This window comes from Puma concolor, chromosome B1 (genome assembly GCF_028749965.1).
Source record: "Puma concolor isolate L17-30 chromosome B1, mPumCon1.1.hap2, whole genome shotgun sequence".
Classification (NCBI taxonomy): domain Eukaryota; kingdom Metazoa; phylum Chordata; class Mammalia; order Carnivora; family Felidae; genus Puma; species Puma concolor.
Genome location: NC_141670.1, coordinates 195,416,549 through 195,538,444, shown reverse-complemented (window position 1 = coordinate 195,538,444; position 121,896 = coordinate 195,416,549). Strand labels below are relative to the sequence as shown.

Sequence of the window (121,896 nt, the reverse complement as noted above, 5' to 3'; positions counted from 1 at the left end):
CAAGCCCTACGAGATATTTATGCATTTTTCTTCTATCTCACTTTATCTGGTTAATAACCTTGACATTGCAGCAATTTCCCAGTGTTTACATTCTTACATAGACACATCTAAGACGAAATGAGAATATGCTTATTAAAAATAACGGCAGTTTCAAAAACGATTGCAGGCAAGCCACCCTTCAAGAGCTTAGACATTCTATAATTCCTGATCCAATCTTTTTTAAGAGGTGCCTCATGCACTCCAGGACCCCCCTCCCCCCACCACCCTTACCTTCCCACTGCCAAAAAGAGAGTTGCAAGCTGACAGTGAAATATGTTGTGTGGATGCCTACCCCCCCTTTCTTTCATTAAATATCGAACAACTTCAAATGTAACCTTACTACACGACATCAAAACATGAGTCTTACTGACTTGTGCATATGTGTTAATGATCTTTTCTTACTGAAATTTAGGACAGCAAGGCCCACTGCTGAATATCAGGTGTTCCCTATACGCAGACTTTTCAGATCACAAAAACTCCCTTCGAATGCCAATTTCTTTAACCCCTTCCGCCTCAACTGTAGACGTTTCTACCGGATCAGATTCGACATAAGCGAAACCGTCCCAGATGTCTCCGGCACTCATGAATGCCACACACATCATGCTGAAGCAGAACACAGGGATATTTTGAGCAATCACTTGCACAGAACCATTTGCCTCAAACTGGCCCCAGATGATCGTATTTTTGCCGCTCTCTTGATATATTCACTCCTTTGCCTCCACTTCTCCGTGCTGTTAGACTATCCTCATCATCTACTCTTCCTGTACACGATTTCCTGAGAGATAAGGGACAACGCATATCTGTTCGGTAGAGTATATGAGCAAACAGGACTTCGCAATTGATGAGCAAATTTAAAGCTGAGTTCGAGATGGCCAAGGGTGCTGGGAGAGCCACCTCTGAATGAGGGGGACGTAGTCATCTTTATCTTTTCCCTACAAACAACAGAGTACATATGAGAATCCAGGGTGTTTTCAGAAGTGTGTGTGTTTGAGGTCTTAGACCTCACTCCATTTGTGTAAAGATCTCTAAATAGACCCTTCCAGATTGCTTAGTGTGTTAATTTGGGCTGTGACATTGACCTTCTGGACTCAGTGGCTTAGGAACAAAGGCATTTATTTCTCTCTCATGTACGGTCTGAGTGTTCCTAGTGGACAGGTGGCTCTGCTCCACAGAGGCATTCAGGGGCCCGGAATCCGTCCCTCCCGTGGCTCTGCCGTCCTGTGGGCACCGTGTTGACCTGCTTGGTTGGGGCAAAGTCACACCTTCTCTGGGTTCCAGTCGGTGGGAAGGGAAGAGAAGGTGGAGGGGAGTCCATAATGGCACATATCCCTTGACTTACATCCCTTGGTGAGAACGCCACTAGGCCCCAAGTAACAGCAAGAAGGACTTGGGATTGTAGTCCCCAACTGCCGCCAGCTACGTGCCCAGCTGTAACTCTGTGTCCATGGAGCAGAACAGATTCTGATGGACAATTGGCAGTCTTCAGTACTAAAAAAAAAAAAAAGTATTTTCTTACTTGTTTTATAGAAGTACTGTGAAACCGCTACATAATTCTCTTACTTTACACGAATACAATAGGAAAACAAGTCAGACTGCCATGAAGTGTTAAAGAACTAGATTTGTTTTAGACCTGAGATAAACCTGAAAGATCCTCTCCCTGGTCACTAGGCCGTGTGTCTCCAGCAGACGTTATCCCACTGACGTGTTTGCTCTCACCCTTTCCTAGAAGAGCAAGAGCTTTGCTCAGGGCTGATCCCAGCATCTAGAACAGTCCCTGACACATAGAAGGTGTGGATAAATCTCTGTTGAAAGAATAGATAAATGAACCTGAAACATATCAAAATGTTGTCATTTTAAATTATTTTGTGAATCTATAGCCTCCTCTGCTGAGTTACCAGGGGTAGCAGAAACATTTTGGAGGATCTAATGAGAAGACATTTCTTCCAAGTACATGGATAATGGGTATGAGGTCTAAATGCTAGCCAAAGGACAGAGGTGCAAGGCACAAAGAAAATTTGGACAAGCTCCTGAATGACCCTTGGTTGTTCCACTTCTGTTCTAAAGGAAAAGCTCATTAGAGAGACCTACGTTGTATCTTAATTAAAAAAAAAAAACTGAAGTACTGTCTTGAACTTGACTCCCAGATGTGAAAAACACATTGTGTGACATTCAAAACACCTGCAAAATGCAAGTATCTTCATCGGCTGAGAGATATTAAACAATCTATGATCAAGTACCAGCCTTTTTTTTTTTTCAGGATAAAAATCAAACATTTTGCCACCATTAAGACCAAAAGAAGAATTCAAATTAGACAGTCCTGTCACTTGTCAATTAGAAGTAAATTCTTATTACAGAGTGGGAAATTTATGCCAGCAAATATAGCAACAAACCTTATTAAAATAAATTCAGTGACCTTTTTAAAAAAGATTACAAAATTGAATTTATTGAGTTTCACACAAGATGCACTTATAAAATTAGTATTGAATGCCATTTTAGCAGAAGAAATGAACATCATTCCCAACTCCCAATATATCCTGCAAAGGAAATGAAATCTTCCGAAAATGACAGCACAATAATAACAGGCTAATTCAAGCTGAGTGGAAGGATATACCCAAATCATATTCTTGCACGGATCAGGGCTACATTTGGCAAAGTTCCCCCCCAAACTATTCCATTCACATGGACACTGTTCCTTTTGGTGGTGAAGAGGGGATAGAAAAAAAGTATAATTCTAAAATGGGGCTTCATTGAAACATATACAAAAGTCTTTTCATTTTTAACTTAAAGTACTTCCTGGTTTCACCGAAGTATTTCAGTAGGACTTTCTTTTCTACCCTATGTGAACATTAACCTTCAGATTTCCTTAGCTGATGCAAAACATTAAAATCCACTTCCATATTTCTCATGAAGAAGCCAAATATTAAAGCTCGCTTTATATTTCACCCAGGAAATAGAGAAATCCCCTAAAATTACTTTCTGCAGGTCACATGCCTGAAATATCAGCACAACAGCTGAACTTCAAAATGAAAACATCAAAGGAAATGATAGTGAACAGTAGAACATCTGGACATTTTGAAATGAGACGCTGTAAAATTTTCATAAAAATGCAGAAAGGTTCCTCGAGATAAAACTGGTGGGGAATAACTTGTCCTATGCTGTAGGCCACAAACTAGTAGTTAAACAGAAATGGAGTCTTGATCTCAAACAAAACCAAGAAGCACCTTTGGCTGCTGTTCCCAGCGTCCAGACACAAAGGTCTCCCCACACAGACAGTGGCCCACAGGCCCCGAGCCCATGGGCACCCCCAGCTCGGGCACACCCACGGACACTCCAGTCAGAAAGACTGACGCGTTTTTTAAGCCCAAGCAAGATGCTGCCCAAACCGCTTAGAATATTTACTTTAAAACTGTCACTTTAAAAACTCAGTTCAAGTGGACACCTTAAAAACCTTCGGGTTTTATACAATGACAATCCTACAGCCCACTCGACATCCGATCCTTTTAACTGTAACAATTTGTGAAGCAATTAGTTTTAAAGCGAAACCGGTTAACTACACATGAAAGTTAACACTGCTCTGCTTTTTCAGTATAAAAAGTGCCTTTTCGTAAGGGTATTTCTATTCTCTCCATTGCAATTGAACAACGCACAGCTCACATTTTGCTTTAAAGAGTAAACTGAAAAATCATGAAACGTTTTCTCTGTGATGCATAACTTTCATTAATGAATATTTTGTAAATAAACAAACTGGCTTAGGGTTTCTTCCTATAAAATGCTACTATTCACCATGAATTATTTTAGGTAGCCTTTTATTCTGATTAATTCAGATACATCTTCAAGGATTATTCTGGTGGTAAGAACATTTATCTTGACTTAAGTTTTAATCTTTTTTTTTTTTTTTTAATGCTTTGGCAGATGAAGTCAAGTCTGAAACCTGTTTGTGAAAACAGTATGAGCTGGAAAGGTAATGTCATGGCAGAAGCTTCACAGTTTTCCAGGTGTATCCTTGTATGGAAGAGGCCTCGAGGGAGAATTCGAGGTTCTGGAAGCGCGGACGGATACGGCAAAGTGATTGGGAGGTGGTCCCCGTGAGGCCCGGAAGTGACTGCCCTCTGCCAAGCCGGGGGCTCCTCCTCACCCGTCAGGTTCCAGAGTCCAGGCTGGAGGTCGCTGCTGTTCTGTGACCTGACCTTCAGCCAGACCACGTCACCGGAAGAAAGATATTAAGATTCGCTTTCCATTAATAATTTAAGTTTTTAAATAAATATTTAAGTGCCAGTTTTCGCATCTGTCCAGCCCAGTAGCAGAGCGTCTCCCGCCCCAGGACTTGGCCGCAGAGCTCAGTCAATTCGGTTTCCACAGATTGTGAACCTGTCTACCTCCAGCAAATCTTTCTTTGAGGATCTGTGCTTTAATTCAGAGCTTTCCTGCGTTATGTCCTTCTCATCACCATCTGGAGTCGTCAGAAACTGATCAGAACTGCTTGTGACAAGTAAGGGTATGACGTTTTCTTTCGGATGAACAGGCTGGCTGGTGACCGAAGCAGACAAGTTTTCTTCTGTGGAAAAAGAGATGCCGTTGGTTAGAAAAGGATTTCCCCTCAATTTATAATAAATACAAGCATACCAACAGAGTGGCAATGAGAAAAGGTGTCCCCATTCATCTTCTAGGTAGAGCGAGTGATAACCGAATAGCATGTGGCATGTCAGCGGCCATGGTTTATCATGAAACTCCGTGGCTATGCCATTTCTGTTTGCTCAATAAAATTCTACAGAAGGGCTATTATGTGGATCCTGAGAAACTCAACAGAAGACCAGCGGGGAGGAGAAGAGGGGAAAAAAAAAGTTACAGAGAGGGAAGGAGGCAAACCATAAGAGACTCTTAAATACTGAGAACAAACTGAAGGTTGATGGAGGGGTGGGGGGAGGGAAAGTGGGTGATGGGCACTGAGGAGGGCACCTGTTGGGAGGAGCACTGGGTGTTGTATGGAAATCAATTTGACAATAAGTTCCATATTAAAAAAAATTCCACAGAGGGACATTATGTGGATAGCATCACACAAATAATACCACCACCTGACTTTGGTGTCAGAACTCCTCTCTAACAAACTCCCTCCCTGCATAACCAGGTCCTAATATGATCGTTGCTTCAACAGTTAACACTGGCTCCTACACTCAAGACGTCAAGGAGAAGCAGACTCTAACACATCCCACCTCTCCTGGGTACCGGCACCAGCCCTTTTTTTGTCCCCCCTGCCCAGGACAAAAATCACACATTTTGCCACCATTAAGACCCAAAGAAGAATTCAAATTAGACAGTCCTGTCACTTGTCAATTAGAAGTAAATTCTTACTACAGAGTGGGCAATTTGTGAAATGAGGCGCTGTAAAATTTAGCTTGACTCAGCAGTTCACCTGCGGGAAGTCCAAAACAGGGAGAAACAGACCGACCGACAAGACCCAAACGTGTACTCTGGGTCACGGGAGTCCTGGAACCCGGCTCGCGGGACGGCTCGGTCAGGGCCTGCAGCCACCGATCTCTGCATCACACATTCAGTCCTTAGGAGAGCAGCTTCATCAAGGTAAGAATGACAGCACGTGAGCTGAACATACTTAAGAGGAATAATCTGATGGGTGTGGACACACGCATACATCTGTACGAACCACCGCCACGATCGACCGTGAACACGGAGTCTATTTTCTTGCCCTCCCTGCTGCCCCCACCCCCACTGCTGTCCTTTGCTTCTTTAAGAGCATGACGAACACGACGCTTGTTTTGAGAGCTGCCCCTCTTTTCATCCTTGAATTGAACCTGAGCCACCTGACTTACAACACCTTCCTCAACAGTGTCTGTCTGGCCTGTGGTCTCCTGATCTCCAAAAACACCCTACATGGACACTCACACTCTCGTCCCAAATGCACTTCTTAGTACGTGGCTCTGGAGCCAATGGCCTCGAACTGAGGTGTGCACTTAAAGGTTTCACCTCCTGCGTCCCCCATCAGACTGGACTCCCGACTGCATGACCGACACTCATCTGTCAATGTGCGGAAGGTGCCTAGCAGGACAGAATGCGTGTTGGCCACTATGACTGACCCGGTCGAAACACACGCAATCCCGTGTTACTAAGAGTATTTACATGCTCTCTGTTATGACAAACATTATTTTCCGGTTGTTGGACAAGATTTCACTTTCCTCCTGGCTCCCTAGAAAGCACGCATGAGCACGGCACTCCGTTCAGCCTGGACTTGGCCCTTTCCCACAGCAAACATCGTACCCGGAATACTGAGCTGCTAGTTCCTGGCTGCTTTTCAGGCTTCTAGACTCGGCTCAGGCCGGCAGGTTTCTGAAGTGCCCTCTCCACCCATCTTCGCCTGGGGCCACTTCTCATCCTTCGAAACTCAGCCCAGGCTTCACCACCTCCAGGAAGGGACCCCGTCCTGTCCCTTCCACACCTGTCTCCAACCCGCTCACGTGTCTGGATTATCCACTTTTACCATCTCCTCTGTCTGTGAGGCCCTGCGGCACGATTTATTTACCTGTGTATCTCCAGGATCCCATATCACCCGCACACAGTGGCTCAGTATATTTAAAGATAAGTCAATGAACGCAAAGTCCTATGAACAGGTACCACGAGAACCGGGAACTGCCATCTAATGACAAATCTGACGGCAGGGCCCCGCTTCTTCCTCCAAACATTCCAGGCCAGCAGCCCTGGAATCCTCCACTTCTCTCCCACACTGTAAAACTCATCAGCAAATCCTGTGCTCTTCCAGACCTTTCCAGAATCTGGCCAGCTTTCCTGGCTCACACCACTCACCCCGGCTCTGAGCCAAGCAGTCTCCCTGCTGACCTCCGCCTCTGGGCTCACTCTTCCCGAGTCTACTTTCCACAAAGCTCACAGCTGGATCACGTCCCTCCTCTGCTCCAAACCCTGGAATGGCCCCTTCCCCACAGTAAAAGCCATGCTCTTCACAACAGGCAGCAGGGTGGCCTCTCTGATGCCTTCTCCAGTCCCTCACCCATGGCAGGGGTCCACTCCAGCCACCTGGCTTTTGCTGTCCCTCCACACGCCCGGCAGGTTCCTGCCCCGGGCCCTCACACGCACCGGCTGCTGGCACTGAGCCCGGGAAGGCTCTGTCTCCTTGGCTGGGGGAGCTCCTGACTCCCGCTCACACTCCCCTTGGTGGACCCGCTGGAGTTTTCTCTGTAGCACTACCGCCCCTTGGCTCTCTCTGTCTCCCAGTCAGAACCAGTTCTGTTTTCCCCACCAATGTATCCCCTGAGCCTGTCATGTACCAGGTGCTCAAAAATCATCTACTGAATGATGAACACAAGGAAAAACTCAGAGCACGGCATGGGGGTGTATCCGCGATGAGATCTAAAATAGAAACATTGAAGACAACTCAGCAAAGTGAAATCAAATCTTGAAAGCAATGTCAAACATCAACTGAATAGGGATTTCTTCACTAGGGAGAATTCAGACCATTAACTCTGTAGAAAACGATTCACACAGTGATGAAAGGAACAGAACGTACCTTGAGAGGGTTTACATTTGTTCTGTGACTTATGGGGTGGTTTGCCTGATGTGCTGGCCGGAGGAGGATTGAACAACTTTTCTTCCATTTTGGCCTCCTTCACATACTGACATGACTTCCCCAACAGCACGATGCTATTAAGGACTTTCAGGGAGATCAACCTGGAACCAGAAAGAAAGAAACAACCACAGCTGGAATTCATCTCCATGACCACAAACGCCATATCCCGCCACAGCTGCCGAGGAGGTGTGGGGCCTGGGTAGGAGCGTGGCCTGGGGGTCGGAGGCTCGCATCTGGGGTGGACGAGGTTCCCGTGAAAGCCCGAATTCCTGAGGCTGTTTTCCCATAAGGGAAAACTCTTGGTAAATTCCTTAGTCCTCAGTACAAGAGAAAAATTGTACCACTTACAAGTTTTACCTGGTCCCGAGTTATTTAGCATTTACTCTCTTATGCAAAACCAGTACATGTAGTAAATACAGATGAACCAAAAAGAACTTAAAATCCCATACCCCAGTGCTACTCACTGGGACATTTGGTAGATTATGTCCTGGTAGTGTTTGCTATGACTTTATACTAATTTGTACCTTCCCACTGTTCAGAAATTGGGCCTATTTTACAAGGCACAAGCGGATGGAGTTGGAGGCTGAGCTGATTCTGGGCATCAAGCGCTTGAGTTCAAACCTGATGCGCTGCTTAGAACCCGTGTGGACCTGAGTGAGTTTCTTACCCAGTAGTAAGAGATGATACTAGTTAAGTGCTCAGAACAGTACTTGGCACACCGAAATGTCAACCAATGTTATTTCATTAGATGCTGGTGTTGTTTTACGTAACAATAATATCATTATTATTATTATGAATATTTTCCCTACCAGTTAATGTTCCTCAGTGACATTATTTTAATGGCCTTAAAATATCACTGTTTAGGTTATAACAAAGCCCCCAAAAGCCCTTAACTTTTGGATATTTGGATTATTTCCAGTATTTTGTTTCTATTTAAAAGTTTCTAATTAGGAAAACATAGGTGAAATCTGTATTTCCTTAAGATAAATTCCTAGATAGCTATAATTATTGAAGTGGAATTTCTGGGCCAAAAAATGTGCATGGCATTTTCAGGTACTTGATACAAATCTGACAAAAAAAATCTGAAAAACTGCCCTTCGCGCTGATATGTGCTCACGTGACGTTCTTCAAACGACAAAGAAGCACAGACGTCACTGCCAGCGAGTGAAGAGGCGGCTGCCGTCTCTTATGGCTGAGGGGAGGTCGTGGCAATGACAGGAAGGGGCAAGTCAGTGGGGGTGACGCCAAGAAGGGGCCTGGCAGGAGGTCAGAGCAAGGGGCAGACAGGTTTCCTTCACCGTCCCCAGCCTCTCCAGTCCAGGAGCTCAGAATGCCACCACGAGGGAGGGCCTCACACAGATCCTTGGCCCCGAGGACTTACACGTGCAGAACACTCCCCAGCTCAGCCCCAGGCCCAACTTTGCCGGGAACTCCTTACTCCTACCTTCCATCGCTTCCCTGACACTGCCTGGGGGAAGTCTAACCGGATTCCAAACTTACTAAAGCCAAGCCAGAATTCTTGATTCCGATCCAACCCTCCAAAAAAACAAAAGAAAACAAAACAAAATCACACCCCCGTGTATCTCTTACAGGCTCCCTTGTCACAGTAATTCTACTACCCTGACTGCTGGGCCCCAAACTCTGGAATCACATCGGATTCCTTTTATTCCCTTACACCTCATGTCCCATCACCGCTCGGCAAGTCCTGTCTGGCTCCACCGTCAAAACAAACACACGCCAGCAGACAAATCATTACCACTCCGCCGCGACCACCTCAGTGGCAGCAGCCACGGTCACCTTGGGCCTGAGGTCTGCTTCTCCTGCCACGCATGCTCCAGCCCATTACCCACGTGGCAGCCGGGTATGGCACGCTCTTCTGCTTGGCAGCCTTCGGGGTCCCTCCCTCAGCTGGAAGCTGCCGGGTCCCCCCGCTCAGTGCCCTGTCGGGACCGCCACACTCCCGGCCGCTGCTCCTGTTAGACTTGTCCCGCGTCCCCTCTGTGAGTCTGCCATCCTCCCGGGCACCTGCACGGCTCTCTCCCTCTCTCCGGCTCTCTTTCCCTCTGTCTGGTCTCCACTGAAAAACACCAGCTCACCAGGGAGGCCCCCGCCTGCTCACAGGCAACCGTGTCCCTCATTCCGCATCTCCTCACGCTGCTCTTTCGTACTTCCTGATGCCGACCACCAACTGTCGTCTTACGGTGGTTTGCTTTCCTGGTTGCTATTTTTCCACTAGAGTTTCAGTGCCATGAAGGCAGGGCACTGGTCCCACCCCAGGACCAGTACCTGGCGCCTAGAGGGCTCTGACTGAGGCGTGCTGCCCAGATGAGGAGGGCAGAGGCTGCGAGCCTTCCCTCTGCAGCTTGGCCATAGCAAGCCTGGAGGGAAAGAGGCTGAAACTGGGGGGGTGGGGGTGGGGACAGAGCACTGTGTGCTAGGAGGGTCAACTGAATTCTGACTGGTCTGTACTCAAGGGAGAGTCCTGGGCTTGGTGGAGTTAAGGAATAAAGAAGGCTTCACGGACAAGGTGGTTTGGGAAAGATTTTGGAGGAGGAGAGGGTCATCCGGGCACTACCCTGATCCAAGGCGAATCAGGACACATCAGTCGAGGGGAAAGATCAGTGAGCAGGTATGCCTCTCTGGGCTATCGGGGGGAACAGTGACAAGATGGGGGAGAAACATGGGGGAAGGTCGTGACTTTTCAGTCATTTGGATTGAAGCGCGTCCACTTTGGTGAATTACGCACACACAACAGTCACTAAACGAAGGTTTTTAGGTGTAGTGCACACATGCTTCACTTCCTGGGTTGTGTCACAAGAAAAATACAAGAATATTCTGTTAAACAAACATGGGAGCAATGACAGCAACACCACTCGAGGACGAGGCACAATGCCAAGAACTCTGGAGGGCTGTGTGAGCATCTGGACCAGAGGAGGAGCTCAGGGTTTTAATGTCAAAAAACTGAGAGAGGTGTGTGGTCCCCTGAGCTTCAGACTCTGGGAGTCAGTCCCTGCAGTATGAAGAAGGGGCAGGACCTGAGGGGAAATCCAGACCCCGGACCCCTTGCCTCAACGCAGTTTCTTACGTGCCTCGTGTCAGAGCAAAGCCACGGATCAAGGTGCTGACGATACGGCTTGGGACAATGCGGGGACAGAGGCCTGACAACCACGCGGAGGCATCCGCCTCCTAGAACCTGAGCAAAGCCACGGTGCGGGGAGCCCCAGGGATTAACGGAGTTAAAGGTGTTTTTAAACACAGGAGAATGTCTGACTGTGATGGCAGATTTTATCGTAAGAGGAAATACGGGTACAACTGAAATCCTAAGCAGAAAGAGCTTTAACGGACTCCTTTCGCTAAAGATTAAAATAAAATCTAAAGTGCTGTTCATACTAGTACCAAATAGCAGCGCATTTAACTGAGTCTCACTCAGCAAGTCACGGACACACCTGGAGGCAGGTGCTGCTAAGGGGACCCCGGGACAGTGAGAATGGCTACAGTGTGAGGTGGTTGATATTACTGTCCATTACATCCTGTATTTGTACTTTACTGTATAACCAAAAAACATGTTCCAGAACAGTTAATCTTACCCAAAATAGAAGAGTATGACGCAGGCATACGACAGGATTCCTTGCACTTTAATGGAGCTTGTGACGACTCTGATGAGCTAGTGAGAAACAAACCGAAACAACACACACACACACACAAAACACACAATCACAGAGTTATTAGTTAATATTTAAAGACCTGTTCACACTGATTTTAACACTTTAGGTGCACCCCTGTGGCCCCTGTCTGAACCCAAGTATGTCGTCAAGCTTTGACAATTCCTATACAATCTGGCTGCCTGTGACAACTCCTGCGGCTGATTTGGGTCTGTTCAGGCAAATCTAAGATGCCACGTTCAGCTGCCGGTGAGTGTCAAGTCGGGCACTACATCCAGGTTCATGAGTGACACATTTAGTTGTACCTCACAGAGATGCAAATCAGCTGATCTTTAAATGAAAAGTCACTCTGGGAAATACAAATGGGTTCATCCTACTGCATGTATCTCCCCGACCAGAGCTAGAACCACTTGGTGGGCATTTTCCTTGTTCTTGCTTTGTCTTTCATGGACTCTTTTTAGGAACCCAAAGGGACCTACAGGGAGGAGAGAGAGAAGGGAGCCTTAGGAGTTTTGTACTGTTACCAAAAAAAACCTGAATAGTATTACAAAATTAATTATAAAGGATGGACATTTTCTATCTCTTTTGGATAGTTATGGTTAAACACATGTTTTCTTCCTTATCTCAGAGAAATATAGGCTGAACAGCACTGTCCTTGGAAATGTGTAGAATAAATCTGGTGGGATCTGTCACCAAAAAATATTTACACATTCCAGGTTAGGCTTCATAATGTACCCGCATATCAGGGTCTAGGGGGACTGCTGCGTGGAAATGGAAAAGTCAGGGAAAATAACTGATATCCACAATGTGAAGTTATCATCAAATCAAGTCTACTAGAGCGTCTTAAACAAGTATCCTAAGACACAGTTTAAACACTATTTACAAATGCTTTCAGTAAAAGAACAGCTGGGTGCAGACAGAAGGGACTGTAGTATGCCCAGTGAAGGTCCCTTAGGAGAAAACGGATATGGAAGTCTCCATCTCTCACACAGGCTGTGACGGGCAGACGACCCCTGGACACACACTTGGGATGGAAGTTAAGATGGCTCTAGGATTTGACTCATGAATATGAAAGGCAAGCCATCTGCCCCCTTCAAGGCTTAAGTAATTTCATTTTTATTTAATATATTCTTAGGTAATTTTAAGATACATAGGTCTAAAGTTTAATTTCCATAAGACCTTAACATAATATTACTTTGTCTGTTTGGGGTCTTTTGTGGTTCCATACAAATTTTAGGATTACTTGTTCTACCTTCAAGAAGAATGCTGGTGCAATTGTGATTGGGATTGCATTGAATGTGTAGATAGCTTTCGGCAGTATTGACATTTGAACAATATTTATTCTTCCAGTCCATGAGCATGGAATGTTTTTCTATTTCTTCACATCTTTTTCAATTTCCTTCATAAGCTTTCTATAGTTTTCAGCATACAGATCTTTTACATGTTCGGTTAGGTTTATTCCTAGGTATTTTATGCTTCTTGGTGCAACTGTGAATGGGATCAGTTTCTTTGCCTTTCTGTTGCTTCATTATTAGTGTATAAGAATGCAACTGATTTCTGTACATTGATTTTGTATCCTGCGACTTTGCTGAATTCACATAACAGTTCTAGCAGACTTTTGGTGTGGAGTATCGGGTTTTCCATGTATGTCATCTGCAAAAAGTGAAAGCTTGACTTCATCTTTGCCAATTTTGATGCCTTTGATTTCCTTTTGTTGTCTGATTTCTGATGCTAGAACTTCCAACACTATGTTAAACAACAGTGGTGAGAGTGGATATCCCTGTCATGTTCCTGATCTTAGGGGAAAAGCTCTCAGTTTTTCCCCATTGTGATATTATCACAATCCCAGACTTTATAGCCTCTACTACAAAGCTGTAATCATCAAGACAGCATGGTATTGGCACAAAAACAGACACATAGACCAATGGAATAGAATAGAGACTCCAGAACTGGACCCACAAAAGTATGGCCAACTAATCTTTGACAAAGCAGGAAAGAATATCCAATGGAAAAAAGACAGTCTCTTTAACAAATGGTGCTGGGAGAACTGGACAGCGACATGCAGAAGGATGAAACTAGACCACTTTCTTTCACCATTCACAAAAAAAACCCTCACAATGGAAAAAGGACCTGAATGTGAAACAGGAAACCATCAAAACCCTAGAGGAGAAAGCAGGAAAAAACCTCTCTGACCTCAGCCGCAGCAATTTCTTACTTGACACATCCCAAAGGCAAGGGAATTAAAAGCAAAAGTGAACTATTGGGACCTCATGAAGATAAAAAGCTTCTGCACAGCAAAGGAAACAATCAACAACACTAAAAGGCAACCGACAGAATGGGAAAAGATATTTGCAAATGACATATCAAAGGGCTAGTATCCAAAATCTATAAAGAACTCACCAAACTCCACACCCGAAAAACAAATAATCCAGTGAAGAAATGGGCAGAAAACATGAATAGACACTTCTCTAAAGAAGACATCCAGATGGCCAACAGGCACAAAAAAAAATGCTCAACGTCGCTCATCAGGGAAATACAAATCAAAACCACAGTGAGATATCACCTCATGCCAGTCAGAGTGGCTAAAATGAACAAATCAGGAGACTATAGATGCTGGTGGGGATGCGGAGAAACGGGAACCCTCTTGCACTGTTGGTGGGAATGCAGACTGGTGCAGCCACCCTGGAAAACACTGTGGAGGTTCCTCAAAAAATTAAAGATAGATCTACCCGATGACCCAGCAGTAGCACTGCTAGGAATTTACCCAAGGGATACCGGAGTGCTGATGCAGAGGGGTACTCGTACCCCAATGTTTATAGCAGCACTTTCAACAATAGCCAAATTAGGGAAAGAGCCTCAATGTCCATCAGCTGATGAATGGATAAAGAAATTGTGGTTCATATACACAATGGAATACTACGTGGCGATGAGAAAGAATGAACTATGGCCTTTTGTAGCAACGTGGATGGAACTGGAGAGTGTTATGCTAAGTGAAATAAGCCATACAGAGAAAGACAGATACCATATGTTTTCACTCTTATGTGGATCCTGAGAAACTTAACAGAAACCCATGGGGGAGGGGAAGGGAAAAAAAAAAGGGAGGGAGGCAAACCATAAGAGACTCTTAAAAACTGAGAACAAGCTGAGGGTTGATGGGGTGTGGGAGGGAGGGGAGGGTGGGTGATGGGCATGGAGGAGGGCACCTGTTGGGATGAGCACTGGGTGTTGTGTGGAAACCAATTTGACAAAAAATTTCATATTAAAAAAATAATATGCATGAAACCACACAATGCCTAAATGAGACTTCAAAAGCAGTTACTATAAATAAAGAAATTTACTTGCAAAAAAAAAAAAAGACCTTAATAAATAATTTCTTTTACTTCTCCTGGACACAAATGCATTTTAGGACATAAGGTAGCATTTAGAGAGAAATTTTGTCACTCGTGGGCCTCAGTTAAAGAATGTGTGGGATTGCTGAGGCCCTGGAATATTCTTCAAGGCTCCTAGCTATCTGCCAAAGCTACTGGCTCACTCTGGAGCTCTGTGAGAAAAGCGCTGGAGGAGAAAACCCTCTGGATTCCTGCATAACAGCATAACCCTGTCTGAAAATAACCCCCTAAGCATTTCATTGATCAATTATTAGTTAAACTTAAATCTTTTGCTATAACAACCATAAAAACTCATTTAAGGAATAAAATAAAGGCTGGAGAAAAATTTAAAAATACTAAATTAAGAAAATCTATATTAATTATGAATAGAGTTTTCTGGCAAATAAGTTATTAGATAGTCAATTATTATTTGCAAAGAAGGGCCACATTTAAATCCAATCACTTAACCAATCCTTAAAAGAAAAAAAAAATCAGTCAGGCAACCTAGGTTTATCCTTATACTACATGTATCATGATTCCAGTTGTAGGAAACAAATGTAGAAAAATTTAGTATTTTATCAATCTCTTATAAAGAATTTTACTCTTTTTTTTTTTTTAATTTTTTTTTTCAACGTTTATTTATTTTTGGGACAGAGAGAGACAGAGCATGAACGGGGGAGGGGCAGAGAGAGAGGGAGACACAGAATCGGAAACAGGCTCCAGGCTCTGAGCCATCAGCCCAGAGCCTGACGCGGGGCTCGAACTCACGGAGCGCGAGATCGTGACCTGGCTGAAGTCGGACGCTTAACCGACTGCGCCACCCAGGCGCCCCAAGAATTTTACTCTTTAAAATATCCTGTTTTTCCAAAATTCTAGGAGTTTCTCTTCCCAAACAAAATAAAGCTATATTATTATATAATAAACAAGTTACTAACAGAATTGAAAACATTTGGGATGTGGCTGTCTGGAGAGTTACGATGAAATATACATAACATTAAATTTATCAATCTCCCTTCCTCTAAAAAAAGGTCAGGCAAACTGGTCTAAAATACAGTTGGTATCACTTACATCTCTTTTTACATCTCTTAGTTGACTTCCATGACACTTTGCATCTACAGGAGAATTCTAGATGTCCTTTGGCAAAAAGATGGTTGCATTTGTTTTGATGTGAGACTAGGTAGCCAACAAGGAATATAATCAAATACAGGTGCAGCCAGCAAATCTTCTTAATTAATATTATTACAGCCTGATGTGGCTAGTAACTTTCTACAAGGCTGTTCTGAGCAATTCATTAAATTATTCAAGGTTGGTGACATTATCTTGGATTGATCTAATACATTTCAGTGCTATTACTTAAAAAAAAGAAAAAAAATATATATATGATATTTTCTGGGTATAACAGTAAAAATTTTCATTGTAAAAACTTTGGAAAAATTTTAAAAAGTAATGACTATAATGGATAAAGACTACTTCTTCATTTGAGCATACCATAATTTATTTAACCTATTTCATTTCTTTCCAAAATTTTACTACTATAAGTGCCACTGCAATGCATAATCTTGCCTATAAACCATCATGTGCCTTTTATAACTACTTTCTTAGGATAGATTCCTAGAACTGGAATTGCTGCATCAAAGCATTATACTGTTAAACTGCCTTTTAGAAACGTTGGATCGACTTCTTATACTTCCGCTAATACATGCTACAGTGGCCATGCCAATGCCTACCACTAGGCATCTCCATTCAAAAAGAAAAATCTTTGCCAAATGAGTAAGTAAAAATGAGTACTCCCATTGCTAGCAAAGCCATTACATAAAATGGTCTGTTAAAATTATCTACTGGACAGTTCAAAATCCAAAAACATAATGCCACAACTTAAAATTTCCTTCCCATTTTATATCATGTCCTTCTGAAATAAACTTAATGATAATCCACTTATTAGTATTCTGTAATGATGGCTCTCTCATCACAAAAAAAGGGAAAAAAGTATGAACTTACTAAAACAGCTAGTGGGAGAGGAATGAACCCCATCCTCCGTGCCACAGAGTCACTGTAATCAGTATACGCCTGGACAGAGAAAACAGAGAAGGATTACGGCATTTAAAAGGTTCGCTTCCACTCATCAACAGCAAATGTTCTCAACAGGCAAGACTATGCACAAAAACAGAAGCCGGCACCTATTACTGAGTAACTGAGTAAAATACTGTGAACATTATCTAAATGTTCATAAGAAGTTTTAAATCCAAAGTTGTATAACTATTACAATACTACAGAAATCATACCCTGCTTAATATTAAGGACTATTATTATTTTACTAAACACAGTGTAGAGAACAGAGATTAAGAGGAAGTTGAAATTTATGGACCTTTCCCTTAACCAATATTCCATGCTAAATTAAACCACTGTTAATTTCAGACTATGTCTCTGTTATAATGCTCACATTTTTCTGTCGGCTGCTAACAAGGTCAAAAGCAAGGCTGGCTCTATATTCACTGTAGACCTAAAGACAAATAAAAGTGATATATTAAGTAATATAGTGCAAATATACAACGTGCACAGATTCAGACTTTGTAGATGAAAATGTTTAATAATTAACCAGGAAAAAGGTGCTGATCACCAAGCAGACATCTGGGTAGTGTTTCTCTATCTTCCTAGAGTAAGGGTAAAATAGTCCTAATTCCCCCATCTGTTATGTTTACGAGCCTTTCAAACATTTCCCTTCAAAGAGCAATAGTCAATGATTATGACACTGAGAGTTTAGAATTTGGGGAAGAGGGGCTATTTTAAGTAGTGTAATATATATATATATATATATATATATATATATATATATAAATTTGACATTTTAAATGAAAAGTTTAAAAAATTATTGACTATATATATATGTACATAGACTGTCTATATATAACGATAATGATGCCTTCTTCAAAAAATGGATGCTCTGCAAGATATAAAACTGAGAGAACATAGAAGTTATGAAGGGACTGTAAACTGTCATTTCACTAAAAACTGCACTGAATCAAGTTTATTAATTTTGACTTCAGATGCTGAGAAGATGATTCCATTCTGTACTGAGGAAGCCAAGAGAGTAAACAGTGAAATGACTCGATCACTGCTTTACAAAAGAATACAAAATCTTATTTAAATATATATCAAATCATCACACAGTAGCAGTTGCAACCACATTAGATTTCTGAAATAGTACCTTCTGAGACAGTACTATAACAAGACAAAGTATAAACCAAATAAAATGTAGGAAACTGATGAAATTAATGTTTATTTTGGGCCTGAGGCAGGAATGGGGAAGATGCTAGGAACTCCCATGGTTTTGTACCCTGAGCCTACAGCACATGTCTATTTCTGGAAACTCCACAGAACAGCTGGCTGAAACACAAAACAAATCTCTCGAATGCTTTCACCAAAAAGTATAAGGCTCTTGTTTTCTAGAACTTTTCAGAAATCTATAATCACAGAAAAAAAATCCATTTTTAAATATAAAATACTTTAAAAAAACCTAGCCAGAGGGAACAGTTTTGATAGTCTAATGCTTAAATAGAAACAATGGGATTTGTATAAGTTTAAGTAAACAAATTATGATGCTATTAACAGTTTATAATGATTCTGAGTCAGTGACACTCTACTCTGACCTGAACTATTGGCCGAACTATAGTCCCACCAAAAGTATGGAACAGGACTGTTCAACATTGAAATAGTATACTTTCTGTACTATAATTTTCAGAAATTGAAAATTATAATTCTAAATTTAAAGTAGTAGTACTCTTATCTTTATAAACGCAGTAAACCTGGACTCGTCATCTTACAACTTCATAATATTAAGCAGCAGCAGTCAACATTAAACACTGAATTGCTTATTAAAATACATACATCTGCAGTAATGTCATTGAACTTGGTGATAAAGGCATGTTTTACAATATCCACAGCAGTTTCTGATGCAATCACCATACAGACATCTGGAAACAACACCCAGAGGTGATCTAGAAAGTGCAGGGAAAAAGAGACAGTTGAATCTCTTCATAGGAACGGGGTATCATGTACCATAATAGTATCACACAGGCAGCTACAGAAATCTGCAATCTCCACATGGCTCAACTATAATGCTGCCAATAAATGATAACCGAGGCAAAACTAGCATTCAATTAATTATCAAAAAACCTCTATTTTAACAAGTTAAAGGATAATACACTCAATAGATAACCTATTTTGTATTTTCTCTGTGCCAAGCCCTTGAGGGGCAGGTCACAGAGGTGAGTGGAGCCCCTGAATTCCTTCACACAGCTAACACGCTGCTAGGACGACTAATTGAGCAGGCTTGTTATAAAACCCTTTAATTCTATAGCTGCCTGGTATGCTAGTAAATAGCTAGTTGGGACATGTGCTGGAGTCAATGGAACGATCTGCCTCTCTTTGCTCCCTAAGATTCAAAGATTTTGATCATTTATTTCAGTATCCCACAGATGCAATCTGTCAAGTTTGCGCACCTTTACCATTATTTGTTAAAATGTCAATTCAGTACCAAGTACCTGATAAAAAAATGCAAACAAGTAACCTCCTAAGACCCTGAAGAAGGATGTGAGAGTGTGACAGAGCAAGAAAAAGGTTAGAAATGTCAACAAGGTCCTAGGCAGTTTGGGATCTGGGCACTGGAGGGCAGGGTGGAGAGAATACAGCTCAGGCCATCCGAGCTGACGGTTTTAGTGGGTCTGGCATTGCGTTGAGGTTTTGGGAATCAGGAAACTTTTTTCCATGTCAAATTCTGCCACTAACTAGCTACATGACTTTTGGCAAGTTTCTTCATGACCTAAGTTTCAGTTTCCTAATCTACAAAATAAAAAGCATCTGTATTTCACCACTATGAGAATAAAGACGGACAGCGCAAAGTGCCTGGCACACAAAACAGCTAGCATTACTCTCATGTTATTCATGATCTTGCAGGCTTATAGGAAGCTTCCGTAAATGGCATTTTTTAAGAAAAGAAATTAAAAAAAAAAGAAACTAAAGAGAGAGTGAAGGAATGATGACTCACCAACATTAAGTGATCCTTTCATCACACCGCCATAGCAGTAATAAAGAAGACCCAAGCAATTTGCTGAAAGTCCCAGGACAAATGAGAATATGACTTCAAACCTCCAGCTGTCAGCAGGCTTAGGACTACTGTCCTTTGGCACAACAGCTTGCTTCAAGACTGCTGATCCCATGTGGGCTCTGCTGAGACCAGCCACACATGCCCTCTACCCAGCCTCATGCAGACACCATATTAGCTGCCGTAGTTGTAAACCAAGAACGCAGCTACACAGGGAAAATCCCAGTGTGTGGAGCACGGCTTTGCTGCCACAACTCAGGCAGACTTTGGATCTATTCAGACAGGAACGCAAGCCACCGTAAAATATATTTCATCTTATGCTTTCCACAAGAAAATTACTTCTGGAAATGTATTTCCAAGATCATATATCTCACTTAACATCTGTTTCTGGTTTCTCATAGGTACCCGAAGACTGGACTAGCAATGAATCAAAATAAATTAACAAGAAGTTATTAAAAGCCTGGAAAGTGTATCGCATTGAAGGTAATGAATGAAATGCAAAAAATAAGCTTGTTCCTTAAGAACAAGGTTGTCTAAAAATGTCAGAAATAAAAAAAACAAACAAAAAACTCTTAATTACTTGAGACACCTGAGCACATGATCCTTTCCCCACCAAGCTCACTTCAGCATCACCAGACTGTGTTTAACTACCTATTGTCACTATTAGCCTGAGAGTCCTACACATATCTCAGTACTGTCTGTGCGGGCCACAGTGCCCAGCCTTATGTAAATGTCTGCTTTATGAATGGATGATGAAAATCCATAGAATGTTATTTTATTTTAGAGAGACAGACGGTGCATGTTAGTGGGGGGAAAGGAGCAGAGGGAGAGAGTGAGGGAGAATTTTTTAAATTTATTTTTTTAAATTTACATCCAGGATAGTTGGCATATAGTGCAACAATGATTTCAGGAATAGATTCCTTAATGCCTGTTACCCATTTAGCCCATTGCCCCCTCCCACAACGCCTCTAGTAATGCTCTATTTGTTCTCCATATTTAAGAGTCTCTTATGTTTTGTCCCCCTCCCTGTTTTTTATATTATTTTTGCTTCCCTTCCCTTCTGTTCATCTGTTTTGTATCCTAAAGTCCTCGTATGAGTGAAGTCATATATTTGTCTTTCTCTAACTTCACTTAGCATAATACCCTCCAGTTCCATACACGTAGTTGCAAATGGCAAGATTTCATTCTTTTTGATTGCTAATACTTCATTGTATATGTATACCACATCTTCTTTATCCATTCATCCATCGATGGACATTTGAGCTCTTTCCATACTTTGGCTATTGTTGATAGTGTTGCCATAAACATGGGGGTGCATGTGTCCCTTCGAAACAGCACACCTGTATCCCTTGGATGAATTACCTAGTAGTGCAATTGCTGGGTTGTAGGGTAGTTCTATTTTTCATTTTTTTAGGGACCTCCACACAGTTTTCCAGAATGGCTGCAACAGTTTGCATTCCCACCAACAATGCAAAAGAGATCCTCTTTCTCCACATCCTCGCAAACATCTGTTGTTGCCTGAGTTGTAAATATTAGCCACTCTGACAGGTGTGAGGTGGTATCTCACTGTGGTTTTGATTTGTTTTTCCCTGATGATGAGTGATGTGGAGCATTTTTTCATGTGTCGGTTGGCCATCTGGATGTCTTCTTTGGAGAAGCGTCTATTCATGTCTTTTACCCATTTCTTCACTGGATTATTTGTTTTTTGGATGTTGAGTTTGATAAGTTCTTTAAAGAGTTTGGATACTAGCCCTTTATCTGATATGTCGTTTGCAAATATCTTCTCCCACTTCGTCGGTTGCCTTTTATTTTTCCTGATTATTTCCTTCGCTGTGCAGAAGCTTTTTATTTTGAGGAGATCCCAATAGTTCATTTTTGCTTTTGTTTCCCTTGCCTCTGGAGATGTGTTGAGGAAGAAATTGCTGCGGCCAAGATCAAAGAGGTTTTTGCCTGCTTTCTCCTCGAGGATCTTGATGGCTTCCTGTCTTACATTGAGGTCTTTCATCCATTTTGAGTTTATTTTTGGGTACGGTGTAAGAAAGTGGTCCAGGTTCATTCTTCTGCATGTCGCTGTCCAGTTTTCCCAGAACCACTTGCTGAAGACACTGTCTTTATTCCATTGGATATTCTTTCCTGCTTTGTCAAAGATTAGTTGGTCATATGTTTGTGGGTCCATTTCTGGTTCTCTAGTCTGTTCCATTGATCTGAGTGTCTGTTTTTGTGCCAGTACCATACTGTCTTGATGATTACAACTTTGTAGTACAGCTTGAAGTCCGGGTTGTGATGCCTCCTGCTCTGGTTTTCTTTTCCAAGCTTGCTTTGGTTATTTGGGGTCTTTTCTGGTTCCATACAAATTTTAGGACTGTTTGTTCTAGTTCTGTGAAGAATGCTGGTGTTATTTTGATAGGGATTGCATTGAATATGTAGATTGCTTTGGGTGGTATTGACATTTTAACAATATTTGTTCTTTCTATCCAGGAGCATGGAATATTTTTCCTGTGTGTGTGTGTGCGTGTGTGACTTATTTCTTTCATAAGCTTTCTATAATTTCAGAATAGATTTTTCACCTCTTTGGTTAGATTTATTCCTAGGTATTTTATAGTTTTTGGTGCAATTGTAAATAGGATCGATTCCTTGATTTCTCTTTCTGTTGCTTCATTATTGGTATATAGGAATGAAACTGACTTCTGTGCATTGATTTTATATCCTGCAACTTTGCTGAATTCATGGATCAGTTCTAGCAGGTTTTTGGTGGAATCTTTTGGGTGTTCCATATAGAGTATCATGTCATCTGCGAAGAGTGAAAGTTTGACCTCCTCCTGGCCGATTTGAATGCCTTTTATTTCTTTGTGTTGTCTGATTGCAGAGGCTAAGACTTCCAATACTATGTCGAATAACAGTGGCAAGAGTGGACATCCCTGTCTTGTTCCTGACCTTAGCGGGAAAGCTCACAGTTTTTCCCCATTGAGGATGATTTTAGCATTAGGTCGTTCACATATGGCTTTTATGATCTCGAGGTATGATTCTTCTATCTCTACTTTCTTGAGGGTATCTATCAAGAAAGGGTGCTGTATTTCGTCAAATGCTTTCTCTGCATCTATTGAGAGTATCATGTGGTTCTTGTCCTTTCTTTTATTGATGTGATGAATCATGTTAATTGTTTTGTGGATATTGAACCAGCCCTGCATCCCAGGTATAAATCCCACTTGCTCGTGGTGAATAATTTTTTTAATGTATTGTTGGATCCGGCTGGCTAATATCTTGTTGAGGATTTTTGCATCCATGTTCATCCCGGAAATTGGTCTGTAGTTCTCCTTTTTAGTGTGGTCTCTGTCTGGTTTTGAAATCAAGGTAATGCTGGCTTCATAGTAAGAGTTTGGATGTTTTCCTTCCATTTCTATTTTTTGGAACAGTTTCAAGAGAATAGGTGCTAACTCTTGCTAAAATGTTTGGTAGAATTCCCCTGGAAAACCATGTGGCCCTGGACTCTTGTCTTTTGGGAGATTTTTGATTACTAATTTGATTTCTTTACTGGTTGTGGGTCTGTTCAAATTTTCTATTTCTTCCTGTTTCAGTTTTGGTAGTGTATATGTTTCTACGAATTTGTCCATTTCTTCCAGATTGCCCATTTTGTTGGCATATAATTGTTCATAATATTCTATTATTGTTTGTATTTCTGCTGTGTTGGTTGTGATCCCTCCTCTTTCATTCTTGATTTTATTTATTTGGGTCCTTTGCTTTTTCTTTTTGATCAAACTGGCTAGGGGTTTATCAATTTTGTTAACTCTTTCCAAGAACCAGATTCTGGTTTCCTTGATCTGTTCTACTGTTTGTTTGGTTTCGATAGCACTGATTTCTGCTCTAATCTTTATTATTTCCTGTCTTCTGCTGGCTTCAGGTTTTAATTGCTGTTTCTTTTCCAGTTCTTTAAGGTGTAAGGTAAGGTTTTGTATCTGAGATCTTTCTTCCTTCTTTAGGAAGGCCTGGATTGCATATACTTCCCTCTTATGACCACCTTTGCTGTGTCTCCGAGGTTTTGGGCTGTGGTGTTATCATTTTCATTGGCTTCCATGTACTTTTCAATTTCCTCTTTAACTTCTTGGTTAGCCCATTCATTCTTCAGTAGGATGTTTTTTAGTCTACAAATATTTGTTACCTTTCCAAATTTTTTCTTGTGGTTGATTTCAAGTTTCATAGCATTGTGGTCTAAAAATATGGACGGTATGATCTTGATCTTTTTGTACTTGTTGAAGGCTGATTTGTGCCCCAGAATGTGACCTATTCTGGAGAATGTTCCAAGTGCACTGGAGAAGAATGTGAATTCTGCTGCTTTAGGATGAAATGTTCTCAATATATCTTGTTAAGTCCATCTGGTCCAGTGTATCATTCAAAGCCATTGATTCCTTGTTGATTTTCTTTTCAGATATCTGTCCATTACTGTGAGTGGGGTGTTGAAGTCCCCTACTATTATGGTATTACTATCGATGAGTTTATGTTTGTGATTACTTGATTTATATATTTGGGTGCTCTCACATTTGAAGCATAAATGCTCACAATTGTTATGTCTTCTTGGTGGATAGACCTCTTAGTTATGATATAATGCCCTTCATCTCTTGATACAGTCTTTATTTTAAAGTCTGGATTGTCTCATATAACTATGGCTGCTCTGGCTTTCTTTTGTTGACCATTAGCATGATGGTTCTCCATCCCCTTATTTTCAATCTGAAGGTGTATTTAGGTCTAAAGTGGGTCTCTTGTAAACAGCATATTGATGGATCTTGTTTTCTTATCCATTCTGTTACCCTATGTCTTTTGATTGGAGCATTTAGTCTACTGATGTTTAGAGTGAGTACTGAAAGATATGAATTTACTGCCATAATGTTGCCTGTAGAACGGAGTTTCTGGTAGAGTTCATTGGTCCTTTCTAGTCTTTGTTGCCTTTGGTCTTTTTTCTTTCTTTCTCTCTTTTTTTCGTCTCCTCTCCTCTCAGAGAGTCCCCCTTAAAATTTCTGGTAGGGCGGTTCAGTGGTCACAAACTCCTTTAATTTTTGTTTGTCTGGGAAACTTTTTATCTCTCCTTCTATTTTGAAAGACAGCCTTGCTGGATAAAGAATTCTTGGCCGATTTTTCTGATTCAGCACATTGAATATATCCTGCCACTCCTTTCTGGCCTGCCAAGTTTCTGTGGATAGGTCTGCTGCAAACCTGATCTGTCTTCCCTTGTATGATAAGGACTTTTTTTCCCTTGCTGCTTTCATGATTCTCTCCCTGCCTGAGTATTTTGTGAATTTGGTTAGGGTATGCCTTATTGATGGTCAGTTTTTGTTGAATCTAATGGGAGTCCTCTGTGCTTCCTGAGTTTTGATGTCTGTGTCTTTCCCCAGGTTAGTAAAGTTTTCCACTACGATTTGCTCACATAACCGTTCTGCCCCTATTGCTCTCTCTTCCTCTTCTGGGACCCCTATGATTCTGATGTTGTTCCTTTTTAATGAGTCACTGATTTCTCTAATTCTTAAATTGTGCTCTTTTGCCTTAGTCTACCTCTTTTTTTCTGCTTCATTTTTCTCCATAAATTTGTCCTCTATATTGCTGAGTCTCTGCTCTGCTTCATCCATCCTTGCCGCCACGGCATCCATTCAAGATTGCAGCTCATCACAACATTTTTTATTTCATCCTGACTAGGTTTTACTTCTTTTATCTCCACAGAAAGGGATTCTTATCTATTTTCAACCCCAGCTAGTATTCTTATTATCGTGATTCTAAATTCTGGTTCAGACATCTTGCTTATATCTGTGTTGATTAAGTCCCTGGTGGTCGTTTCTTCCTGCTATTTCTTTCAGGGTGAATTCCTTCATTTTGTCATTTTGGAGAAAGAAAAGTAATTAAGGTAAAAAAAATTAAAATAAAAAAATTAAAAACAACACACACAAAAAATCAAATAAATGATGCTAGATCCTAGGTGTGTTTTGGTCTGGTTGTTGAAAAGAGCTTGATAGATTAAAGAAAAAAGGTAACAAAAAAAAAAAAAAGAAAGAAGGAAAACGTTTGAAAATTTGAAAAATGCATACAGTGAAACAGAATAAAATGAAATGATGGAAGTAAAATAGAATTTGAAAAATTTATAAATAATAAAAAATATAGAAAAATTAAAGAAAAACATTTTAAAAACTTGAAAATAAATTTTTTCTCTCTCTGTATTCAAGAAGCAACAAAAAAGAAAAAAAGTAAATTGAGTATTAGCGAACAGACTGCAATACGACTGAAATTACAACATTTTCCCCTAGAAGTCAAACTCTGAAGCACTTTATAGTCCATAAACTAAGCAGGTGGAGAGACTAATGGTGTTCCTGAAGAGCAAGGGTGGCTCAGTTGGGTGGGGCTTAGTGTAACGGCGCTGTAGATGGCGCTGCTTAGCCTACTGAGGTGGATGTCATGGCACTTGTAGGTGTGTATGCACATGTGCAGATGGGGTGAAAATGGCATCACCCAGCTACCCAGTCTCTAGTATCGAAAGTCTGTTCTCCCCGATCAGCAATCGCGCACCACTCCTTTGTCTCTGGCTTCTATCCACTCCCCGCTGAGAGTGAGAATTTTAGGCAGGCTCCACACCCAGTGCAGAGCCTGACATGAGGCTCCATCCACAACCCTGGGATTATGACCTGAGCCGAAATCAAGAGTCGGATGCTCAACCGACCGAGATACGCAGGTACCCCCAAAATTCATAGAATTTTCACAACTTCCTGTTAACCCTGATTTAAGGTGTATAAGTAACCAAATTTACTGCCTTACATTATATTTCTTCAATTTATCCTTATTCAAAATGCCGATTAATAGGCAGTGAACGAGTAAGAGACAAATGTTAATAAAGAACAAAAGTTTTTCTGGTGAACCCTGTAAATGGAAAAGAGCTATGTTTAGATAACGCCAGCACGTTAAATAAATAAACAAAGAGGCTGCAGTGCCCAGCAGGGTCCGCCCAGCAGGGTCCGCTCACCACCGAGTCCACCGCTCTAGAGACACCGTGAGATTCACAGGGAATGCCGGCTGAAGACTGCTTCCCGTGACGCGGCATCCTGGCACACCTCAGAGAACATACTCAATCCCTCCTACTGAAACAGGTATTTTCAATACCCGAGGAGTTGAACGGCTGATGTTTTTGAAGCTCTCTGCAATATTCATCTTATTTCACATAAAAGAATGATTTTTGGTTCAAGAGTAAAATTCGAAGGCACTATATTCGTTGAGTTACATACCTGGATTCCAAGAAAACTGCTCCATGTTTCGTAGACACACAATTAGCAAAAGCACATAATTCGTGAATCGTTCCTTAATATCTGGAAAAAATTAACATAAATACTGCACTGCATATAAATAATAGTAATATAGTGCATGTATAATTTTCTTTTAGTTGGAATGTGATCAAAGTATTATTATGTACAAATGTCTGCAAAATAAATACACTATTTTATATATAGGATGATGCTACATTGGTAAGGCATTTACATCTTTCACTGACTTAATTCTAGTATGGAAATTCCAGTTTTGTATATGGTTGAACAGATCAGTGTTTTTTTTCTTTTTAATACCTGAGGAAGGTTTCACAGAATGGCTCAACTACCATTTGTTTATCTGCTTTCTTGCTGATGGACATTTGGGTTGTTTCCAGTCTCTGGCTGCTATGAATAAAGCCGTCATATTTCTGGTACAAGTCTTTTGTGAAAATGTGTTCTCACTGCTGAGTTGCACGACAGGCAAATACTTCAATGTATCAGAAACTGCCAGAAGTTTTTGCAGAGCAATCGTAACGTCTTCCACTCACACTACCAAATCCTGAGAATGCCCATCACTCCATGTCCTGCCGACATTCGGCACTGTCACACCACAGGAGCAGCCACTCTGGGGTGTGTGCAGTGGCATCTCCTTAGGGCTTTTTCAACTCCATTTTTTACCAAAGTGAAAATGTCAATGTGGTGAGAGATAAATCACATATTCATATTTTGATGAGACAGTCTTGACTTGTGAACTCTCTTTCAGGGTCTCAGGAATACCCCGCCAGGGTTCCCTGGGCTATACTTTGAGATCCAAGCCACTATGCTCCTTTGATTTTCATAACTATGAAAGATAATTCCAGGATAGATGTTGTGCCTTCAGGCTTCTCAAGGTAGTAAGGAGGCAGTAAGGCATAACTGAAAAAGCTGAGAACAGAGAGACAATCTGAGGGTTACGTCGTAACTCTGCTCTTAGCGTCTGTGTGGGTGACCTTGGGGAAGTCAAATTACTTTCTGTGTTAGTTTCCACATCTATAAAAGGGAATATCATCTGTTACAAAGAAATTTCTGGATGAAGAGGGAACTCTGAAAGTATTGTAAGGCGCTATGCCATTCTTTACCCTTTACCATGTTAAATATCTTGAGATTACAATAACCTGGAGAATAGAAAACTCGGTGCAGATGTTGAGGGAGTAAGAGAAAGCAGAGCTTAAGTATAGGAAACCGTAACCTGGAGGCAATGTGACACCCCAGTTTCAGAATGAACTGCGAAACAATACTGCATACAGCTGCCTGTAGAAGCCAAGAGTACGTACCGCTATTAGACATTTGAAAAAGATTGTTCTTTTCAAACTTCTTGAAAACACTTCCTTTAATTTCAACAAACTGCAATAGTAAACAAAAACATGACTTTTATCATGATAATAGATGAAAAAATGGACATGCTACATATAAAACTTCCTGGAGAGTAGATAACATGAAAAAAAATAACTTTGTCCCACCCAGAATATTACCACTAAAGTGCCGTATGACCTCAAAAATGTAAAATGAAACCTCATACTTACATTATTAGACATCATGATGGTGAGCAGTGACTTGTTGTGTGAGTTAAAAGCCACGTTGAGAGTGGTTGCTTGAACCATGATGAGAATTGCATGCAAAACTAGTGGGGAGTGACATCAAGGAAAAAGCCCGTTTTCACGTGATATCAATAGATACAACTATACAGTTTTGAAAGCGAACAATGTGGAGGGGGGCATGGTTGTGCTTTCTAAATCCAGTCTTGCGTTCATGCTTTGTTTTCTTATTAGCTATAGGTGATACGAACTTGACAGGTAAGACGTACGGGACCCATGTGAAACGAAAGCAGAAATGAGCCTCTGCGCATCCATTCACTTGGACCGTTGAGTCCTGGAAGATGGTTGTCTGGTTCTTTCTGGATTTCTGGTATTTGGCACAAGGCCTGGCAAACAGGCCTTGAAAACAGTTTGTTAAATATATGGAATAAATTATGATAAATACTGAGAAAAGAGACTTAGCTAATTTGCCTTCTAAACAGAAAAGCACACAAAGTAAAAGTCTGGAAGCAACTCACCTCTGTAGTTCTGCAGGGGATGGGGACTGTAAGATAATAAGAAATGTCTAATAATGAAGATTCTTTACATGTCATTTTTGAAAACATCCACAAGTTGCAGGCATGATATCTGTATTACACTTGGACTAGTTCGTTTACATGAAAAGAGTAGCTATTTTACTTCCTGTACTTGGAACAAACTTTTATGCTTACAGAAGTCTTCCCACTTGGTCCCTTCATTTTCCAAGTGTTAATCCAATCCTTTCAAGTCTCACTCTTTCAGAGACAGTACAACTCCCGTGAAGGAGCCCTGACCCCACGTGGAACTGAAGTGCAGCTGCTCACGAGTGTGTACAAATGTACGTATGGGTAAACACGCACGTGCACACAAAGTTTATCTAGTAAAGCCTTTGCTCTCAAAAGAAAAGCTTTAAGATGGGGTGTGGGGAACAGAGGAGATAAAACCTCCAAAATTCCTCTCAACCAATTTCAAATTCTACCTCTAGATGAGCCGTATACATTTTAAGCCGTAGGATTTAACAAAGAATTCACAGGCTTAAAGATAACTTCCACACAATTCCAGTGTGGGTATGAAAGTTATACAGATCACATAAAGTATGTATAAATATAAACCCTTCATTCTCAAGTTCTTCCATATAATCAGTTACACTGAGACGAGAGCTGTTTTTTCCCAGTTAAAGGGAGCAAGCATACACAAGTCTCTTTAATTTATAATCACTACTACAGCCAATTTATCAAAAGAAAGCAGACATTTCACACTAATCTTCAGGATACACACTCCTCCCCCTTTAAATCTGAGAAGCAGCTAACCAAATAAAATGATGTACAATATGCACTGACTTGAAATTTCCAGTAAGTTTAAAGGATACAGACATAGAGAACGGCCATGAAAAAGTGAGGAATCACTCCAATATGGGCTCTTTTTCTTTCTTTAGGCTCTGTTGCTGTCCAGTAGAGAGCATCTAATATATCTTGTCCAAATGATGAAAACAGACGATCTGCTACCTGAGGAGAAAAATTATTGGCAAGGTGTTTCCTTTTCTTTCTTTTTTTTTTTTTTTTCCCTGCAACGTGTTTCTTAATATTCCACCGAAGTATGTTACTGTAACTCAGATGCAACTCAATCCCAACTGAGTTGGGATTTTTAAATACCGCTGGAAGGCAAGCTATAAAAGAACAGAGATCTTTGTTTACTTATGCAGGGGTGTTTCTTTATTCTCTCACATACAGTGAGTGCTCAGATTCTTGTACATTTAGACTCATTATCTATATTTATAACAAGGAGTGTCTTACATGGGGGCAAAGATAAAAGGGAGAGGCACATGAAAATCATGGGTCCTCCAGTTTTAATTCTCTAAATTCGGATTCAGGGTCTGAACTTAAATCCTTGAGGACAAATATATAATTTGAAAAATATAATATTTGTAAACAATGGTAGCTGTAATTTGTTTTGGATTAATTACATAGTATATAATATGCAGATTTACTTCCTAAAAACATTTTCAGGGACTGATCTCTATGAATATAGTATGATAAATAATCGGAAGCACACTGAAATTAAAAACAAAAGAAACAAACAAAAAAAGGAGGGCATAGGTCATTCAGGCTTCAGCTGTCATGTGCAGCCACACCCAGATCATCAGCCTTGGGCTCCCACAGTCTCTAACCCATCACTCTGTTCTTTTTCACCATGGTATTTATCATTTCCTAGTATCTTCTTGTTTATGGTCTTTTTTCCACCTGCAGAATATAAGCTCCATGAGAACAGGCTTTGCTCACCTCTGGATTTTTAGAGTCTAAAGGCAGTGCCTGGCATGCAGAAATTGTTGATTAAATATTTGCTAAAGGAAGACATAAGAGCTACCCACCGTTCGGGGAGTCTCAACGCATGTGTGGCACCGTGCTAAGCCCTACGTACTGCCTCACTGAACGTTCCTAATTCCGCTAGCACCCGCGGTTCACTGGTGAGACAGTAAGAGTTACAGACACTTGGCAACCTGCAGCCAAGTTCAGGACAGCAAGGCAGTAAGTGAAGAAGCAGGGTTCGGTCAGAGACGGTTTATCTCTAGATGAGAGTCTGGACTCCTGTCCACTGTGCTGAAGCCACGTCGTCAACCGTAGTCTGCAAAGTGAGTATGTGTTTCAGCCGTTCTGATCAGCAATTTACGGACCCTTTTCCTTAAGGCCTATTCACGAATAATAGTACTGAGGCCTCCCCGTAGAGGGCTTCGTATACTAGGGGGCGCATTACGTTTGGGGGTAGGTAGAAGCCCTCGGCACCTACAATCCCCTATGAGGGAAGGCGGGGAAGGGAACTAGTAGGCTACTGGCAGGAAGAGCCACTCACGCGGCAGAAGGAAGGAGATGAGCCCGGGCTTTTCTGTATGTGAGAGGGAGGGGAGAGTGGGGCGGCTACTCTGCCTCAAAAACCCACTCCCACCATCTGCATCCTGCTTGGTGGGGCCGAAACGAGAGCACAGGCAACGAGCCTAGAATCAGGAAGCTGGGTGTGGTTTTAAGTCATGTTGGTCAATGAATTGAGGAGTAACCAGGACCGGCCAGAGTTCCATGGCTTCCGTGACGATACGGAGAACCCTCCTCCACCACAGCAATGCAGTCTCAGAGCAGACAGGCCGGCAGTCCCCGCACCACTCCATCTGCCCAACTCAGTAGGGAAAGTCCTTTCTTGGCTCACTTAAAAGGTAAGGAGACTTTACTTGTGTCCCTGAGAAGTAGTATAGGAAAATGCATTTGAATCTCAAAAGTTTTACTGTATCACCTAGGGTAGCTTACTTACTATTTTAAGAATTTATTAAAGCAAAGCCTTTTTTTTTTTTTTTTTTTTGCTTTGTGTAGCTAATTATTTTTGTATGAAAGCAGATTTTCATAGGTTGACTGCTTTAAAGTGAAATATATTGTATTAAAAATATTAAGTACTTGGAGAAATTGGGAAACTTCTGTTTGCTTGCTCTATGAAAAACTTCCAAAGCACGTTAAAATATAAATCTATTATAGCAAACACATACAATCCTATCATTTTTCCATAATTTTTAAAGGTCCAGTGAAAAGTATACGTGGGTTTCCAATGAATTTGCAAACAAATTTCCCTAACAACTGACAACTTATATTCTCATGGGGGTTCTGACTAAACTCCAGGCAGCAGGCACCCTTCTCTCCCATCTGAGGACAATACACGCCCTGGGGACCCAGGACCAGCAGTGGGCACCATCTCGCCAGGATGAGATTCTCCAGCCTCAGACCACAACCACTTAATCAGAACCTGTATTTTTAACAAGGTCTCTAAGTGACTCTATAAACATCAAGGCCAACAACAGTCCTAATACTAGAGTCGGCGGACAAGTATTCCATATCAGAAGGCCCCAAGTCTGTGCATCAGCCAAGCCTGTCACGGTCTGGGAAGCTAGACCGACCGTGTGAGTGCCCTAACTCACCTCGAGCATATTGTAGATGATGTACAGCTTGATGACTGACTGCCCCCTTATCAGGTGATACATCATGGAGTAGTCAACGTAGTGCATCATGAAATAGCAGATTACCAAAATGACACCCTTCAGGATGTCACACACCTGAGCAGGCTGAAGCAAACGTCTGTCCCTGAAATGCATAAGAAGTAATAAAAACATGAGTTTTATTTTATGTGTTCTCGAAATAATCTTTACTGAACATGCACTGGCATACAAAAATAAAAATGAGAATTACGTTGATATTTTAAGAACTAACAAATTCTACTGACTATTCAGCAGTGTGAAGTTTTCTGTCGAGTACAAAATATAAAGATGTGAAACCAGAATTACTAGAAGTGGGCCCTCTTAACAAGCAAACGCAGAGGGCGGGCATCTGCTGATAAAGTACTTTGAAGCAACGGATTTCCATGATTTCGACACAAGACTTTCACCTCAAAGCCCTGTGGCCCGCTGGCTCAGCCCCTGTGGTACAACGGTAGCCCTCGGCACTTTTTATTTATAGCATAGGCGGCTTCTCCATGTCTCTTCGCAAGGAGTTCATACTTCCATGATGGCGTCATGGTCCATTGTGTGGATGTGCCGTAATTTACCGGACACCACTGGCAAATGTCCAGTTTTCTGCAACCACAAACCGTGACGCCATGTACATGTCATGTCTCACATATTAACGTATATCTGCAGGATAAACTCCTAAAATTGGACTTGAAGGGCATGTTCCCTGGACAGAAGCAGCAGAACTGCCCTCTGATGGCTGTACCGATTTTCATATCCACTAGTGGCTTATGAGGAAGCCTGTAGCCCAAGTGCATCAATCTAGGGATAGATCAACTTCTGGATCTCTGCCAATCCCACTGCTGAAAAATGGCATCTAGCGTAGTGGCCACTGATTTTTCCCAATGGAAAAGTGCATTTCTTTATATATTTAAGTTATTTACATTTCTGTGAATTCTCCCCTCGTATCTTTTTCTTACTCGCTTGACCCGAGTTGCAAATTGTTTTACTAATTAATATGGGCAGAATCATTGTTTACTTCCCATGGGATTCAAGGCAATCCACCCCCAAGTATGCCAATGTGGCATATTATTTTGAATTAAAGTGACTGAAGAAACAGCTGATACAAGGACACTCTGACCTCTTCTGTCCCCTTGAAAGCAGGAGATAAATTCCCCCATGAATGGCACCCTCCCTGCACCCGGAGTGACGTAGAAGGCATCCTGATCACCAGAGATAAGAAATCCATTGCTGAGAAGGCTGTATAAGCAACCCTTGTCACTTCTTCATTAACTTGCTACCCCAAGCCCGAACACCTGGATCTTGTTAATTCTTCACAAATTTACTCTTTCTTTGTCTTAAAGGCATAAAAGCTTCCTGCTTGGTCACTTCTTTGAGTCTCAAATATTTTTATAAGCTCCTGTACATATGAAATCAAATTTTTCTCCTGTTAGTCTGTTTTATGGCAGGTTAATTATTGGATCAGCCAAAGAATCTAGAAAGGAAAAAAGAAAAAGTTTCCTCCCCTACACTTCTGAGATCACAGCATAAAGAGCTAAACCTAAATTGTGCATGGAATCATCTCACTAAATCACAAGGGAAAACACACACACACGCACACACACACACAGAAAAGAGGAAATTTAAGATTTCTTTCAGTGGCTATGAAATTCCCGTGACAGGATCGGAAGCGGCTCTGTGTCCGCAGGCGAATTCCTCACGACAGGAAATGCTCCCCCTCCTGTTCGCACAGCTGTTCTGCCCAGTGTCATCAACAAAAGCCCTGAGTACTTTCTTCAGGAGTTACAGAATCTCTTCATTTCCGCCCCAGTGACAACATTCTAGCACCAGCCTAAGGGGTCGGCTCCTTTTCCAGCTGGCCCTCGACCTTCTAAGGTCTCCGTATATTCGGTGTTGCCTGCTGACCTATTCTGAGGCTCTTTCCCAACCACTGTCCCCACTCGGATCAGGGGCTCTTTTCTTTCACAGAGTCTTGCAGAGATCAGCAAGGAATCTGCAAGCCTTCCCAACTGTTACCTGAAACGCTGTTTTACACAAACAGCGAAACATCACTTTACAAATGAGGTTTGCGGTATCAGCTCCACGAGCAGTTGATACAGGACCTCATTCTTATTTCCTGTAATGCACACCACACGTAGTTTTCAGCCAGATATGAATTCGATCTGTTCATAGAACATGGGATACTGCAAAAGTCCTGAAAAGAGGCAAATTCTATGAGAACTAGGTCTACAAAGGTTTCCAAGTAGATGGGAAGACACCGAACTGAAGCAGGGAGTCTAACTGGGGAGACAGGTCAGAATGTGTCTGTGTCAGACCGTAGGTCTTGAGACCAGCGCTACAAACTGACATGCCAGGGGAAATTATTCTTAGCAGCTGAAGTTTTGGGCAAAATTGCTTCAAGGACAAAGCTGATGAAGATCTATCATTATTTCCCTCTCTCCCTGACTCTTTTCTCCAGTGCCGTTCCTCTTCTCCCACGTGGAGTCTGGCTGTTTCTCATCGCGGCCCATCTCCCAAGCACCCAGCCCAGAACACAGATCTCTGTCAAGGCCTATTCGATTATCAAGGCAATTCCCTGCCCCTACTTCCACAAGATTAAAAACAGAAGAGGCATTACATTTGTTGAGAGGTGGAACTAAACATATTTTTAATTCAAGCAATGAGAAGAGGAGAGTTTGAACAGGTGGCCTATGTGTGACTGCCTCCCCTGCGACAGCCAGGGGACAAACCGGCAATGGTATGGAGTTCACTTCCCAACGCTTCCCCAGAAGCGCAGGTGCGGCTCTGCATATGCTGAATATCACAAATCGCCAAGAGCCGTGGGTCTCTGTATTTAGAAACTATAGGTCACGTTTTATGAATTAAAGAAAATGATAGATACCAAAAGTAGGGCAGTATTAATTAATTTGCATTAATTACCAAGGTAATTTTGATTACTAATTAAACTAAGAAAACTATACTTAGAGCTTTCGGTAATAGATTGACATCTACTTAGTTAAGTGATCTCAGCCAAAGTAATTTTATTTAAGAGACAAAGGGCTTTTACACACACACACACACACACACACACACACACACACACACCCAATTATGTGTCTTCATACACATTTACAACAAAGGACCAATGTGTTGGTATATCTATGAAGGAATACTATCACTAATTACAAGTCATTGTCGGGAATCAGAGCTACCAAACATGGGAAAAATATATCCCAAAATAACACAATATGACACATTTTGAACAAAGATGATAATAACTCACAATTAAGCATAAACAACTTTAATTTAGCTTTATCTTGCCTAGGATTAAACCAGGTTGTAAAAACGACAGAAAAGTTGTAGAAACACCTTATATGACAGTTCAGTTACTATGCGGCAGGCACTGTTCTAGGCACTTGTAATATACTCATTTCCGTGTTCACAATAATCCTATGGGCAAGGTACTATCACCACCTCAGTCTTACAAATGAGGCAAAGTACAGTCAAGAATGTGCCCACAGCTGGACAGTTACTAGTCAAGCAATGGAGGAGCAGGGATTTGAACCTTGGCGGTCTGGCTCCAGAAGGCGTGTTCTCTACTACCATGGTAGTCTCTATTACCATTCTAGACTTTTCTTTAAAAGAACTTATAAATCAACAAAATGGTACCCTTTCTCTTTCAGCATAATGATTTAATTCTATATTACTTATCACTGTCCTGACATCTCATTTGGAAAAATTTTGTGCTAAACGGCAAATATATCCATCATTTTTGTTATTTCTAAAAAGAGAAAAAAAACAGGACCCTATTTCACCGGACCCACTGCTTTCTGTGTGCTCTCTGCTCTGGTGAAAATATCCACTGCTAGTATCATAAGTGGTTGCTCCAGAGAGAACTTTGATTTTCAAAATGAAGGAGTATCATTTAAATAAAGAATAAAAGTAACAGACCTCCTAAGAAACAGACTCTTATTTTCAGATAAATATCCCTGTTAGTAAAAAAGGAAAATTGCAAAAATTAAAATTATTTCTAAGGTGGCATCTTAAAAGGTATCTTTATCTATCACGGCATCTCTGAGTAAGCAAAGACCTAACCTCAAAATAAGTTCACAGTATTAAAAGAACTTGAACCAGTCCCAATATAGGTTTCCTTCTCCATCAAGATATTTTTAGACGACTATCTGATAAGCATTTCCAACTCCAAAAGCAGCCTATCCATAGCCTTGCCAATCAACTTGGAATGGGCTTTCAAACAATACTTTCAGGTTCATGTTCTCCGTTATAAATGTCTGTGAAGTGGTAGTTACTGGCAATTCATTTGGCAAATGCTAAAAATCCTACACGAACACATAAATAAGCGGAGGAAGCTGTTCGACAAAGTGAAAAACCCACTAAAGTATAGGCTTGGTTGTGAGTTACTGCAAGACGAGTAACATTAAACAAGATACTCAACAGAACTTAAAATATTTTTAAAATTTTCATGTCAAGCCACTCATACAGAAACCACATTTTCTCATTTCTAAATTTCACCTTTTACTCATTCGGACGCTTCCACTGGACATGCGCAATTGTCTATGGAAGCACTGCCGTTGTTTCAAAGGGCTCAGAAATTCATGGGAACCGAACAAGGTGGTGGACAAAGATGCTCTAGGTAGGCTTCTTCCTTCTGCTCCATGGCAGAAGGGAACGTGCTGAGACTAAAGTAAACACTGGTAGCATACAGAAAGATCAAGAAAAAAGAAAAGGTAACACAAATGAGCAAGAAAAATGGGATAATCCCTGCCTGGTTGACTTTCAAATTGGTGTAGAAAGGTGTCGAGCTATCAGCACGAGATATTTCATTATAAAATACATAGAGTGAATCTTTCTTTCTTTCTCTCTGAACGCTTTAACTGTTTGTAGTATAACTAAAAGAATGCAAAATTTTTAAAAAAATGTAAAATATTATATGGTTCCCATTTTTAAAAAAGAAGTCCCTTTATAATTTAGAAGTAAATTCAAACACAGTATTGCGATTAAGATATTTTCCTTGGGGCACCTGGGTGGCTCAGTTGGTTAAGCCTCCGACTTTGGTTCAGGTCATGATCTCGCAGTTCGTGGGTTCAAGCCTCACTTCGGGCTCTGTGCTGACAGCTCAGAGCCTGGAGCCTGCTTCGGATTCTGTGTTTCCCTCTCTCTCTCTCTGCCCCTCCCCTGCTCGCGTTCTGTGTCTCTCTCTCAAAAATAAATAAACATTAAAAATTTTTCTTTTATTTAAAAAAGATATTTTCCTTAATTAGGAAACAGTATTTTAAATCTTAAGTTCTCTTGACATACAGTAGGAAAATAATGACTAAATGCTGAAATTGAATGATTATAAGTCTTCCCTTGGGTTTCAAAATACTTTCAAACTCCCCTAGGAGAAAACCCAACTCGTTTAATAAAGCTATGTTCACTATTTGGAATAATGCAAAATAAAAACTGTTTAGATGGAAGTGGCTAAGCAGCTCAGCTGACTGCTGTGGCATCGAGGAGAAAGTATTGCTGTCAAGTCTGAACAAGTGTAATTAAAGATCATTTTACTGGTGATTTTTCTATGTTGGGTGAGATCATGGTCAAAGCCTGCAAAAATGTGGACAGAGCTTTAGGACCAATAAAGGACAGGGAACCATGTTGTCTTCAGGTGGCCATCTTCAAATGTTTACGTCTGCCTATGCCGTTTTTGTCGTTTCTGTTATAATTAATATTCGTTTGCACTGATGTCAATTTGGCCAAGAGTAGAGAAGGAAAAATCAGGGTTTACTCACCACAAGGAGTCCCTGTGACACCACATTCCATTCTATAAAGGAAGTGAAAGTGCTCCTCCCTTGGGTCTGATTTACGAGAGAGAAAGAGAGAGAGAAGGTTGTCATGTCGCTACACTACTCAGAGTGCCATGGTGAGGAGACGGGACAACAACCCGATTTAAGAGGACTCTCTAATTAAACAAGTACACTGCTCTCGACATATCAGCCACGCAGATCAACCCTGATAAGAGGAAATCACAAACATACTTGTTTCCCCAGACAGAGCTACCAAGAGCTCTCCCTCCATGTGCTATAGGGGGTAGATTAACCATTCAGGGCAAAATTGAGGCTCAGGCCTAAGAAGAGAAAAGTCCTCTGTGTGTGTGTGTGTGTGTGTGTGTGTGTGTGTGTGTGTGTGCGCGCGCGCGCATGTGTGTCTGTGAAGTGAATTTGGGGTGAATTATCTTGAAGGAGGTAAGGCTTATAGAGGAAACCCAGCAGCTTAAGAAACCCTCAAGCATTTGATATTCTTAATTCTTCTGAGAGACGAATGCCTTCCTAGGGGATAAACTCTCCCGAGGAAAAAGACACTATTGCCTCTTAAAAACAAAAAAGTCCATGAAACCTCAAGTAAGAGTTCTGTCTAAAACCGAAGTGAGGCCGGGAAATTTGCTTGCACATATTTTATTAGCTCTGATAATACAAGAAAAACACACTGGCATTTATCACCTAAGCCTACTCTATACTTACTGCCGTCTAAAATGGTTTAGCAAAGTTTTCAAAAATACCAATCAGTTCTTGGCACCAGAGAGCATGGTTTTTCTCTATCATCTCCCTCAACTTTAGCTCAAATGTTATGGAGAATTCTAAAACACAAAATGAAGTCACAAGTTTGAGAAGGAAAGAGGATTCTCAAAAATGTCAGGTAAATTAAAAACACTTCCACAATTGGTTATTCTATATTTACTCTAGAAGTAAATTTGGAAAAATGAGGTCTGATACCTCTTTTGCATAATAAAGAGCAGTCCACTTTTCTAAAAAATGAAATACTTCCATTCTTCCAAGAAACAGATAGTTCACATAATCAATCAAAAGGGAAGAAACCTAGGAATCTGCTTTTAAATAATCTGGATGTCTGGGGCACCTGGGTGGCTCAGTCGGTTAACCTTTTGCCTTTGGCTCAGGTCACGATCTCATGCACAATTCAGGAGTTTGAGCCCCACGTCGGGCTCTGTGCTGACAGCTCAGAGCCTGGAGCCTGCTTGGGATTCTGTGTTTCCCTCTCTCTCTGCCCCTCCCCAGCTCGTGCTCTTTCTCTCTCGCTCAAAAATAAATAAACATTAAAAAAATTTTTTTTAAATAATCTAGATGTCTTTCTTTTATTTTAGTCTCCAACAAAACATTTGGGCGCAAAAAATTTTCAAGATTGTTAATTCATTAGCAAAAAGTTGTCAAATAAGTATTCCTGAGATCACTATACTTTTTATGGAAGCAGTGTCTCCTTTGTAGGCAACACAAACACACCCACCAAGTCAAGATAATTACCCTGCCAACTTCTCAAAATGAACAATGTTTTAACAGGGTCAAAAGCTGGCAAAATGCCAGCCAGTGGGGACATCGCAATGAAGGCTGGGTTTTCTTGAGGGCGTGGAGAATGGCCCTGGCCCTCAGCCGGAGTGAAGGGCAGAGTCCTCGTATACTGAGATGTCAGTAGAGGCAAAAAGCAAACCCAAACCAAAAACCATGGGAGGTTTACAGAATATTTAGGAATCGGTTCAAAGAGTAAATTTCTAAAGCAGAAAATCCGGGAGGCTGTCAGCTTTCAAAAGCATCTCACAAGCGCTGCCGGAGATAAGCTCTGCAAGCGGAGGAGGCAAACACACTGATCTCCAATATGGAAAGAAGGCAACAACGTTACACAACTACTGACGTGATCTGGAAACAGTACTGGAGACCACAAAGTCACTGTGTTCGTGTCAGCATCCTGATTACCCTGACAAATATCCTTCTCCCCGCTTTGTGGGGGAAGAATTCAACAGAACTAAGAGACTAGGAAGACAGCAACTTTCTTAGAGAAAAGAGACTGGCATACAGGAATATAAGAATAAGGGAACAGAAAAAAACCCCACAATCGAATTCTTTATTGGTCTTTTGAATTTCCTTTTATCCCTTTGAAAAATAAAGTCAGACTGAAGGAAAGAGCACTTTTTGCTTGCTGAAAAAGTTGGAACATAACACAGCCACTGGTGAAGACAAATCAACCTTTAATGGAAGTAGAGAATGTTGGAAGAAAACGTATGAGAAGGCAGAATTTGGCTATTTCTAAATAGTAATTCTGTAAAAACAAATGTATTTTTCTATTCTTCAAAAATTAAAGAGGTCCTAGGCATAATATTAACAATAGCTTTGTTAATGTACTTTTCTTATCCTAGTTCAAGTTTTAAACACTTCAACTTTGGTGCTTTTAAAAATAATGCCCCAAAAGACACTGTTTTCTAAATTGTTCCAAGAGATTATAAATTGGAATGCACGCTAATGGAAGTACAAACTACTCAATTTGGATAAGGCATACTTAAGGTACTAAAACAGTAAGGTAGTATTTTCATATTCTGTGTAATCTGGCCTACATTCACACAGAACACTGAAAGTTGCTGAAGTTCTATTACACAATTTTAACTGCATTTCATGTTAGTTACATATATATGTATACATGTATATAATATTTATTAGAGAGAGCATAAAATGTAATTTTTTAGTTGGTCCACATTGCAGAAATAGCAAGGGTTTGCACTGGGAAACTTAACGGAGTCATGCATGTAGGGTAACGCGCTGCCCTCTAGTGTCATTTTAGCTCTAAAACCTTGAAAATAGAACACTTTTTATTTGATTTTGAAATGTTACTCAAATTAATTTACACTGAAAGTATTTTAAAGTAATACACAAAAGCAATCATCTCTACTTTATGTGCTAAGAAAAATCTTCAAATATCTAGTAAAGGTCGGCTCCAGGGACCATCAGCCACTCACAACAAAGCCAACGGGAGGAGAGGAACGAAAATGTGCCAGCTCTCTGCAACACCTCTTTTAGTTTTCAGAACATACACTGAAAGACTACTCTCGTGCTATTTTGGTGTCCTGCTTCCCCCAAGTGACAAGAAACACTAGAAATGACACAGTTCTAGATGCCTGCACAATAATAACAAGATGGGTCTTCAAACAGAACCTAAAAAAGGCCTTCGGGAAAACACTGACAAATCTCCACTGCCACTCATTCCGTGAACCTCCACTGTGTGCTAACATACCCGAGGAAGGACCCACTCTAGAAGGAAGAGAGTCTTTAAGTTGTATTTCCCTCTACTGTTTTATCTCATCACATGCCAACGGCCATACGGAACACACTATGTCTTTGAAAGCCATTCACTTAAAGATGGCTGGAACATGAACTTCCCTCACATTGCTGATCAGAGAAAAACTAAAAAGCTAATTCAGCTCACGGTGTAGACGTGAACATCTCTACATGGCATTAGTTATTTTATGTCAGGTAGCTTCACCTGGCTCTATCTGAATTTCTGTGTGTCCATCCTGGCTATGCGGTCCACATGAAGACTTATATTCAGTAATGTTTCATTAGATACTTTTTTCTGGTCTTCTGAAAACTAAAATAACCATAATTTTACTGAGCCCCCGATAGTGATAAAAGGAAAAAAGCTATATGAGATTAGGCTTTGCTGATGTTAAAATACCATGCTATAAATGTCTTCAAAAAGGTCTGCTAATAAGAATGAAGCATTAAAAATTCTCCCAAAGGTGTAAAGAATGAACCTGAATTCTGAAAGCTGATGATCAAATTTCTAAAAAGAATCTTCCATTTGTAACACAATTCTCTCGTTCTGGTAGGTAGGGTTACAGAATGTCAAGCATCACATATAAGTGATGCAATCTTAATTTTTATCATTGTTTTACTCCATGTAATGTGGCAAAGGATTTTTACTCTTTCCACAACATGGTCATCATAACCAATAAATTCTTCCCACTTATACTGGAATGATTTCTTCCTTATTGGAACTGATTAAGGTTCATTTCTAAACGGACTACATGTGTTATTCAGTGCTTACTAAGTATGAAGTATATGCCCATTTACTACTTTAAAAGAGAATCTTCCATGACTTTAGACATTAAAAAAAAAAAATCAACACACAATTCTGTATATCGACCATTAATTTTGTACCTCAGCTTCCATGGTTAAGTTACTGATAATTTTATTAATCATATTTTTATATATCATGGAATCACTACCTAATTTATAGTTAAATGAAATTTATTATTATTGTCCACTTCAGTGTCTTAAAACTTTTTCAGAATGAAATGTGTTTAGAAAAGGAATCCATGTGAGAAACGTCACTTGGGCAACTCTGCTAAGAACCATAAAATGATGTTATAGAGAACGACTCCATAGAGTGGAGACATGTTGGTGTATCTGTACAAAAAGAGAAATCTGTAAAACCCAAACTTCTAACCTCAATAAAGCATTAAGATCCATGTAAGCTTAACATTTTCATCTGACTGTTCCTAGTTTTGGTAAAGAAGAAAGGAAAGAAACTAGTATTTGTTCTGATCTACTATGAACCAGGCATCATGCTGGGTATTCTCTGTATGCCTCCCAATCTTTGTGGTAAAAGATGCTGGGCTCTCAACATCCCCTTTCTACCGTGATGTGGAAACAGGGTTAGAGAACAGAGAAGTTAGTTCCCCACATCTCACCAGTTAATCAACGTTGGGTTGGGCTGCGCTTTCCCACTAGGACAATGCTCTCCGAGAGTTCCCCCCTCTCACAAATTGGAGGGAGAATCAACAGGAGTCAGCAACTAAGGCTCCACAGCCACTAAGACAGTGATTCTTAAATGAGAGGATGAGGAAGCCCTGAAGTAAGAGCTCCTGAGGAGATCCTGGTAACTGCCAGCCCAGAACCCAGTTCTCACCCTACAAATGATGCCCAGGAAGTCAAGGGACTTCAAGAACCCAAAGGTACTGGGCAAGGTAGCAAGAGTGGCCACAAGGTCCTTGGCTCTCAGCCCCCAGGCCTTCCCACTCTCCTATGTAGCCATCTGCGTTATTATTACTGCACGAGCTGAAGCAAATTTCTAGTTCAAAACCACTTGGAAAAAAAGCGTGCACGAAAAAAGTACAAATATTATATAAACACATTATATAATATTCATTAATAAGACAAACAGAATTAGTTAATGCATTAAGGGCCAAAGTATAAATGAAAACTGTATGAATTATCCCTATTCTGCAAAATCTATCCAAGTGATTATTTACTTTAACAACTACAAGTAGTAAAATACCACTTTTATAAGTAGCAAAAATAATTTAAACATTTAAAATAGCTCACGATCTTAAACTTACCTTAAGCCATAGCAAGGCAGAGTGAAGAGCCTGAATAGTGCCAGGAAAACTCTTAAAGGAAGCAGGGTGAACACATACAGAAATGCATCCAGGCACAGAAAGATTCCAAAAACCATGAGCTGGATTTTAAAAGGAGAGAAGAAAACAAAAAAAAAAAAAACAAAAAAAAAAAAAAAACAAAAAACAAAACATAAATATTCTCTAAACAACTGTAGACGAAAATTTCAAATGAGGAATTTCTAAACTCGGTCGGAGATTCGGTACTCATAACTCAGCTATGCGAATAACAAGTAAATCATTGTACATGTGCCACATTTAATGATGAATCCCTTTTCAAAGTGCAGGTTTGTAGTTCTCCCCACAGAGCCTTTGGTGTACCACCTGGAGAAGTCAATTACTCAAAAGACAATCTGCTCCGACCATGACTATGAAACACCTGATGTGCACCTCTTCAGACTTTAAAGATACTGTTGAAAATCTTTCAGATAAAGTCTTTAACTTTACTCTTTCTGATTTTGCTGTCTCCTGTTTATCAGAGTGCTTCGTGGATGGGGAAAGACTAGGACATATACTGGGCTCAAACACTGTCTTTTTTTTTTTTTTTTTTATGTTTATTTTTGAGGGAGATTGAGTGCAAGTGGGAGCGGGGCAGAGAGAGGGTGGGGACACAGGATCCGAGGTGGGCTCCATGCTGACAGCTCAAACTCACGGACTGTGAGATTATGACCTGAGCCGAAGTAGGACACTTCACCAACTGAGCCACCCAGGTGCCCCTAAAATACTGTCTTTATGTCACAAATGTGTAAAGGGATTACTAATTCTAACACAATTTCACATGCACTCAAATTTGTTGTACTTAGAAGGCATTATATTTTTAAGTTTTTTTAATTTATTTTGAGAGAGAGGGACTAACAGCACAAGAGGGGGAGGGGCACAGAGGTGGGGAGACAAAATCCCAAGCAGGCACCTCGATGCCAGCATAGAGCCCCATGTGGGGCTCGATCCCATGAACTGTAAGATCATGCCCTGAGCCTAGATCAAGAGTCAGATGCTTAACTGACTGAGCCACCCAGGTGTCCCAGAAGGCACTATTCTTTTTTTTTTTTTTTTTTAACATTTATTTATTTTGAGAGACAGAGATAGAGCACGAGGTGGGGGGAAGGGCAGAGAGAGAGAGGGAGACACAGAATCCCAAGCAGGCTCCAGGCTCCGAGCTGTCAGCACGGAGCCCGACACGGGGCTCGAATTCACGAACCACAAGATCACGACCTGAGCCGAAGTCGGACACAACTGACTGAACCACCCAGGCGCCCTAGAAGGCATTATTCTTAATTGGAGGAGTAGCTGCTAACGTTTGCATCTCTTCCTCTTTCTTGTTCCCTTGCCACATCCTTCCTATTTTTTAGTAATGTTATGCATTTGTCCTGTTAAATGCATGACATATTTTGTAGGAAGGTGGAGTTTTTTGATGGCTTGGAGAAGTAGCCACACCTAGGAGACCAAACTCTGCTCTTGTAGGAGCGGTGACTTTCTGGGTCTGACACACAAGCACGGTGAGATCCCAATGTCCTCACACGTTAACACTCCATGAAACCTGAGGTAATGAACTATCCTATGTAAATACATTAAGTAGTTTAAAATTCACAATGTTATGGGCAGAACTGTGTCCTCCCCAAATTCCTATGTTGAAGCCCTAACGCCCAGGACCTCAGAAGGTGACCATGTTTGGAGGCAGGTTCTTTATATTTAAAGAGGTAATTCAGTTAACATAAAGTCATTACAGTGAGTCCTGATCCGGTATGACTGGTGTCCTTATTAGATGCGGAAATCTGGACACAGACACAGACAGAGGAAAGATGATACAAATACACAGGGAGAAGACATCATTTTGTAAGCCAAGGACAGAGGCCTCAGAAGAAATGCACCCTGCGGACACACAACCTGATCTCGACTTCTAGCCTTTAGAACTGTGGGGAAATAAAATTCCTGTTGTTTAAGCCCCCCCCCTGCCCCCCAGGTCTGTGGTGCTCTCGTAAAGAAGCCCTAGCAAACCTTTAAAAGAAGAAAGGACACATTAATGTTTTGCAAAATGTCTCAAAAGAATATATACATATACGGACGAGGTTTCTTAATCAGAATACAGACACCCTAACAGCTGTTCTGTTTTTTTAAAACAATGTAGGCTCACTACGAACACCGAGGGGAGGACAGAGTCATGTGCTGCGAACCACGTTCCAGGGTTCCCTCCGTGGCAGCTGGTCCGTCAGGTGTCCTGTCTGCCAGCACTGACCTGCATCTGCTTCCTGGTTTCACGTGCAAAGGAGTGTTGTAGGAGACTGAGCACGGTCCACGTAAAGCTCGTGGCCCTTATTTACTGCTCTCTCGTCACCAAGAAGCCTTTCTCTGTTTCCTGGTGGACCGTTGGTTGCCCTCCAAAGGCAGAAACTACTAGAAGCCTGCACATCCCAGAAGGTAATTTCGGTGTGCATGCAACTCAGGAGACGGCACGCTGGGCAGGAGACTAAGTGGTCGTCTTTCTCGTGACCTTACACTGGGGAGGAGCACGTTACTCATTCATCCAACACCCACTAAGCTGTGAATATGGGCCACGTAACGAGCTCAGCCCGCCAGGCGTGACACCAGGATACGATTTCTGCCCTCACTACACTTATTCAATTTTAGCACACAGACACCCACAGAGACTGCTGCTACAACAGAACCAAGTTTACTAGGAACAGGGGAGCCCTGGAGAGAGAATGGCGGAACCAACTTGGGGAGATGCAGGAAACACTCCAGGGGAGACCCTTAAAGACGTGTGAGAAGATGAGGGCTACTGCCACATGGAGAGGATACATTGGGCAGAAGTCAGGGCGGGGAGGGGAGGGGGAAGAAGTTTCCAGAGGGAGGAAGCAGAGCAAGGGCACAGAGGAGGAAAGAAATTATGAAGACTGTAACTTTCTCTTAAAGAATAAAAGTGCAGTCACCTAGGGGCGCCTGGGTGGCTCAGGTCTTGATCTCACGGTCTGTGAGCTCGGGCCCCGCCTCGGGCTCTGTGCTGACAGCTCAGGGCCTGGAGCCTGCTTCAGATTCTATGTCTCCCTCTCTCTCTGCCCCTCCCCCACATGCACTCTGTCTCTCTCTCTCAGCCTCTCAAAAATAAAGAAAACTAATTTAAAAAATTAAAAAATAAAAAAAGTGCAGCCACCTCTCTCTGGCTTAGAGGAATTAGTATTCACAATTGTTCACGGTGAGCAAGAGTATCAGAGGTCTACTGGCCTTTCTCTTTGGATTTTATTTTGTTTTGTTTGTTTATATATTTTAATGTTTATTTATTTTTGAGAGAGAGAGCACAAGCAGAAGAGGGGCAGACAGAGAGGGAACACAGAATCTGAAGCAGGGTCCAGGCTCTGAGCTGCCAGCACAGAGCCTGACGTGGGGCCTGAACCCAGGAACTGCGAGATCGTGACCTGAGCTGAAGTTGGACCTTTAGCCGGCTGAGCCACCCAGGTGCCCCTCTCTTTGCATTTTAAACCAGCCCAGCAAACCAAGCGGGCAAGCAATAATGTCACACAGCATGCTAACCGTGGACTGTCTGGAGCTGTCGACATAAACAGACTGCAACAGAAAAATGGAAGGAGGGCAAGTGGCTGCGGTCTAAGGAAATTTCAGCTGGGTGGGGAGAAAGTACTCATGTAGTGAGAACACACAATGCACAAGAAAAGCAACACAAATGCCTTTCAGGGTTTGGAAATGTGGGAGAGTGGACTCAACTACCGTCCCTGCTGTTTGGAGGTTGCACTTTCTCAGAGAGCAAAGATTCTTTTAAATTCCTTACGAGAAAACTTCCTAATAAACAGGATGTGATCCTAAAACCATTCATCCTCGAAGGAGGTAAAGCCAGCATGCGAGGTGCTGCGTGAGCCTGGAGCCCCGCGGGACACTCACCGCATGGGTATTTCTCAGCTAATTCACGCGGCCACTCCGGAGTTTGGGGGGGCTGGACAGCAACGTCACCCGTGCTCACACCAGCCAGCCACAGTGGTAAGAGCCTGCTACTTCATCCTCCTGACAGCTCTTTGAGGTAGTTATTACCATCCCTACTGGCCACTTGAGGAAACCCCACTTCTGGAAGCTGAATGCTTGCCCAAGGCTGCGGGTCAGAGTAAAAGAACTGGCGTTCAAGCCCGAGTCGTCCTGACCCAAGGCCCTACACGCTCTGGTCGAAGCAGTTTGAGCAGAGCCAAAAGAACTTACGCCCTGTTTTCACTAGACCTATGGATTAACACGGTTTTCTTGGTGCTAACTTTTCTTCTGCTAACTTACCTAGTGTCATTAAAAAATGCAAATAAGACATTTAATGACTCGAACTTATAAAAGGCAAATAAATTTCACATATTGAGATTTATAGCTAACTTTGAAAACACGTTACTAAGAATTAAAAGCAGTGGGTGTGGTATATATTAGGAAGGGAATGATGTGTACTTTCACACCTTCAGTTACTTTGCATGGCATCTTGGTAAAATAGGCCCTTCCGATTTCCTCTCTCTTTGGACCCAGAGTGATCAAGCAGTCTGAAGCAACGCCTAACGAAAATCCCTCCGAAATATCCAAGGTATGACTGTAGTGGAATCGGTGTCATGTACCACGCTCTGTTTCCCTTTTGAGAAACACAAAAGCCTCCTGCCCTCCTTTAAATGCCACTTGCAGACTCAAAACAAAACAAAACAAAACAAAACAAAACAAAACAACAACAAAAAACCCCACTACGTTCTAACTGAAATTAAACAGCACAAGGCTTTCTGACTGTGCCTCTTTTTACAGCCCGGGTGCAAATCTGTCCCACCAGCTAGCAGTCATGCCTTGTGCACTGGACCCTCGCTGGGCTCACCCATTTCTCCGTCGTCCTCGCCCTCTGCAGCACCGCCACCCCAGGCTCAGCACGCTTTACCGTCTTGTGGATTTGGATCTCATTTCATGCCCATCTCACCTTTACAGGGCAGCCCTTAGAATGAATACATCACCTCTTCACACTGACCACTACATAAATAACAAAGAGCAGAAAATGAAAATACGGCAAAGAACCAAAGCATGATGACAATATTCCGAGAAGAGATCAGACACTGGAATTGTTTTGTTTTTTGGTTTTTTTTTTTGGCTTTTGCTTTTCCATTCTGTGCATTTGCCCAGGGAAAGAAGACAAAACGCTATACATGGTCTTGTGTGAAACATTCTCAGGGCTAACATTCTTTGAGTTATTCCTCCTTTCCTCTTAATCAAACAAATATTGAACAGCTCTCATGTGGCAGAGACTGTGATAGCTGAATCAAATATATGACCACTATTTTAAGGTCGGTCTTAAAAAAAAAGTCAAGTCTTGTAAAGGAGCAAATTGCCCAAAGAAGAGCAACCAAACTCTGACCAGGATCCACCAGTAGAAACACTGTTATGATTCACTGCACACATATTCATATAATGCAAAAGCCCAAAAGAAAAGTTTTGCCAAAGTAAGATTCACTTTTATTCCATAAGATACAGGCTGATATCCTCTACTTCCCTTTTATAACGCAGTACTGGTCTCCCTGAATTCCCAACCCGCTGAAGGATGGTAATGCACTCTCTGAAACAAAAGTACCTACAGGGATAGGCTGGTTGGAACTCAGTTCCCTTCATGGACAGACACAGGGGCAGTGAAGACAGTTCAAAGTGGCTACAGGTAGTTTGGCAGAGAGTTTCGGGGAAAGCTGGGAAGCTCTTTGTACAAAAATGAATGAAAAGCACTGAGACAAATTGCAGATATTCACTTTGAAAAGATCTTTTTTTTTTAAAAGCTTACTTAAATTTGAGAGAGGCAGACAGACAGAGCAAGCAGGGGAAGGACAGAGAGAGAGAAGGAGAGAATCCCAAGCAGGCTCCGTGCTGTCGGCGCGGAGCCCAACGTGGGGCTAGAACTCACAAACCGTGAGATCATGACCTGAGCTGAAACCAAGAGTCAGACACTGAACTGACTGAGCCACCCAGATGCCCCAATTTGAAAATACCTCTTAAAATTCATTCTCAAAGTAGAGACTTATTAAAATTTACATGGAAATAGATTTTGAAATAATCTGCTGGATTAATGAGGTAGCTCTTACAAATCTGTAGAATAAAAAACCTGTAAGTAGACATAATCAATGGACAGAAATGTTAGCTGGCCTTTCTGTCTCGCAGGAGCTCCTGTCTGGAAGGACTTCGGAAGCCTTCTCCCGGTACTGTGCGGTGCATCTGGGTTCTATGCACAGGGCCTCAGTCCATGCCCCGCTCTGCTCTGAGAGGCGAGAACCACCACCCTCACCCCCTGCTCTGTGCTGAGACTCGGGAGCTGGCCTGGTCTGTGAGCAGGAGAGGCAGGGCCAGACTTCAGTCCACCTGCAGAACACGGAACTTTGAAAACGGAAACACTGTTTCTATTAATGACCCCTGTTACTCATCCTCCAGACTCAACCTTGCTACTGGATTTGGCCTTATACAAATTTTCCTAAAAAAAAAAAAAAAAAAAAAAAAGATTTAACAGAGTTTTTAAGATCTCAACTTGAGTGTTAAGAAAACTACAAAATGGCAGAGATTCTGTAACACTATGTATTGGTCAACAAACCGCCACATGCTAGTGAAAACGTATACAACCAGCTCTTCCCACGTTCGTTTTCAACCTACTACTATTGCCCTTCATTGTTTGAAAAATACTCACCTCAAAAGAAGTAAACAGAAGTGCCAATCTCCACGGAGAATGGAGCACGGTTTCTTAACCTTTTTAGAATCTGTCCCCTTTTGACAAAAATCTCCTGCCTTCCTTTTTAAATTGCAAAGTAAATAAACTTCTATGGCTAACACTAAAATAGCACATTCTGGAATACGCCTCTCTGAATGACACAAACCACCTTGTGGCAATTCGGAACAGCATCTCCTCCACCACAACCACCGCACGGCACCCGCACCCGCAGGTGGAGGGTGGCTGGCCTGGACTCTTAGCTGGAAAGGAGGAAGATGGGAAGCGGTGTTTCCCTTTTCTTCCCTGGTCTCACAATTTATAGAGCTCCGGGTCTCCTCCTGCAAGAGCGGAGACCGTATCTGGCTTAATTCTACACTGGGGATAGAAGGTCATCAGGAAGGACACGTTCCTCAGGGAGTTCACAATCGAGTGAGCCGGACGCAGGCCAGGTAGGAAGTGCTGGCGAATGATGTGCTCTGGGAACACTGCAAAGAGATTAGGTCTGTGCAGGGTGGGCACGTGTGGGAGTGGCGCTGGGGAACGTACACCCAGGGGAGGGAGGAACAGAGTCAGCAAGGATCTCCCACAGGGGAGACATGACGGGCACTAGATTTTGGCAGGCACGGCAGGAAGGAACAGAATTTTGGAGAAAGAGAAGGGCACGCCCGGGTGCAGTGTGAGTAGGAGCCTGCATGGCCAGGATGTAATCACTCTACAAGAGGGACAGAACCCATCTCCAGTAATCACTAAGGAGCACATACCTTTATCCTACATTCCAGAAGTTCTCAACGAACCCACATGCAGGAATCCATTATGAGAAGAATGGATTATCATTCTTAGGAGAATGAGTTGTCAACTGAAAAAGTTTACAAATGACTGACTTTGAAAGCAATTACTGCTTCAAGGTCATCCCTATAATAACTTTTATTCACCTGAATTAAAAAATTCACACCCCCCCCCCCCCCCCCCCCCCGGGAAGTCTGCACTCCAGGGGAAGGCCGACAATGGGATTACCACCGTGAACCTGGGACCTTCATGTCAAGCAGCATTACATATGCATATGTAACCATGGAAAACAAAGTAATTTTGATGAAAGCCTTCATAATAATCAGAATCTACACCTGACATATATTTTAACACGAGGAATACATTTCTTAAGAGGTAAATGAACTGAAGGTTTTCATTTGTAAAAAGACTACACGTGGAAAGGTCTTGGATTTTCTTGCCTCTCTTTAAGTCACGTTGAATATTGTTACATTCTAAGCCCTCGACCCACATTAACTTGTTTACTCCTCACAACAGCCCTTGAGGCAGGGACCATGACTTGGCATCTGCAAAAACAAACAAGGCTGCAACGCACAAGGGAGAGTCATGCTAAGGAACAGGTCTTAGCAGCTGCTGCCGGCTGGTCCTAACACCGTACCACTTCCTGGCTCCAATCTACTTTCTTAGGGAGGGATCAGCAGCGTTGCAGCAGGCTGAGAGAAGCCGAGGGGACAGGTAAGGAGAATGACAGTCTCAATGAGAGATCACAAGGCCTGATCCGACCCAATGGAAAGAGACAGGAAGGGAGAGATTTAAAATTGTTTCTAAAGCCAATGTGAAGAAATAAGTTACTGTTTCGAAAAGATCAACAGAGCCCCACACTGCCAACTTCACAAGTTGTCTTTTAACTACATCAGTGAACTGGGCAGAAGCGTGAAGTCTTTGGCTGGTTATCTAGAACTCTTGGATGCGTCCCCTATGCCCAATAGGTAGCAGGGCCTGAGAGGCCCTGGATGCCTGGTGCTCCCCCACTGCCTCCGAGCCCCACTTCTGGAGGGGCTGCTGGCTGTCCTCAAAGAGAGTCAAAAAAGGTAAGACCGTTGCAGAAGGAGTGAGGGACTGCCGTCACCACCACCCCAATCAGGGGCAACAAGCCTCAGACTGAACCACAGGGGCACCAGCCTAGGCTGCCGAGGTGCTGGATTCTGACAACTGTGGATCCCGCGGCTTTCCTGCTTCTTAGCAGTCTCGTGGTGGGGAGTCTGAGTCAGGTCGTGTACAAACGAGAGCTGCATCACGAGTAGAACTTAGTGGGGTGATTCCCCAAACACACTTCCATGAAATTAGAAACTGAGCAGGATGTCCAAGAAATCGCTGCCATAAACATGGGTCTGGGTAAGTACTCTCTATCCGTTTCACCATGAAACCCCAGGACTATTCTGTTGACATAAAGATCACACAAATGGCTGTGACATTTTCTTAATGTTTCTGAACACTCACACTGAGAAACAACGAAAAGGCTTTATGTGATATTCTGAGTAAGTTCGTAGTTTTGAAAACAACGTGTTAAATTATTTTTTCTAAATGTTACACCCCTAGACCCTCCAAAAAGCAGAACTAAGTTCCTCCATTAGATTAGTAAAATTTCCTTTTCTGTGAATCTTTCCATTTGCTCCTGTTTCCTCTGTTCCTCATATGCAAACCCATTCAGAGTCACGGACTCTCGGGACACCCTAGTCCAACCCCCTGATCTTTGACAAAGAAAGTCAAAGTCACAGGAGGTTCAACACCTTGATCAGGCCACTCGGCTGTCACCTGCAGATCTGAGAAGAAAAGTTAACATTACTGAATTCTGACCCCAAATTATCCCGCGTGACACTACTCTTTCTCACTTTCAATCACAGCAATAGCCTATGTGGAAAAACAACAATATTCTGTACCCACAGCTGACAAATTTAAAGCCTAGAAGAATTTACTAGATTTTTAAGACAACTAAGTAGTTCAAGACCAAGCAGTTGAGTTCTCTTTTTTTTTTAAATGTTATTAAATAACTATAATGTACAAAGGATGGTAACAATGAAATAAAGGACTGCCAAAAAGCACAGAATTACCAAAGAATGGTCAAAAATACACTTTTATTTTAGTTCTACTTTTCATGACAGGCAAAGTCACATAAACATATGTAGCCAAAGGAGGAAGTAATTTTGGTAAAAGACTTTGTAATGGTCACAACCTACACCTGACGTGCATTCAACACAAGGACTACATTCCTTAAGAGGGAACACAAATAATCAATCTATTTGGCTCTGAAGGAAGATGATGTACGTGGATCTGGGGCTCCTTTTGCTTCTCTCATTGCCAATCCACGTTGAACACCGCTCTCTGGTTTTCAGCCGCAGAGCTCTGGCCGGTGGCCGACCCAACCGCCATTCTCCATCCGCCTCTCCCTTCCTTGGAAGACCTGTCGCCCCCCTCTCCTTTCGGAGGGTAATACAGAGGCAACGCCTGAGGCTGCGGCTGCCATCTTTCTACTAAAAGGCAACAAGCACGAGGACCAGAAGCCAATTTGCCAACGGTGGCAGAATGGAGACACAGAAAGGACCCGGGCTGGCTTCATTAGTCGGCTGGAGCCATTGAGATCTTTCCTCCAGACTCCTCAAAAGTTTTTTTGAGATGTGTCCAAGCCTCTGTTAGGTGGTCTACCACACATATAGGTAAAAGTATTCCTGAGAAACCCTCCCAAAGCTAGCTTCCACTGCTGAGTCTGACCACTCACAGTTCCCTGGGTCCGGCCTACCCTCCCAGTATCCCTCCTGTCCCTAATGACTTCCCACCTCTGGATCTTCCTACATACCCACCCATACCCCCCAGCCCTAAAATGCACGTGCAAAATCCACCTCCTTTTCTCATCACCTTGCCATTACCTTCACAGGTCTGGGGTGGAGGGCTGTGCTTCTGCCGTCAGTGTGCCTGAACACAGCACTCAAAACACACTGAGAAAACTGATAAATCAGTGAACAAGTGACCTGTATCTCTTTAAATTAGCATTTAAATATTATTAAGGAATCTTAAAGAATACTTTTGTGAGCATTTCCTTATTAGTTCCTGCAGTTTGGGATTCACACAGATGAATCCTTGTCCCAGGGCTAATTTTGTATGTGGTACAGGATAAATTGCTCCCAGGGGGTCCAAGTGCAGCACAGACACCAGCCAAGATCGCCATGTCAGGGCACACGAAGAAAATGGGACTTTATGAGAACATGTATCACATGTGGCTGTGGGGGAGATTTAATGCTAATTCACTTAAAGTGCCTAGGACAGTGCCTGGCACCCAATTCTTATTTGATAACCACTATCTGCTTTATTATTTTTATAAAAATTTTTTTTTAACATTTATTTATTTTTGAGACAGAGAGAGACAGAGCATGAACAGGGGAGGGGCAGAGAGAGGGAGACACAGAATCTGAAACAGGCTCCAGGCTCTGAGCTGTCAGCACAGAGCCCGACGCGGGGCTCGAACTCACGGACAGTGAGATCATGACCTGAGCCGAAGTCGGACGCTTAACTGACCGAGCCACCCAGGCACCCCTATCTGCTTTATTATTAACACAGAAACAGCTGCCAGAGGTGGGATGTAAGTGGCCAAGTCAAGGGGGGGCTATGGAGCAGTGAGCACTTACCCACTAGGAATTTTCTAAGAAACTGGTGACCCTGCCCTGATTTCACAAGGCTTCTGGTTAAAGCCGTGTGGTACGACCTAACCATAAACTCCAGTCATGTGCCTGCTGAGGCCAGACTCTAGAGGGCCTGACAGAAAATGTCAGGGTGATGGGATGTGTTACCTCTTTTGGCCATCAGCTAAATCCCTCATGAAAAAGACATGCTTTACTCTAAGACAGCCTGGTTACAAAGACAGAGGGAAGGAAACAGTTCTCTCCCACAGGCTCCTTCTGCTTGTGGTCAGCAATCCAAGAAGGCAGAGAGTCAGAAAATCATGCCCTTTGCTGGGTCAGAAAAGTCAAATTTAGCAGCAAATGAAGTAGGAAGATTAAAAGTATCATATAAGATCAGAGTGGGACATGGGGAAACCATGGACACCAGACATCTCCCGGTATCTATATATACCCTACCGTACAGGGGGCCCAAGTAGACAGCAACCCCTACTGTGAGGCGACATCCGTTGGAATGCAACCTGAAGATAAGAAAAGTTTCAAAATGTCTCTTGTTCTCCTAAGGCAGGGCATTCCCCAACTTGCTGAAGTGAGGGCTGTAAACCAGTTTAAAACACTTACATAGGGGATACCACACAATTAATATACAGATGAGAAAAATGAGGCAAATGGACAGAAGTAAATTGGCCTCACAGCTAATAAATGGTGGAGTCAAGATGCAAATCCAGGGAGGCTGGCTTTAGAGTTCGTGCCCTTGACCACTGCACTATCCTGCCTCTCAGTTCAGAACGCAGACGAAGTGTAGTTCAGTGTCCCCCACTGTATAAAGAGAAAAACGCAGCCCCCACACAGACGTGCCTATGGTAACAGAACCAGGACAAGAACCCAAGGGGTGTGTGGGCACAGGGGGAAGGAGTTTGTGGCAGAAAAAAAAGAAATGCTCCCCAAAGCGAACGAAACACTCTAAAATTTTATCCCCTTACATCAGAATGAGAAGTTCAAATGTGAAAAAAGTGCCAACCACTAGAAATACGATTTTACATATATAAGCGATTCACCTTTTCTGAATATCAAGTGTAATGGGTTTATCCACTGATAAGATTACACAAAAATTCTGGGATTTTTTTTTTATATTAAGTAAAAAGGTTCAGTAAGAGATATTGAGTTGACCTTTCTCTTGACTTGAAAGTATAAACATTAATTAAGTGTTTTATAGCATGTGCAACCCTTGTAGAAGCAAAATGCTCTTTAATTATCAAGTTTCTCATCCTGAAAAGGTTGGTGAAAATATCACAGCATTTACCAGAACACAAGAAAAAAAAATGTATAAAGTGTTAACTATCAGAAGTGTTCTGTATCAGGGAAAGGTATTACATATTAGGTAGTACGTATCAGACAATGAATTTATTGACATGAATGTCTAGAAAGCCCCCCCAACTCTTGTAATAAAAGCCTGAAGTGAAACCCTACCCATAAAATAAAGGCCTCTGAGACACCAGAGGGAACTCGCACTGTTACGAGAGATATTTATGCCGATGATTAAACTGAAATCGAATTCTGCTTCCCTCTACATTTCACTTACTCTGAGATGTTAAGAAGAAACTTCTCTAAACCGAAAAACGCACATCCTTTTGTACATCTGAGGCAATAAAGCTTCTGAAGTGTTGTTCTAAGAGACTAAATCAAATTTTCCTAAATAGGCCTCAAGCAAAAGTCTCTGTGATGGGAAACAGGGCTAGAAAATTTCTACAGTCGTGCACGAGCAGTGTTAATTCAACTTTCCAGACGTTACACATCTTACGTGCACACAAATAAAACCAAGTTTCATGAGAAAATACCCTCCTATAGGCAACAGACACTGATGCTTTTCTATTCTTTTCTTTAGAAACAAGTCCTAATTGATTGCAACCTACCACGTGGGTTAGCCAACCCGTCAGCGGTCCCTTCATGCACCATGGTGTGTAAAACACTGGTTTATACTGAAGTCCTACCAAGACCTGAGGGCATTTGCCCTGGAAGACAACAGTCACAATAAGAAATGTGAAATGCTTGCAAGTTTCTGCGAGAAATCTACTGAGAAACTGCTTGGCATCTCAACAGGGCTGGTAAAGGAGAGAGAAGGACGTGTGCATTGAACCTGCCTCTGATGAGCTAATAATCATGAGGGCTGTTACTGCTGCTCACCGTTTCTGCTACAGGAGGGGTAATAAAAGGGGTCAGACACACACTTCTTGCTTTGAAGCGACCCCCTGGGCGTGTCTACAGTTTGGCTGCGGATTGCAGGCAAATCTCTCCCCAGAGAAAAATGGGAATTCACAACCATTCAGACAGGTGGAAGAAGAACTTTCCCTCGAAGAGACCAGGTAGATAAACCTTGACCACGGCCGACACTGTCCTGGACGAGGAAACAGGCACAGGCTGACCATCTCTCCAACTGCCTCTGCGGTGTCTTCACACTCCCCTGCCTTGGCTTATCGTTGGAAGGAAAAAGTGAGCTCAGAAAACAAAGACATAATGATAATGCCTACAATTATAATTATTATAAATATAATATTTATATGTTTACATTTAATAATAATAATTACTAGTATTATTATTGGCAAGCAGAAGAAACGTTACCCCCCATCCCTGGCCAAAATCTTAAACAAATTCCAATGTGCAAAATCAAGGTGCTGTTGCCCTGGGGACGCAGTGGTGCACAGCACACCCCACCCTCCTCCGTCTCACCCACCGGGCCCCATGACTCCCTGGAAAAGCAGCCACACTATCATAACTGGGCATCAGGATCCCGACCACAGGCAACAACCGTCTCACTGTCTCGACTGCTCTCTCTCCGGTCTGCGCTCGCTCCCACCGCTCCCCGCCCGAACACAGAACTCCCTAAAATGTCAGCCTGCCACGCGCCACCAAGAACCCAGGTGAAGCAACGCTTCTCAAACTGTCACGTGACATCTGACTCCCTTCCCTCTACCACACTGATGGATTGTCAGAAATAAAAGACCATCAGCCAAGCCAGCGGGGTCCTCACTTCTCACCGTCGACCGCACCTCATTATAGAACACTCTGGTCAAGCTAACCAACAAAACTCTTCTGAAAGCCACTCCGCCAGAAAATATGATTCTAAGGAAGTGATCAGACCATTGGTAAGTTCTACGTTACCATGAAAGTATGAAACTGTATTCCAATAAAGCTGAAGCTGAATTATTTCTTAATCCTTTCTTTCTAGCAAGAAATCTTGGAAGTGCCCAGACTTACCAACTGAAGCAACACAGAGGAAAAAGAGAGGCCTTCCTGTCACATCTGACTGGTCTTCACGGACTCGAGACACAATCAAGGGAAGGCGGTGTGCACGCATTCAGTGCTGTTGTGGCTGTGCCCACCCCAGGATGTGAGGTTTTGTGTGGCAATGATGAAATGAATCGTCTTTTTCTTTGAAGAGACTGGCATATGTGTTTTTAAATATGAGGGCTTTCTGAGAAACTGAAACCTTTAAAAGGGCTGAAATTAAGTAATTTCCCAGGCCCAATGGGAAAAATGCTGCTCCTACTACAATAAAACTGATGGGAGCTAAGGAGTGGGTGGAAATGAATTCCCCAGAAGTGATCTGGATGGGACACAAGTGGAAATATGGTTAAGTTTAATATGTAGCAAAGTAAAGAAACACTGAATCTTACTTACACTAAAAATAGAAGTTTTAAAGCCTCTTCCTACATGGGAATTCCTACTCCCCAATATATTTAATTACCTATGATCGCATTATTCCCGATATTTAAAAAACTCAACTCAAGGTATTCACGGTTTATTTTCATATAATTAACATGTTGACATAACTTTCAAAATGATGTCTAGTAAAAGAAAAAAAAAATAGTACCTTTTCCAATTCTCTTGGTATTCGCATACAAGTGTATACTCTTTCTCTTCTTTCTGTATACTTGGCCTCATTATGTTCAAGGAAGTACCCTCTTGTTAGTTCAGCACTGAGGAACCTCAACAATGAAAGCTCTACAGGAAAAGAAAATGACACAAAATAAAAAGAACAGTATTTATCAAGAAACTTATATGCTAGCTGGGGTCACAGATAATACATATATAAAACAAAAAGAGAATAAAAAAAATCTATAATTCTGTGCCCAGAACTGAACAGCTACATACAAACAATCAGTAAAAATTGTTGACAATTGCTACTCTGTGTGGTACAAAGGGAAAACGCCACAGACATATATAAGGAATGATTACTGTTAATCAGAATAGTTAGAAAAGTGTCTGTAAGAGCCCAGTCCTGGGTCTTATAGGTGATATAGGACCTGGACTGATGGACAGAAGGGAGGTAAAATGAATCGAGAGCAAGTATATATAAAATGAATACTATATACATATATATACGTATGTATGTATGTATACACACACATACACACATATATGACTCTACATATGCTATAAGGGAGTCAAGTCACCTAAACAGGCATTGATCCAGTGCAAAAACCATCCCCGGGGGAACTACACTGATATCAGTGCACCTTCTTCCTTCTTCTTCAGCCCTGGAGATCCTGCAAAAGTATCTAAATAATGCCGTTTCCCCCTAGGTGAAGGCTTACTAACAGGATAATAATCACAGCAAGTCATACAAAGTAGAACCTCAAGCAGATCAGAACGACTTCCCTTTCTTTGATTGGTCCACCTGTTCCCTCTGTTCCTCCAAAACAGATTCACCCAGAGTCATCCCGTCTCACGTGAAAGTAAGGCCAAAGGAGGTGGAGTCTTTCCCCTTGGCTGTGCCTGGAGACTTTGAGATGAGAAGCTAAGGTTCCAACCACTTCCAAAATGTTACGCTTCCCTGACAGCCCATCACCTCAATGACTTTTCAGTACCCCAACTCACATCACCTTCCTATTCTTACTCACCAGGAGGCCAAGCCCTCTGCCGGAAGTCAGGATAACAAAGATTTCAAATTGTCCTCTTTGCTCTGAACTGGCCCTTGTGGTCCTTTTACCACAGTATTGGTGTTCCCTCCAAAAAACAACGGAGAGGGAATGTGCATTTCATTTATGAGTACTGACTTATGGAACTGCATCTTTTGTGAGGGCTAGGATTCAAAGTCTGGAGGTATGGGGAAGAGTATATAGTCAAAAAACACCGCTGCAAAGCCCTGAGAAAACCCAGAAGCAGTGGGTCTTCCCAGTGGGCCTAAAACAACTTACTTCCTCCAGGACTGAACGGATGGCTAGTTCTCAGCATCAGGTCAATGGCCTGTTCACGTAAAGAAGTTATATTACACACAAAGATATACACATGCGTGCACACACTTCTGTAAATTCCAGATTCGTCATCTCTCTGGAGAGGTGGTGATACCATGCGAGGTATCTGGGGACTGAAACAGACGGAGAGAAAAGCAGACTTCCACCCACTCCAGCCCCATGCAGGGCAGGCCAAGTCATCAAACGCGCTGCGAGCCTCATGCTTTCAGTACATGTACAATGAGCCACGGACACCGGAGGTGAACAGTACTGTTCACACATTAACAGGTGTTCAGATCAGAAGGCCTTAGTATCACCAAATCCATGTAGAGCACAACTTTTGATTAGGGACTTTCCAATATGTTGTAGGCTGGGTACATCCAGAACAAGATCGGCTGTTTGAAGGGGAGAAAAAGAAAGCCTTCTGAAGCGCACACAAGAACAGTCAAACCAGTGAAAGACAAAATTTGTACTCTTACTCAGTTCAGTTTCCCAATGAGAGAGCAGAGGATGTTTTGATTAGCTGATACTTATCAATAAACATACCATAACTATCAATCTTTTTGTGTAAACACTGAGAAGCAGCAGGCCTCTCGGAAGGCAGGAGAGACTGAACTTAACACGACTTTCCTCCGACACCAGCGAGCCCCAGAGGTCACTGCCCCAGGATCCCTGTCCCCATTCCGCCTGCCACCCTCCACACAGGTTCTCCTCTCTATGATCGCCCGACTCTTCTGACCTGGGCATCTTTGGCAGCTGGTCCTCCTCCTGACCCGTACAGGTCTGCCGTTCCGCATTCTAGTCCCTGTGTCCTAACAAAGCACCAGCTACAGTAACAGTAATACAAGGCTGTATTCCCTGACATGCCCTCAATCACCCTCTCTTCGCTCCTTTATTCCCTATATATACTCTCCTTGCACAGTCTAAGGTTAAAACCACCACCTGAGTCCTAAAGTCACCACATCTGATTCCCAGCTGCCTCCTGGTCAACTGCACCTGGAACCACTCTCCGCCCACCCCCACCACTTTAATCTGCAAACAGAGCTCAGGATCTCCCCGCTCAGCTCAGCCCGCCCTCCCCTGCAGCCCTGACTCTAGTTCCCGCACCACCAGTGACACACTCGTACGTTACAAGCTGGGGGCCAGCCCTCCCCCCTCCAGGTCCCACTGATTCCTCCCCCGGAACATTTACGAACTTTCCCCTCTCTCTGTGTCACCTTCCTCTGGTCCTCCTCTCCCCCTCCAGGTCCCGCACAAGCTTCCTGACTGGCGCCCTCCCTCCAGTCTTGGCTCCCTTGGGTCCTAACCCCTGGCAGCCAGGCCCTGTGGGTAGCGTCCTACACCTCAGGAGTGGTGACACAGCACCCTTAGGATGTGGCCCCCAGCTGTTTTCAGTTGTGCCTCACACCCACCTCCCCTGAATCTCTGGGTCCCTAGTTACTAGGCTGCTTCTCCTTTCTCGAAAATGAGAGGTGGGCTGGCGAAGATTCCCTTCCAGTGTCCCACAGGCAAGTGCACAGAGGCACAGACGCCCTCTCCGTGGGGACGGCTCCAGGTCCCTGAACACAAGGCAGCCTCTCCCCCCTCAGTTCGCACCCTTTCCTGCGCTTCCCGTGCCACACTGTGCACTTTCTTGCCCAGGTCCCTCCCTCACCTTGCATCCCCCGTGCCGGACTGGACACACACGAGAGGTGCTCAGCAGGCGTGGATCGGAGGAGGAGGGGGCAAAATCACGGAAAGGAGGGTGGCAGAGAGAGGACAAAAACAGAATCAGAAACAGAAATGGCAAAGGCAGAGAACACCAGATTCTCAAGAAAACAGCCCGTGACTGGAAAGAATTTTCTGAGACTGGGAGGGTGAGCAGAGGAAGGGTGACAGGCCCCAGTACCCCGCTGGACGCAGCAGAACCAAAGATAAGGAGCCTCTATGCCGTGTGCGTGTCTAAGTGACTGTCAAAGGTCACCCACCAGGTATCGGAACCTCTACCCCAAAGGACGGGGTGCCATGGCGGCGGGCACAGCCAGCATGTGCCCTGGGGTCTGGGGTCTGGCAAGGATCTCGCATCATCCACAGCAGGGGCAGGGAGGGCAGCTGGGCAGCCTGCCGGCATGTCGGCCGTGGTAAGGAAATACAGAAACAGGTCATTACAGAATCTTACATTTAAAACAGCAAATTAAAAGATTGAGACAGCTGTACCCTGTTTACTGAGAAAATTATCCTCCGCAGTGGCGTCTTCCCTGATGACTGCAGATGACCGAGTTTTACCATAATAAGAGTTTTGTTCGGATCCGTGAGAAAAGCAGGGATTGGCAATCAGAAGAAGGGGGTTCCGGCATCCTCTCTATCACATGTTAGTCCTGTGACCCTGCTCAAGTCATAGATGTAGTTTCACAGAAGAGAAAACCGAGGCCTGCAGCAGTTTTAGAACATCTGCTACCTGCGTCGTCCACACAGGACGGCCAAGGGGGTCCAGTCAGGGTTTGCATGAAAGCACGTGACAGTGCGAAGCAGGACACGAGGTCTCGAGCTCCTTCTTACTGAAAGACCTGAGAGGTATTACTCAGTTCTGGTTTGGGGTTTCCTAGCATTTACTGATACTACTTCTGCAAGCTTGTTTTCATGGATAAAGGGCAATGCGGCAAATAAACATATTCAATGAACTATATAACCTAATAACTAATTTTTTGTAAACAAGTCATATAATATAAACCCAAAAGTGTCTTAACTATATTCTAAATATAAAACAGTGGTGTGTCAGGATTCTACTTCTAGAAATGCAGGAATTTTAAACACTAATTTAAATTCCACAATGCACTTAAAAAAAATCAAATGATAAAAACGTGTTTTTAGTGCACAGCTCTCAAAACTATGGAGCATAGTCTACTGTTGCATCCATTTTGCAGATGAAGAAACCAAGGGACAGAGAGGGTAAGGAGGTCTCCAAGATCACACAGGAAGCCAGAATTCAAAATCAAGCAGTCTATCGCCACAGCATGGGCTTTGGGGCACTAGATTATTCTGCCCATCATTGTCTCAAGTGTGTATGTACTTTCTGGAAAACTGGGAGCCGTCCATTCTCTCCTTTTTCTGTCTGCACATACAGCACCCTGGGTTCATCTCTACGATGTTACACTGTTAACTGGTCGGCTCCCTAACCAGCTCACGAGCTGTTTGGAAGCAGGCACCATGTACCCTGATCTTCCCGATGTCTATTCTAGCCCCTAGTGAGTCCTGAATCTAAAGGAAGTGTCCGCTTACAATTACTGATGGCCTAGGGAATGGTTTTTAAAGATGCGTTAAAGCAATATTAACAAAGGAACCAAGCTTCATGGGGTGAAATATTCTGGAAGCTTTGTCTTACCTTCTCCCTCACTGCTCATAAACTGGCTCGGCTTAAGGGATTAGGATCCTCCCGATCTGCCAAGAGGCAGTTTGCAAAGGTCTTGCGCACGGTACTTCATAAAATTGTCACAACAAGCCTGAGAGCTACAGAGAGCAGATAATGTTCATGTTTTACAAATGAAGAAACGGAGGGTCGCGGAAGTTAAGAGACTTGTCCAAAGTCACTGAAAGGGTAAGAGGCAAATAGGGAATAGAATCTAGATCTCTGACCTCCAAGTCCAACGTGCTCTCTCCCTTACGGCACAATTAGCATCCACCTGACAATCACACAAGATAACCTCACCCTAACCTGGCTTCAGCTGGCCAGAAAGAGCCCTTTGATTCCTACTGAAGGAGAAGAGGCTTATGCTGGCCTGCAGCTGGGCAATTAAGTTAGGCTCCTGGTTTTGTGAGTCTGCTCCCACCTTTCCGTAGCCATAGACATACTCAGCAGGATGCTCCCTAGTCTTCTGTTCCCAAGTATAGCTGCGTTTCACTGTTTTTCTTCTTGCTCTTTTAAATATTGTTCTCTAGCATTCTACAGATTTGCCTGAGCTTACTTGTCCCGTTCGAGTGGGCAGAGCTGCCTGGCTAATTCCTTAAGAAGCCTCTTGTTTCACCTGTGGGTGCCACCCCTCAAGAATTCTAAGTATACCTTAACTTTTTCCATACTGTGGTGGCATTTCATTCCTTCTTAGCCAACGTCGCTCTCGTTCGTTATGCCAAACATCTGTCTTTATAGTTTAAGAGCAAATTATTTTCCAAAATAAAATAATCCAAATGTTTATTTTCTGAACAGTGACTTAACTTTTTAGATGGCAACCAATTTTAGTTCATTTACCCAGTTCTCACCAAGAAGAAATGTCAGCATATAATATAAACAACCGCTTCTACATTGGAAAACTAAGTTTTGCCACTTGAAATATATGAATATTTCATATAAGGAGAATAATACCCATCATAAATGCAAATCAGTTCCTCCAGAGTATTTTTAATCAATATTCATCTTTCACCACAGAAATGTTCTGTGATCAGTATTTAAATTTTTTTTTATTACGTTTATTTACTTTTGAAAGGCAGAGACAGACAGTGTGAGTTGGGGAGGGGCAGAGAGAGAGGGAGACACAGAATGTGAAGCAAGCTCCAGGCTTTGAGCTGTCAGCACAGAGTTCGAGGTGGGGCTTGAACTCAGGAACTGCAAACCTCAAGATCATGACCTGAGCTTAACCGACTGAGACACCCAGGTGCCCCTGTGATCCAGTACTTAAAAAAAAAAAAAAAAAAAAATTAATGTTTATTTTTGAGCGAGAGAGAAAGACAGAGCACGAGCTGGGGAGGGGCAGAGACAAAGGGAGACACAGAATCCGAAGCAGGCTCCAGGCTCTGAACTGTCAGCACAGAGCCCAACGCAGGGCTCGAACTCACAGACCGTGAGATCATGACCTGAGCAGAAGTCAGACGCTTAATTGACTGAGCCACCCAGGCACCCCGATCCAGTATCTTAAATTGAGGAAAAGTATAGTATAAATTGCTCTCCTCATCCCTCAAAGATGACTATGTTTAATTATTTTCTGAGATAGCTTGTTTTAGAAATAAGAACCCAAGATACAAAAGTATTAATTAAAAGTAATGAGTAATCATAAATATATTTATATGTTAAGTAATATGTCCAAATATATCTTTCTTAAAATAGCACTGACCCCTAAAAAATTGGAAAGTAATATTGGTTAACTGTTAGGAAAATACTACAAAACATACAAATCTCCACAGTCTTAAATAATGTAAAACCGTAATAAACTTTTCCAAGGTTATGTGAAAATATTATAGGTAATTTTATTACACAAATACAGAGGTACATCTTTGTACAAGGCCAACTAGAAATCAATACAACAGCAATTCTGTCTTCCTAAGTCAAATAGTAAAAGTATCATTCCAGTTTTTAAGACCCTCATACTACTTATAAATAGTCTCATTTAGGAACGTTAAGAATAGGTAGAATTCTCATAAATTTATACATTTATAGATGGAAAATAGGGACACAGAGAAAAAAGGTCACAAGGTTACAGGGTTAAGGACTAAAAATGGGATCGGAATGTCATTAATCTGACAGTCAATACTACTGTCTTTCCAAAGACCTGTTTCATGCAAACATTCCTCAAACCCGGCCACAAATAAGCAGCCAGGGCTGCATTTTGGAGGGTAAACTAGGATGAAATTAAACAGTTTAAAAAGTGAGGATACTGAACTGGTCAAAGACCAAAATGAGTAATTTTTCACTGCTTGTTTAGTTGACACGTACTAGTTAAATAAAGCAAGTGAGAGTTTTAAAAGCAGAGGAGTAGCTTGCCAGAGTGAAGAAGCTAATTTTATCTTACCTATCTCAGGGTTGTGGTTACTCCAAGTTACTTCCCAGTTTTACAGTTATTAATACTTCCTTTTGTAAATGAGAAATTAATTGTCTAGAGTATAATATCAGAATAACCGCCTTTAATCATCCGTGGAAGATGAGGTCCAGTTAAATGAAAAGGTATTTATGTATTTTTTTAATGTTTCTTTATTTTGAGAGAGAGTGTGAGTGTGCACACACGAGAGTGGGGGAGGGGAGGGGCCGAGAGGGAGGGAGAGAATCCCAAGCAGGCCCCACGCTCAGCTGGGAGCCCAGTGTGGGACTCAGTATCACAACTGTGAGATCATGACCCGAGCCGGAATCAAGAGTCTGACACTTAACCCACTAAGCCACTCGGGCATCCCATGAAAAGATATTTTAATAAAAATAAATTATTTGTAATAATTTACACAAATAATAGGGCGTAAAAAATATGAACAGTTAAAACCTTTGTCCCACTCGAAGGCCTCTGTGGGAACTGTGAAAAGGAGTTCAGCTGGCCTTTCTGGGTTTAGGCTTTCTTCCTGCCTCTGCTCATTCCCTCATGGAGGGAAAGCAAGAGGTCTAAAATGGGCAAAAGAAAGAGAAAAACAGCAAAACAGATGGATAACAAGTGTGAGCTCTAGAAGTGGAGAGTCACCATTTGAACAAAAGGACAAACACGGGCCCCATGGCACTGTTGAAATCAGACACCATACTATTCAACCATAACCTTGCTTGAAGCTCTTCTGTTTTCCAGACAACACCCATCCCTGTGCATATTCCAGCACCTGCACTATATAGGTACTGTTTCCTCCTCACCAGTAGGTGAGGCTTATTTTACATCAAGTCTTCTACTGTTAAGTCGCCACGGGCACTAGAGCCAACTTAGGTACTGCAGATACTAAACTATTTAGTAGCGGAGTCATGACACAGAGCCAAAGAATTAGGCAAACGGTCTAAGCAAGCACAGAGTCTACAAAGCAATTCAACAGCCGAAGCCAGCCAAGAACAGATTGCCTAATTCTTAGTCCAAAGTTGACTTGCTGGACCTAGATTCCTAAATGGGAACATGGCTTATACACAAACTCTCCCACTTAGAACTTTTACAGATGAGAGCACCTGGGTGGCTCTGTCGGCTAAGCATCCGACTCTTGGTTTTGGCTCAGGTCATGATCTCGCAGTTCGTGAGATTGAACCCCACATTGGGCTCTGTGCTGATAATGGGGAGCCTGCTTGGGATTCTCTCTCTCCTCTCTCTCTCAAAGTAAATAAACTTAAAAAAAAAAACTTTTACGGATGAGTCAAGTGGGGAATGAGTACAAAACTATGGTAACATGTACTTATTATCTGAGCTTATATCAGAAAGGGCAATAGAAGTTGGTAGTATTTTTAAGAGTAGGAACAAAAGACAAAAGAGATGAATCTGCAGCTCCACACTATACCCGGAGTCTAAGAACAGTGACCACATAAGGCAATAGGGGAACATACGATGCACGTTTGAGAGACAGACAGAGAACAGGTATGGTGAGTGGCATATCCCTTGCACACTACATTAAGGTAGAAGTTCTAGGACCAAAGAAAAGTTTCAACCCACTGCCACACCACGTATAAGTCAATGAAGGCATTCAGAAAATCAAGTGATTCGAAGAGTTTGAAATGAGGGAAAAAAAAAAAAAAGCTTACACTTGATGTAGATACCTGTATGTGGTACAAATAACTGCTCATACACAAACTAATATTCGTATATATTTTCTAAAGATATGTGAACCAAGACAGGTATAAAGCAAAAATATTAACCTCAAACACTAGGTTTGGAATTATTTCACTTGGACGGGGAGAGTGTGGATAAGCACCTCGTCTGTGTATTCATTCAGGAAATCCTAGGCTGTTAGGACAGGCCAACAAACATTGTAAGAGCTCTAAATTCCTTGGGAAAATAATAAAAAGAATTTTGGGACTAACTGATGGTTGGGCCACCAGGACACTAAGATTGTGCCTTTCAAAAGGCAAAACAAAGATTGCCCTCCACTGGGGAGGAGGACTAGAGGATCAGAGGCAGAATCAGAATTAAAAAACAAAAACACAAAACAAAAAAGGATATGGTGACAGACAGCAGCTATATTTGCGGCCAGCACAGCATAACCTATAGATGTTGAATCACTATGCCGTCCACCTGAAACGAATGCAACCTTGTGTGTCAACTACAGTCAACAATTTTTTTCCAATGGATGAGGAACACCTTAAGGGCAAGCAGCAAGACATCGAAGACATTTGATTCAGGGAGAAACGCTTCCCACGTGACACCAGGTGGTGCCGCTCAAAGGCCCTCTGGCCCAGACCAGCCCCTGGGGAACAGTTCTCTAAGTTCTAGAGGAGACACAGGGAAAGGTTACAGAGCAGCATAAAAGGGCGATGCTAGAAAAGCCAGGTGAAGCAGAAGCCACTTCGCAGCCTGGCTGTTTAAGAATGGCGGTAAGTGTGCTAATGTCCAGACAGCGGCTCCAAACAAAGGGGCATCCGACTCAGAGGGTGGACACCAGCAGGGCAAGAGCTGTATGACTGGCAGAGAGGGACAGACACCTGGGGGAAAAAATAAGGGGTCCACAGGGTACAACGCTGGCTGGTGACCCCTGTTGAAATATTCCTGGGATTCTTAACTATGTCTTGATCCCCACGGGTTTCCACCGTCTATCTCCCCTCACAACAAGACTGATGGAATTAGGGGGACAAGGAGGACTACCCCCACAGCTAAAGCTGGATGTGTCTCTCAGATAGACTTTCTGCAACTATGGGTTAAAAGTCCAGCTTCCAACGTGTTAAGTAAGCCATGCTCAGAAACTCATGCCGATGAAGAATACATGTGTCGGGTGTGAAGTCTCTGGAAGTTCATGGTACCAGGTATTCAGACCCGTCTTGGGAAGGGCTAAGGAAGGGATGTTAGGGGTTATTCCAAGAGCCTAATACATCTGTGCTCATCAAAAGGCTCCCGACAACTTCATTTTCCGTGTATGCAAACAATACCAAAAAAGGCTTTCATAATATTGGCTTGCCTGAAACTCCGAAATATTTCAAAGACATTGTAGTGAAACCTGGCCACACTCACTGCCATTGGCACCAGAGTGTCTTTAAGGTTCAAGTCTAAGTCAGTAAACAGATAGCTGAGACTTAATACTTTGTCTTACTTCGAGCCTGCCAATTCAGAAAGCAAATACTCTTGAAAGCAAGTATTTAACTGACAACTAAACCAAACACAGTGGAGAATTTTTAAGTGGTTAATTAAAAGACTGAACAAGGCACAGTCCGTACTTCATTTTTCAAAGACACGGATCTCTTCAAAACCTAACCTACGTCTAGTTCAGAGAATTAACAAATCAAACAGGATCTCACCTGATCAGCCTTCTGATAGTTGAGTATTCCTACATTTTCAATATCCAAATATAGTCAGTGATGCAGTAAGCCTGAAGACTGAACATTTATTTGCAGGAATTGCAGGAAATGATGGCTAATGCAGCCCCTACTGCCCATGAGAAGCAATTTGGGGGGAAGAAATTCAATGGAGTTATGATTCAGTTGCTGTTCAAAACTTAAAAATTACAAAAAAATTTAAATGTGATCACTATTCAGTGAAACATATACCTCAAAATCTTTTTGTTTTAAGCCTAATATACAACTACGATATGAATACAAATGCAATTTAAAATTAAAAAAAAATCCTACAGCTTACAAAATACTATAACAATATGCTTGAAACTGGTCGTTCAAAGTATGATTTACAAAGGCATCTTTTCCTATAGAGTCATTTTTTTTTTTTTTTTTTTTTAAGAGGCTTAAGTTTCGATTTGGGAAAAGTTCACAGGTAACATTTTGAAGACAGCTAAATATTTCTGTTCCGGGGAAAAGTGCTGAACTTCACGGTCATTGGTCACTACCACATTGCTAGCTGTGGCTGAGGAACACATATTTGGAGGGCAAGTTAACAGGTTTCTATGGCTCAAGTTCGCTTAAAATACACAACGAAAAAGTCACCTTGGCAGGAAAATGATGAAGAAATCAGCCTTGAGCTTCTCAGTTTTGAGCTCCCTGAGACGTGGGAGACGCTCTCCAACGAGAACTGGGCGTGAGGATACCCGGGGGTCTTTCTGAAAGACCTTGCAAAAGCGGCCAAGGCCCCCGGGACAGAACTTCCCGGGCCGCAGCGCGGTCTCTCGGCCACACCTGGCCGGGCGTGTGCCGCGGAGACCCCGGTGCCGCGCGCGCGGACCCCGCCCGACGAGCTGTCAGCGGCCGCGGGGCCGCGGAGCCGCGAAGCCGCGGAGCCCCGGCAGCCGCGGCGGCTCGCGCGCCCACAGCCCGGGCGGCCCCGGAGGCAGCGGCGGCCGCGGGACAAGGACCCGGGGTCGCACGACACCCCCACCCCCACCCCCGCGCCGCCCTCGGAGCCCTAGCCGCGGCCTAGCGCCGCCCGCCCGTTCGCCTCACCTGCGCGGCTGCGGCGCCGCTCCCGCCGCCGGTCGCTCTCGTAGAAGCCCAGCGTCTCCGTGTGCTGAGGCGCCGGCGGGGGCCCGTGGCCACCGCCGCCTCCGGGCTGCTCCGCCTCGCCGCGGCCGTCCCGCTGCGGGCCGTCCGCGCCGCCACCGCCGCCTTCTCCCGGGGCGGCCGCATCGCCGACGCCCGCCATGTTCCGAGCACAACAAACTGTCCCCGCCGCTTCCCTCCAGCCTCCGGTCCGGCCTCCGCCTCCGGCCGGCCCCCTCCCGGCCTCGCCCCGCCCCTCGCCGGAGCCCGGGCCGCCGCCGCCGCCGCCACCGCCGCCGCCATCCGCGGCTCGCCGGCCGGCGCGCGCCATTGGCGTCAGCGGCGCGTGGGAGGCCGCCGCCGCCGTCGCCGCCGCCACCGCCGCGGCCATCTTCTTCCTGCCCTCGGCGTGGCGCGCGGTGGCTTCTCGCGCCGCGGTGGGCTCGGCCGTCCGGGACCCCGCGCCAGGCTCCATGCAGCCGGGCCGCGCGGCCGGGGACAGCGGCCGCCTCCGAGGCTCGGGTCGGGCGCCCGGCGGCAGCGGGCCGAGCGCGGCGGCGGACGGAGGGTCGGCGGAGGAGCCCCGGGGCGGCGGTCTCTGCGACCGCTGCCCGCCGTCTGCGAGGTGTGCGGCCGCCCGCCCGGGGCCCCTTTTGCAGGCTCGGTGACCGGAGTGCGCCGGCGCCGCCTGCCCGGTCTTGGCACCGCCTGCGCGGCCGCGGCAGCGAGGGCCCGGCTCCAGATCCCCGACCCCCGCGAGCCCTGGCTCCATACGTCCGCTATTTGGGCTCCAGCTCCTCTGCATATTTATGATCTCCCGTCACATTGTCTGGCCTCTGGGTTTCCGTTGACAGTTTCCAAAACACTCGAGCAAGAAGGAGCTCGGGGTTGCTGACCTACAGGTGGGGGCGCGGAGGGGAAGCCCGAGGAGCCCGGTGCGTTTCAAGCGCCCGCGGGCGTACTGCACTGTTTTTCGGGATGAGGGTTGGGGTACGGCTTTTGGCCGCCGCGGTGCCCTTGCTCCGTCACCTGGGCGTCCACTTTGCTTAAACGCACCGTCCTTTGCCGCTCTGGGGTGTGACTCCGCACCGAGCGCGGCGTCAAGACCACCAGGCTCAGGAATGGTGCAAGTGAAGATGCTCCGTGAAGGGACCTAGGGAGGGCCTTTGCCACCTGCCTCCCACGTGGTTGCTGCGTGCTCCATTTAGGGTGACTGTGGCGAGTCGATTTGCCAACTTCAGAACTGACCTGTGTCTGTTGCCCTTTTGATTAGCACAAGGAAAACTGTGATTCTTCCCCTAACATTAAGCTGTCTGGAATTTTCCCTAGATCTAAACTTGACAGCCAGCTATAAACAGGTATGAATAGAGCAAAATCGGGCTCATGTTGATTCATCAGAGAACCTTGAGGGTCCTGTTGTCACTAGCGAGGACCTGGTTCCGGACTCTGAGCAAATTTAACAGTGTACGGTCTGGGGCAGCATGCCGAGAGCAGCCACCTGTCAGTCTGACAGCAGGGTAAGAGCCCAGATGAGGGAACAAGATGGACTAAAAAGGCTCCAGAGCTGGCACCTGACCCTGCTTGGCCTCGGAAAAGGAGGAACCAATGCCTTTGGAACATCCTTACCCTTTTTCATAGAACAGTTCACAGGTACACAATTCTAAATATTGCTGTGACCATTTTCATGAAATTCTGTTGTGTTACACTTCGTCAAGGCTGAGCCTTAATCAAAAACAAACGGTCTGGTCAAAACTTCAGAGTCATTTTGAAAATCAAAAGGTAACGAAAATGTTACGCCCTCTAAGATTCCTTATAGCTTAAATTCTATCATTCTCTGATCTTTCATAGTGTAAGACCATCCCTATTCCATTGTTTACTGATCGTCAAGAAGGAGGTAGACTTGTATTGCTTGTTTGTGTCAGCTCTCATTTATCGCCTCACCACAATTAGTGGCGTATTGCCCCTGCCTTTAACTCAACAGGAGCTGGAAGGGAAGGAATCTGAACTCCTGTTTTCTAAGGCAGCCAGTTGTAGGGATGGATTTCTCTCATTTTCTGTATCAGGCCGGAGGAAAAACACTGTTCCAAAGTCTGTGCCTATCATTTAAAATAGTCAGCAAGGAGGAAAGGATCGCTGTGTCCAGACTAGTTATGAAGGTGACACATGCTGAGGAGCAAAGTGAAGACGGGAAAACAGAGACTTGCAGCTTCTCATCAGCTGGGTCTTCCCTGGAGCTGGTTATTTGATTTAATGCTTTGTGAAACTGCCCAATTTCAAACCCATTATGAAGTCATACTAGAAAAACATTTTTAAACAGTATAAAACTTTCATTTCACACTATTCTTCCCTTGTATAGGTTTTGGTCATTAGACAATCAAATACCTTATTGCATACAAAAACTCGTTTTCTTTGGGTTAATTCAACTTACTGCAACTGATTCAGAATCCAGGAAAGGGTGTTTTCAAATACATATTCTAAGTCTCGGTAAGAAATAGTTACACAGCATTGAAGCACCAGGTCTCTGGAAAATAATTAGGAGTTCAGAAACAACGTTTTTTATAACAGGTGTAAAAAGATACAGGCCTAGATTTATAATAGCACCATTAGGAAACAATAGGAATGTTTCAAAAACATGACAACTCTCACCATTAAAGAGACGTCAGATGGCATTCTGAGTTAAACTGTAAGAGAAAAACGATTTTGGGGTGCCTGGGTGGCTCAGTCGGTTGAAGGTCCGACTTCGGCTCAGGTCATGATCTCACGGTTTGTGAGTTCGAGCCCCGTGTCCGGCTCTGTGCTGAAAGCACGGAGCCTGGAACCTGCTTCGGATTCTGTGTCTCCCTCTCTCTCTGCCCCTCTCCTGCTCACAGTCTCTCTCTCTCTCTTTCTCTCTCTCTCTTACAAAATTAATTAAACATTAAAAAAAAATTTAAAAGAAAAACGATTTGGATGACAGTCAGCTACAGCAATTTAACTTAGTTCAACGAAGAGTGAGCTGGTGTGCTATTAGTATGTCACTGTCCTAGCTGCTGATGTAAGAAATAACATTATTGATGGGAAATAGGTTTAATAGAGGAAAGTGAAGAGCAAGAACAAGAAGTTGGGAAGAATCTTATATGTAAACAGCAGAAAAGAGAAAAACTCAAGCTGAAAAACCTTTCTTAAGAAAGGGAATCCTATATTCAAAGTTACATTTTAATATACATGTGTAACAACTTTGATGATATAAATTTAATTAAGAGTTTGTAAAGTTGTTGCATGTATTTTTAATTAAGTGTGTATTCTTGTACCTTCTAATTGTAATGTCTATCATGTGGCTATTGTATTTTGAAAATAGCAAAGCACAAAATATCATTTTTTAAAATAATGGAAATTTGGAAAGAAGTATACACAGTTTAAAAAAATAAATTGCATAACTTCATATTTTAGTAATTAAAGATTTAACAGTTGTGATTTTATGGCTAAACAAAATAAATTGAATGCATTGTGCATGAATCATGGATTCAAGCTCCTGAAAACTGTCATGAAGTCTATAAACTGGTTCTCTGTGCCTTTTCATTGGTAAATGGGCAATACCTATTCTACAATAGAAGCTGAAAAAAAATACTATTTCTACTTTTCTTTCTCCTTTACAGATAATTTTGAATGTTTCCTTTCATTTAAACTTATAGTAGGTTTTACTTTTCAACTACAAAGCATTTTATCTCAATGGCACTTTATATATGTGCCGCTAAAATATGTTTGAAATTCGTTCTATATACTTTTCCTGAGTAACAAAAACATCAAATACTTTATTTTTTTTTAATTTTTTTAATGTTTATTTATTTTTGAGAGAGACAGAGACAGAGCATGAGCAGGGGAGGGGCAGAGAGAAAGGTAGACAGAGAATCCGAAGCAGGCTCCAGGCTCCGAGCTGTCAGCACAGAGCCCAATGTGGGGCTTGAACTCACAGACTGTGAGATCATGACCTGAGCTGAAGTTGGACACTCAACTGACTGAGCCACCCAGGCGCCCAAACTTCAAATACTTTAATGACCTGTGAGGACTCTAAATCAAGAGAAGGCCTGGACGCTCTCTGACTCCAGTTAAAGAGTCTTTTGACCTAAGGTAACACATGTGACCACTCTATGCTTCATTTTCCTTTTCCCCCTATAACATATTGGACTAGATTACCCTCATGGCCTCTTCCAAAATTTGGGGATAAAATCCTTGCAAACCCTTTTTCAGATTCTCGGACTCAGGTTAAAAGCTTGCTATGCCTATATGATGAAGATGTGTAGAAAAGTATGAAATCCTTATTTACAGAATGACTTTGTAATTTGGTCTAAAGTCTGCATGCTGGGTATTAAAATGTGGTAACTTTATTGCCAAAGCATCAAAGACATGTAAGTCTTTAAAGTACCTCCTTTCTGATCTATGCGTTAGTTCTTCATCCCTTTATGAGAACTGATGGGCCCTTGGTGACCTTTCCAGGCTTCACCATAGGCCTCAGGGTTTATGCATTTTATTTTATTTTATTTTATTTTATTTTATTTTATTTTATTTTATTTTATTTTATTTTATTCTATTCTATTCTATTCTATTCTATTCTATTCTATTCTATTCTATTCTATTTTATTTCTGAGACAGAGAGAGACAGAACATGAGTGGGGGAGGAGCAGGGAGAGAGGGAGACACAGAATCCGAAGCAGGCTCCAGGCTCTGTGCTGGGAGCACAGAGCCCGACGTGGGGCTCGAACCCACAGACTGCGAGATCATGACCTAAGCCGAAGCCAGTCGCTCAACCGACTGAGCCACCCAGGCGCCCCAGGGTTTATGTATTTTAAACAACTTTCCCATATTGTACCCAGGCATACCTAAGTCTGAGAACACTGCTCTAAGGTGGCATTTAAGAGCAACTGAAATGGTATTTGAGATGATTACTGTTGTACAGTTACTTTTGGGAGTATAGCTTCAAGCACTGGACAGATCTGCAGTTTTAATTCTGTATTTCTTAGTCAAAAATTTACTTCAGTAATGCGTGGCTTTTTCTAAACCATAAATGCCACCTGTCGAATTTGTAAAATGTGTTGCTGAATTTAATTCATCATTTTGTCTTCAAAGGGAAAAGTAAGGGTTGGTATTTTTTTAAAAATTGGGACAGCTTTGCAACTGATGTTCTAAAGAAATAAAATATAGTGCTGGGCCCAGAGCAAACCTTGCAGCAAACTAATGTGAGTTTATTGTATCTCCGAGTTTGAGTACTAATATTTTCTATCTTCGGCAGTCACTTTTGGACTGATACTCGTTAAGTTTTATCCTGTCTGGGCTTTATTCCATGCATTTCTAAAGGATACCAGTGCAGTTTGTTTCTGGTAGATATAGCACAAATTGAATAATGTACCTCTGATTCCAATGTACCTGTTACAAGTTAACCAAAATAGTCATGAGCCAAATCTTATTTCTCAAAGCATTTCTGTGGCACGAGAATATAGGACTGAAACCATTTGTTTCAGACCCTACTGAAAAGTGTATTTTGTTAAAAGGGATATGCCATTAAAAATGCTCTGTTCTGACAACCTAAAGTAGGTTATGTTTATGTAATCAAAGCGTATGAACACAAATCCGTATTTATTAGGCAATAGGGCATTTTGTTCATGATTAGATAAAAGGTTTAGATTTTCAATTTCTGGAAAATTGCAAAGTACTAGTGAAAGGGACCACGGTGATGACTTAGCAAGCTTTCCATTCCAGATTTCTCTCTTTGAAGAGAAAGAACATTGTTCATTTTTCATTATACCCATAAAAAAACAGACATGCCATGTTAGAATGGTTTTAATCATTCAGTTAGCTAATTAACGAGAATCTGCAGAGTGAACTCAGACTTTCCAGTAAATTTTTTGATAACTGTCAAAATCCTTCTTTATAATTCCATCTAGCAAAGGCTTTAACTTCAGAATTCACCCAACACAGGGGATTTTAGCATTGAGTTCATGTTGGCTAGCCCTTCTGGATTTTGCCTTTCAGAATTTTTAAGGTCTTGTTTTCATTTTTCCCTGGTGGTGAGTTATTTATTGCTTCTTTTGGCCACTTATCAAATAGTCATTGGTAATCAGAGGATTTTACAAGATGTTTAGGATACATTTTTAATTCTCATGGATCAAGATAACAGAGTAATTTTTCTCTTTACTTCCATGCCCATTAAGTTCTTTTAGGCTGTGATCCCGCCCTTGCGATTTGCTCTCATTCTGCTCATTCATCACTGTTTCCATCTTAATATTTTTTTTTCTATTCCCTTATTTTTGTTTCTAAGATAGTTAAAAGTAAATGGACTTTCTGGGTTTTATAAACATCTATTTTGTCTCTTCGTACACAAACCTAAGTATTTATCCTTCTTTTTTGTCTTTGTTACCAAAATGTATTACAAATGCATAGTAGATTTTCAGACTCTCAGAAAAGTCTCCTTTTAGGGTTTCTGTTTTCCAAATTTTAGAAATGTGTTTATCTGAGTTCAAGGCCTTGGATTTTCAATGCTCTGAGTTTATGTTTATGGGTAAATCCTTCTGTTGTTTCTGACATTTTCTAATTAGGCATCAATTTCAAATAATGAACAACTTTTACCTCTTATAACTTAGTGTACAGTTTCATGAAGGAGAACAGTTATGTGGCTAATTTTTCAAAATAGCAATAAAAAGAAAACATGTATTGTGGCTTTAGCAACGATTATTTTCTTGGGACAGGTCTGTCTTCCTAATTATCTTTTGCCTAAGCTGACACTAACATTAATTCACATTCTCGTAAGCATATGCCCGCTGATGACAGATATATATGCTGCAGTTAAAAATATGGCATGTATAATTCATACATAAATATTTGATTGCTAAGAAAACTGATCATTATTTGTCATCTCTTTATTTTCACTCTGATCTTTCATCCATATACTTAAGTATGTCGTAATACCAATTGTATAAATAAAAATTCACTTCTGGTGCTGTGAACCATTTTGAAATAATCAATTTTAATGTTCATGATGCTGGAATTTATAATACGATGTGGTTAGATACCCTTTTTCTAAACAATATTGAGTTTCATGCAATTTGATTTTGTTTTTACAAGGTTTGTAGGCTCTTTCACAGTTTCTGGTTTATCCTAATGCAGACAATAAAATCAATCTCGTATTAAGTAATTAAAGGTACAAAAATAAACCGATGCCATTGACTTTGGGCAACTTAATGTTCACTCTAAATATTCTACTTTTGTTTACCTCTAACATTTTAATAATGTTTTACAGAGAAAGTCTGATTGGTATGATACGATCTTTTCGCTGATGTTTTATAGACAGTGTTCTGTTCTATATATAGAGTATAAGTGGCTTCACCCAGCAAAGCAAATAAATTTCTTTGTATTAAAGGTATAGTTTTTAAAGTGACATATCAACAAGGATTTTTCTTTGGAGCCTAAAATTTTTTAAACCGAATTTTCAGATAGGCAGTGTCCGTTAATCCTTCAGGGGCCTATAGAAACACACAGGTGGATTCACCCATGCAAACATTTGTTTCTAGCTAACGGATGGTTTTCTCAAAATAATCTGGTGTGTGTGTGTGTGTGTGTGTGTGTGTGTGTCTGCACCACAGTAGGTAAAACTTTTGTTTGAGACTAGGCCCTAGAATTTAGTCTCAACTAAATTCTCAACTAAAGACTCGCAAAGGTCTTTCAATGGAAACAGCAGAGTAAACAGGAGAAAACTACTAACTTGGGAGTCCAGAGCCCTGAGTTAGGATTCTGTGCTGCTGCTCACTAGCATGAAACCTGGGATGAGATCCAGGTCTCAGTCTTTTGATCCATATAGCAGAGGGTGGGCTAGATGGTGTCGAAGTTCCCTTTCAGGTCTAAGATGGTAAGATTTTAGGTACCTCATTATTTTAAGCTGAAGTTAAATGTTGGCTTAATTTGTAATATTTTTCTTCTGAGGAACTCAAGCACCCATGCTAAATTGTAATGTTCACCCTAAATCGCTTAACCTTTAATCAACACACTTTATTATTGCTTATCCAACCAACATTTGTTGAATATTTTTTATGGGCCAGGGATGTGCAAAGCCCTAGAGTAGCAAAGATAAATGAGATGTGTTTCCTGTGCACAAGTAATGATGTTGTAGGGTAATAAGGACCACAGTGGACGATTGAAATGCCATGGTAGTCCAAAGAAGCGACCGAGTAATCCTGCTTTGCGGAGAGCCGGGAGAGCTTAGAAAGCAGTGGCAACAAATGGGTCTTGGAAGATGTGTTTGCCAAGTGGGAGATGGGGCCGAGGGAGGTAACAAAAGGGCCTTACAGACCAATGGAAGAGCATATACAGAGGGAAGAGGGAGGCCTAGTGTTTGAGTGGAACTTCTAGGTTGATTCAATTTCCGGGGCTAAATCCTGGGGAACAAATGGTGGGGGAGGCAGGGCACTGTATAGACAGAAGAACAGGCAAGGATGGTTGAAGGGGAATGAGGCGATAGGGGATTAGCAGGTTGATAACAGCACCTCTGGGCCTTCTTCCCAAGTTGAAGATTAACTCAAATCTTTTTGGAGCCTCAGATGTACTGAGATTTGCTTGTGCTACTCATAATTGTTGTCGGAATGTTAGTCCGAGCCTGGGGAGCATTTACCACGCATTAAGTCTTATTCTCCAAGTCCCAACTCCAACATCTAGTTAAGAAATACCACAAACAACTTTTTTGTCCTGAAAATTTATCTTTGTGTGATACTTGTAGAGCAAACATTTTTTAAAAATTTGTTTGGCTGGGGCACCTGGGTAGCTCATTCGATTAAGCGTCTGGCTCTTGATTTCGGCTCAGGTCACGATCTCACGGTCGCGAGATTGAGCCCCGTGTCAAGCTCCATGCTGGGCATGGAACCTGCTTAAGATTCTCTCTCTCTCTCCCTCTCTCTGCTCCTCCCCCCGCTTGCTATAAATAAGTAAGTAAATAAATAAATATTTGGCTATCAGGCAAAGGAACCTATTTTCTTTTTACAAAGAATTACAGATACATTATAATGATAAGGAATGTATTCTTCACATAGAGACTATCACATTTCACCTCAAAATTCCAGATTAAGTCATTTCAGTGTATTGAAGGGATAAAATGGGATGAGGGCTTGGAAGCTACTTTTCTTTGTAGCTTTAAATTGTAGGTTTTAATTTGTAGCTTTAAATTGTAGGTTGTTTGAATAATTATAAAGGTCACAAAGAATGCACTCTTCATTAAATCTTATGTCTTGACTCTAATTCTTCTCCTCCCTTCCCCAACTATTATGGAGTAAGAACTGTATGTCAACTTGGAATCAGACTCTGTTTTAAGCCATTTAATTTAGACACTTATTATTTTAATATAAGCGCTTTTACTTTGGCAGGCAGCGTACAATTTTAATTAGCACTTGGAACACAGCAGAATAGGTTGATGAGGTATAAGACATGGAGAAATACGTTCATAATGGCCTGCCTGAGGACTCTGGCAGAGCCCAGAAGAGACACAGCATCCTGCTCGGTACTTCTGAGAAATCACCTCACTGGCACTTAGACTCTTATACATTCAATCACTTCAGTGTGTTTTGAAACGTTGAAATATTGGCATTAACAGCTTTGTCATCTACACTACACGCAGAGAGAATATTAATTTCTTAAGCTTATTCGATGCAGCAACTGATGTAGAAGAAAACTGAACTCATTTTCTACGTCTGCCGAGAAATCACTTCCCAGCTTTGCCAGTTAAGCTCTGACTCATCCTTTAAACCCTGGTTCTGATGCCCTCTCACAGTCTTTCCTAGTCTCCCCTTCCCCACGGCCATTCTCTTTTTCTTTATATACATAAAAAGCCCATGTGTCTAAAATGGCATGGACACGCTGTGTTCCAGTGATCTTTTCAATGCATTATTCTCTCCTATTGACTCAATGCTGTGTGTGTAGGAACTGTGTCCCCATATCTCTATTTTGGTTGCATACAATTAAAAAGCACTGCATTGTGGAATAAAAAGAACATGCACTTGATAGCTAAAGCCCTAGGTTAAATCTTGACTGCTTCTTTCTTGCTATAGGAACTTGGACAAGCTATTTAACTTTGAGCTTCTTTAAATAAGGAGAGTAATGCCTGCCATGCAGGATTGTCGTGAAGATTAAATAAGATCCATCCATCACTCTAGCAGATGCACAGAGAGATCCTATCAGACGTGAGCCACTGTACTTGGTACTAAGAATATAATGATGAATAAGGCATGATCCTGCCCTGAGAACTTTATAATTTAGTGGGAGAGACAGACACGAAAACAGACGATTGAAATTTAATTCTTAAAGGATGAATAGAAATTCACTAGCACAGGGGTTCTAGGGGTTGTGGTGAAGGTAGCAAGATCGTGTTGGGTCTGCGCCAGAGAGTGGTGCAATATAGTAGTGGCTGAGGGGCTGAGGCTGGAGACATAAATACCATGAGGAGCCTTGCAAGCCAGGCACCTGGCAGAGAAACTGCAAAGAACGTCTAATCAGATTTGCCTTCCAGAGAGACCTCCTTCCTTGGTAGTGTGTGGTGTGGTTTGAGATGGTCAAGGCAATTGACATGACCCCTTAAGAGGCTGTTGCCTAGCCGTGAAGATGGCCTCCACTGCAGGAATCAGAGGGGGGATAGGGAGGTGAGAGTATGTTGGGAGACATTTAGGAGCCAAAAGAGGCAGGATGTGGTCAGATGTGGTGGGAGACAGGTGGTAAGAAAGGGAGAGAAAACAAGAGAACTGATGGGGGGCGTATGGGGAAGGGAAAGCGACTCCAGTCTGGAAATTGGACTTTGAGTACCCATTTTGACTTCATCATTATGAGCTCCTATCTATTTCTGACGCTGCTGGTTTTTTATTCTTGAGCATAAACATCTATGTTAGGATGATATCAACACTGATGAATTTTGTGGCAAAGATTTATTCCAGAGTGAATTCCATTAAGGCAATTTAATTCCTTGGTCCATTATATCATATTTAAACTGTTCCCATTTTTTTCCACTTTGATTTTTATTTTACCATGAGGGTAAAATCTTACTTGTGTACATTTTACAAGGAAGTTTATTGGTTTTTCACCTTCTTTTTCTTGCTCTTTGTGAAATTTGTACAGATTATAGCTTTTCCGTGATAGGTTTTCTTTTATTTCTGGTATTTTTACCATGTCAAATTTTACACATGCAAGCTTTTTTAAATTTATTTTTTAAATTTACATCCAAATTAGTTAGCATATAGTGCCACAATGATTTTAGGAGTAGATTCCTTAATGCCCCTTGCCCATTTAGCTCATCCCCCCTCCCACAACCCCTCCAGTAACCCTCTGTCTGTTCTCCATTTTAAGAGTCTCTTACGTTTTGTCCCCCTCCTTGTTTTTATATTATTTTTGCTTCCTTCCCTCATGTTCATCTGTTTTGTATCTTAAGTCCTCATACAGGTGAGGTCATATGATATTTGTCTTTCTCTGACTAATTTCGCTTAGCATAATACCCTCTAGTTCCATCCACATAGTTGCAAATGGCAAGATTTCATTCATTTTGATTGCCGAGTAATACGCCATTGTGTGTGTGTGTGTGTGTGTGTGTGTGTGTGTGTGTGTATCTTCTTTATCCATTCATCCATCCATTGATGGACATTTGGGCTCTTTTCATACTTTGGCTACTGTTGATAGTGCTGCTATAAACATTGGGGTGCATGTGCCCCTTTGAAACAGCATACCTGTATCCCTTGGATGAATTACCTAGTAGTGCAATTGCTGGGTCGTAGGATAGTTCTAGTTTTAGTTTTTTGAGGAACCTCCATACTGTTTTCTAGCGTGGCTGTACCAGTTTGCATTCCCACCAGCAGTGCAAAAGAGATCCTCTTTCTCTACATTCTCGCCAACATCTGTTGTTGCCTGAGTTGTTAATGTCAGCCATTCTGACAGGTGTCAGGTGGTATCTCATTGTGGTTTTGATTTGTATTTCCCTGACGATGAGCGATGTTGAGCATCTTCTCATGTGTCGGTTGGCCATCTGGAGTCTTCTTTGGAGAAGTGTCTATCCATGTCTGTTTCCTATTTCTTCACTGGATTCTTTGTTTTTTGGGTGTTGAGTTTGATAAGTTCTTTACAGATTTTTGGATACTAACCCTTTATCTGATATATCGTATGCAAGTATCTTCTCCCATTCCATCGATTGCCTTTTAGTTTTGCTAATTGTTTCCTTCGCTGTGCAGAAGGTTTTTATTTTGAGGAGGTCCCAATAGTTCATTTTTGCTCTTGTTCCCCTTGCCTCTGGAGACGTGTTGAGTAAGAAGCTGCTGCAGCCAAGGTCAAAGTGGTTTTTGCCTGCTCTCTCCTCAAGGCTCTTGATGGTTTCCTGTCTTACATTTAGGTCTTTCATCCATTTTGATTTTTTGTGTATGGTGTAAGAAAGTGGTCCAGGTTCATTCTTCTGCATGTCGCTGTCCAGTTTTCCCAGCACCACTTGCTGAAGAGACTTTTTTCCATTGGATATTCTTTCCTGCTTTGTCAGAGATTAGTTGGCCATACGTTTGTGGGTCCACTTATGGGTGCTCTATTCTGTTCCATTGATCTGAGTGTCTGTTCTTGTGCCATACTGTCTTGATGATTACAGCTTTGTAGCACAGCTTGAAGTCTGGGATTGTGAGGCCTCTTGCTTTGGTTTTCTTTTTCAAGACTGCTTTGGCTATTCGGGGTCTTTTCTGGTTCCATACAAATGTTAGGATTATTTGTTCTAGCTCTGTGAACAATGCTGGTGTTATTTTGATAGGGATTGCATTGAATATGTAGATTGCTTTGGGTAGTATCGACATTTTAACAATATTTGTTCTTCCTATCCAGGTGCATGGAATGTTTTTCCTTTTCTTTTTTACACACGTAAGCTTTTATAAAATATTTATAATTGTTCATTAATTTGTGAGCAATAATAATTTTTACCATTTGCTGGGTTTGCTCTTCTCGGCTATAGTTTACTTTTTTTTTTTTTTTTGTAGCAAGTCCAGTATTTTCCCGAAGCAAATTTCGCGGTTTTCAGATTTACCAACAATATGTGATTCTCCAGTAAGCTTTTTATCTATAACCAATTTTACTGTGTATCATTTTGGCCCTTGTCAGTTTCATTTTGGTGCTGAAGATCAAATTGACTCAAAATGACAGAATAGAAATGGCACGCTTCAGCCCATGGATAGCCAAGGGGAGGTATCCAGGGCACAGGATATTTCTGGACAGCTAGGGGGATTGTGGAGAGAAACCTGGGATCAAAAATAAATTTGAGAGTCATTTTCGTCTGGGTGTTGAGGCCGAGGGAAGAGGTGATACCTCACAAGGGTGTGTGTAGACCATGAGAGAAGAGCACCCGGGAACATTAAGAGGAGCACCAACATTTGGGGAAGAAATGGCTAGAAGAGGAGAAAATGAGGGAGAGGCAGGAGGTAGGAAGAAGCCGCAGGAGGCATTATCACGGAAGCCAGGTCAAGGAACGGAATGGTGGGTGACGATGGATGCTGCAGAGGTCATGTAGGACCCATACTGAAACGCGTCCTTTGGATTTAGCAACATCATCACTGTGCTCAGTGAGAGCCATCTCAGGAGTGGAGAAAGAAATACCCAGCTTGATATATTCGTCAGAGGAGTGAAAAGGAACTGAAGAACCATTGTACAGCCATTGTTGGCTGTAAGAAGGTAAGTATGTTTATTCATTAACTAGTTTATTTATTTCCTTTTAGGAGGAGAGAGCCTTGAACATGGTTATGCACTGATTGTTGGAGGGAGAGGATGAACGTACATGAGAATTGGAACGGGATCCCCAAAAGAGTGCGTTGGAACTGTCCTGCTGTCTGGGGGTGGGATCTGACATCAGTCTTGCTGCCTTAAAGCTCCATATCCAGTGAGGCATCAGCAGCCATGTGCCCCAGAAGACATAACCATCATAAATCAGCCCATCCAACTGGGCTCCTAGTTTGGTGTCTCCCAAATAATCCTGAATCCTGACTGGACGCGGAACTCTACCCTGAACTATTACCATTTGCTCGGCACTCACACACCTCAGTCGAGGGGATCTTAAGTATTGTCCTTAAACCCACGATACTACCACCTGCCCTGACCCTTGAAAGTTACCGCTTTGAAAATGCCCTGTCGCCACATCCTGCCCACGGCATCAGATAATGCTGCAATATCCTCGCTCGACAGTTGTGAGCCGGGCATTTTACCACATCTACTCAGATCCACCACTCACAGGGCAGATAAAACAGAAAACAACACCACTTTGCCATGACCCCGTCCGTTCCCTGCTCCTTCCATTTGTCGTGGGACTGCACAAGTTACGGCAAAACCTGGGTTGCCTCCCACATAATGGGGCAGTTGCCAAGGCACATGCCATCTGTCCATCTAGGAGCGCCCACCTAGCCATTCATCTGTCTCTTCGCTTCATAATTGTTGGGCACTTAACAGCACCAGGCACGGTGGTAAGCCGTGGCGGTTAAACCATGAAGGGACAATGTCTCTGTGCTCTCAGAGCTCATGTCCTGGCAGGTGAGCAAATCTTTGTTGCAATACGGTGTGACAGACGGGCAAGGGAAAGAACCAGTTCATCTAGGTAAGCAGCGACTGGGAGGTTGCCTTAACTTTATTTTTTTTTTTAAGTCTATAACAATTTTATGAGGTCAATTGAACATATGAAGTGTGGGCTTCTTATCCCAATGTAATTATTTCATGTGCCAGTTCACACAGTTCCAAAGGTTAACTTTATTTATGAAGGTGGATAGGTTCCAAGATGGTGATTCCCATAAAGAAAACCTGTCTCCATAGGTCATGACCAAGATCAGCTCCTGAACTTGCAGGACTCCAAAGAAAGGGCATTCTCTTTGAATATTTTTAGCTAGTATCCCCTTTCACCCTGTCCCTGTTCTCCCGTTATTGTCGATGTTAACCTTCGGGATGAAGTGCAGGACAATCCTGTTGGCTGTTCCGGAGTGAAGTGTGTTTGACCTCTGTGGAATTTAGTTGTGGGCACATGAATAAAATAAAGGTGGACTGAGGGATCAATCTGCATCTCTCCCTGACAAGTTCTCCAAGCTTCTGCCTTTGCGTACTTTGCCGTTTCCTGACCCCAACTGACATGCCACTGCCTCCGGGTCCGAGCACTTGGCACTCTGCATGTGGATGGGACACCGAGGCAGGACAGCAAGGGGCTGGGGGAGCCCTGAGAAAGCCAGAGACACCCTGCTTTGGTTTCTGTGCACCAAGCTGCTATTCCCCTGGGGGTCTAAGCATGTCTGATGAGGTGGAGAAAAAAATCAGAGGTCTTGGGCACACATTTCATCCCCCGGATGGAGATGTGTAATGAACACTACAGTAAAATCATCTCTAAACCAATTTAACACGAACTTTACACTCACATTAGAACAGAGCATTGGAGAAAGAAAAGGGGAGGAAACCCTCACTCCGTCCGGGGTTTTTCTGCACTTTCTCTCTGACACATGTCACAGTTCCTGGATCTTGCGGCCTACCAAACAATGGGTGGGGACCCATTTAATCTTTGTTTCCAGTCCCCAAAGTTCCCTGTGCACAATACTTTGTATCTAATGGGTCTCGCCGTGTTTCCCTGTCTTGCCTGGAGCACAGGACTCTGGCTAGGCTGCCCCTGGAGCCCTCTGCCCAGAGGCTTCTGGGCCTATAACCATTTCTTTTTTTTTCTAATGTTTACTTTTGAAAGAGAGAGAGCATGAGTGGGGGAGGGGCGGAGAGAGAGGGGGACAGAGGATCCGCAGTGGGCTCTCTGCGCTGACAGTCTGATGTAGGGCTCCAACTCACAAACTGTGAGATTGCGACCTGAGCCAAAGCCAGACGCTTAACCGACTGAACCGCGGAGGTGCCCCGTGTAACCATTTCTGGCGCGAGTGTTTCCCTCCCTGCCTGGAATCATAGATCGTGTTCTCAGAACCCCAGATGTCATTTCCCCCTTCTTCCTCATGGGTTCCTAGGGTGCGGGGTGGGGCAGTGAACGTTAGCCAGGCAGGCCCTTATCTTCTACCCTCCACATCGGCTCCCCCCGAGGCAGTGAACCCACAGCTGCCTCCTGCTTCAGTCCAGCAGGGAGCTGGGAGAGAAGGAGGAACTCACCGGGAGAGGAAAGTCACCTATTAGTGTCATAAAACAGCACCCTGCCCCACAAGCACAACTGCTAATGGAGAGTCTTCTCTAAATATTTAGAAAAAAGTATTTTTAACTTAAAAAAAAGTAGCGGTGAGTGAGAAAGATTTCAGGCAAGACTGAGGGAGAGTTTGCAAACTAGTGGAGAGATGGTTTGGGGAAGTGCTGTCTTTCTCTGTCCATTCCCCATCGTCTTTCTGCCACAGTCCTTCACTCTCGTCCGACACCGATCCTAGGAAAGCCACGCAGAGGCCTGACCAGGCACTCATGGGTTCCCCTACTTTGGGAATCTATTCAGGGGGCCCAACGCCACGGTTTGACTTCTCCATGGGAATCGCTTCTGTAAAATAGTCCTAATTTCTGCATGAAGTATTTTCATTGCTTTTTTTTTCTTTACATTTAATTTTGCCTTTTGAGTATTTGTCACATTTATGTGACTCCAAAGTCAAAATCGTGTAGCTAGACACAGGGCACTCTAGTTTCCGTCCTTTATATCCTCCACCTTGTTTGCTTCAGCTGTCTACAGGGAATTAATTTTGCTTCTGCTTTATTCTTCCAGCGTCTCTTTTTGTGAATGTAAGAATATATATATGAAAGGTGGCATATGACTTAGCAGTTTGGACCTTGCTTTTTGTGCATAACAATTTATCTTTCTATCCACAGATAGGTAGATAGGGAACTTCATTTTTCTTTAAGGCTCAATATACAGAATCGTGGGAACATATCATAGTTTTTAAGTCCTCTATTGATGAACGTTTGGATTATTTCTAACCTGCTATGATAAATAATGGCACAATGCATAGTCTTTTGTATCTGTCACTAACTTTCTTTTTTTTTTTTAATTTTTTTTTTTCAACATTTATTTATTTTTTGGGACAGAGAGAGACAGAGCATGAACAGGGGAGGGGCAGAGAGAGAGGGAGACACAGAATCGGAAACAGGCTCCAGGCTCTGAGCCATCAGCCCAGAGCCCGACGCGGGGCTCGAACTCACGGACCGCGAGATCGTGACCTGGCTGAAGTCAGACGCTTAACCGACTGCGCCACCCAGGCGCCCCTAACTTTCTTTTAATAAAAAAGAAAAATAGGAGTAGAGGTGGGAAGGCAGGAGGAGGCGAGAGGGAGACATGAAAAGAGAGGGAAAGAGATGCTTGAGTTTTTAAAAAGAGTCCCCTGAATAAGAATATGTTTTTAAATGTTTGTTTTTGAGAGAGAGTGAAAGAGAGAGAGAGAGAAGAAGAGGGGCAGAGAGAGAGAGAGAGGCAGAAGATTGAAGGAGACTCTGCATGACAGCAGAGAGCCCGATGTGGGGCTCCAATTCACAAACCCTGAGATCATGACCTGAGCTGAAGTCGGACGCTTAAGCAACTGAGCCACCCAGGAGCTCCGAGAATATTTTTGAAAGAAGTCCTGGATGTCCTTTAGGGAGTTAACGGACATTCCAAAGTGTTCCCTATTCCTTATGCTTTTGTGCCCCATGAGAGGACTCCAAGAAATACCCCTGTTGGTCTACAGCCATTGGCTTACTTAATGGGAGACCCTGATCTGTGTGGCCATTTAGGTTTGTCTTGGTAGGTAGGGTTGACTTGTCCACGTAAGCAGGGTAGAGTCTCAAGATACCAGGAAGCCTTCTCTCCAGCATATTCTCTTGATTGTTCCTGATTCCTTTGATGGAGGTAAGCCTTTCATTCAGAGCCACCCGTAGGAGAGCACGTGCTGACCTCAGTGTGTAAATGGCATCTTAGGATTTGGGGGTGTCAATTCCAATGTGTGGGTTTCCCCCCCACCGCATATCAAGCAAACTTCTGACACCAGCTGGGTGTTCTACAAATCACCTCAGTTCTGACGCTGTCTACCCAGAGATGGAATCAGATTCCATAGGTTAAGGACTCAGTCCCACAGGGCTGTCCCCACTTCAGATGCCAGTTGTAAGTCCAGGCTGTCACCTGTGCTTCTGGCTGACTGGCTATAAATCAGAGGTTCCCAAGACTTCCTCTTTGGGTTTGACTAAATTGCTAGGGCGGTTCACAGAGCCTAGGAAAGCAGTTTATTCACTAATCTACCAATTTATGAAAAGGCTATTAAAGGTTTCAAATCAATAGCCAGATGAAGGGATACGTAGGACAAAGTCATTAACAAAGGAGCGTCTGTTCCTGTAGAGTTTGGGGCCTGGTACAGTGACACATGGAAGCCTTCTAGCTCCCCAACCTCAAAGCTCTCTGAACACTGTCCTTTCGGGTTTTTATGGAGGCTTAGTTACATAGACATTGTTGATTAAACCATTGGCCATTCGCAACTGACTCAACCTTTAGCCCCTCTCCCCTCCCTGGAAGTCAGAGGATGGGACTGAAAGTTCCAACCCTCTAATTATATGGTCTGTTCCCCTCCCAGCCAGCTCCCATCCTTAGCTACTTTCCAAAGACACCTCTTTTACATATAAAAGGCACCTTTAATATTCCCAACCCTTAGGAAATTCCAAGGGTTTTGGGAACTCCGCCAGGAACCAGGATGAAGAACAAATACATTTTTTCTTATACAATCACAATATTGCACACCTCTAGCGGGCACTTCCTTTCGAAGACATTTTGACAGAGCAGAGGACAGAGCAAGTGTGATGATGTCCAGTCGTGGAAGACGGAGAGGGTATCTTCGGACAGAGGAAGGAGAGACTGGGAGTATATCACACATTCCCCAGGGGTTCACCGGAATGTCTCCCAAGCTTTTCAAACGTAGCACGCCTCATGCAACGATAGTATTTTCACCCCCGAAGCTGTTGCACCTTCTCGTGTGAATTCCGATCCCCTTTCCTTGGTTCACTGAAAACTAGAAACGTCAGTTATTTGTATTTACTTCTTTGCCTCACCTGTATTCACCCTGCAGACGTTCTTGTTCTGTCCCCAGCTCTTCCATCCTCTGTTGCCCTAGGACAGTTTTTCCATGGGTCTTGCCTGGACAATTTCAGCCGAGTGGAGCAGAAAGGTCTTCGGACTCTGGAGTCAGACTCCTTGGGTTTAATTCATCTCTCTGTATTCACTAGCGTTAACCCCCTGGCAACTCACTTAACCCCCCTGTGCTTCACTTTCCCCCTGTTATTTGTGCACAACAGCATTTGTCACATTCAGTCATGGCGAGGATTAAGTGAAATCAAATGTGGAAAATGCTTGGAACAGTGCCTAGCGTGTCATAAATACCCAATAAGCTCTCGAGACATTTCAAAAGCCTCCTAACTGGTTTCACTACCTTCTCATTTCTCTTTCTCAATTTCTCTCTATCTCCAACATGCTAGGTAGATTGGCCTCTATAACATATATGAGCAAGGCACCACCCACAATTTCCAGGGAACAATTTCCAGGATGCTCTGGACCCTCGCAAGCTGGTTCTGCCCAGGGTCGTCTCCTGCCATGTCTCTGCAGGACTCTGTGCTCACCCGGTGCCAGCACCGCCATCTGCGTTCACATCTCTGTACCTTGTGGGCTCTCTTGCTGGGATTTCCCTCTTGCTCCTTTCCTCCTTGGTAATCCACCTCATCCTTCCAGGCACAGAGCAGATGTCATATACTCTGTAAAAATGCTTCTGACCTCTCCCTCCTCCTCTTCAAGTAATGTTGGTTGCTTCCTTGTCTATGGGCCCCGGGGCAATTTATACATCCCACCAACTTAACCCAGCTGCCCTCGAAATGTGCGTGTTCACACCACACCACCGGTGCCCCATGAAGGAGGAAATCACCCCATCCTGTGTATCTCAGTTCTCACACGATTTCCTCATGACCAGATCCCTGTATACCCGTTAAAGAAAGAGACAGGGGCACGTGATGACTCAGTCGGTTCAGCCTCTGACTCTTGATTTCCACTCAGGTCATGATCTCATGGTTCAAGGGATCCAGCCCCACGTTGGGCTCTGTGCTGACAGTGTGGAGCCTACTTGGGATCCTTTCTCTCTCTCTCTCTCTCTCTCTCTCTCTCTCCCCCTGTGTGTCTCTCAAAAATAAATAAATAAACTTAAAAAAAAAAGAAAGAAAGAAAAAGAGACAACAGGCCCCAAAAGGAGTTACTTAGGCTAAGCCCAACGTCAACAAACCACGACTTAATACCTCCCCAATTTGCAGTTTCAGCTTGTCCCGGGAATGTGATGTTTACCCAGTCAACCTGGAATTATCCGGTCAGCCCTAGTGAGGTGATCTGCATGATAGACCCCCGCCCTTGCCCCCAAAAGAAGCCTGGCCGAAATAGTCCACTCTACTAAAACTTCCTTTTCTACCCCCATCTACCTATAAAAGCTTTCCATTTTGTACACTTCCTCAGAGTTCCTTTTTACTTGCTAGAGGGGATGCTGTGTGATTTGTGAATTGTTGAATAAAGCCAATTTGATCTTCAAATTCACTCAGCATTTTGCTGTCGTTGTTGTTGTTGTTTTTTTTAACATGCCTTCCCTCACAGCTTCACACGTTCCACTTTGCAACACTTGCCATGGTCCCTAAACGAATTGAGGGAAAGGTTCTTTACTTTGTGGATAAAAGTGGCTGGCAAAGAAAATGGGAGAAATGAGTTTGGGGAAGGGCAGATTTTCAAGGGTCTAAGGATCTCATTCCTGTGTTTCGTCTTTACTTCAAGAGCTTTTAGAGCGGCGCCTGGGTGGCTCAGTCAGTTAAGCATCCGACTTTGGCGCAGGTCATGATCTCACTGTTTATGAGAGTTCGAACCCCACATTGGGCTCTGTGCTGACAGCTCAGAGCCTGGAGCCTACTTCGGATTCCATGTCTCCCTCTCTCCCTACCCCTGTCTTGCTCATGCTCTGTCTCTCTCTCTCTCTCTCAAAAATGAATACATGTTAAAAAAAATTTAAAAAAAAAGCTTTTAGAAACATTTAAATTAATGCAACTGTCAAACTCTGGGAGGGCCCTGCACCAACGATTTTCTGTCCCTTTCTTTGAGTGCTCATTTCCTTACCCAGGAAGCAGTTAAGAGAGGACAGAATACAAGCCCTTCAAACTACAAAAGAGATACGATAGCATCCTATTGTCCTACACGGAGAAGAGGGGGGCATGCCCTATGGTTGTCCACTCTGGTAGTCCTTGTTTCCAACGTGGCACTGAATTCAAATCTAAACATTGCTGTTTTATGTTGGACCATCATCCTCCTTCAGGAAAAGATCTACTGAACACAACTGTGTCAGGCCGGGCTGCCCAGAGGCAGAGCCCGAGACAGGAATTGCCATGAACATGATGTAGGGAATGTATGGAGGTATTGAGTCCTCAGGAGAGAGGGATGAGAGAAGAAAGCCTGGCAGGGGTAGGGCTTCATCAAGGACTAACTTGGGGCCGATTCCACAGGGATGCTCCGGAGCGTGAATTGCACCATAGAGCCGGTCCCCACTTGAGGCAAGAGTTGTGGTTTTCTAAAACTTGTGTCTGTGAGTCATTGTCCCCTTCTCTGAAGGGGGCATGGGAGAAATTTAATCTCCTGGATGAAGTATCTCCCTTTTGATTGAGCACCCATAGCACCCATGACACCAACAATCTTAGAGCAGAGGAGCGGGGAAAGGGGTAAGTCAGAGGTTGCGCTGAGCACTAGAAGCAAGCTCCCTGGGGTACCTTGGGGAGAGTGACGCAGGGATGGGAAAAGCGTGTGCACGTGGTGCCTGTATGTGTGTGCCTGTGTCAGGGGAAGATGGCCGCAGAGTTTCCTAAAGTATATGGTACTGGGGCCCAGACAATGTTATTAGGATATTTAAGGAAATGATGACCTCAGAAGACACAAGTAAAGCAGCAGACATTCACTTTTGATAATCCAGGGACTATTTAAAAGGCCAGACCTAGTCTATGTTTGTACCTTGACCTGGCAGCAATTGACTGAGGCTGCGTGTTACGCTTTCTGCCTCATTTGTCCACCTTACTTGGGATTTCCACCTGGTTTTGTAAAGTTTACTCCACATAAATAAGGCTATTCCAAAAGGGCAGTGGGGAGTTACTACAGGAAGCTCTGACTTGAGCTCTGCCTTCCCTGAGAGCTAGACAAAAATGGGGTGAGTGTTGGGCTATAAAGTTCTTATTATTTGAAAAAGAAAAAAAAAGAACTATAATGTGAAGAAAGACACAAGGCTTTAATAATCCCTCCCAGTAATCTCAAGCCAAATGGGCGGGACTCCTTGTGTAACGGGGAGCATTGTCCTTAGATGGCTCCAAACGTGACTCTTTGGTCCTCCTAGAGGTTCTAGAGCTGCCTAACGTCCTTAAGTAAGTTCCTTTTAAGAATGAATGGCCCTAGAAAGCTGGGGGACTTGAAGACATACATGTACCAACTTTGTACTTTTATTTTATTATTATTTTATTTTTTAATGTTTATTTATTTTTGAGACAGAGAAAGACAGAGCATGAATGGGGGAGGGGCAGAGAGAGAGGGAGACACAGAATTGGAAGCAAGCTCCAGGCTCTGAGCCATCAGCCCAGAGCCCGACGTGGGGCTCGAACTCATGGACTGCGAGATCGTGACCTGAGCTGAAGTCGGACGCTTAACTGACTGAGCCACCCAGGCGCCCCCCCAACTTTGTAATTTTATATATTTAAGAGTTTTTCAAAGACCCTAGCTTGTTAGTTGACTGGATATCTGTGGGTCCTATAGATATTTTTACAGCCATCAGAAGGGCCAGCATTATGTTTCTAAGGTGTTCTTCATCTGGTCTTCAGTGGAAATTCCTATCTCCGCAGTCACCATTTTCTAGATGCCTGAGTAAGATCTTGCAAGAGGAGGGTTACACCTGGTGAAAGGGCCTACATGAGCCAAGTGGAGTCTTTAGACCTTAAGAACTAGATATTGTATTTTTATGTGTGCTTGTGTGGTTGAGGCCTATAGATTCAGAAGCTGTTTCAACAGCTCCTTAAAATAGTCTCCGACAAGTCTGTAATTAGTAGCTTCTCTCCTTTTTTCTTTTAGAAGTCTGGTGCAGAAGAAATAACGGACAGTCACTTGTAGGGGTTCAGTCATTTGGGTTCCGACTAAAGTCATAGAAGGCTCTAATGTTAGTTAGGAAATGATCTGTTAGGCCACCCAGAACACAGTAATAATATTATTTGAAAGTATTTCCAGAAAAATATTATTTCGAGCAGAGATATATTTAACATACATATGCGTGTGCTTCAATCTATAGTGAGTTGAGTTTTACACAAATCCGATTATATGCGTGTGATAGGGTGCCTGGTGTGGTAGAACTTTTTATTTAAGAGTGAACATTGAAAGCCATACTGGAGCTGCATCCCATCATACAAATATAAGAGCTGAGGCATGTCTTGACTTTGGAAAATGGTATACAATAAACTTTAACAAAAAATGCTGCAAAACCCTTCTTAGTTCATAGAGGTTTGGGAGGAGAACGGATGTATCTGCATAGGATCCTAAAAGCCCACTGGATGGGAAGAAAGGAAGTCAACAACCTCTTCAACCGGGGTTAAAATTAGGTAAACCTGCCACAGTGGACTGTGGTCATCCTCACCCGGGTACAGTGACAAAAGAGGACACTAAGTTTTCCCAAAGGGGAATGCGTCACAGAGAAAGTGGGGTCTGGCAGTGATCTGAGTTCCACACAATAACCCCAAGTCAAAAGCAAAAGCTCAATCTGGCATACTGCGAAACTGAATTCAGAACATCCACAGGTAGAAACCACTGATCTTGCGTGCTGTGACAATGAGCTGAAACATTCCATGTTGCTCTAAGGGCCACTGAAGAGTTTTAAGCAAGACAATGGCTTGGTTTTTGTATGAGAGAGCTCATTTCAGTGACCGATGTGGAGGACATATTTAAGAAAAGCAAGAATAGAGTTTGGGAGGCTGTTGACATGTTTCAGAGCAAAAGAACAGGGCCTGGGTGAACCAGTGATAAAAGGAAAAGATTCCAGCCAGAAGAGGTAAAGCTATCATGACTTGGTAATTGATTGGCTCAGGGGGACCAGTGCCTAATTTGTTTGCTATTTATGCTCTTTATTATTATTAGGAAAAGCGTGGATTGGAATAAATGGCCAATTATTCCCTTCCTGATCATTTGTTTCAGTTGTCGGTCTCTAAAAAGAAAATGATGAAGATGGGGCTTTGATTAGCTCCACTTACTTTCATAATGACTGTGGTTATCATTTCCAGTTTATTGAATGGAGTCATTGTTTTAATTTGCATAAGTGGCGTTTGGATATGCAAAAATCCAATTACGTTAAAAGCTAGGTATCAATTGATGTAGGAGAACAATTATCTAGATATGGTCATGACATTAAAGGGAACAAATGTCTGACTCGAGAGTTTGCCAACATTTCCATTCAGTTAATGCTGGCTGCCAAAGATTGTTGGGAGGAAAACATAAAGAAAGTATAGATGATCTTAGCCAAGTAGTACCTCTGCAGATTAGAAGAATGAAGGGTATGTCTTTAAAAAAAATGTTTAAATTAGAAAACCAACAAACTTTGTTGGAAAACGACAACAATGATAATAACCTAAAATAACATAATGGTGTATATCGCAAAAATTCAAAAGCATCCTCTCCCACAGCTTCCTACTGGCCAGGACTTGGGTGGGTAACTATTGTTAATAGATAGGTGGCATTCTTCCTAGTAGAAAGTGTCCTTAAAGAGATTCTGGAGCCAAGAATATACAATGGAGGAAGAACAATCTCTTTAATAAATGGCGTTGGGAAAAGTGAACAAACACATGCAAAGGAATGAAACTAGACTACGGTCCTATACTACACACAAAAACTCAAAGTGGCTTAAAGACATGAATTAAGTCCTGAAACCATAAAACTTAGAAGAACACACAGGTGGTAAGCTCTTTGCCATCAGTCTTGGTGACGATTTTTTGGCTCTGACTCCAAAAACAAAGGCAACGAAAGCAAAAATAAACATCCAACTAAAAAGCTTCTGCACAACAAAGGAGGTCATCAACAAAATGAAAAGGTAACCTACTGAATGGAAGAAAATATTTGCAAATATCATATATATGATAAGGGGTCAATATCAAAAATATATTTTTTAAAAAAATCATACAATTCAATAGCAAAAACCAAACAATTCAATTGAAAAATGGGAAGAGGATCTGAATGGACATTTTTTTCAAAGAAGGCATACAGATGACCAACAGGTACATGACAAGATGCTCAACATCACTCATCATCAGGGAAATGCAAATCAAAACCATGAGATGTCACCTCACGCATGCGAAATGGCTATCAAGAAGAGAAGAGATCACAAGAGCTGTTGAGGATGTGGAGACAGGGCAGCCTTATGCATGGCTGTGGCTATGTAAATTTGTGCAGCCATGTACTTGTGGAAAATGGTATGGAGGTTTCTCAAAGAATTAAAAATAGAACTGTGATATGTTCCAGCAATTCCACTTGTGAGTATTTATCCAAAGAAAATGAAAACATTAATTTGAAAAGATAAACTCACTTCATGTTCATGTTAGCATTATTTACAATAGCCAAGATATGGAAACAACCTACATGTCTATCAGTGGATAAATGGATAAAAAATGGGGCGATATGCACGCACACATGCACACACACACACACACACACACACACACACACACACACACACTGGAATATATCCAATCATAAAAAAGAATGAAATCTTGCCATTTGCAAAAACATGAACAGACCTTAAGGGCATTATACTGAGTAAAATGAGGAAGACAGAGAAAGACAAATACAGTATGATCTCATTTATAGGCAGAAATAAACAACACCAACAAAAACCCAAGCTCATAGATACAGAGAGCAGGGTGTGGTTGCTAGAGGCCGGAGTAGGGGGTGGGAAAAAGGGGTCAAAAGGTACAGATTTCTAGTTCAGCATGGTGACTATAGTTAATAATACTGTTCATATTTGAAAATTGCTAAAAGAGTAGATCTTAAAAGTCTTCATTACAAGAAAAAAATATATTGGTAACTATATATAGTGATGAATGCCAGCTAGACTTAAAATAGTTTTTAATGTGTATTGTTTTTGAGAGAGAAAGAGAGAGAGACAGAGCGGGAGCAGGAGGGGGACAGAGAGAGAGAGAGAGAGAGAGACAGAGAGAGACAGAGAGAGAATCTGAAGCAGGCACCAGGCTCGCAGTTGTCAGCACAGAGCCTGACATGGGGCTCGAACTCACGGACTGCGAGATCATGACCTGAGCCCAAGTCTGACGCTTAACCGACTCAACTACCCATGCTCCCCTTGACTAGACTTTTTGTACTCATTTCACAATATACACAAATATGGAACCATTGTGTTGTACACCTGACATTAATATAAGGTTATAGGTTAATTATACCTCAATTTAAAATTTTTTAAGTAAATAAAAATCAAAAATTTAAATTGAGCAAATAAAGGGAAAAAATCACACAGTCATTCCAATAGATTCAGAAAAATCAGTGGACAACATCCATCACCCGCTCAGAACAAACAAGCAAACAAAAAGGGAAGAGAAATTCTGTTGGTTTTACAGAATCTATGACAGCATGTCTTTCATCAAGGTAACCTTTGACCCATTTCCTTATCTGATAAAGTATATTTGATGATTCAGGTCATGGCTTGCCGGATGGCCGAACGCTAGAACTGCCTCTGGCAAGAGGTGCCGTCACATTGGGACAGTTGACAGTGAGAATAACAGAGACAGGACAGAGAGCCAGGAGAAAAGGGTCAAGTGAAGGTTGAGTACAAAAGGCAGATGCCAGGCATAAAAATAGGACAAGCTTGGGAACAGCGGTTTGCAAGTCCGCCTTTTCTGCCTTCATTCTTGCTGGGATCCTAGTCACCCTAAACCCCTGCTGCCAAGTTTTACCCCCAGCCTTCTATGTATTCTCCCAAAGGTCACCAAGGGACCATTTGGCCACCTCGTTTGATGACCTTCCCTCCAATTTCACCCTCCTTAACCTTGCTCAGCGTGTAACACTGCGAACCGCAGGGAACCTTCAGGAAACTTCCCCCTTTCCTTGGCTACCATGACAATGTGTTCTTCCAGTTCTGAAACGTCCCTGACCTTTCTTGTCCTAACTTCCATCCTCACACCTCCTCCTCTTCCAGTCCTCAAACTGTGGGTTTTACCTACAACTTTTCTTCTCCTGCTTCTCCTTTTTCTTCATTAAAAAAAAAATATTTATTTCTGAGAGAGAGGGAGCATGAGCAGTGAGATGCAGAGAGCGAGAGAGGGGAACGGAGGATCCAAAGTGGGCTCTGCCCTGAGAGCAGAGAGTCCCATGTGGGCTTCGAGCTCAGGAACTGTGAAATCATGACCTGAGCTGAGTTGGATGCTCAACCAACTGAGCCACCCAGACACCCCTCTTTCTCTGCATTTTCTATTTCATGACTATTGAATCTGCATTTATGGCTTCAATGATAACCCCCATGAAGGAGACTCTGAGATTTTATAGGTATCTATATCCATATCTGTGCCTATATCTATCTATATCCATATCTCTGTTTTACATAAATAGACGTAAGAATATGAATCTGGCCCTGACCTTCCCTGGAGGTCCCATCTTCTGTTTTCTGTTACCCTCTAGACACACACCATTAGCATTTCAAGCTTGGCATCTCCAAAACGGAACTTGTCCTCTTTTCATCTAACCAGCCCCCTTAACATGGCCTAAAGGGGTCTTCAAGACCTGTCCCTGCCTACCTTTCCAGTCTCATCTCCTGCCACTCTCCCACAAGCCCCCTCTTTTCTGGTCCTACCTACATAAATGTTGTTGCACAGACGTGTTGTGCTCCCACGCATCTCTATGCTATCAACTATGCTCCGCCCACCTGAGATGCCCTTCTCCCCCAGTCTGATTTTTTCTCCCCAGACAACCCTTTCTGCAACCCTCAAAACTTCTCTGAGGTGTCACCTTCTTTAGGAAAACTTGCTTGAATTGTTGGATCCAGTGCCCCACCACCAATCTCCCACAGTACCCCCTGGAAGCTGCTGCTATAGAACTATTCCCACCACGGTGTATTTGGTTGTTTCCTTGCTTGTAAATGGTGAGCCCTCTGAAGAGGAGAACTATGACTTTGGTATCCGCACCCATTAGGGCCCGAAAAAGTGCTTCACACATACTAAGTACTTAGTAAGTACTGGGTAAGCGTAAGAACCAGTTTCTCCCTCCTGGCTTTTGTATTTTTGATGACGGCAAAGCCCTCTCAAACGTATATCTCTAACCCTGACCCCTCCTCCTAACTCCAGAATTATATCTTTGCAACGTCTCTGGGTTTATCACAGACAAAGGCTCTAAGCAAAGCTCCTGTTTCCTTTGTCCATGATTCCCTATCTCAGTAGGGACACAGCTATTTATCAAACTGCTCAAGGCAAAAACCTTGGAAGCATTCTTAATTTTTTTTTTCTTCCACTCCAGATCAAATCCAATAAAGAATCTTATAAGCCTTGTCTTACCTACCGTAAACAGATTCTGGCTGTTTTTCATCTTCTCTAACAATATCACATTAGTCCGATGATCGTCAATCATCGGCATGTTCACACTTGCCCCTCTACAAATGACTCTCCACCATGGCCAGAGGTCCTTAGCCTGGCTTACAAAACCCTTTAGGATTTGACCTGCCCCTCATTTGTCATTTGTCACTCTGTTATGATTGACTCATTTCCTACCACCCCCACCTTGTGGACTCTGCTTTGCCTGCACAGGCCTCCTGGGTGCTTCTTGAACATGCCAGACCATTGCCCGCTTTGAGGATTTCCCTTTACCGTTCTCACTGCCTCAAATACTCTTCCCTCAGAACTTTGTGTGGATCTCTGACTCCCTCCCGTCTGGTCTTTGCTCAGAAGTCGCTTCCGGAAAAAGGACTTCTCTGATAGCATTATCTTAAAAAGCACCTGCCTTACCCTGAATTCACTTATTCTGATGTTCATCCCTTTCCTCCCAGGTATTTTAATTTTATGTTTCTTTACATATCTGTTGATGATTTCTTTCCCCTAGTATATAAGCTCCCTGAGGATAAACGATTTGTCTATCAGGCTCTTTGTTATAGCCCAGCATCTGGAACGATTCCTGGCATTGTAGTAGAAGCTCAATAAATATTTGACGATCAATTCACTTATCCTAGTTCTTGAGGGCTGTGGGTCATCTTGAATGCCCACTTGCCTTCCTTCCTGTTTATAGTCACCGAGTCCTTTCGAGTGTCCCTTGCTCTTATTCAATTAACAGTTATTGATAACTCAGGGTATGTCTATCCTTGAGTTACTTACTTTTCGCAGCTACCACATCACATGAGGTAATTAATGCAACAAGAACTGTAAACTCTAAAGCACGACGCAAGCCATTTGCCTTCCCATCACACTGTGATGATACGAATTAGCGTTCCTTCCACTTCCAACCTGTACAGGAGCCTCTGACTGATCTTCCTGCTTCCAAATGCTCTCTAGATAATACATTCTGAACCCTGCTGCCCACTTAATCTTCTTAAAGCATTGCTATAATTATGTTCCTCTCTTACTCAAAAACTTTGACTGCTTTCCAATTCCTGACCAAATAAAATACAAACTCCTTGGCCTGTAACCAAGATCCTCTCCAACCTGGCTCCAGATGGCCTCTTCACTGTCTGCCTCCGGTCCCCATCGAAGCCTTGGTTTTCACGTCAGTCTAGGCCACCTACTTTCCCTAAGCACCCCTGCCTGTGCCCCCCTGTCTTCACTCATGCTCTGCCTCTGACGGGAACGCTGCCTGTACCCCTTCCCCTGAAAAATGCACACCTTGTGGCCCCAGAGCAAACGAACATCATGACGTCCTCCTTGGGTGTCTCCACTTCCAGCTGATCTTTCTCTACTCTCTGCATGTGCACAGCATTTAGCTCTTTCATTTGCCTACTGAAGGGCCCTTCTTATCCCTCATCCTACCTTTCCTTCACGAAAGGAAAAAGGAAGGAAGGAAAGGAAAAGACACAAGGAACGCTGTGGTATCTCTCTCCTCTCTTACCGTCCTGATTCGGAAGGCAGGGGAGTCTGATGTCTGCTTGTACAAGCATCTGTGATTGTGTGTCCCTGCCTGCAAAAGAGGCCACCTGTTTGCCTCTCAGGGCTCTGCTGGCCAATGACAGGAGTGCAGTTCTGGCCCCTGACTGCATATAGTAGGGTTCTGAAGACAGGCTGTCATCTTGCCTTGCCGAATTGGGTGGGGTGGGGGAGGGGAGTTGGGGAGCCATTCTTTCTGAATGATAAGGCTTATGTTTGGGTCTCCATGCATAGGACTCCATTTCTTAATTAGTTCTGAACTCTGAGGAGAAGGAGCAATTAATTACCACCCTTCTTTAAAATCAAACATCACCCAGATGACCCTTTCTATGAACTGCTCTGTAGTACAGATATTTATAATGTCTTATGCAGATTTGTAACCAGTATCACAAGCGTAAGAAAAGAAGAGACAATAATATATATACTGTTATTCTTCCTAAATCTTTCTTGGACTTTCAGGCCAGTATTTATTTGCCTGGAGGTCATAATGAGCTAATAAATCCAATACTAAGAAAAAACTAAAAATAAAGTATAAATGATGAGAAATGGGATGTTTTCTGTTGGAATTTTGGCTGATGACCAAAACTAGTTACACTGTATGACAAATTCATTATAAAGAGCAACGTTGGACACATTTGTGGGGGACTTTGAAATGAACAAACGGGTCCTCTGACTATCAATTCTGTTAACCACCTTCAACTATGTAGGGAAAAGCTTGAGAAGATGCTTTAAATGGGATTCACGGATGTAAGAGCATCATGGCATTTCTCTGATCTTCCCAACTCTGGGGGAAGAGAGGAGGGCTTATTCCTGAAGCCAAGTTAGGATGGTCCTCAAAGCAAACCTAAAAAAGGGGAATGTCTGCCAGGAGGGAATATGGACACCTCACCCCCGAGACTGATGCCTTCTTATTGCCTAAAGAATTATGAACATGTGGGGGTGGGCAAAGCTGCCTGAGATTGCAGATGAAGATTAAGGGCAGCAAGGGCACTGACCAAGACTACTAGAATTTGGTAGAGCAAGCATGTCCAAGTGACCCCATTGAAGGCACTCAGACTTGAGTTTTCCTAACGCAGTCATACCAAGAGCAAGTGTGAAGTCAGTTGTGGGAGAAAAATTACATTAACACTCATGGAGTGCTTATCCAGGACTAAGGAGGGAACATGGATTATTTTATTCATCTTCACAATGCCCCTAAGAGTGGCACTTTCATTTCTGTTTTACAGATGAGAAATGGAGGCATGAAGAAGTCGTGTGTTTGCTCAGGATCATGGGATTAGCATAGTTTGTAACTGGTGTTTAAAGAGACAAATCCTTGTACATATCACTTTGGTTTCAAGACCATCTATCTATTGGCGATACCCAAATTTATTACTTCCAGCTTTAATCTCTGTCTCTCCCTGGAACTCAAGTCTTGTATATCCAACTCCTTACTTGATAGCCCCATCTGGGTCTTTAATAGGCAAAGGAAAGCTCATATGTACAAAGCAAAAATTCTTGATTGTAACCTGTTCCTATTCCACTCTTTCCTATCTCAGTTGCTTAGGCCAGATTGTCCTTATCCAATACACCCAGTTCATGCTGGCCTTGAACCCATCAACCTCTTTCCATTTCTACTGCTAAGGCACCTTCACTTCCCTCTCTTTATTTTTCCCTCTTCAGTCCTCTCTGCAGTAGACATAAAGTTCTTTTCATTCCCCTCCATTGGCCTTTCATTTCTCTGAGAATAAAAGGCAAACTCAGTACCATTAAATCTTGCAAGTTCTGCCTTCTCCTTCCTGCCCCTCCCCATTTCTCACTGTACTGGAGCAGTATCAGCCTCCTTTCTGTTTCTCAAGAGCCCAAGCACCTGTACGTACGCTCCTCTCTACCCACAATGCTCTTTCCCACCATTTTTGCATGGTGACATAATCTTCATCCTTTAGATAGCCCAAGGCCATCTTCTCATTGCTACTCCTAGTTTCTCCATCTCTTCCCCTCATTTATTTTATTTTTCATAGCCCTTCATACAATTGATAAGTATATTGCGTATTACTTTTGGAGTGGTTTTCTGAATGCATTCATTTCCACCTCCTTCCCCCAACTAGAACATATGCTGCCTGAGGAATTGACCTTGCTTACCTTCTCATGTGTCACTGTATTCCCAGAATTGAGCACGTTGCCTAGTGTATAACAGGTGCTCAACAAACACTTGTTAGATAAATGAATGATTATTTCAGTAAATGCTTGTTGAAATGAAAGAATGAAGAGAGAACCAGGTGTCAGGTGTCGTATACTGGATATGGTGACTTTTTAACCCGAGGGACTTAGAAAATATATTGTGGGAAGTACGATAATTGTCATGACTGAAGGCACAACCTCTTTTGGAGACATTGATGTTATTTAAAATGTTTTTAAGTTTATTTATTTTGAGAGAGAGAGAGAGGGCAGGGGGAGGGGGAGAGAGAGAGAGAGAGAGAGAGAGAGAGAGAGAGAGAGAGAGAATCTCAAGCACCAGAGATTAGAGAGAATCTCTGTGCTGCTAGCACAAAACCCAACACAGGGCTCAACCTCATGAACTGTGAGATCATGACCTAAGCCAAAATCAAGATTCAGACACTTAACCCACGGAGCCACCCAGGCATCCCTATCATCCGTACTTATTCCTGTATTAAAACAACGTTTTCTATTTTCTCATGTTCTAGGCACTAGATTCGTGGCTGGGGATCCAATGAAATAGGCATAGGCCCTGTCCCAGAGCTTGTGGTGAAGCATTCCCCTCTGGATAGGAGTAGGGAAAACTGGGGTGGGGGCAGGAATCAGAGAAAATCTCCAGCAACTCCTCTGCTCTGCGATAGCCCCAGGAAGTCAAAGCCACAATTTTTTTTTCACCTTAAATACGACGTATAATAAAAACACAGAAAGAGTCACTATGGTAAAATGCCCATCCTTTGGAGATTAGAATTGCCAATGAGCAACAGGAGCACAGTTTCACCTAGAGATCAGTTAGCTGTTGGAATGCTAGCCTTTCTGCTGTGAAATGTAGAAGTTGCCGATGCTAAAGCTGAAAGCGAGAGCTTAATCGGCTTTTAAGCCATTTAGAAGTTGCAGTAGCCCTGTTACTCAATGCTTCTGCCAATATCAACTTGTAAGGCAAGAACGGAGAACGCAGTGGGTGGGAAAACCTTGGTGAGTGCTCTTGCTCAGTTCCTAGCGGCTCTTTAGTGTTGAGGATGTTACTTAATTTTTTTGGTGCTAGTTGACTCATCTAGATATTGGGGATAAAAAAGAAAAGCCTGTATCTCATGACATCGTTATAGATTAAATTAGCGAATCCATGTAGAGTGCCCAGCATAGGGCCTGTCATCCAGCACAAAGAATGTTAGCTAATATTAATATGATTTTGAGGGGGGGTGGGGGGATTATTATGGTACCACCTACATCACAAGGTTGTCATGAGGAGTAAAGGATGTGTGTGTGTGTGTGTGTGTGTGTGTGAGAGAGAGAGAGAGAGAGAGAGAGAGAGAGAGAAGATTGATCGTGGTGCTTGGAATAACAGGAGCCAATATACGTTAGTTAAAAACCTTTGTATGGGGGAAAAAAAATAAAAAGAATGTTCAAAACATTCCCTACCAGCCAGGTATGACACGCCACATGTTTACAGATCAGTACCGCATGGATACTGGCCAATCAGAAGACATGCCAGCGATGGCTCCAAAATGGGCTTCCGAGGACCTCCACTCTGCCAAGCATGATCTTTTGGCTTAGAAACTGTGGGAAGGTCTTGGCGCAGTCCCAAGCAGGGACTAGGGGAGAGGAAGAGATGGTATGGGGCTGGGGGGGTTTGCATAGGGTAGCAGGTGTTTTCCAGCAAGGACAAGCAATTTTGTGATTTCAGAATCTGGGTTGACTGTGTTGGTGCCTATGATCTGAGGCAGCTCTGTCCCCCAAACTAAGCCCTCCATAAAGTAGATTTGAAAGGAGAGAGAATACAGCTTAGCTATGCTGTTCTCCATTTACTTCTCATCCTAACTCAGGATTGTTTGCCTGAAAGTAAAGCTTTGTCAGTGAATTGGGTCAAAGAGAAGACCCAGAGAGTTCTCCATCAGAAGGCTGCTAGTATTACATCATGGATCTCAACGAGGCGGTCTGTTTTTGGAACTACGTGGGTGAGTTGCCAATTGCACCAGCCTTAGCTGCTGCTGCTCTTGATAATACATCATTAGTCATCTTTATTCCAACAGAATCCTCATCATTCTCTCTAGATGTGCTGCTGAATTTCAAATCCACTTTGTAATAATATTTATAACTGATAGGTTAGAAACCCTGCATTATTTGAAGAAAAGCAGCTTATTCGAAGATCAGAGGGGAAGTTGGGGAATAAACAAGCTCGTGGTCATTAATTATGGTGTGTTTGTTTCTTTTTTTACAAGTGCTACTAATGAATTGAGGCTTAGCCTACCTCTGTGTAACTCATACCAGATATGAGCATTCAGTAGCTGCTGTGGGCTTTGGCGTTTGAAAATTAGCAAAGAGAAATGGAGAAGGGATCACAAAAGTTTATATCCCTTTTCACGTGAAAGAATTTTGAAAAGCCCGTATAAGCTGATTGGCACAAATAACTTTAATAATGTACCTGCTGGGTAGCTTATGTGAAAACACTTTTCATAAAGTGTATTAGCCAGGATTCTCTGAAGAAATAGGACCGACATGATGTGTCTGTCTCTATCTCTATCATTTGTAAGTCTCTAATCTTCATATCTAACTGCATGTCTATCTAATCATGTATCTATAGATATATTTTAAGGATTGGCTCATGTAATTACGGAGGCTTGGCAAGCCCCAAGTCTGATGGGGTGGGCCAGCAGTCCGAAGACCCAGTGAAGAGTTGCAGTTAGAATCCAAGGGCATTCTTCTGACAGAATTCCTTCTTGCATGGGTGAAGTCAGTCCTTTTCTATTCAGGCCTTCAACTGCTTGGATGCGGCCCACCCACATTATGGAGAGCAAACTGCTTTACCCAGAGTCCACTGATGTAAATGTTAAACTTTCCCCCCAAAACACCTCCCAGAAACATCAAGAATAATGTTTGACCAAATATCTGGGCACTGTAGCCCAGCCAAGATGACATAAACTTAACCATCCCACAAGGTAACATGAAGATGTACCAGTTCTCGTCGTGAGTTATCTTATTTCCAAGAGAAAGCTGCCAAGATGGCAGAATGAGTGTTAGTTGAGGAGCAGCTGCAGGTTGAGATGCTAAACTAGAGAGGAGAAGAGTTAGAGGCACAGAGTAACACAAAGTAACAATTCCCGATCCTCACCACCTGCAGATCTATAATGTGTGTGTAAGATACACATCTTCCCAATGCAAGTATGCCTGCATATGAAAGGTGGAGAGCAGAACCAAGACTCTCAGAGGAGACAGGTCTTGCCTCAAGACTCATTGGAAACATCAGGAACTGATGACTTCTCCCCACAGCTGGCCCTGAGCCCACTTAGGACTGACTGCCATTCCGCGGTGAGCTGGTTTCCAATCCCTCACCATGGCCCACTGGAGAGTTTTTTCTCTCCCCTTAAGCCCCAACCCCGCCCTGTCCCCTTGACCTCCTGCTCTGCAGGGACCATAGGCCAGTTCTGCAGCACCCCCTTCAAAACACCTCTCTTTTTAGCCCTTCTTCCTCCTTATTTCTGTGAATTGGTTTCCTGGATTTTTCCCAAGGCCAGTTTCCCCACTTCCACGCTTGGCCCTATGCTTTCCACCTTCTCCAGGTCCTTGTTCATCTGGTGAAAATAAATAGGAGATGTCCCCTGCACTTACTATTTTATGGCAATCGGCTTTTAAGTCCCAGTGTCTGCTATGCTAAGCTTATGCCTGACAGCATTTTTATGTAAATCAGATGATTGGTATCTATGTATTTATGAAAGCTATATTGGTATGTTTGGACTAGTGCAGCCATGAGGGTGTCAGGAAGATAAACAGATGAACAGAACTGAGAACAAAAGATTAAAATGTGAAGCATTTGTAAGGTGGAGGGACTGACGATTCTTTGCTATTTGTGTTGAGTCCATATATGTCATATATATTTTATTTATTATATATTCATATTTATTATGGATATTATATTTACTTACATGTAAAAATATATTTATAATTATATATATTTATAGATACAAAATATTCTTATGTCTCTGGTACATGTATGTGTATATATATATTATATATATATGCACATGTAATATATTATATAATATATATAAATATAATATAAACATAATATTTCCATCAACTCTGTTCCCAGTATTCAATTGTTTCTGTATGGAAGAGTGGGTTTTCTTCCCCTCACCAGTACAGCATATTTGAAAGAGGCTTTTTGAAGGACGTTGGTTAGAGACTATACCAATATCACCTTAAAAAAAATTGATGTGTGTGTATAATTAATGCTGGAAGAGAATTTTACAATTTGTAAAGTACTAACACAAATTATATCGTGTAACCATCTGTCCCTATTTTCTCCCAGTGAGCCGCAGATTATAATACTGCATTTCAATGAAGACATTGGACCTTAGAGAAGTTAAATAATTTGACCCATGTCATGTATCTAGGAGACAGAGGAGTTGTAGTTTGAGCCCTAGTTTCTGGTACAATTTCTAACAACCCTTGTGGCTACTTGAGTGGCCACAGAGCATGGTATTTGAGAACAGACTGTGCGAATGCGGCCAAGTTATTTACATTATCTGTGCCTGGTTTGCGTACCTATAAAATAACAGAATTCACTCATCAGCAGATTTTGAGGATCAAAGGAGATAATGTGAATAAAGTACTAGAAAAATACTTGACAGAGGCACATAATAATTCCACAAGAAAAGTTAGTTATCACAGCCATAGCGATATATGTAATTGGATACTACACAGGATTTGCACTGAAAATTTCTTTGATGAAAGTTCATCGTGAGCTTTGTGTGGTCGGTGGAGTGGTAGCTGTCCATGAGCCGTGGCTTACCAGCCTTTAGTGAGATAAAGTTTAGAAACTTTAATATCAATCTAATATTGCTCGAACATCCAAGAACATAAGCAGTAAGCGCATTCTGTTTTCACTGCATTATTTCGATTTACAAAAGCATCAGTCTGTGGTGGGCTGGGGGAAGAAAGTTCCTTTGCCGGAAGATGGTTTGAGAAGCACTGGAATAGGGAAACTCTCCGTCTTGGCGAACCCGGGAGATTTAAGACACCAACGTCAAGAGGAAAGGGAGAAGTAGGAGTGAGGGGCCAAGAGTCCCATGGGGTGTGTTTTGAGAGGGACTCAGAGGGTTTTAGTGGCGATGGATGTCAGGAGATGCTTTAAATTAGAGGTCCCAGACGGAAACCCCCAAAGCAACCAGATGGTACCGTAAAAGAAACACGAGGCCTCAGTCTACAAATTGTCCTTTTTATTTTCATTAGAAACACGTAAGAATCTTTTCCTTGTTTTTTTTGTGGAACTATGTGGCCTTTCCACTCATCATTTTCTCTTTCTTATCATTTAATAGAAATGTTTGCATAGAAATAGTTCCATTTCCTTTAAACTCTATTCTGAAAAAGGAAGAGTGTATGTTTCACAATAAATGACAAACTGACTCTTAGCCAAGTGCAGTAAATTGGATTCTGAGATCTGCCTGATGCCACAGTGGCATGTTCCATTATAATCTCTGTACAATCTCTGGAACTGTGATTGAGGGAGGACATCACTCTTATGACTAGGTTATGTCCTCTAGCACACTGACTTTCGGAAAGGGAGAGTAACCTGGGTGGGCCTGAACTAACTAGCTGAGTTCTTAAAGGGGACCGGGCTACTTCTGCAGAGAGATTGGAGGCCTGAATGGGATTTAGTGCGTGGTAAGTTCTCCCTTGCTGGCTTTGAAGAGGGAGGCGATCACATGGTGAGGGACGCAGGCAGCTGATAGGAATTGCTGAGAACCAGGAAGGAAATGGGGAGCTCAGGCCCACAACCACAAAGAACCGAATTCTGCCACAACCATAGGCTTGGAAGAGGATTCTAAGTTCCAGATGGGGTTGCAGTCTGGCCAACACACCGATGTTGGCTTTGCAAGCCCCTGGGCAGAAAATGCAGGCCTGGATTTCTGATCCACGGGACTGTGAGCTAACGCGTGGGTGTTGTTTTAAGCTTCTAAGTTTGTGGCGGTTTGTTACATAACAATAGAAAGCAAATATAGCTGGGGCACCCGGGCGGCTCAGTCCCTTAAGCTTCCGACTTCAGCTCAGGTCACGAATCTTGCAGTTCACGAGTTCGAGCCCCACGCTGAGCTCTGTGCTGACAGCTCAGAGCTTGGAGCCTGCCTCAGACTCTGTGTCTCCCTCTCTCTCTACTCTTCCTGCACCTGCACTCTGTCTCTCTCCGTCTCTCTCAAAAATAAATAAACATTAAAAAAATATAGCTAGGAAATAGATAATAGAGCCAGAGGAAATGAGAAAAACTTAAGGGCTCTTGCTTGGTCAAAAAGGAGCAGCCACCGTTTGATTCCAGCCTCTTGTTGAGTGTGAAAATATGGATTCAGTGTTGGCGGATCTTCTGTATGCTCCAGATAACCCAGGGATCTGGAGTTTTGTATGAAAGAGTGTGAATTTGAATACGGACCGTTCTTAAAACACACACACACACACACACACACACACACTTCAGGCCGAGCAAAACATGTTCATGACCTGAATTTGTAGAATGACCTTTGGCCTTAAACTTCTCAGTTGGATTGCTATGTTTCCCTGAAATCTTGAGTTCCTTTTCTAGATCATTAATTGCCAAATAAAATTCAAGATCTGACTTTGAGAAAGGCTTTATTATAGCTGAGTCTTTAAATTCTTCTTTTAACGTTTTTATTTATTTTTGAGACAGAGAGAGACAGAGCATGAGCAGGGGAGGGGCAGAGAGAGAGGGAGACACAGAATCGGAAACAGGCTCCAGGCTCCGAGCTGTCAGCACAGAGCCCCACGCAGGGCTCAAACTCACGGACCGGGAGATCATGACCTGAGCTGAAGTCGGACGCTTAACCGACTGAGCCACTCAGGCACCCCAACTGATTCTTGGTATCTGTTGAAAGCTGTCTTGGCTAGGAGATCAGTTTTCATTTCCTTTAGTTTAAATGTAAATGAAGAAAAGATGTGTCAGAGAATCCAACCCTTCTACCCATATCATACTTCAGTCTCAAGAGTTTGTACTTAAAGTAGAAAGTGTGAATGTGTGGAGTAAAATAACGCCTCTAATAGATCCACAGTACTCTAAAGTTAAGCTGAAAGTTACTCAAGTTCTTTTATATTCTTTCAGAGTCTTTGTGGGACTGACATTTGTTATGAAAGTAGCTTTTCGCTTCATGCCCTTGAAGTACCATTATTCGTTATTATATGCTGCCCCCTAGTGGAATAGCCAGGGGGCTGCGCTGGTGATTTCAGATTTTGTGTTTTCTGCACCTGAATTCTGGTTAAGTATTAGGATTCTCCTAAGTTTTATAAAGCTGGTATAGGAAAGATTTCCTACAAATAGAGGGTCTATATAACACATATCTTTCAGTCTTTTTTTTTTAAACAGATGAAGAGTTACTTTGTTAGATTTTTGGAGGACTAAAATAAAATTCGAAAGCATGTTGTATATTTTAAAATGTTTTATACTTACACAGAGCTTGCTTTGTCTTGAAAATTGCTATGTTTCATTTGCCAGAGAGGTGGAAGTTCAGAAAAAAGGGGAATTTTCTGGGGAAAAAAATGTCGTCATTGCTTTGAGTGTTTGAAGAAAAGTGTTCCTGCTCTGCCAAGCTCCACCTTAGAATTTCCTAATATCCATCCCCCTGCCATCATTTCCCTTCACTGCAACCTTCTTGTGTTCAGTTCTGAGGATTTGTTTGTTTAATTTCTCAGCATAATTATAAGTTAATTTCTCAGCATAATTCGGATTTGAAATTCCCCGTACGAAGAGCAGGTCACCTATTGCAATAAGCATTTTCCTCAACTAGAAATGACCTCAGACTTTAAAAAAATGTGCCTCCCTCACTTTATAGCGTAAATATACACCCAAATGGGTGCCGTGGTTTCCCCTGGTCTCAGGCTTTCTTCCAGACTGAGCTGAGCTGAGGTTGAAGTGCCTTGATGGCCATCAAGCATCCTGGACACTAGGACGTGCTCCTTGTCCTTGATAAGGCTGAGCTGGGATGGGGAAGAGATGGAATGCTGACCCTGGTCAGAAGAAGGACCCTCGGCTCTTGCAGTGTCTGGAATGGTCTTTAGCCAATGAAGGTGTGTTTATTAGCAATGTCTTATCCACCCAGCCTGTGGGCCCTGCCCTTGTCTCCACCTGGGCATGCAGGGAAGAAGAGAAATGACTGCAATTATAGGGCATGCATCCACTGTCCCTCACCAGAGCGGGTGACCTCAGCAGGGGGATGCTGACCTCATGGGCTGGCAGCTGGCTTGAACAGGGGTGAGCCCAAACCACCCTCCTTGGCTCCTGTAACACTCTTCTATACAAGCTAAATTTTTTTTTAAAAAGTAGCCATAGCAATATCAATATGAGCCTAGTCATTAGTAATTCTGAATTATTAATATTGTCTTAAAATACATTAATAATTAATATTAGCTTTTTCACGGCAATAAAATCATTGTAAGAGATAAAGTCATCACCGAACAATACATTAAGCAATTCTCTGGGAAACTAAAATAGGTCTGAACTCGTCTGCATCTACCAGCTTTATTTTCAAAATATTTAAACCAACACTGAGAGAATTTCAGGGAGAAATGGGAATATTCTTACCAATCCTGGAGAGTCTAACATATCTTTTTTAGAATCTGATAAATAAGACAGACAGCATCTTTAAAGGATTTAGGAGGTTTGGACAATATAATAAAATAGGCATAATAACACCACCCTGATCCGATTAATTAAAGAATAAACATGTATAAATCCACAAAAAGTCTTAGCAAACACCTGAAAACAAATACACTATAGACTATGTTGTTCTACTAAAAGGCAATCAAACTAGCAATCAATACTATAGACAGTCCCCATAGTTTTAAAAATGAAAAAAAAACACCACAGTAATCAACTAATAATGTATATCGCAAGACCAAATTGTAATAAATATTACAAAACATTTAGAAAAACAGTACAAATAAGGGATAATGGGGTTTAGTGATTGTAATACTTTACATTTATGGAGTTAATACATTTATTTGACAAAAAAAAAAGATTTAAAAATTACAAATAAAGCTAGAAAACAAGTGGCAGAATAAACCCAAAACAAGAGAAAAGGGTAATATTAAAGATAAGAACAGAAAATAATTAAATATGAAACAAAAAATTACAGACAACCAATAAAAATTAACTAAAACAACTTCTTTGAAAAAACTAACAGAATAAACTTCCAGCAATATTGATTGGCATTAATATCAGTGGTAAATGATAATTGCTGTTAAGAGGAAAAAGGAATCATGACTGCAGATACAGAAGGGATTACAAACAAAGATACAAAGAGAGTATAGGAGAATATCATGAACAGCTTTATGCCAATAAAGTTCTTTAAGCTTGAGAAATGACCCAAGAGGACATAGAAAATCTGCAGAGTCCTATTAACATCAAAGAAATTGAATCAAGTTTCAAAAATAAACACACACACACACACACACACACACACACACGCATGCTCCCTCACTCCCATGGATCAGACAATTTTCAAGACTCAGTCTATCACATCATGAAGGAAGTTTTACTTATACAGACTGTTCCAGTAATAGAGAAAGAAAGAAAGCTCTTAAATTCATTTTACGAGGCTGGTATCCCTTCAAAACCAAAACAAGGAGAAAAAGAGAAATTCCAAACTTCTATAAGAATATATACTTTAAAATTTTGAAATAAAATTTTAATACATGTAATTCAGCATGTATTTAGGAATTAAGGAAGGAGAAAGTGTCAAAAACTGGGAAACAAAAATTGTTAATTTATACCAGCTTAAATTTAGCAACATTGCTGAAAACATGATCACTAAGACTATTTGTTTTATTTTTTTTCTTTTCCTTCCTCTCTTCTTACATTAAAAAAATTTTTTTTAATGTTTATTTATTTTTGAGACAGAGAGAGACAGAGCATGAACAGGGGAGGGTCAGAGAGAGAGGGAGACACAGAATCTGAAGCAGGCTCCAGGCTCTGAGCCGTCAGCCCAGAGCCCGGCGTGGGGCTCAGACTCACGGACCGTGAGATCATGACCTGAGCCAAAGTCGGAATCTCAACCAACTGAGCCACCCAGGCACCCCTCTCCTCTTACATTGTTTAGGAAAATTTTTATTCATAAATTTTATTGATCCTGAATTTATCTCAATCCATTACTTGGTTACCACAGAGGATAAATCTCTCATTCATTCATTCATTCATTCATTTCACAAACATACCTTTTCTCCTAAGTGTCAGATAGCATGCCAGTTTCAAATAGCTTTCCCTATCCTCCCTACCTGTTAAAACCTATCCATGCTTTAAGGTTCTACTCAATCTCAAATTTTACCAGTTCTGAAGTAGATCAAAAGTGAATAAGATGCATTATTTTCCTTCCATGAACTTGTGGGAGGGAAGTCAAATTTTTAAAAAAATTACAGTAAAAAGGGAAAGCAAAGAAATCCTATAAGAGAAACACAAACAGTCCTTGAGGGCTGAGGGAATTTTTAGTTTTTACTCTATACATTTCTATACTGCTTTTATTTTTTTATGTTGTTTAAAAAACCCAAAGCTAAAGCAGAAAACAAACAAACAAACAAACAAACCCAAAACAACTAAACCAAACTGTACCATGGAGATTTGATGAGACAGATAAGAGGTAGATTTGGGGATGAAGAGGTGGAGGGAAAGGCTTGGCATTGGTCTTGTTTGAGATGGGCCTTTTTAGGTTCGGTACAGTGAAAATGGATGGAGAACCACCCTGGCCACATATTCTTGTTTACCTCTGGGCACAGCCACGTTTCTTTTCCACGGAGCTCACTGGACATTTAATTATGTTCTATTTGGTGTTGTTAGTTTTTAAACTACATTTTATCTCCTTGAAAAGATTAGAAAAAAAATTAGGGGAAAAAATGAAGGAGAAAAGGGATCATGACTGTCACTGTTTCAATTCAGAAGTAGATTGGGACTAGCAGGACTGAAAGAAGATGTCTTTCTATCTCTTAGAATCTCTCACTGAAGGCCTGGAAATTGTTTTTACAGAGAGGGATTGGTCCTGAACAAATATTTATTCAGCTCTTACTGGATGAGAGACATTGCCTTGGGTGCCGGAGCTAATATGCTTACTTAGAGACATTGCTCCTGTCTTAAAAGGAAAGAATGGTAGGTTGGCACTTTGCAACATCTAAATGTTCTCCTACTGCAGCCCCAAATTAAGCTCTGTCCCATCCTTACCCTATTTTCACATCAATGTGTGGTTGGAGGTGGTGTTGGTGCTCATTCTGCTGAAGTGACCCTCCCTCAGTAAGTACTTTATGGAGATAAAGATAATTGCTCCCAACATCTGGCTCCCAACTTAGAACTCAGAATGGCAGCTACTTGGCACCTTTTACTAGCCTGGTGTTAGGGGCTTTCTATAGGAGAGCCCCAACCATAGCCCCGCTTCTGAGTGGCTCTGGCTTTCACGGACAGGTTTAACCATGACTCTGTTCCCAAGCCTCTTCTCATTCAGTGAGCCATACTTGTCACTGATGGCAGCTATTGTCAGAGACAACTTGTGCCTGAGGCTGTAGGGAACCAGGCGAGCGTTCTTCTAAGAGACTGGCCAGGGGAACCTTCCCAGGGACTGCAGCGCTGGTGAGCCATCTGCTCACCACCAAGATGAGTTATCCTTGAAGATGATACCAACCGCTTGTGTCCTCTGCAGGACTTGGCGACTAGACCACCACTTGGGATCAGAACATGACTGGGTGAGCTTCCGGTCGGCCACCACTGTTTCTCTGAATCAAACATGCATTGAAAGACGCCAGTGCCTTGACTATATCCTCCACTACCACACCTGACCCAAGACACCTGTGGGCACCGGGGAGTCCTGAATGCGAAGCACTGTGTGTGTTGGAGTCCAGGGGGGAGACCTGGGGACTCATTTCCTGCTGTTTTTGGCAGCTGGGAGCTCAAGTGTCTCACTCGGAGTACTGAGAGGGGCATTATCTTCAAATTGAGAACTGGGTAGAGGATAAAATTTCCCAAGATGCCAGTGAGCTCTCAAATTTTAGACCCATGGATCTGACTCTTGGGAAGTGTTCAAGTTAACATGCATCAAACTCTGGCTACCTCTGGAGAGCCTGATAAGTGTTTTGGACAGGGCTAGGAGTGAAGGACCAAGAGGTAGCAGCAGCAGAAGCAGGTACTGATTGGTGCCTTCTAGGAGCAGGGGAGGCAGGAGTATGTCCCAGGCCCGGGCTTCCTTGCTGGTCATCTGAGACCCCATAAGGGGCAGCGAGGACACTTAAGGTTCTGGATTAGTGACTTTACTGTCAGACGAGCAAGTGCCTGCAGTTTTACCAGAAGCCTTGGGTTCCCTGAGCCAGTAGGGCCCATGGGAGCAAAGAGGCGTGTATCCTCACTTTCACAATTTCGGTTTTTGGCAGGGCTCGGGCGACCTTGGCAGTAGTGGTCACACACCGCCTACCTGCTCTAATAGTAACTCTCTCCTGGTATTTAGTAACTGAATCCCCTTCCAACTGGAAAAACTGCACTACAATCTATGTACAGCAGCTGTAAACAAAGTTCTAAAAAAGAAATTTTGGGGCCGGCAAATAAAACCAAAAACCAACCCCCCCCCACCAACTCCCCCCAAACTTGAATAATGGCAGTGTCATGGGATATCAGTAGCCCCAGGGGAACTACTTTGGAAGCGGCATAAATCCTTGTACACAGATGTCAAGTAAGTGTATTGAGTCATTATGCTTTAAATCTTATTTTGCCTGCCCACATAGGCTATTTTTCGGAAATCTTAATAATCACATTTTACATGCTTCCAATGCTTGCCAGTATCAGGCTCGGCTCTAGGAAATCCGCATGTATAACTCATTCATTCTCCCAGCAATCCTAGGAGGAATGTATTCTTGCTCTCTCCATTTTCCTTGTAAGCAACTTGCCCAAGGCCACACAAGCTCTCAACTGGAGGAAGTGAGGTTCAAACCCACATGGTCTATGCTGAGAGCTTGGTTCTCAACCACTGCTTCCACTGCTTCTGATGATATCATGTACTCACAGGATGTTTCTAAATGTCAAATGACCACAAGCAATCTCTAGAAACAGCACCAATTTACAAGATGATCATGACCTTCTTCTCATGCCCATCCACTGAATGCCATGTAGATCTAGCTTAAATTTCTCAGGAGAAGCGTATCAGTTATGGCTCCTTTTTGGAAATCCACAGAAACGAGGGCTGGTTAGGGTCATCTAGAAGGGGAATTTGTTAGCAGGATGCTATGTGGATCAGGGAATGGGAGTGAAGCTAAAACACCTGGCCCAAAAATAGGATGAGAGGAGCCACAAACAGATGGCGTGTTTGCTGTGGAGGCAGGGTCGGGGGAAGCTGCTGGACGGGCTCAAAATTTGGGCACTGCGGCTGCGATAACGGGCTCCATTTTGCAAGAGTCTTGGGGGAATGACTCTGATTATCCAAGCTCAGGTTCTGTGCCCTTCTGGTGGCTGTGCAGAATGGGGAGAGAAAAGTTTGATGAAGGAGGCTTTGGGTACTTCCCCCAGAGGTAAAATGTGTGGGACTCAGCAGTGGAAGGGAAGGACCTCATGAGCTGCCATAGCATGGCTTGGTGGAGAGGTGAGCATGAATGGGGAGGAGGAGGGACTCAGAAGAAACTGATTTGAAAGTGATCATAACAGAACAAGTGGGTGGTGATGCAGGACTTATACTTGGGTAACAGAAAAGAGACTGGGGGAGGAAAAAGGTTTCAAGTGGATGACTGATCAGCAGTTTCCTTCTTCTTTGTCCTCCCCCGTTCTTCAGATTGAGCATCACCTCTTGCCCCAGGTCTATTTGGGCAACTCTGAGAATGAAAGCTTGTCTATTTCCATTCAGATCTTCTGGCCCAAAGACCCTCAACAGCTGACCCCCCTCTCAAATGCTAAATCTCATCTCGGTATCATTTTGTTCCCGGTGTCTCAACCCAAAGTCATTTTACTTCTGAGAGAAGTAAAATGCCTACAGCAAGTGTGGTTTATCTTTTTAATATACATGTAATTTCAGAAGCCAGACCATGCCCCTTGATTATAGGCAAAATCAAACCTAATATTAGTTTGGATTTATTTTACTGTTAATATTATTTACCTTCTCAAAACACACTAACCCCAATTAGCATTGTGAATTGTCTGCCCTGTAATGACCAGATATCCCATTCTATTACATTACTGAAATCATTTGCATAGTAATTGTGGTTTCACTTTATGCATAATTGGAATTGTTTCCCTCCTGGTAATGTTGTGCAATGGTCTCTCATTAATCACATGGAAAACCTTGCCAGATGGCAGAATTAAGGAAGTACTCTCATACACTCCCAGCTAAAGTCATGGTCATTGTAGGTTGTAAACCAATGATTCAGTTTGCTTCATTGTCTTCCCTCTCATGTTTTTTTTTTTTTTTTTTTTGGAGGGGGGTGGTTAAACCACTCATGCAACAGAAAAACAATTTAAACTGCAAATATGATACGTCTAAGGAAATTTTATTTAAAAGTTTGTGAATTACCCATCTTGTTCCTCCCCTCTTCCAGATTTCTCCCTCCTCCAATATGACAAATGAAGCCTGAAAGCAAATATCATAGGCTATTAAGGCAATTGAGACATATTTATCCATTTGTGCATGTGTGTGTGTGTGTGCATGTGATCTGTGTTAAGTAAGCTAAATGTAGTATAGGAAAACCCAACCTTGAATAACAGAACAAAACTGGGGATGTGGCCTTCACTTCATAAAAGAATTCTTTTAAAAAATATCTTTGAAAAAAAATACCTTTGAATCCTAAGTGCCTTTGGTGCAATTAAAATATTATTTAATTTGTAACTTTTCATTTTTTTTTAGAAATAGGAATTTAATAACGCAATCTAAATTCGTATATGTTCTTATACACGCCTATACGGCACACACTCTCCCCTATGCATATACCTCCCATAAACATGATCTGAGGCAAGATGGCGTGATGGGAAGAACACAGGCGTGGGGCCAGGCAGGGCTGGTCCATCCATGGCCATGAGTGCATGTAAGGCATTCTGTCTGTCTGAGCACGAGTTTCCTCATCTGTGCAACGGCAAGAATAATAATCAATCTATCAGTATTAGTTGGGATACGGTTTGACACTTGTAGCGAAGACCTCAAAAAATTGTGTCTTAGGCAAGACAGAGGGATGCCACGCCCCACACAAGCAGCCTAAGTCAGAAGCTCACACTCTCTCTACCTTATTCCCTGTCTCTGGGTGGGGGCAGGAGGGTATTCTTGTTCACAAGATCCAAGATAGGCCGCCACCACATTCCAGCCTGTAGGAAAGAGAAGGTAAGGGTGCACCCCCGGCTGTGAACAGCCTGCCTGGAAACTGCACGGACCACTTGTCTTCACAGCCGTTGGAGAGAACTTGGTGAGGTAGTTACCTCTGGCTGCAAGGGGAGCTTAGCATCGGCAGCTTTCCTTTGTTGTCTCTCGTTTACTTTCTGCTCATTTGCTTTGTGCTGATTTAAAACGAGAGGCCCCCGGATGGCTTGGTCGGTTGGCATCGACTCTTGATGTCAGCTCAGGTCTTGATCTCAAGGCTGTGAGTTCGAGCCCTGCTTTGGGCTCTATGCTGGGTGTGGAACCTCCTTAAAAATGATAAAAATTTTAAAAAAGCTAGAGAGGGTTCTACTACTAAGGAAGAAGGGGGAAATGGACGCTGGGGGGTGCTTAGCAGTCTGCCACCCCATGCTGCATGATGGTTGGGAGAACTAAATGAGATAATGATACCTGGCACAGCCTACGTTCAAAATAAGTCCCTTTGCACACCTATATTCATCACAGCACTATCCTCAATAGCCAACAGGTGAGAGTAACCCAAATGTCCATCGGTGGGTGAATGGACAAACAGAATGTGATAGGTACATAAGAGGGACTCGTTCAGCCTTAAGACGGAAGGACCTTCTGACACAGGCTGCAATGGGAAGGAATATTTAGGACAGAATGCCAAGCAAAGTAAGCCAGTCACAAAAAGACGACTAGAATATGATTCCACTTGTGCGAGGCATGTCGAGGAGCCAAAGTCACAGAGGCAGAAGAACATAGAATGGTGGGTTTTGGGTGCCGGGGGAAGGTGAATGGGGAGTCAGCTACTGCTTAATGGGGACAGAATTTTAATTTTACAAGTCTGCAGATGGATGATGGAGATGCTTGCACGACAGTGCGAAGGGCCTCAGAACCTCAGAGTTATACACTTAAAAATGGGCATGATGCCAAATTTGATGTTATGTGTTTTTGACCACAATTTAAAAGAAACAAATCGACAAGAGATAAATCCCGCTGGACACTGTGTCCCGCCCAGATCCCCTTGGGTCCATTTTACTGCGTCTGGGAGCCCCTCTCCTGATTTCAGACCATTTTATTCCCAACGCCTATGCTTGGGACTCTTTTCTGAGCACTGCCCTTGGGCTCCTAGGGCCAGCCCGTGCTGAGTCCAGAGTGCATGCGGCTTGAACCTCCATGGAGCAGCGCTTACATGATGACTGAAAGCCCAGATCCCAGATGTCCCAGCGGTCAGCTCTAACACCTAATCATCTTCTCCATGATATTTCAGTTGGTACTTGTAGTGTATATATGGAGCTTCTTAGTGGCCTTTAAACGTATCACTTGGTTTCTTTGAACCTCAGTTTTCTGCCTTAAAAAAGGAAGTAAAATACTACCTCCAACCTAGGGTCCCATAGGAAAGAGCTGTTGCCCAGGCACCCGGAGACCTTCCGCTCTAGGTTCGAGATGAGGACTCTTCTCTCCTTCAGAATTCTCATCTTACGGAGGAATTCGATCTTGGGGGCAGTTGGGAAGAAACATGGCTCTCAAACACATCTGGATCCTCAAGGGGCTCCGCTGAGGACTAAGTTGGGGATGCTCCTTGGATTGGTGGTTCTGCCCTGGGTGTTGTGCTGCTGGGAGTAGCCATGCATGCAGGGCCTGTGACGTCTGCAGTCCTATGGCCCCTGGCCTTCTCCTCTGTGGCCTGGTCAGGGGCCACCGCTTTTTCTCAGCCCACTTGGCCTCGTCTCAGTTTTCATTTGCACTATAGAACTCTTGGGCCCCTGTCACGTCCATATGTCGCCTTTGGCCACGGGGGATCCATGGCAGGCAATTAGTTCTCAACCCAGCTCCCTGCTGTGTCTTCTTACCCCATTCTTTCCACGTGGAAACTGAGGGCCTCTCTGTCTCAGCAGCATCAGATCTACCCCTGTGCTCCTCCTCGATATCTCGACTTTGATGACTACCAAACATTTCGGTCCTTAACATGGACACCTGATCTGCCCCCCCAACCCCACCCCCCACCCAGAGCGTCTCTGTTCGCATCTTTTCCACCTCGGGCACTGTCAGCTCCACCTTCCAGTTGCCTATGGCCAAGGACACTGGTGCCATCTATGACTCCCCTATTTTTCTCCCATGTCCAAGTCCAGTGGGACAGGAACTCATGCCGGCTCCATCTTGAAATGTTTCCCAAATTCAATGACTTCTCCCCACATTACTGCAACACTCTGTTGGAGCCACTGGCATCTTTTGCCTTAATTACCATGGTAGTTGTCAACACATAGGCCCCCTTAGAGTCCATTCCTCCCATAGCAGCCAGAGTCATATTTCAAAACCCCGACTAAAGACAGTTCTATATGATTCACTTAGGAATCACATTTACTATTTGTCTCTCTCCACTGGAACGTAAGCCTTATGAGAGGAGGGAATGTGATTTTGTTCCTGATGTATTGGGTCAGTGTCTCATGTGCCAAACGCACCCAGGGAATATTTTCTCAGCGGTGCTGCTGGGACATTCCGGGAGGTGATTGCTTTCCAGAGCCCCAAGTGTAAGTGTGGCGTGCACCCTGTTCTTTTCTTATTCTCTCATTTCTTGGCTGCACCCTCTCCTCTCCCAGCCAGAGCCCAGGGAGGGTAAGTGAGGGCACATCTGTCTCTTTGGCTGCTGTTTACTGGCTGGGACCAGAATGGGGAGGGGATATTTTATTCCTCTCTCTTCCTGTCTCTTGGGACATCCTTTCTCATGTCCAATCCAGACATGGCAGGTACGGATCCTTTAATCTTCCTACATCTTGTTCTCTTTCTTCTTAAGCTAGCCTCATGGCTAAATTTTAGTGATGAGCAGAATGAATCACAAGCATTCAGGCTTATGAAATTTGGGCTATTTACCTGGAATGGCATTGCTTTAAACTGGAAGAAATTTAGGGAACTTAACTTCATCCTACTTGGGTGAGGTTTTGTATCCATTTGGATGCAGAAGACCGGCATTAGACATAATAAAATTTTTTTTTCCTGCACCTCGGAGTCCACACCAGTGCCTGTGACCTCCCTTCACAGCCAGACAAGGAATGTAAATAAGCAAAGCAGGCAAAATATAAAGCAAAAGGCACTGATGACAGTATTTGGAAACTGGAAGACTCATGCCCCATCCACACCTAAGGGAAGAACCATTGCTCAAATCCAAAAAAATGTCCCATGTGAAAGGCAGAAATCTGGATTATTATGTAGACTTCTCCAGTAATTTAAAATACTGTCTGGACAACCCAAGAAGTAACCTTTGGGTTTCCAAATTTCAACCACTGTTATAAACATTTTTAGAGGAACTTTGAGACCAACTAATAACTCTTTATACAAAAGTCACAGACTGTGACTTTATTAATGAATTGTTGTAGAATCTCCTTGTCTTAATCTTGTATCCCAGCATTTAGCACAGCGTCTGACCTAGAGCATGTGCTCAACAATATTTTCTTAATGAGTGACTAAATTAGTGAATATCTCAAGTACTCAAAAATCAAGACATTGCTTTTATTTGTTTTTTTTTTTTCCTATTATTTCTTATTTGTTTTTTTTTAGGGAGTTCGCAAAATAGCAGCATAGCAACATAACACCTAATATGTGTACGGCACTTTACTGTTTTCAACACTTCTGGATAATCTGTTTCAGTCAGAGGATGTGACTCCTGCAGGAAAAATTGTTTGCATCTTTTAAGCACAAAGGGAATAAGCGTTAGGATGAAGAATTGGTTGAAATCTATAAAGTGGAGAGGTGCCAAGATCCCTGACCCTGAATGATGTCACTGAGTCTCCAAGTGTACTATTGCAGAGACCTTTGGCTGTCT

At 42.7% G+C, this 121,896-nt stretch overlaps 1 protein-coding gene across 2 annotated transcripts; it reads right to left on the bottom strand.

The window, feature by feature from the left end:
* Positions 1–2,453: 2,453 nt before the first annotated feature.
* Positions 2,454–71,554, bottom strand: TAPT1 (transmembrane anterior posterior transformation 1). Of its 2 annotated transcripts, XM_086705388.1 has the most exons (14): positions 70,417–71,523; positions 58,826–58,956; positions 43,774–43,892; positions 32,577–32,739; positions 29,994–30,129; positions 28,595–28,692; positions 28,346–28,415; positions 27,015–27,095; positions 18,546–18,655; positions 17,101–17,160; positions 16,659–16,727; positions 11,218–11,294; positions 7,571–7,731; positions 2,454–4,594 (listed from the first exon to the last, which is right to left on the bottom strand). In XM_086705388.1, exons 1-14 carry the CDS (start codon positions 71,255–71,257, stop codon positions 4,377–4,379), a joined length of 2,334 nt encoding a protein of 777 aa, XP_086561514.1. In that variant the 5' UTR covers positions 71,258–71,523; the 3' UTR covers positions 2,454–4,376. The 2 variants fall into 2 exon arrangements, 1 of the variants encoding a protein (XP_086561514.1); XR_015250566.1 differs by lacking the exons at positions 2,454–4,594; positions 7,571–7,731; positions 11,218–11,294 and adding exons at positions 11,302–15,245; positions 15,482–15,833 and having other exon boundaries at positions 70,417–71,554.
* Between the last annotated feature and the right edge of the window lie 50,342 nt (positions 71,555–121,896).

Bases quoted from the DNA above. Each gene is read 5' to 3' on its own strand.
- TAPT1 (XM_086705388.1), bottom strand. From the start codon at position 71,257: ATGCAGAGGAGCTGGAGCCCAAATAGCGGACGTATGGAGCCAGGGCTC. The intron at 58,957-70,416 runs GTGAGGCGAACG...CTTTTCCTGTAG, and splicing joins GCGGCGCCGCAGCCGCGCAG to AGCTTTCATTGTTGAGGTTC. The intron at 30,130-32,576 runs GTGAGTTAGGGC...TTTTCTCCTCAG, and splicing joins TCATCTACAATATGCTCGAG to GTAGCAGATCGTCTGTTTTC.